The following is a 143,154-nucleotide window of genomic DNA, read 5'->3' as shown; positions in this document are numbered from 1 at the left end:
GAATAAAGAACAGACAGTAAAAACGGTATAAAAAGGACTGACCTCTGGCATCAGGTGTGCTCTTGGCAGAGCGCCAAGGCAACTGGCTGTTACCCCGTTGCTTTATTTGATGTGTCTCTTATTGTCTTTATATTAAACCCCTTTAAATTCTCACAGGAGAGTGAACTTCGTTTTTCACAGAGAGAAGTTGTTCCCCCTGACAGCTAAGCTCCAACTACGGTGTCGCTTATGTCCTTCCCAGGACGGGCGGGAAAACGCCTCGGCGCAGCGCAGCGCTGGCCGGGAGCGGCCGGCACGGCACCGAGCGCGCTCCCCACTCCCTCCCGCCCGCGCCGCTGCGGAGACCCCGGGTTCGCCGGAATCGGCCACATGCTGCACGGAGGGCAGCGCGGCAAAGGCGGCCTCCCCTCGTCGCCCGGGGAAGGCCGGCCTCGGATCCCCGCTCTCTCCACCGGCACGGGCAGTGCCAGCAGCCTCTCGCTGTGGTCGCCGCTGGCCGAAAGCCTCGCCGCGCACCGCCCGGCCGGCCCCGCCGCTCCGCGGGGTCACACGGCACCTGCCGTGGGCGGCCGCCGAGCGACAGGAAGCAGAAGCGCTCACCGCCGCGCCGCTCGCCGCCCCGCCCGGGCGCTCCTCTCCTCGCGCTACCACGATGGCGCCGGCCCGCCCCGCCTTCCCCGTCGCCTGCGGCGCAACGCGGCTGCTCCGAGCCACGCAGCACGCGTGCGGCCGGGCCCTGCCGAGCTGCCGGCGGAGCCGGGGCACAGCACGGGCGGGAGAGCTTCCGGCGAGGCTGGGCGGGCGGCGAGCGCGGCCGAGCGTGAGCGCGCCAGGCGGGCGGCGGGCGGCGGCGTGATGGAGAGCTAGATGGAGGCGGCAGCACCGCGCGGCATAAAATAGCTGATCGTCCGGCAGCCGCCCGCTCCGCAGCCCCTCGGCTGCTGTCGAGAAGGGCCCCGGCCCTGGCCGCGCCGGTGGCGAGGCGGCTCCGCAGCCCGCGGGCAGCCCTGGCGGGGCAGGGGAGCACTGCGGGCAGCCCCGGGGCCGCGCAGCCGTCTGCAACGCGCGGTGGGAGCCGCTGGGAACTATTTTACACGTCCCGGGGGGCTGGAGAGGAGCACGGAGACCACGCGGCAGGTCGCTGCCGTTAGGGAAAATTAATCCACGATGCCTGAGGTTTATATCCGAAAAGGAGACAGAGGAGTCCTGCAACATTCTTCGACTACAGGGAGAGTCCATGGGGCTTTTCCCATGGCGTCTGTCAAACGGTTGCGGGATGCAGCCCCCTTTTGATGCCAAGTTCCCGGCCACAGCACCCTCTTCCTTTTCCCCACTGGCTGAGGTATTCGGGAGATACAGACTTCCGGAACTGCCTACTCTATGCGCCCCCCTCTAATATGCACCCCCCTCTTGGCATCGAGAAGAAAGAAAAGAACCCCATTCCTAATGCTCTTAAGTCTTTGTTGCCTTGCTCTAGGTTCAGGAATTTAACACGGCCTTGATTAATCAACAGTCTCTGATGATTAGTAACAGTTCTAGAGAACTCCTAGTTTCTTCTGTTACTTCACTAGCCATAACTTCCTAGCCTTGTCTACAGGCCGATTCACACGGTCTCTTTGTAAAGACTCATCCATCTCATTCCTTTTAATCCCTCCTCTTTTTATTTGCTCTGTATTTGTCTTTACAAACCTTAATTACCATGGATTTAATTTTTTCTTCTGGAGTCTTCTTGGGTTTTGCTATTATTTGCAGTGACATTCTTTTCTGTCCTTTTGTAGTCATTTCTGGATCAGGTAGGCATGGCTGCTAGCGGCATCCCCTTGAGCACCTGCTGAAAGAGCTGCAGCCAGCATGGTGTCACGCATGGTAAAAAGATGAGAATTGCGATAGCATATAAGAGGAGAAATCGTATTCATTTAGCCCATAGCTGGCCAGTTAACTATGAAAATATGTCCCATTCCCATCCTTTCAACATTTGGACAGGTCCACGAGCTGACGTTATTTCCTTTGTTATTTGTTTGACCACTTTTCCGCTGTCATCTGCTTGCAAACAGCAGCTCGAGTCATTTAATTTCCCACAAACTCCTCCTTCTTCTGCCAACAGATAATCTAATACCATCCAATGTTGAAATACCGCTTTCCTCATTTAAGTGGGTTGCTCAGCAAAAAGGTCAAGCGCTGTGGCTGGCTGGTTGGTAATTATTTCCGAGACAGCTTGTAACCTAATTATCTCCTTCAAATGATAAATGGGTTCCCAGGCATCTGGGATTAATTCCTTAGGTTTCCAAGGGGCTGGTCCATCGTGTTGGGTAACTTGTTCTGTTGGCCGTTCATCATTTCCCCGTTTTGGGGTGCTCCCTCCAGCCAGGGCTGCATCAGCTGACTGCTTTTCTCTAATTAAATCATCACAGATTTTGATTCCTAAGCGATTTCCCAGAACTTGTAGTAGCAAAAAGAACAACAGTCTACTAAATATACCATATCCCTGACCAGTTTGGAGGTAACCTGAGCTAAGCATGTTGGCCACAAATCCAATACTGTCCTTTCAAAGCCCGTGTTCCATTAGCAAAGGAACCTACCCATGGTCATCAATTGGTGGCTCAAAATACAGCAGGATTCCCGGGCCTAACGGTCCTCCAACAAGAGTTGCCCCACCATAAGGGTCCCAGCATTTGCATTTCCAAGCTCCCGCACAGGGTTCCCACCTACATTTACATCTGCAAGCTGCTTGGTTGGATTTGGAGCAGAACTCACTAAAAGGCTTTGAGTTCCAATCCGGTGTGGCCATTCCCACTGATAATCACAAACAACATGTCTTCTACTTGTGGAATTTTTGTGGGGACTGCTCAAAAACAGGTGGTCAAAAAAACCCCTTGTCCCTCCCCATTGCTTTACAGGCTTCCAAATATTTTTGGTAAGTGTGATAAGAACGCCTTACGCAGCTACTGTTAGTGAGCCGAACAGGTATTTGATTGCATTTGCCTTGATATTTGGAACAATTGGAAGGAGGGCAATTGGGGGTCCAAACCCAGTTGTTCAAGCCCAGAGGGAAAGTCAATTGACAATTGCCTTTTCCTACATAGACACGCCCTATCCTATTAGGCAATAAGTGCCTGTTGGAGAAGAATGAAGTGGCCGTGAACTTCCTTCTTTGGCCCCAAATCCCATCCCACTGTGGGCCCTCACATTGACCCACCATTTAGGTTCAGCTGGGCTAGCCAACTATGGCCACTCTTCAGATCCTCCTGGCCTTCCACAGAGCCAGCAATTGCTAAGGTTAAAAACTTTTGCTACTTCTTCTCCTAAGGCTGCAAATTGATTCTCCCACTCCTGGCCTAAACTCAGCTGACCATATCAAAGTAGAATTAGTAAGGAAAATGTTTTAATAGTGTCATCTAATTAGCTAGTCTAATTTTCCCGTTGTCTTCTGCAGCACCTGTGGCAATTGAAGACACAGAAACCACTTAACGTAACAAAATGGCCACAAGTATTAGCCCCCAAGTGAGTGGAGATTCTAGAGGAGGGATGCCTTTACAGTCTATTTCAGCAGACGGTCTGAAGGTAGGACTGCGGGGCTTCTTCCGATGTCGAAGCACTGCCTACTGCTCCGACCCACTCCTGCAGAGTGTCAGTCACGGCCTCCCGGCCTTCTCCTCCAGCTGAGATGTGCAAATCTCCGAGGCTTCAGAGACCTTGACCCGAGAGTGACGGGTTCACCTGTGTTCAGCTTACTTGACGGCTGTTTTCTGTCGTCAGTGACACTTGGAATGGGCCACGCCATTTCACCAGCACTGGCGCTTCTTTCTACTCCTTAATTAGGACTCAATCTCCTGGTTGGATGTTAAAAGCAGCAAAGTCCAAAGGCCGGGCTTGCGCCAGCTGAGTTTCCTGTTGAAGGGGTTTCACAAGAAGCAGGATCCTGGCCACAGATGGTTTTAAAAATGCATCACTTGCCTCTACCCCCCCCCCCACTGGGTGGAGACTTACCAGGAGGGCAATTGCAAACAACGATTGAAAGGGAGATAACTGAATCTCTCTTCTGGGTTGGGCCCTCATTCTCACCAAAGCCAATGTCCAAAGCCCTACCCATGGCATCTTGGTTTCTATTACCAGCTTCAAAAGGTGTTTATTTCTCTCTTCATTGTTTTCTACCCGAGCCGAGCTCTGGGGGTGCCAGGGCCTATGGAGGTTCCATTGTGTTCCTAAAGAAGCCAAAACCCCTTGAAGGATCTTTCCTGCAAAATGAGTTCCCCTATCTGAATCTATTGCTTCTACAATGCTGTATCTTGGAATGATTTGTTCCAAAAATGCCTTAAGAACTGATCCTGTCATTACTGAAGTAGTTGGAAATACTTCTGGCCACCTTGCTAGCTGACATACGATTACCAGAAGATATTAAGCCTTGCCACTTGGGGCATCTCCGGAAAATCCACCTGGCATCTTTGGAAGGGCCATGCAGCCCAAGGCCTCCCTCCTCTAGCAAGTTACTTTGTAACTTGGCTGTTGGCTTTAGCACAGATCAAGCAACCTTCAACAGCTCCTTTTGCCAGTCTAAAAAGACCCCCAGCAACATACATCATGAGATAGGCTTCTGCCAATCCTCAGGAAGTGCAAGAACTCTCTTAATGGAGTTGCTTTAATATTGGTAGGGCCAAAGGTTCTGGTATCTCTTGTTTGCCATCCCTTGGAAACCAATTCTTGCCTTTTTTCTCTGCCACACGACTTTTAACTGTATGTCAAACTGCTGCGGTAGAAAAGACAGCTTCCTGGGCAGTGATGGAGTCACGGGGAGCAAAGGGGGCATCTTGGAGAGTTCTGGCAGAAGTGTGGCTTTCTGAGTTTCTTCATCCACCAAAAAGGAGACAGAGGAGTCCTGTAACATTCTTCAACTCCAGGGAGAGGCCATGGGGCTTTTGCCATGGAGTCTCTCAAATGATTGCGGGAAGCAGCCCCCTTCTGATGTTAAGTTCCTGGCAACAGCACCCTCTGAGGTACTCGGGAATTACAGACTTCCGGAACTGCCTACTCTACGCCCCCCTCTAATATGCAGTCCCCTTTTGGAATGGAAAAGGAAGAAAACCAAACTATTCCTAATGCTGGGAAGTCTTTGCTGCCTTGCTCTAGGTTCAGGAATTTAGCAGGGCCTTGGCTGAGCAACAGTCTCTGTTGATTAGTAACAGTTTCTAGAACGAATACTTTCTTCTGTTACTTCCCCCCCTGTAAATTCCTAGCCTTGTCTAAGGAGAGATTCACACGGTCTCTTTGTAAAGACACATCTATCTTACTCCTTTCACTCCCACACCTTCCTTGCGGTGGAACGGCTCTCCCCGGCACAGCACCTGGCACAAAACCCCCGTATACGCACACACACACCTGCACTTACCCTGCACTCCACTGCACACACACACACACACACACCTCCCGCACACTAACACCCCCTCCACATCCCCACCATGCTACTTGCAGTGGCCCCGCCCCTGCCATCCCCACCGGCTGGCAGCACCCACTCCTCGCATGCTTCCCCATGCCTTGCATTTCCTTGCTGCCCCCTCTGTAGCCTTCCCTCAACCTGCCTTTTCTCCCCTGCCTTGCACTGACTTGCTCACCCATCCCCCACCTGACTTCCTTTCACATTCGTCTAGGTCTGGCCTCACCTTTCCTTTTCCTTCTAGGACCCTCATTGCCTTGCCTTGCCTCGCAAAGCCACCACTTGCCTTGCCTTGCCCTTGAACCCCTCCCTTGCCTTGCATGACCTTGCTCACCCCTCCCCCACCTGGAATTCAACACCCCTTTTCAATGACATTTCTGGGCCTTGCCCTGCCCTTTCTGCTCCTCCGAGGAATCTCAAAGCTCTCAAGCATCTCCGGTGTTTCAGGATCCCATGAGAGGAAGACCAGGGGAGGACGCATGTTGCCACACTCATCTCTGTGGGCAGCCTTTGTCTGGGAGCAATCCTTGCATGTCTTGAACCTTGGAGGGGCAATTCACATTTTGCCCTTGAGCTCGGGGACCAGAAAGAGAGTTCTTTTGCATACAAGGGAAAGCAGGTAGCTCAAGTCTTTTAGGTACAGAGGAGAGATGACCCACGCGGGATCAAGGCCACACAGAGCACTTGGTCCTGGCCACTTTTGTGTACCAGCAGTCCTTGAATGTACTTCTCACCTGCCTTGCCTGGCCTTGCCTTGGCAACACAACACTTGCCTTGCCTTGCCCTGCTAGCCCTCTGGAGCCTTGCATTCCTTTGCACGGCCATGCCCAGCATATGACCTGCCTACTGTTTTCCTCCAGGGCCTTGGCTTGCTGAGCCCTTCCTGTTTCTGCCTGGCCTTCCCATCAGTGGCCCTTCCTTCCTACAGCCAGCCTCGCCTCTAACTTCTGGACCTTCTCTTGTCTACCACTCCATTTGCTTTCCCCTCACTGCTCTGGCCTTGCCTACCTCTCCCTTGACTTGCTCACAATTGCCTGCACTCGGTTTGCAGCGCCTTGCCTGCATGGAAGGCAAGGGAAAGAGTGGTAGGCCGGGCAAAGCAAAGCCAGCAAGTTGTAGGCAGTGCGAGGCAAGGCAGACGTAGGCAAAGGAAGCAGAGCAAGGGGACCTTAATAAGAACTAGACAAGGCAAGGCCAAGAGACTCGGAGTGCCTTTCCTTGGGAAGGCAAGGACATAGTGCCAGTGTTGCTGGAGCAGATGTTAAGGTACTGTGGGGAGGAATAGTCCAGCAAGACATTTCTCTTCTGGCCCCTGTGCGTGTAGGGGCAATTGTTGGACATATTCAATACTGGAGGCGGATCAGTCGCTGGATGTGTTGTATTTTGGAGGAGGGGATGCCGTTTCTTTGGAGATGGGCTTGTAGTTGCTCTCTTTGGCAAGGAAGGCAGGTTTGGATGTGCACATCAGGTACTCCTAGGGATTTTAAAGGCTTTTCCCAACAGGCAGAGCTCTCTCTGGGTTCGAGCTGTTGAGCTGTCAGTGGGAATGCAAAGGCCAAGCTCTTAAGCTATTTGTCCTGGTGCCTTCAGTGTGTGAGCAGTCCCTGGTGCCGTTGCCTTTGGATCCTGACTCTGGGAGAGGGAAGGCTTAGGATGGTACCTAGAGCTGAGAAGGAGAGTGCTGAGAACAGCGTGTGTGCTGCTAGTTTGAGGGGTGCAGGTGAAGTTGTAGGCAGCAAGATCTTCCTCAGCTGGCACTGTTTTGAGCCCTGTTTTTGCCAGATGGTTTCAAGTTGGTGGGCGGAATCTGCGAGAGGGAAAAGATTTGTATGGGCCAAAGAGGTGTGGTGTAAAGAAGAGTGTGCTCTTGGAAGGGGAAGATGAGGGCAACCTTTTTGTCCTGACACCGTTGATTTGAGTGCAGGGCCGTTTGCAAGTTGCCTCTGTCTGCCCTTGGGGTGGTTTCGAGCTGGGCCAGGTGCTTGGCCTTCTTTTGCAAGTCTGCAGCGCCGTCGTGTGGTTGTTTCCATGAGCGCTGACAGTGCCCGGCAAAAAGCGCTTGGCTGGCGCGGCCCCAGTCGTGTGGAAGCAGTTGGTGGAAGAGCTCCGCTGTGCATCCTGCCTCTTGGAGACATAAAAGGATGTAACCCTGCGCGTAGGGGGGAAGCAAGACGAATCTTTTCATTGTTGGCTGAGCAGTTTCTAAGCGGCAAAAGTAAAGGCAGTTTCAGCACGGCCTCTTTCTTTCAGAACCTTTTCTGTGCCATCATGAACATGCTCAACATGCCACTCGCACCCGCTGAACTGCATCAAAGGCCCTGGAGATAGGCGCTTTCCTTCAAGCTCTCTGTAGCATCGTACCCTCCACCTCTGGCGGATCCCAAAGCCCTTCCAAACATCCAGCAGCTGCACGCAGAGAACAAGTGCTAAAACAAGGCGTTGGCCTTCCTAGTCCTTTTAAAGTCTGTGAACTAGGCGAAACATTCCAGTGAGCAGCACTTTCCTTCGCAACTATATCTAGAGCATCATCACATTCTCTCCAAGTGGGTAAGTCCACCCTTGCAGCGCAGCGTTTGCAGCCACAGTTCGGACTGAGAGATAGGCCAGGTGAGAAAGCATTTCTTGACCATCCCTCTTCTCTGGAAGACTTGATACTCGCAGCGCGACCACGTCCACACACCTTCAGTGTGGCCAGGATCAAGCAGCTAGAGCTCCCAGAGATGGGAGAGTCAGGAGAGAAGACGTTCCAAAAGTACCGTGTACTTACAGCAGCATTAAAACTGTGCACAGCAGTCTGCAGCACTGTAGACTGCGGCTTCTCCGACAGACGAGCCATCCCATTGTTGCCTCTCGCAGCCTGCTTGCTAGCTGCTCTCCTGAAGAAAAGAACTAGAAGAAAAAGCCAATGCTGGGCTGCACCTTCCCCTTGCCTTACGTAAAGCCACCTAAACTCCCCGCTGCACTCTCTACTTCCCCTCTCCTTGGAAGCGACCACTGTGTTTGCTGCATCTCGAAGCCTAAAGTTAAGCGCCAAAGTTTCCAAGGATGGTTGGAAGAAGGATAAGTAGTAGCACAAGGAAGTAGTTGTCGTTGAACTTCCTCCTTCTCAATGCTAACGTGAATTGGGCAGGCAGGCGAGTGCTAGCCACGCTCCTTTCTCAGTTTGTACGCTGCGGACACGAGTCCGGTGCTCTGCGCCTTCGTTCGGCCTCTTTAGTACCCATGTCGCTCTTTCATTCAGCCGGAGTCGAAGCGTCGTCTACTTCTCGCCCAGAGAGCACGGTGCCGGCAGCGAAATGCCCCAGCCGACTGCTTCTGCCGACACACGCCTGGTCTATGCACTTTCCCTCTCAGCGACATACAGCAGCACTTTCGGTCTTTCTTGTCGTCCAAATGGAAAGGGAAAGATTCTCTGCTATGTCCCGCCCAGAGAACAGTTTTAGGTCAACCAGCACGCCCAGAGCTTGCCCTCGACGCGTGGAAACTTGTGTTTGCACCACATTCAAGTGGCTGCCGTCTTTCCTTTACAGCCTGCAGAGCACCGTCAGACCGCCGTGCTCTCTGCACCTGCCTTCTCAGTTCTAAGTACTACCGCGCCTCTTACAGCCTTGCAGGAAGCAAAGACACGGGTAGTCATCTCTCAGAGAAGAACGTGGAAGGACGAAAGGATGATCTTCCTTTCTCCTGCTTCTTGCCTGAATTGTGGTGCTGTATTGAAAGTCTTGGCTAGCGAAAAGCTCATCCAGCAAGTGCCTCATTCCTGACGCATCTCGCTGAGCGAGAGTTTCACGAAGAGTTTAGACTCTGGAAACAGCAAGAAAATGATTGTACGTCGAGCTGAGGAAAATCCGTGCACAGCACACTGTGGATGCGTGCAGTGTTCGCGCTGAAGAGCGCCAAAACGCGAAGCCATCGCTGGGCTTCAGTTTTGTCCAGACCGCAGAAGGCAAAGAACGAAGCAACTGGGCACCGCGTTAACGTACTCAGTGGACCGAATTTCAAATGTCCAGCCAAAAGCTGCTTCATAAGCAGATTCAGCTGAGAATGCTCTGGCTGCTTCACAAAGTAAGGCGCAGCCGTTTCCATTCATCACACTACCTGGCCAGAAGCAGTATCCTACACCTTCAATGCTGCAGAGTCCATGCAGCTGGAGCACACGCAGTAGGACGCGTCCAGATAGACGGCGTTCTTCAAGTACCCCCCTCCTCCAAGCAGCCTTGAAACTGAGCACAACACACTGCGGCTCGGGAGCTTCCTTCTCAGATAGACGTGCCGTCACGTTATTCACTCTCGCAGCTCCGTTGCCCACTTGCAGCAGCTGCTACCAAAGCAAAATGCTCCAGAAGTAAAAAGCACTGCCGGGCTGCACTTTCCCTTGCCTCACGTAAAGCACCATAAACTGTCCGCTGTGCTCTGTATTTCCATTCTCCGCCGCATCTACCACTGTTATCTCTGCATCTCGAAGCATAAAGCTCGGCACAATTCCTCCCAGGGAACGCTGGAAGAGAAATAGGCAGCAGCACAAGTAGCTGCAAGTGGAACTTTCTGTTTTAAAACGCTAACGTGAATCCGGAAACAAGCGAGTGACAGCCAGGCTTCCTCTTGCAGCCTGTGCGATGCACACACCAGCTCGGTGCTCTGCCCTCATTCTTTAATGCTCTTCGTACCATGTCGCGCTTTCATTCTGCCGGAGTCGAAGCGTCGTCTACTTCTCGCCCAGAGAGCACGGTGCCAGCGGAGAAAGGCTCCAGAAAAACGCTCCAGGCTGCTGATTCTTCCCAAACACACCAGGGCTATGCACTTTCCTTCGCAGCGCTAAGTAGCATCACATTCTGTTTGCGTTGGAGCCGGAATGCAAAGGGAAAGATTCTCGGTTACGTCTCACTCAGCGCCCAGTTTTAGGTCACCAAGCTTACCCGGAGCTTACCCGCGACGCGTGGAAATTGGTATTTGCACCATATTCAAGTGGTAGCTTTCTTTCCTTTACAGCCTGCAGAGCGCCGTCAGATCGCGGTGCTCTCTGCACCTGCCTTCTCCCTTCCAAGTACCACCGCGCACCTTACAGCCTTGCAGGAAGCAAAGACGTGGAGAGATGTCTCGCAGAGAAGATCGTGCAAAGACGAAAAGATGTTCTTCTTTGCTTTTCCTCGTCGCCCAGATTGTGGTGCTCTACTGAAAGCGTGGGCTAACGAATGGCTAATCTAGCATGTGCTTCCCTTCTAATGCATTTCGCTGAGCGAGAGCTGAGGAAAATCCTTGCACTGTACACTATGGATGCGTGCAGTAGACACGCAGAAGAGCGGCACAGCTCATAACCATCGCACACTCCAGCCCAGAGCTCTGGGGCTGCGTTCTTCTCAATTTCCGGCGCTGGACAGAACTGAGACATTGAGCTTTGGCTCTCTTTAGTGTGTGTACTGCACGCATCCAGAGCGCGCTGTGCACAGATTCTCCTCAGCGCTACGTGCAAGCACAGACTTTCTGCTTCGCAGAGCCCAACTGTCCGCCGAAGCTCTCGCTCAGAGAAATGTGTCAGGAGAGAAGCACTTGCTGGATTAGCCTTACACTGGCCAACAGTTCCAAAGAAGCACCATAGTCTTCTTGCGAGAAAGGATAATAAAACACATGTATTGTCCCAGCAAAGTTCTCTGTGCTAGCCGAAGCCGAGAATCTTTCCCTTAAGATTAAGACCACAACGCAGACAGCATTTTGTGCTACTTAACGCTGAGAGGGATAGCCCAGGCCTGTTTCGGCAGAGGCAGAAGCCCGGAGCGTTTCTCTGCCGGCACCGTGCTCTCAGGCGAGAAGTAGACGACGCTTCGACTCCGGCTGAATGAAAAGCGCGACATGGTACGAAGAGCATACGAATGAGGGCGCAGAGCACCGAGCTGGTGTGCGCATCGCACAGGCTGCAAGAAGAAGCGTGGCTGCCGCTCGCTTCTTTGCGGATTCACGTTAGCAGTTGAAAACAAAAGTTCCACTTGCAGCTACTTGTGCTGCTACCTATTTCTCTTCCAGCTTTCCCTGGGAAGAATTGTGCTGCGAGAGTGAATAACGTGACGGCACGTCTATCTGAGAAGGAAGCTCCCGAGCCGCAGTGTGTTGTGCTCAGTTTCAAGGCTGCTTGGAGAAGGGGGTACTTGAAGAACGCCTTCTATCTCGACGCGTCCTACTGCGTGTGCTCCAGCTGCATGGACGCTGCAGCATTGAAGGTGTAGGATACTGCTTCTGGCCAGGTAGTGTGATGAATGGAAACGGCTGCGCCTTACTTTGTGAAGCAGCCAGAGCATTCTCAGCTGAATCTGCTTATGAAGCAGCTTTTGGCTGGACATTTGAAATTCGGTCCACTGAGTACGTTAACGCGGTGCCCAGCTGCTTCGTTCTTCGCCTTCTGCGGTCTGGACAGAACTGAAGCCCAGCGATGGCTTTGAGTTTTGCCGCTCTTCAGCATGTGTACTGCACGCATCCGCAGTGTGCTGTGCAAGGATTTTCCTCAGCTCTCCCTCAGCGAAATGCATCAGGTGAGAAACACTTGCTGGATTAGCCTTTCGCTGGCCATGGCTTTCAGTAGAGCACCACAATCTGGGCGACGAGGAGGAGCAAAGAAGAACATCTTTTCGTCTTTGCACGTTCTTCTCTGCGAGACGACTATCCGCGTCATTGCTTCCTGCAAGGCTATATTGTGCGCAGTGGTACTTGAAAGGGAGAAGGCAGGTGCAGAGAGCACCGCGATCTGACGGCGCTCTGCAGGCTGTAAAGGAAAGAGGGCTGCCACTGGAATGTGTGCAAACACAAGTTTCCACGAGTCGCGGGCAAGCTCTGGGCGTGCTTGTTGACCTAAAACTGTTCTCTGTGCCCGACATTGCTGAGAATCTTTCCCTTTACATTTGGACGACAAGAAAAGACCGAAAGTGCTGCTGTATGTCGCTGCGAGAAAAGTGCATAGCCCTGGTGTGTTTCGGAAGGGCAGTCGGCTGGGGCATTTCTCTTCCGGCACCGTGCTCTCCGGGCGAGAAGTAGACGACGCTTCGACTCCGGCAGAATGAAAAGCGCGACATGGTACGAAGAGCATACGAATGAGGGCGCAGAGCACCGAGCTGGTGTGCGCATCGCACAGGCTGCAAGAAGAAGCGTGGCTGCCGCTCGCTTCTTTGCGGATTCACGTTAGCAGTTGAAAACAAAAGTTCCACTTGCAGCTACTTGTGCTGCTACCTATTTCTCTTCCAGCTTTCCCTGGGAAGAATTGTGCCGAGCTTTATGCTTCGAGATGCAGAGATGACAGTGGTAGATGCAGCGGAGAATGGAAATAAAGAGTGCAGCGGACAGTTTACAGTGCTTTACGTGAGGCAAAGGAAAAGGTTTGCTCAGCAGTGCTTTTTACTTCTGGAGCATTTTGCTTTGGTAGCAGCTGCTGCTAGTGGGCAACGGAGCTGCGAGAGTGAATAACGTGACGGCACGTCTGTCTGAGAAGGAAGCTCCCGAGCCGCAGTGTGTTGTGCTCAGTTTCAAGGCTGCTTGGAGGAGGGGGGTACTTGAAGAACGCCGTCTATCTGGACGCGTCCTACTGCGTGTGCTCCAGCTGCATGGACTCTGCAGCATTGAAGGTGTAAGAAACTTCTTCTGGCCAGGTAGTGTGATAGAGTGCAACGGCTACGCCTTACTTTGTGAACCATCCAGAGCATTCTCAGCTGAATCTGCTTGTGAAGCAGCTCTTGGCTGGACATTTGAAATTCGGTCCACTGAGTACGTTAACGCGGTGCCCAGCTGCTTCGTTCTTCGCCTTCTGCCGTCTGGACAGAACTGAAGCCCAGCGATTGCTTTTAGCTGTGGCTCTCTTTGTACTGCACGCATCCGCAGTGTGCTGTGCAAGGATTTTCCTCAGCTCTCCCTCAGCGAAATGCATCAGGTGAGAAACACTTGCTGGATTAGCCTTTCGCTGGCCAAGGCTTTTAATACAGCACCACAATATGGGCGACGAGGAGAAAGGAAGAACATCTTTTCGTCCTGTCACGTTCTTCTGAGCGACATGACTATCCGCGTGTTTGCTTCCTGCAAAGCTGTATTGTGCGCGGCGGTATTGGAACTGAGAAGGCAGGTGCAGAGAGCACCGGGATCTGACGGCGTTCTGCAGCCTGTAAAGGAAAGACGGCTACCACTTGAATGTGGTGCAAACACAAGTTTCCACGCGTCGAGGGCAAGCTCTGGGCGTGCTGGTTGACCTAAAACTGTTCTCTGGGCGGGACATAGCAGAGAATCTTTCCCTTTCCATTTGGACGACAAGAAAGACCGAAAGTGCTGCTGTATGTCGCTGCGAGGGAAAGTGCATAGACCAGGCGTGTGTCGGCAGAAGCAGTCGGCTGGGGCATTTCGCTGCCGGCACCGTGCTCTCTGGGCGAGAAGTAGACGACGCTTCGACTCCGGCTGAATGAAAGAGCGACATGGGTACTAAAGAGGCCGAACGAAGGCGCAGAGCACCGGACTCGTGTCCGCAGCGTACAAACTGAGAAAGGAGCGTGGCTAGCACTCGCCTGCCTGCCCAATTCACGTTAGCATTGAGAAGGAGGAAGTTCAACGACAACTACTTCCTTGTGCTACTACTTATCCCTCTTCCAACCATCCCCAAAACCACTGGCGCTTAACTTTAGGCTTCGAGATGCAGCAAACACAGTGGTCGCTTCCAAGGAGAGGGGAAGTAGAGAGTGCAGCGGGGAGTTTAGGTGGCTTTACGTAAGGCAAGGGGAAGGTGCAGCCCAGCATTGGCTTTTTCTTCTAGTTCTTTTCTTCAGGAGAGCAGCTAGCAAGGAGGCTGCGAGAGGCAACAATGGGATGGCTCGTCTGTCGGAGAAGCCGCAGTCTACAGTGCTGCAGACTGCTGTGCACAGTTTTAATGCTGCTGTAAGTACACGGTACTTTTGGAACGTCTTCTCTCCTGACTCTCCCATCTCTGGGAGCTCTAGCTGCTTGAACCTGGCCACACTGAAGGTGTGTGGACGTGGTTGCGCTGCGAGTATCAAGTCTTCCAGAGAAGAGGGATAGTCAAGAAATGCTTTCTCACCTGGCCTATCTCTCAGTCCGAACTGTGGCTGCAAACGCTGCGCTGCAAGGGTGGACTTACCCACTTGGAGAGAATGTGATGATGCTCTAGATATAGTTGCGAAGGAAAGTGCTGCTCACTGGAATGTTTCGCCTAGTTCACAGACTTTAAAAGGACTAGGAAGGCCAACGCCTTGTTTTAGCACTTGTTCTCTGCGTGCAGCTGCTGGATGTTTGGAAGGGCTTTGGGATCCGCCAGAGGTGGAGGGTAGGATGCTACAGAGAGCTTGAAGGAAAGTGCCTATCTCCAGGGCCTTTGATGCAGTTCAGCGGGTGCGAGTGGCATGTTGAGCATGTTCATGATGGCACAGAAAAGGTTCTGAAAGAAAGAGGCCGTGCTGAAACTGCCTTTACTTTTGCCGCGTAGAAACTGCTCAGCCAACAATGAAAAGATTCGTCTTGCTTCCCCCCTACGCGCAGGGTTACATCCTTTTATGTCTCCAAGAGGCAGGATGCACAGCGGAGCTCTTCCACCAACTGCTTCCACACGACTGGGGCCGCGCCAGCCAAGAGCTTTTTGCCGGGCACTGTCAGCGCTCATGGAAATAACCACACGACGGCGCTGCAGACTTGCAAAAGAAGGCCAAGCACCTGGCCCAGCTCGAAACCACCCCAAGGGCAGACAGAGGCAACTTGCAAACGGCCCTGCACTCAAATCAACGGTGTCAGGACAAAAAGGTTGCCCTCATCTTCCCCTTCCAAGAGCACACTCTTCTTTACACCACACCTCTTTGGCCCATACAAATCTTTTCCCTCTCGCAGATTCCGCCCACCAACTTGAAACCATCTGGCAAAAACAGGGCTCAAAACAGTGCCAGCTGAGGAAGATCTTGCTGCCTACAACTTCACCTGCACCCCTCAAACTAGCAGCACACACGCTGTTCTCAGCACTCTCCTTCTCAGCTCTAGGTACCATCCTAAGCCTTCCCTCTCCCAGAGTCAGGATCCAAAGGCAACGGCACCAGGGACTGCTCACACACTGAAGGCACCAGGACAAATAGCTTAAGAGCTTGGCCTTTGCATTCCCACTGACAGCTCAACAGCTCGAACCCAGAGAGAGCTCTGCCTGTTGGGAAAAGCCTTTAAAATCCCTAGGAGTACCTGATGTGCACATCCAAACCTGCCTTCCTTGCCAAAGAGAGCAACTACAAGCCCATCTCCAAAGAAACGGCATCCCCTCCTCCAAAATACAACACATCCAGCGACTGATCCGCCTCCAGTATTGAATATGTCCAACAATTGCCCCTACACGCACAGGGGCCAGAAGAGAAATGTCTTGCTGGACTATTCCTCCCCACAGTACCTTAACATCTGCTCCAGCAACACTGGCACTATGTCCTTGCCTTCCCAAGGAAAGGCACTCCGAGTCTCTTGGCCTTGCCTTGTCTAGTTCTTCTTAAGGTACCCTTGCTCTGCTTCCTTTGCCTACGTCTGCCTTGCCTCGCACTGCCTACAACTTGCTGGCTTTGCTTTGCCCGGCCTACCACTCTTTCCCTTGCCTTCCATGCAGGCAAGGCGCTGCAAACCGAGTGCAGGCAATTGTGGGCAAGTCAAGGGAGAGGTAGGCAAGGCCAGAGCAGTGAGGGGAAAGCAAATGGACTGGTAGGCAAGAGAAGGCCCAGAAGTTAGAGGCAAGGCTGGCTGTAGGAAGGAAGGGCCACTGATGGGAAGGCCAGGCAGAAACAGGAAGGGCTCAGCAAGCCAAGGCCCTGGAGGAAAACAGTAGGCAGGTCATGTGCGGGGCAGGGCCCTGCAAAGGAATGCAAGGCTACAGAGGGCTAGCAGGGCAAGGCAAGGCAAGTGTTGTGTTGCCAAGGCAAGGCCAGGCAAGGCAGGTGAGAAGTACATTCAAGGACTGCTGGTGCACAAAAGTGGCCAGGACCAAGTGCTCTGTGTGGCCTTGATCCCGCGTGGGTCATCTCTCCTCTGTACCTAAAAGACTTGAGCTACCTGCCTTCCCTTGTATGCAAAAGAACTCTCTTTCTGGTCCCCGAGCTCAAGGGCAAAATGTGAATTGCCCCTCCAAGGTTCAAGACATGCAAGGATTGCTCCCAGACAAAGGCTGCCCACAGAGATGAGTGTGGCAACATGCGTCCTCCCCTGGTCTTCCTCTCATGGGATCCTGAAACACCGGAGATGCTTGAGAGCTTTGAGATTCCTCGGAGGAGCAGAAAGGGCAGGGCAAGGCCCAGAAATGTCATTGAAAAGGGGTGTTGAATTCCAGGTGGGGGAGGGGTGAGCAAGGTCATGCAAGGCAAGGGAGGGGTTCAAGGGCAAGGCAAGGCAAGTGGTGGCTTTGCGAGGCGAGGCAAGGCAATGAGGGTCCTAGAAGGAAAAGGAAAGGTGAGGCCAGACCTAGACGAATGTGAAAGGAAGTCAGGTGGGGGATGGGTGAGCAAGTCAGTGCAAGGCAGGGGAGAAAAGGCAGGTTGAGGGAAGGCTACAGAGGGGGCAGCAAGGAAATGCAAGGCATGGGGAAGCATGCGAGGAGTGGGTGCTGCCAGCCGGTGGGGATGGCAGGGGCGGGGCCACTGCAAGTAGCATGGTGGGGATGTGGAGGGGGTGTTAGTGTGCGGGAGGTGTGTGTGTGTGTGTGTGTGCAGTGGAGTGCAGGGTAAGTGCAGGTGTGTGTGTGCGTATACGGGGGTTTTGTGCCAGGTGCTGTGCCGGGGAGAGCCGTTCCACCGCAAGGAAGGTGTGGGCGTGAAAGGAGTAAGATAGATGTGTCTTTACAAAGAGACCGTGTGAATCTCTCCTTAGACAAGGCTAGGAATTTACAGGGGGGGAAGTAACAGAAGAAAGTATTCGTTCTAGAAACTGTTACTAATCAACAGAGACTGTTGCTCAGCCAAGGCCCTGCTAAATTCCTGAACCTAGAGCAAGGCAGCAAAGACTTCCTAGCATTAGGAATAGTTTGGTTTTCTTCCTTTTCCATTCCAAAAGGGGAGTGCATATTAGAGGGGGGCATAGAGTAGGCAGTTCCGGAAGTCTGTAATTCCCGAGTACCTCAGAGGGTGCTGTTGCCAGGAACTTAGCATCAGAAGGGAGCTGCATCCCGCAATCATTTGAGAGACTCCATGGCAAAAGCCCCATGGCCTCTCCCTGGAGTTGAAGAATGTTACAGGACTCCTCTGTCTCCTTTTTGGTGGATGAAGAAACTCAGAAAGCCACACTTCTGCCAGAACTCTCCAAGATGCCCCCTTTGCTCCCCGTGACTCCATCACTGCCCAGGAAGCTGTCTTTTCTACCGCAGCAGTTTGACATACAGTTAAAAGTCGTGTGGCAGAGAAAAAAGGCAAGAATTGGTTTCCAAGGGATGGCAAACAAGAGATACCAGAACCTTTGGCCCTACCAATATTAAAGCAACTCCATTAAGAGAGTTCTTGCACTTCCTGAGGATTGGCAGAAGCCTATCTCATGATGTATGTTGCTGGGGGTCTTTTTAGACTGGCAAAAGGAGCTGTTGAAGGTTGCTTGATCTGTGCTAAAGCCAACAGCCAAGTTACAAAGTAACTTGCTAGAGGAGGGAGGCCTTGGGCTGCATGGCCCTTCCAAAGATGCCAGGTGGATTTTCCGGAGATGCCCCAAGTGGCAAGGCTTAATATCTTCTGGTAATCGTATGTCAGCTAGCAAGGTGGCCAGAAGTATTTCCAACTACTTCAGTAATGACAGGATCTGTTCTTAAGGCATTTTTGGAACAAATCATTCCAAGATACAGCATTGTAGAAGCAATAGATTCAGATAGGGGAACTCATTTTGCAGGAAAGATCCTTCAAGGGGTTTTGGCTTCTTTAGGAACACAATGGAACCTCCATAGGCCCTGGCACCCCCAGAGCTCGGCTCGGGTAGAAAACAATGAAGAGAGAAATAAACACCTTTTGAAGCTGGTAATAGAAACCAAGATGCCATGGGTAGGGCTTTGGACATTGGCTTTGGTGAGAATGAGGGCCCAAGCCAGAAGAGAGATTCAGTTATCTCCCTTTCAATCGTTGTTTGCAATTGCCCTGGTAAGTCTCCACCCAGTGGGGGGGGGTAGAGGCAAGTGATGCATTTTTAAAACCATCTGTGGCCAGGATCCTGCTTCTTGTGAAACCCCTTCAACAGGAAACTCAGCTGGTGCAAGCCCGGCCTTTGGACTTTGCTGCTTTTAACATCCAACCAGGAGATTGAGTCCTAATTAAGGAGTAGAAAGAAGCGCCAGTGCTGGTGAAATGGCGTGGCCCATTCCAAGTGTCACTGACGACAGAAAACAGCCGTCAAGTAAGCTGAACACAGGTGAACCCGTCACTCTCGGGTCAAGGTCTCTGAAGCCTCGGAGATTTGCACATCTCAGCTGGAGGAGAAGGCCGGGAGGCCGTGACTGACACTCTGCAGGAGTGGGCCGGAGCAGTAGGCAGTGCTTCGACATCGGAAGAAGCCCCGCAGTCCTACCTTCAGACCGTCTGCTGAAATAGACTGTATAGGCATCCCTCCTCTAGAATCTCCACTCACTTGGGGGCTAATACTTGTGGCCATTTTGTTACGTTAAGTGGTTTCTGTGTCTTCAATTGCCACAGGTGCTGCAGAAGACAACGGGAAAATTAGACTAGCTAATTAGATGACACTATTAAAACATTTTCCTTACTAATTCTACTTTGATATGGTTAGCTGAGTTTAGGCCAGGAGTGGGAGAATCAATTTGCAGCCTTAGGAGAAGAAGTAGCAAAAGTTTTTAACCTTAGCAATTGCTGGCTCTGTGGAGGGCCAGGAGGATCTGAAGAGTGGCCATAGTTGGCTAGCCCAGCTGAACCTAAATGGTGGGTCAATGTGAGGGCCACAGTGGGATGGGATTTGGGGCCAAAGAAGGAAGTTCATGGCCACTTCATTCTTCTCCAACAGGCACTTATTGCCTAAATAGGATAGGGCGTGTCTATGTAGGAAAAGGCAATTGTCAATTGACTTTCCCTCTGGGCTTGAACAACTGGGTTTGGACCCCCAATTGCCCTCCTTCCAATTGTTCCAAATATCAAGGCAAATGCAATCAAATACCTGTTCGGCTCACTAACAGTAGCTGCGTAAGGCGTTCTTATCACACTTACCAAAAATATTTGGAAGCCTGTAAAGCAATGGGGAGGGACAAGGGGTTTTTTTGACCACCTGTTTTTGAGCAGTCCCCACAAAAATTCCACAAGTAGAAGACATGTTGTTTGTGATTATCAGTGGGAATGGCCACACCGGATTGGAACTCAAAGCCTTTTAGTGAGTTCTGCTCCAAATCCAACCAAGCAGCTTGCAGATGTAAATGTAGGTGGGAACCCTGTGCGGGAGCTTGGAAATGCAAATGCTGGGACCCTTATGGTGGGGCAACTCTTGTTGGAGGACCGTTAGGCCCGGGAATCCTGCTGTATTTTGAGCCACCAATTGATGACCATGGGTAGGTTCCTTTGCTAATGGAACACGGGCTTTGAAAGGACAGTATTGGATTTGTGGCCAACATGCTTAGCTCAGGTTACCTCCAAACTGGTCAGGGATATGGTATATTTAGTAGACTGTTGTTCTTTTTGCTACTACAAGTTCTGGGAAATCGCTTAGGAATCAAAATCTGTGATGATTTAATTAGAGAAAAGCAGTCAGCTGATGCAGCCCTGGCTGGAGGGAGCACCCCAAAACGGGGAAATGATGAACGGCCAACAGAACAAGTTACCCAACACGATGGACCAGCCCCTTGGAAACCTAAGGAATTAATCCCAGATGCCTGGGAACCCATTTATCATTTGAAGGAGATAATTAGGTTACAAGCTGTCTCGGAAATAATTACCAACCAGCCAGCCACAGCGCTTGACCTTTTTGCTGAGCAACCCACTTAAATGAGGAAAGCGGTATTTCAACATTGGATGGTATTAGATTATCTGTTGGCAGAAGAAGGAGGAGTTTGTGGGAAATTAAATGACTCGAGCTGCTGTTTGCAAGCAGATGACAGCGGAAAAGTGGTCAAACAAATAACAAAGGAAATAACGTCAGCTCGTGGACCTGTCCAAATGTTGAAAGGATGGGGATGGGACATGTTTTCATGGTTAACTGGCCAGCTCTGGGCTAAATGAATACGATTCCTCCTCTTACATGCTATAGCAACTCTCATCTTTTTACCATGTGTGACACCATGCTGGCGGCAGCTCTTTCAGCAGGTGCTCAAGGGGATGCCGCTAGCAGCCATGCCTACCTGATCCAGAAATGACTACAAAAGGACAGAAAAGGATGTCACTGCAAATAATAGCAAAACCCAAGAAGACTCCAGAAGAAAAAAATTAAATCCATGGTAATTAAGGTTTGTAAAGACAAATACAGAGCAAATAAAAAGAGGAGGGATTAAAAGGAATGAGATGGATGAGTCTTTACAAAGAGACCGTGTGAATCGGCCTGTAGACAAGGCTAGGAAGTTATGGCTAGTGAAGTAACAGAAGAAACTAGGAGTTCTCTAGAACTGTTACTAATCATCAGAGACTGTTGATTAATCAAGGCCGTGTTAAATTCCTGAACCTAGAGCAAGGCAATAAAGACTTTAGAGCATTAGGAATGGGGTTCTTTTCTTTCTTCTCGATGCCAAGAGGGGGGTGCATATTAGAGGGGGGCGCATAGAGTAGGCAGTTCCGGAAGTCTGTATCTCCCGAATACCTCAGCCAGTGGGGAAAAGGAAGAGGGTGCTGTGGCCGGGAACTTGGCATCAAAAGGGGGCTGCATCCCGCAACCGTTTGACAGACGCCATGGGAAAAGCCCCATGGACTTTCCCTGTAGTCGAAGAATGTTGCAGGACTCCTCTGTCTCCTTTTCGGATATAAACCTCAGGCATCGTGGATTAATTTTCCCTAACGGCAGCGACCTGCCGCGTGGTCTCCGTGCTCCTCTCCAGCCCCCCGGAACGTGTAAAATAGTTCCCAGCGGCTCCCACCGCGCGTTGCAGACGGCTGCGCGGCCCCGGGGCTGCCCGCAGTGCTCCCCTGCCCCGCCAGGGCTGCCCGCGGGCTGCGGAGCCGCCTCGCCACCGGCGCGGCCAGGGCTGGGGCCCTTCTCGACAGCAGCCGAGGGGCTGCGGAGCGGGCGGCTGCCGGACGATCAGCTATTTTATGCCGCGCGGTGCTGCCGCCTCCATCTAGCTCTCCATCACGCCGCCGCCCGCCGCCCGCCTGGCGCGCTCACGCTCGGCCGCGCTCGCCGCCCGCCCAGCCTCGCCGGAAGCTCTCCCGCCCGGGCTGTGCCCCGGCTCCGCCGGCAGCTCGGCAGGGCCCGGCCGCACGCGTGCTGCGTGGCTCGGAGCAGCCGCGTTGCGCCGCAGGCGACGGGGAAGGCGGGGCGGGCCGGCGCCATCGTGGTAGCGCGAGGAGAGGAGCGCCCGGGCGGGGCGGCGAGCGGCGCGGCGGTGAGCGCTTCTGCTTCCTGTCGCTCGGCGGCCGCCCACGGCAGGTGCCGTGTGACCCCGCGGAGCGGCGGGGCCGGCCGGGCGGTGCGCGGCGAGGCTTTCGGCCAGCGGCGGCCACAGCGAGAGGCTGCTGGCACTGCCCGTGCCGGTGGAGAGAGCGGGGATCCGAGGCCGGCCTTCCCCGGGCGACGAGGGGAGGCCGCCTTTGCCGCGCTGCCCTCCGTGCAGCATGTGGCCGATTCCGGCGAACCCGGGGTCTCCGCAGCGGCGCGGGCGGGAGGGAGTGGGGAGCGCGCTCGGTGCCGTGCCGGCCGCTCCCGGCCAGCGCTGCGCTGCGCCGAGGCGTTTTCCCGCCCGTCCTGGGAAGGACATAAGCGACACCGTAGTTGGAGCTTAGCTGTCAGGGGGTACAACTTCCCTCCATTGGCGACCTCCTTTTCCCTCTGATTCAGCTACCTTGTGGTAGGTGCGATGGTGCTGAAGAAGGGTGGCGGCTTGGCACAGTTGCTGTCATAGGTGGTGCGAGAGCTCCACGCAAGGAGCTTTGAGTGGCATGTGTGAGGGTAGGAGGGTACGGCACCCATAGCTGAAGGCAAAAAAGGTCAGGGCATGTCATCAGCCGCAGTCGTGCTAAGTTGTTCATCTTTGCAAACTGCTTGCCGAGTTGTTCCTTTCTTAGGTAATGGGGGCTTGTATCAACCAGAACTGCAAATGGTCAGTATTTGCAGAGAAGGTTACTTGGACTGTTGTTGAAGTGAGTGTAGCAGTTTCTATGGCATTCTGCAAAAAAAGTGACAGGTCTCCCTGTGTTCCCCAGTTCTTAACAAAGATGAAGTTAACAAACCCCTGAAAAGAGGTTTTGCAAAACTTCAGGGATATTTTCCTACTAGTACTGTAGAGACAACCATAGTCACCTTGTCTTTCCAAAAGTGAAGGTTCCCTATTTTTGTCCAAGAGCATCAAGTGCTTTTGATCAGCGTTTGTGTGCATGCATTAGCCTCATTCTTGCTCTTCCTTGGAGAACTTTTACAATACTCACATGATCTGTGTAGGCTGCAGACTGCAGTGGTGAACTTCAAGGCTTCCAGCAGAAGGGAGATGCTATCCACATTTTGGATTCTCCTTAGCCTGAACCTTCAACGTCCAAGGCTTCACTTTTCAAGCAGTTGGAAGAGCTCCAAATTAAGACATGAACAGGTCTTAATTGACCTTGCCACCGCCTCAATTAGTCAAGTAATGCTGTGCATTGGATTTGACTAGTGCAACATGTGCTTAAAATATGTAGAGTAACTCCTCGATTACCCTCTCAGAAGGGTTGGAATGGAGAACAAGGAGTTCCCAAGACAAATATTTGGTGTACGAGGAGTAGAATTTAGGAGTTGATTGCAGAGCACTGCATGCACAAATGTCTAAGGAGAATCCATCTTTTGATGTCCCATCTATGCTTGTTCTCATTTGAAATCCTGCACATTCTGCAGGCTGGTTTTGTTAGGCTTGGGGCTGGGGAAGGAGTGATGGTGGGGGAGGAGTGGGTGTTGGTTTTGGGTTATTTTTTTGTTTCCAGAATAGTGTACACAGAACTTGTGCCCAAAACCAGCAGTAGGAAACAATGCAGGTATAAAAGAAGGTCACAGAAATGTCAGATAATACGAATCTGAAAGCGCTTCAGTATTTTACTCAGGAGTTTCACTCTAACAAGGTGATTTTCCTTCACAGAAATGTAGTGGCAGGCTTATGCCATGCTAGAAGTGATGACCTTTCTCTGCCCCAAATTGAGCAGCAAAAGGTTTTGGCTCTTAATTTGAACCCCTGAGCCAGCTGTGTTTCAGGCTGCAGAAGCTGCAGCTGTTGTGGCAGACGCGGGGTGCAGCCCTGCCTGCCAGTTCCGAGCTGGCCTGCGCTGGTGGCAGCCGTCAGCGCCCGGGGTCCCCTGTGCCACCCATGCCAGGGCTCTGCCTGCCTGCCTCGCAGCCCTGGTAGCCTCAGGGAAACATCGCACTACTCCATCTGCTTTAAAAACAAACAAGCAAACAAAAAGCTCCCTGTAAATATATGTAGAAGTCTTGAAACTAATTCTCAGCGCTTGCTCGGAGTTTGTTGATGGAGCAAATGGATTTTGGATAAACTGCTATTGCTAGTACTACTTAGGTTCCTAAACTTCAGAAGGGAGGCTATGGTGGTCACGTACCCCTGAGGAATGTTGGGAACAGTAAGACAGCTCAGTCATTTCAAGGTGGCCAGAAAATGGGTGTGGCAGTGGAGTGGACACTCTGTGAGTAGGTAGCCTTAAGTCATGTAACGACATGCACTTCAGTGGGAATTTTGCATCAACACCAAGAGATTGTGTCATGATGTGTTGCGTAACAACAAATTGGGCCAAAATTCTGCTGATTTTGACCAAGGTGGATGGGCCACCTTCACTTAAGCTGGCAAAGGGACATAAGTCAATGATGTTTGAAAAACAGCCATGAAACATAGCCCCTTTAGTTTGTTGCTCTGTTGCAAGTCTGCAAAGCTCTGTTGACAGGTCATTGGAAGTAGCTGTTGGAATCTAAGTGCAGTTGGACGCTTTGTCAGTCAGCATCAGCAGGAGGCTTAACGGTTTAGGTTGAGAGGTGGTGCATGGTTTTTTTTCAGAGGAATGGCCCAGTGAAGAGCAGTGTTCACTGCCATGACTGCCGTTGTAGCCTTCAAGAGCAATGGTTCATTCAGAGAGAACTTCCTTGGTTCTGCTGGTTTGGTTTCGCAGCTGGAGCAAAGGTACAGCACTGGAAGCAATTCCTAGGGCAGAAGCGGGAGATATCCGAAGCTCTGGACTTCGTTGCCTAAGTGAGCGTAGTCTAATTGGAAGAGTGGTGAGCATCAGTGATATCAGATTTTTTACAAGTTCTTAATTCTGTCAAAACAAGAAAGAAGGAGAGTGATGAAGATGAAATCCTTTCCTCTTCAATCTGCCTATGCAACAACTTCAGCTGTAGTTGTAATGTGTATTCACCTATTTTGAATTGCCCAAAACCAGGCCTAGAGATGCTTCAGAGTCAGAGAAGCGGGTATTTGCTTTATTCGGCGCTGGGTGCATGGGGGATCACTCCTCCTAACACACACACACAGAGCACTCCATACAGTCCAGCATTATGTGTAAAATTTATGAACATTCATCACAATTCTTGGGATAGGAGTGGTTCTAGAAATTACTTCTCGGAAGTCATTAATATCATTAGCATACGTGCCATGCATGCGCTGTGTACGCTGATGGGCGCACTGAGGAAGGCTCCTCTTCTTCCTCGAGGGTCTTTCTGATGAAGATCAGTAGTCTTTGTCACAATGCACTTTTTACCTTTCTTTCTGGAGCATGCACAGTTCTTCTGTGGCTGATGCAGCGATCTCTGTGCCGGTTTTCAAAAGATCCTGTTCCTCTTATCTTGACAAGATTAAGGCGAATCCTGCTGCTTAGGTTTTGTGATTAACATTTGCTGTCTCTTAGTAGTTCACTCGTGTTTACATGAGTTAACTATGGATCAACCCCCTTCTCAATTTTAGCACTGAAAGGATATTAGAGTCATTTAAAGAGATGTCTCCTATGGAGTACTATAAAACTGCCATAATGGTAAGACGTTTTCATACAGTAGTTTTAGCACAGAAGTAATATATGTACAATCTTGGATGTTTCATCCTGCTGGCTCAGGAGCCAGTATTGAGCTTTTCTCCTTTAAATCCAGTCTTAGAGCTCTGCAAGGATCACTGCAGCATGACGTTGTGACAAGGGGATGCTGATTCATGCATAAACCTTTGACGCTTTCCTTCTATCTTCAAGCAGCTTTGAAAACCAGTGATTATCTGGCATGTTGCGACTTGAGAGTCATGGTAAAGGTTTCACCAAACACTTTGTAATATCAGGCTACAGCTTTCATTCCTAAGGAAAGAGCATTGAGCAGATTGCTGGCAAAATGCTGAAAGAATAAGCCAAAACCAAAATCCTTTAATGGGAAAGATGGAAAAAATTTAGATGTGTTTATTTGAACTAAAAATAATGTGGACCAAGCCTAAATGTATTTCACACTAAATTCTTAGAACTGATTTTAAGGGAAGAAGTGAGAAAGATGAATTCCCAAGCGGAATTTTCAGCAGCATAATATTGAGCATTTATTAGTAGAACAAAGGCATATCACAGTGCAGGAGCACTTAGCAATATTGCTAGAGGCGTGGCTCCATTCATTTTACTGTGAACTTTAGTACTTCTTTAAACATAGTCCTTAAGCCCAGAAAGTCATTTACACTTCACTCAACTTTCCCCCCTCCGTCTCTGCCCCCTTGCGCCAGCACACGCCAGCACACTGCCACCTCGGTCCTCTGAGTAGCTCCAGAATTGAAGGCAGGCACCCCCCTCCGGTGCCTCCTCAGTCTCCAACCTAATTTGTAGTTGATGGGTTCTTTGGGAGGTGTGAGTTTTGATGAGATAACAGACTTCCTGGGATGCATGCGGTTTATCTTCTTTGTTTCTTGAAGATGTCTTGGTTTCCACCTCTGTAATTTCTCAACTGAAAGGACATTTATTATCATGTGTTTCTTCCTACGTTTCCCAACATGTTACCACTCATTCGAAGTTACAATTTACTCTAGTCTTGTTTTTACTTACCTATATTTTACCTTAACACTATTTCTACATAGTACATTCTCACTTCTAAATGTTAAAGTGATAGATGCGAAAGACAAAATTTATCGTTCACTCATTTATCACAGGAGGAATGTGTTAGCTGCTTGTGTTGCAGTTCACTTGTAATTGTGGTCTATTACCGCAGGCCTGGGCCCTAGGGTGTATCACTGTGTCCCGCAGCCATAGGGAGGAGGAGGAGAGAAGATCCAGCAGGCAGGAATTGTGCACCAAGATTTATTCATTTAATTATTTCACAAACTCTTTTACAGACTTTTTTCTTCATAGTCTAATTGGACAAAGGATCAGCCCCCCCCCTTGGGGTGATTGGCTAAAATCCTAAACCATCCATTGTCAAAATATTTTTCTACTAGACCATAAACCAGACTTTTCAAGGTTGCAGGTGGCTTGGTTGTTTACATACTCTGCTACCTCTTCTGTGAGAGAGAAAAGTCTCTCACAGACTTAGAAAATAGCAAGAAAATCCTCGCTAGCAGCATTTTGGTATCTACAATTCCCCCTTTTTGTTTGATAAGATAACAACTCCACTATTAATCCTAAATAGAAATTTACATCAGTTATTAATTCTAAATATGTCCTTAAGGCTTTAACGATCTGACTCCATAACAAGAAATTTAAAGTTCAGTCTCTGCTTGTGGAAGGACCATCCCAGTCTCTGCTTGTAGAAGGACCATCTGCCTGATGGTCAACATCTTGGTCATCATCAGAAGAGTCTGATGGCTGATGATCTACATTCTGGTGGCCACTTGGATGGTTGGTGTTCTGGTCATCATTTGGAGGTTGCCTGTTCTGCCTCTGGTGCCGTAGGGCAGGGCGAACACATTTTGCAGCTAGCCACCGTACCCCAGTATCTGTAGAAACGCAAGCATAGCCACGACCCCAAACCATAAGTTCCCGCAGGCCTTCCCACTGGTTAGTGAGTAAATTCCACACCCAGACTTTTGCCCAGGGCAGTTGTCTCTTGCCTGCAGATTGCAATGAGAGAAAGTGATTCAGAAGAACAGGATTCTTTGAATTTTGTGGTACCGTAAGGTGATTAATTGTATACGAGCTTTTGCTAGTCGGCTTCAGTAACCAAATTCAAAGGTTCCTGTGAGAATCGTTGAAAAGCCATGATAACAGCCCTTAATTCAACTAACTAAGCAGAGTCTGACTTGGATTGGTGTGTTAATCAACCACTGCAAAGGCAGTGTAGGATACTGTGCACCTTTGCGCACAGTGACCCCTGCTAAAAATTTGTCCCGATCCGTATGCCCCAGGCTGCCAACACATCCCGTCCCCAAAGGTTAAGGGAAGTGGTAGTAACATAAGGCCTAATTGTAGCTGTGTGCCCCTCTGAGTCCTTCACCGTCACAGGCCGTTCGCTTCAATAGCTCTGTGTGGTTCATCCTCATCCTGTGATGGCCGATCCCACTGGGGGTAAAGGCCATGAGGGAGGCCACGCAGAGAAGGAGATGATAGTTACATCAGCACCAGTATCAATCAAACCTTGAAGCTGAGTCCAGGGCGGACGGGCGTTCGGCAGGATCAGGGTACACGTCATCTGTGGCCTTTGGTCAGAGATGTCTGCAGTCCAGAAGGCCTGCAGAAGTCCTGTAGATCCACTGCTGTTATCTTTGTGAGTTTGTTGTTCTATCCTGGGGACACAAGACTTAAAAGGCACTAATTTAGCAAGGCAGGTCTTTTCAGGAATAGTTACAGGGGGTTTTCAAATTCCCTATAAAACTGAGGACAAGGCTCCGAGGAGCGGATTCCCATCAATCCGACCTCATCCTCATCCTATCGCATTAAACCTGTTAGAAGCCAGACCTGAACAGCCCCTCTCTTCCTTTGTCTCTGAGCTAACGTGAGCCGACATCAACGGCTCCTGCCGTGTTTCCCTCTGCAAAGAAGCCAGCTAGCTAGCCCAGCAAGCTCTTTTCCTGATCCCGAAGTCGCTTCAGCGACGCGTGGAGGTAACGCAGCTGGACTGTCTCTGACCAGGGGCACGCCAGAGTCAGTGCCTCGAGCACCAAACGCTGCGTTATTGGACATTGAAGGTTCAGGCTAAGGAGAATCCAAAACGTGGACAGCATCTCCCTTCTGCTGGAAGCCTTGAAGTTCACCACTGCAGTCTGCAGCCTACACAGATCATGTGAGTATTGTAAAAGTTCTCCAAGGAAGAGCAAGAACGAGGCTAATGCATGCACACAAACGCTGATCAAAAGCACTTGATGCTCTTGGACAAAAATAGGGAACCTTCACTTTTGGAAAGACAAGGTGACTATGGTTGTCTCTACAGTACTAGTAGGAAAATATCCCTGAAGTTTTGCAAAACCTCTTTTCAGGGGTTTGTTAACTTCATCTTTGTTAAGAACTGGGGAACACAGGGAGACCTGTCACTTTTTTTGCAGAATGCCATAGAAACTGCTACACTCACTTCAACAACAGTCCAAGTAACCTTCTCTGCAAATACTGACCATTTGCAGTTCTGGTTGATACAAGCCCCCATTACCTAAGAAAGGAACAACTCGGCAAGCAGTTTGCATAGATGAACAACTTAGCACGACTGCGGCTGATGACATGCCCTGACCTTTTTTGCCTTCAGCTATGGGTGCCGTACCCTCCTACCCTCACACATGCCACTCAAAGATCCACCTGTGACAGCAACTGTGCCAAGCCGCCACCCTTCTTCAGCACCATCGCACCTACCACAAGGTAGCTGAATCAGAGGGAAAAGGAGGTCGCCAATGGAGGTGTTATAAACATATATTATATTGGCTTCTCGCAAAGTATAAAGTAGATATTATATAATGTTAGAAATGCTTTTTGCTGTGTGGATGTAGTTTTCTTTTTAGCAAGAATGTTAGCAAGTGTGAGCACGTAAGATAACCTCCAAACGAACAGAGGATGAGGCCCGAAAAGCTGCTAATCAACACTTTGTCTAGGGAGCAAAAGGGCCCAAAGGCTACTCCGCCCGGAGAACAGGCGGCCAGGAGAGTCCAAGAGCCGTTATCACCACTCTGCCCGGAGAGACGAAGAGGCCCAAAGCTGCAATCAGCCCTGTCTGTCTGGAGAATTAAGAAATCCACCCTACCATCGACTCTTGCCTAGCGGGCCCAACCCCAAGAATCAAGAGAAATAAAACCACAAGGCAGAAGACTACGCATGCTCTAAAAAGGCGGAACCAAGGAGTGGCCATGCAGAACAGCTCCAGGAAAAGTTTTAATATGAATAAAGAACAGACAGTAAAAATGGTATAAAAAAGACTCACCTCTGGCATCAGGTGTGCTCTTGGCAGAGCACCAAGGCACCCGGCCATTACCCCGTTGCTTTATTTGATGTGTCTCTTATTGTCTTTATATTAAACCCTTTAAATTCTCACGAGTTCACGAGTGAACCTCGTTTTTCACAATTAAGGGCTCGTCCCGGAGCTACACCTCGCCTCTGAAAAGCGTGGGAGGATTCAAGAAGCAAGGGTAAGGCGCCTCCCGCCCAAGTTGGCAGGACCTTTGCTTAGCATCCTCTGGCGTGATTTGGTGGCAGCAGGGCAACACCCGGAGGACAAGAAAGACACAAAAATAAAGCAAATGAAAGAGAGCGCTCTCGACAAAAATCCCACAGACACTGGAAAAGAAACAGGACTGGGAAGTATTGTCCAAAGAAAAAGGGGGTGGTTACGGGAGATGAGCGTGTGTGAATGAGACGTGGGCTGGTTGCCCCCAGATCTGCGAAGCGAGTGTGGCAGTCTCTGAGTGCTGCCGTTCCGTCTTGTTCACGAGAACAGCGGCCAGCGAGGAGACAAAGCGAGAGATAAGCGGAGTGAAAGAATCTCCGGGGGTGACTGGGACGGGGTCCCAGAGAAGGGGTTGCAAAGTGGGAGCTACCCCCCCATATGCTGGGTTGAGGAAAACTCCAAGAGCACCCAGGGCCTAAAAGTACCCCAAGAGAGGTTGGGGTTTGGATGCTAGCAATGCCGGGTTGAGGGAAATCCAAGAGCACCCAGAATCCTAAGGATTATATCATACCCATGGGTGGATACTAACAAGTGACTTGAAAGAGGTACCTTATTATTCTGTTGTGAGTAGGAATGAGTGAGTGAACAAATATTAAAAAAGAGTGAATGTGTGAATGAAAAACTGTGTAATTCGAAGTTAACTTTGTTTTTGGGGAAGGTGGGCTCTAATAAATTTTTTGGTGTTTTTTGTACTGTGAAAGGGTGGGTAGTATTTTACAGCAGTGAAGATTGGTGTTTTAAAGGAATGAATTAGTATTTCAAAGGGGGGGATAAATTGGTATTTTGAGTAATAGAGAACTCCTGGGAAAATGGGACAACAACCTAGTAAATTAAGTTCAAATTATAAAAGGGTGCCAGAGGATATACCCCGAGACAGTCCCCTCGGGGTCAAACTCGCAAACTGGGAAACTGATCCTTCTACAAAAGGAAAAGAGAAAGTAAAAATGATTCAATTCTGCATGAAAGAGTGGGTAAAAAAGGAAATCAGATCTGATCATGTGTACTGGCCAAAATACGGGTCTGATGAGGCATGGATTTGCCAGGCTCTAAATGTATTTGTAAATTCAAAAGAGCCATCTCACCCTGAGGAGAGAGAATATGCTTCTTGCTGGACAGGAATTACAAAACCTCTGGGAACCAAAGTCTTCAAAATATCAGAAACCGCAGAGGAAAAGCAAACAGAAGAGAAAAAAGGCTGAGACCCTTTAGAAGTATTGCCTCCGCCGCCAGCACCAGAAGCTGCCCTCCTCCCCCTGGCTCCGGGGCTTCCCCCGCCAGCCCCCCCTCCGCCCGCACCGGGGGCCTTTCCCCCGGCAGCCCTCCCGCCCCAATGGAGCTGGGGGGGAGCCCTGCCCCCGCCCATGCCGGGGATCCCACCCTTCCCATATATCTCGGGAATCCCAGCACCCTCAATTGCATCAAGGGAAAGGTCACACGTCCCGGCTTCAGCCCCTACCTCTCCTGCCTTGAGAAACCCGGCTTTAGCCCCGGTGCCCGCCTCCTGTGCTCCGGAATATCTGGCTTCACTGCCATACCCCACCCCCACCCTCTGCACCACAGAATATTCAGCTTCAGCGCCAGACTTTGAATCTGCCCCTCCTCCCCAGGGGAGTTCGGTGCTTTCTTCCCAAATCAACCCTCTTCTTAACGAAGGAGCACCATACCAGAATACAGGAGGTGCCATTAAGGCTCCGAGGCAGCCCAACAAGCCCTCCATTGCTAAACAAACAGAGGGAAGCCGAGAAATTCATTTCTTTCCGTTAAGAGAAGTACCTACGGGAGGAGGGGGAAGCGGCTTTGTGAGTGCTCCTCTAACCTCTACAGAGGTTAGGAATTTCAAAAAAGAAATTAAAGGATTATTAGAAGACCCCATAGGTACAGCTGAAATGTTGGACCAGTTCTTAGGTCCCAACATTTTCACTTGGGAAGAAATGCAATCAATAATGAAAATAATATTCTCCCAAGAAGAAAGAGAAATGATTAGAATTGCTGGAATAAAAATTTGGGGAAAAGAAAACCAACAAGGTCCACCCGGGGATCAGAAAATGCCCATTACACCTCCTAACTGGAACCAAAATGATGAAGCTGGGAGGGGACATATGAATGATTATTGTAATTTGATAATCAAGGGAATAAAAGAGGGGGCACTCTGAGGACAAAATGTCAGAAAGGCCTTTGAAGGGCAGCAAGGGAAGGAAGAAACCCCGACTGAGTGGCTGGAGAGGCTCCGAAAGAATATGAAACAATATTCTGGGAGAGACCCGGAGTCCCTAGCAGGGCAAGCCCTGCTAAGAGTTAACTTTGTCACTCATGCCTGGCCAGATATTAGAAAAAAATTGGAAAAAATAGAAGATTGGTATGAGAAACCATTACAAGACCTAGTAAGGGAAGCTCAAAAGATATATATGTCCGGAGGGATGAAGAAAAAGCCAAAGTGGGAGCAAAGATCATGATAGCCACTATGCGAGAGAGTACCTTCCAAAAAAAATCTAAAGCCCTCAGGTAACACTCCTAAACATTCCAGATTCAGAAATGGTGGAAAAGAGAAAAATAAAACCTCAGCACAATCAAGATTCCAAGAACAACCCAGGGATGCCTGTTTCTATTGCAAGGAAGAAGGGCATTATCAAAGAGAATGCCCCCACCTGAGGAGGGATCTGAAAAGATTTCAAGAGACACGCACAGAAGAAAAATAGGGAAATCATGGGCTCTATTTTTGGGGGGATAAATACCATCTGGAGCCTTTGATAACTTTAAAAGTAGGCCCCGAAGAGGAAGTATTGGAATTTATAGTTGACACTGGGGCAGAAAAGACTTGTGTGATGAATATTCCAAAAGGGAGTAATGATATGGTAAAAGTAACAGGAGCAAAGGGGGAAGGATTTAAGGTCTCTGTCGTTAAAGATGTGGTTATTGAAGGGGAAACAAAAATAGGGATAGGGGATGCTTTGTTAGCTCCTGAGGCTGGCAGCAATTTATTGGGAAGGGATTTACAAATCCAACTGGGGATTGGAGTCATACCAGAAGAAGGGAAAATGACGGCCAAAGTGTTTAAACTTAGCCAAGAAGATGAAAGCAAAATTAACAGAGAGGTTTGGGCTAGGGAAGGGAATAGGGGTGGACTAGATCTTGACCCCATAAGGGTCACAATTGAAAAAGAAGAAGGTCCCATTTGTGTACATCAGTACCCTATATCTTTAGAAGGGAGAAAAGGCTTAAAACCAGTGATAGAAGAATTAATAAAGGATGGGACACTAGAACCTTGTAAATCCCCTCATAATAGCCCTATTCTCCCAGTAAAGAAATCTGATGGAAATTATAAATTAGTGCAAGATTTAAGAGAAGTAAACAAAAGAACACGGGCCTGCTACCCTATGGTTCCTAATCCCTGCACTCTTTTAAGCAAAATTCCACCTCAACATCAGTGGTTTAGTGTGGTAGATCTTAAAAATGCCTTTTGGGCCTGCCCACTGGCAGAGGAAAGCCGAAATATTTTTGCCTTTGAATGGGAAGATCCAAACACAGGGAAAAAGAACCAGTTGAGGTGGACTAAACTGCCACAGGGCTATTGTGAGGCCCCAAATTTATTTGGGCAAGCCTTGGGAGAAATACTACAAACCTTCCCCACTCCCCCAGGAATACAATTTATCCAATATGGAGATGACCTTCTAATATCAGGAGAAGATGAAATGAAAGTTAAAGGAGCTACCATAAAGCTTCTAAATTTTCTTGGGAAAAAGGGACTAAAGGCATCAAAAAGGAAATTACAGTTTGTGGAATCAGAAGTAAAATATCTCGGCCACCTGATAAGCAAAGGTAGCTGACAACTAAGTCCTGAAACAATTACAGGGATTTTATCCCTCCCTCCTCCCTCTTCAAAAAAGGAGGTTAGGAGACTGCTGGGGCTACTGGGATATTGCAGATTATGGATTGAAAGATATACACAAGCAGTAAAATTTTTATATGAAAAATTAACAGGGGGAGACAATATACAATGGACCAAAGATGATGATGATAATAAATTAGAAAAACTGAAGTTGAAACTAGCCTCGGTACCAGCCCTAAGCTTACCCTCACTAGAAAAACCCTTTCATTTATATGTGAATGCAGAAAATGGAGTAGCTCATGGTGTATTAGTCCGGGAATGGGGAGGGGTGAGAAGACCAATAGCTTATTTAGCTAAACTATTGGACCCAGTAAGCCGTGGCTGGCCAGTATGCATTCAAGCCATAGCAGCTACCGCTATTTTGGTGGAGGAGAGCCGTAAGCTCACCTTTGGAAGTAAACTGATTGTATACACACCCCATGCGGTCCGAAATGTGCTAAATCAAAAAGCTGAAAAATGGTTAACAGACTCCAGGCTATTAAAATATGAAGCAATTCTGATTGACAGTAATGATCTAACTATAGAAGCAAGCAAAAGCCTCAATCCGGCCCAATTCCTGTATGGAGAACCAAAAGATGACCTGGCACATGATTGCTTAGAAATTACTCAATACCAAACAAAAGTTCGAGAAGATCTAGCTGAACAAGCCCTCTTAGAAGAGGAAAGAATATATGTGGATGGTTCATCCAGATGCTTGCAAGGAAAAAGAATGTCAAGATATGCCTTAGTCGATGGGATAAATATGCAGGCCATCGAAAAAGGAAAACTACCTTCAAATTGGTCGGCGCAGTCTTGTGAATTATACGCTCTAAAGAGAGCACTGGAGCATTTAGCACACAAAAAGGGGACCGTCTATACTGATTCAAAGTACATACCTTTGGAAAGATCTGGGAAGAAAGGGGTTTACTAAATTCAAAGGGGAAAGAACTGATACATGAAGGCCTGATTTCAGAAGTGTTGGAAGCATTAAAATTGCCTGAAGAAATAGCCGTAGTGCATATCAAAGGACACCAAGAAGGGATGACCCCAGAAATAAGAGGGAATAACCTAGCAGACCAAGAAGCCAAAGATGCAGCAGAAAATGGGACTGAACCAATTCTGTTAATCCTGACCCCAGAAAGGGGAGAATTGGAAATCCCCAAATTTAGTAAAGAAGAAGAAAAAGAATTATTTAAGATAGGGGGAGAACAAGATCAATCTGGAAAACGGAAACTTCCTGATGGGAGACAGTTACTTAATAAGCCACTCACTAAGAGAATATTAGAAGATATGCATCAAAAAACTCATTGGGGTACTCAAGCTAGCTTGTGTGATCATTTTCTAAAAAATTATGGGTGTATTGGAATCTTTGGGGTAGCAAAACAAATAACTGGGAACTGTAGAACTTGCCAAAGAGTGACTAGGAAAATAATGAGAAAAACAACATTAGGAGGCCGTGAGTTAGCTCTGCGACCATTCCAAAGTATCCAAGTAGATTTCACTAAACTTCCTCAAATACAGAGATGGAAGTTCCTATTAGTAATAGCAGACCACCTAACTTGTTGGGTAGAAGCAGTTCCTGCTACTAGAGCTACAGCTAACATAGTATGCAAAACCCTTCTGGAACAAATTATTCCCAGATATGGAATGGTTAATAAAATAAACTCAGATAGAAGAACACATTTTACATCCAAAGTCTTACAACAAATAACTCAAGCCTTGGGAATAAAATGGGAATTACATACCCCCTGGCACCCACAAAGTTCAGGCCAAGTAGAAAGAGTGAACCAGACTTTGAAAAAAACTTTAACAAAATTAATGATTGAAACTCAAATGTCATGGGTAAAATGCTTACCTTTGGCTCTGTTGAGAGGCCGAACACAGCCCAGGTCAGACCTGGGAGTGTCTCCTTATGAGATGATGTTCGGATTACCCTTCCTTACTGCTCAACATGAAACAGCCACTTATGAAGTAGGAGAAGTAAGTGTCAAAAAATATGTCACCGCAATTGCCAGAACACTTGAAAATTTGCGGCTGAAAGGAATGATCCCTCAAACCACAGCTTTGGAGTTCAAAATTCATAATATCCATTCAGGGGAATGGGTACTAGTAAAAACATGGAAAGAACAATCTTTGACTCCACAATGGGAGGGTCCTTTTCAGGTACTGCTGATGACTGAGGCCGCAATCCAGACCAAGGAACGAGGGTAGATCCATGCCAGCAGAATCAAAGGACCTGTAAAAGAACCTGAAGAGTGGACTGTAATATCCAAACCAGGTGATACCAAATTGATTCTTAAACGGAGACCAGGTGGCAATGAGCTAGAACAATCTAAATAATCCAAGGGATATGCAAAGAATCACACCTAACTGAGAAGTAAAAGCCAAATTTATATCAGTGGCCCCTGGACAAATTCTGGGACATCGTGGAGAAGAATATTCTCACTTCAAACAGGAAGGGTTGGGACTGGATCAAACAGGGAACTCTCATGTCCTGATTCTAGCCTGTGATTTGTATTAAGAAGGGGGAGAATCACAACTTCCATCAGTGCCACATCATATACCCTGTTTGAATCATTCTAACACGGGGCATGCCAACCACGTCAAATATAAGTAATTAATCTAGAGGGAAATTGGCATTTCACACCGTCGACACCCTAGTTGTAAAGGGTGTCAAGCACAAAATCAACCCCCTATCCAGACAAAATCATAAGCAACAAAAGCAATAACTTTGCTCTGCAGATGGGAATTACTAGTGCCTGTTGAATGGGAAACACCTAAGATACGATAAGATACTACAGTTAAAAAGGTGCCAAAAGAAATTTGCCTAAAAGCTACAAAGGAAGTGACAAGGAAATAGAGGGCAAGACCGGGTCGGCCACTGTACTCGCCACCGAGAAGATCCAATACACCTGCTATGGGTTGCAACCTCATAGGCAAGGGAGGTGGGAGTATAAGCCATGCCGGACCTCTGTTATTCCTTCTTTTGTCACTTCTCCTGGTCCCTTTTGGGACACCGGCAAGACCATGTTACAAATGCTATCGAAAGCTCTACATGGAAAGACACCGGGGCTTCTTTCTTATTACTCATACCCATACCAACAGTCACTGTTATGACTCATCCAAATTAGGTATTTGCATGCATAAAGGAGAAAAATATTGGATTACAGAAAATTTAGGAACAAGTGGAAACAGACTAAGAAGCAATTGTCCAAAAGGAGAAAAATAGATTTGCTCCACAGCTGCCACCAGGGGAACAGTCCAAGATTTGGTAAAAGAGCAAGTGGTAAGTAAAGATACAAAGCCAGCACAGCAACCTCGCCCTATATTCACCTCACCACGCCAGGACCTGTATGCAAAGCTCAAACAACAAAGAGGAAAAAACCCCAAGGTTAGGAAAAAACCTGTTTGTGGAATTGGGGGAGAGGATAGGTAAAGAACTTAACATAACCAACTGTTGGGTCTGTGGAGGAGCTTTAATGACAGAAGAATGGCCACGGAAAGGTAGCAGCGTAGGCCCGGTAGAACTCCTTAAATGGAACCGGACAAATATAAGAGGGGGGAACCGACCTGAGGGGTGGATTTTAAGTTCAACAGTGATAGGGGAAGAATGCCTCTGGCGAACTGGGATAAACTTTCTTAATGAAGTAGGAAACACTCCCTGTAAAAGCTATAAAGTGAGTAACAAAACTTCAAGGTGGTGGGTCCCAGAAAAACCAACTTGGTATTGAGCCCAGAAAAAAGGAAAAGACTGTGTATATGATCATGAAGTTGGACTCTTTCAGTGTAATGACACGAGGAAAAATCCTTATTTTGGAATCCCAGAAATAGCCAAATTTGGGGAGAATATAAATCAACAAGAAGGTGATTATTGGAAAGCACCAGATGGCTTCTTTTGGATATGTGGGAAAAGGGCATCCCCAAGACTCCCTTCACATTGGAAAGGGAGTTGTACACTAAGAATCATTCAACCAGGGTTTTTCCTTTTCCCAGAACCAGTGGGAGATCAATTAGGTATACCTCTCTATGAAGACTTCAAAAGAAAGAAAAGAGATTTAATTGGAGGATTCCAAAAATGGAAAGATGAGGAATGGCCCCCTGAACGAATATTAGAAACAGATGGGCCAGCTACCTAAGCACAAGATGGAAGTTGGGGATATCAGACCCCAATTTACATGCTGAATCGTATCATCAGACTCCAAGCTCTTGTAGAAATCATAACCAATGAAACAGCTGGGGCTATGGAATTAATAGTCAGCCAGCAACGCCAAACCAGAGCTGCAATACATCAAAATAGGCTGGCTTTAGACTATTTACTGGCCGAAGAAGGCGGTGTGTGCAGGAAGTTCAATACATCGGACTGTTGTTTAAAAATTGATGACAATGGGGATGCCGTTCTAGATATGGCCAACCAAATCAGAAAAATAGCCCATGTACCAGTCCAAAAATGGGAATCAATGATGTCTGCTAACTGGTGGGATGGCATATTGGGGAAAGAATGGTGGAAGAAGCTAGGTTTCTTCCTCTTATGTGCTACAGCTAGTCTAATATTTCTCCCTTGCTTGATCCCCTGCTTTATTCGGCTAATCACCAGCATAGTTCAAGGCATGCAAGTTGTGGCAATGCCTACTGACCCAAAGTTGGCTATGTCTGGAACAGCACAAAAAATTATGGTATTAAAAAGACAAAGTGATACAAAAGACCCTCTTGAAGAAGCCAAATTGATCTGTGAAAAGAACGAACAGACATTAGAAGCCAAGCAAAAAGAATTATTGCTCAAGCCAAATGATTTATAAAATAGAAAAGGGGGGATTGTTATAAACATATATTATATTAGCTTCTCGCAAAGTATAAAGTAGATATTATATAACGTTAGAAATGCTTTCTGCTGTGTGGATGTAGTTTTCTCTCTTTTTAGCAAGAATGTTAGCAAGTGTGAGCACGTAAGATAACCTCCAAACGAACAGAGGATGAGGCCCGAAAAGCTGCTAATCAACACTTTGTCTAGGGAGCAAAAGGGCCCAAAGGCTACTCCACCCGGAGAACGGGCGGCCAGGAGAGTCCGGGAGATTTTATCACCACTCTGCCCGGAGAGACGAAGAGGCCCAAAGCTGCAATCAGCCCTGACTGTCTGGAGAATTAAGAAATCCACCCTACCATCGACTCTTGCCTAGCGGGCCCAACCCCAAGAATCAAGAGAAATAAAACCACAAGGCAGAAGACTAGGCACGCTCTAAAAAGGCGGAACCAAGGAGTGGCCATGCAGAACAGCTCCAGGAAAAGTTTTAATATGAATAAAGAACAGACAGTAAAAACGGTATAAAAAGGACTGACCTCTGGCATCAGGTGTGCTCTTGGCAGAGCGCCAAGGCAACTGGCTGTTACCCCGTTGCTTTATTTGATGTGTCTCTTATTGTCTTTATATTAAACCCCTTTAAATTCTCACAGGAGAGTGAACTTCGTTTTTCACAGAGAGAAGTTGTTCCCCCTGACAGCTAAGCTCCAACTACGGTGTCGCTTATGTCCTTCCCAGGACGGGCGGGAAAACGCCTCGGCGCAGCGCAGCGCTGGCCGGGAGCGGCCGGCACGGCACCGAGCGCGCTCCCCACTCCCTCCCGCCCGCGCCGCTGCGGAGACCCCGGGTTCGCCGGAATCGGCCACATGCTGCACGGAGGGCAGCGCGGCAAAGGCGGCCTCCCCTCGTCGCCCGGGGAAGGCCGGCCTCGGATCCCCGCTCTCTCCACCGGCACGGGCAGTGCCAGCAGCCTCTCGCTGTGGTCGCCGCTGGCCGAAAGCCTCGCCGCGCACCGCCCGGCCGGCCCCGCCGCTCCGCGGGGTCACACGGCACCTGCCGTGGGCGGCCGCCGAGCGACAGGAAGCAGAAGCGCTCACCGCCGCGCCGCTCGCCGCCCCGCCCGGGCGCTCCTCTCCTCGCGCTACCACGATGGCGCCGGCCCGCCCCGCCTTCCCCGTCGCCTGCGGCGCAACGCGGCTGCTCCGAGCCACGCAGCACGCGTGCGGCCGGGCCCTGCCGAGCTGCCGGCGGAGCCGGGGCACAGCACGGGCGGGAGAGCTTCCGGCGAGGCTGGGCGGGCGGCGAGCGCGGCCGAGCGTGAGCGCGCCAGGCGGGCGGCGGGCGGCGGCGTGATGGAGAGCTAGATGGAGGCGGCAGCACCGCGCGGCATAAAATAGCTGATCGTCCGGCAGCCGCCCGCTCCGCAGCCCCTCGGCTGCTGTCGAGAAGGGCCCCGGCCCTGGCCGCGCCGGTGGCGAGGCGGCTCCGCAGCCCGCGGGCAGCCCTGGCGGGGCAGGGGAGCACTGCGGGCAGCCCCGGGGCCGCGCAGCCGTCTGCAACGCGCGGTGGGAGCCGCTGGGAACTATTTTACACGTCCCGGGGGGCTGGAGAGGAGCACGGAGACCACGCGGCAGGTCGCTGCCGTTAGGGAAAATTAATCCACGATGCCTGAGGTTTATATCCGAAAAGGAGACAGAGGAGTCCTGCAACATTCTTCGACTACAGGGAGAGTCCATGGGGCTTTTCCCATGGCGTCTGTCAAACGGTTGCGGGATGCAGCCCCCTTTTGATGCCAAGTTCCCGGCCACAGCACCCTCTTCCTTTTCCCCACTGGCTGAGGTATTCGGGAGATACAGACTTCCGGAACTGCCTACTCTATGCGCCCCCCTCTAATATGCACCCCCCTCTTGGCATCGAGAAGAAAGAAAAGAACCCCATTCCTAATGCTCTTAAGTCTTTGTTGCCTTGCTCTAGGTTCAGGAATTTAACACGGCCTTGATTAATCAACAGTCTCTGATGATTAGTAACAGTTCTAGAGAACTCCTAGTTTCTTCTGTTACTTCACTAGCCATAACTTCCTAGCCTTGTCTACAGGCCGATTCACACGGTCTCTTTGTAAAGACTCATCCATCTCATTCCTTTTAATCCCTCCTCTTTTTATTTGCTCTGTATTTGTCTTTACAAACCTTAATTACCATGGATTTAATTTTTTCTTCTGGAGTCTTCTTGGGTTTTGCTATTATTTGCAGTGACATTCTTTTCTGTCCTTTTGTAGTCATTTCTGGATCAGGTAGGCATGGCTGCTAGCGGCATCCCCTTGAGCACCTGCTGAAAGAGCTGCAGCCAGCATGGTGTCACGCATGGTAAAAAGATGAGAATTGCGATAGCATATAAGAGGAGAAATCGTATTCATTTAGCCCATAGCTGGCCAGTTAACTATGAAAATATGTCCCATTCCCATCCTTTCAACATTTGGACAGGTCCACGAGCTGACGTTATTTCCTTTGTTATTTGTTTGACCACTTTTCCGCTGTCATCTGCTTGCAAACAGCAGCTCGAGTCATTTAATTTCCCACAAACTCCTCCTTCTTCTGCCAACAGATAATCTAATACCATCCAATGTTGAAATACCGCTTTCCTCATTTAAGTGGGTTGCTCAGCAAAAAGGTCAAGCGCTGTGGCTGGCTGGTTGGTAATTATTTCCGAGACAGCTTGTAACCTAATTATCTCCTTCAAATGATAAATGGGTTCCCAGGCATCTGGGATTAATTCCTTAGGTTTCCAAGGGGCTGGTCCATCGTGTTGGGTAACTTGTTCTGTTGGCCGTTCATCATTTCCCCGTTTTGGGGTGCTCCCTCCAGCCAGGGCTGCATCAGCTGACTGCTTTTCTCAAATCATCACAGATTTTGATTCCTAAGCGATTTCCCAGAACTTGTAGTAGCAAAAAGAACAACAGTCTACTAAATATACCATATCCCTGACCAGTTTGGAGGTAACCTGAGCTAAGCATGTTGGCCACAAATCCAATACTGTCCTTTCAAAGCCCGTGTTCCATTAGCAAAGGAACCTACCCATGGTCATCAATTGGTGGCTCAAAATACAGCAGGATTCCCGGGCCTAACGGTCCTCCAACAAGAGTTGCCCCACCATAAGGGTCCCAGCATTTGCATTTCCAAGCTCCCGCACAGGGTTCCCACCTACATTTACATCTGCAAGCTGCTTGGTTGGATTTGGAGCAGAACTCACTAAAAGGCTTTGAGTTCCAATCCGGTGTGGCCATTCCCACTGATAATCACAAACAACATGTCTTCTACTTGTGGAATTTTTGTGGGGACTGCTCAAAAACAGGTGGTCAAAAAAACCCCTTGTCCCTCCCCATTGCTTTACAGGCTTCCAAATATTTTTGGTAAGTGTGATAAGAACGCCTTACGCAGCTACTGTTAGTGAGCCGAACAGGTATTTGATTGCATTTGCCTTGATATTTGGAACAATTGGAAGGAGGGCAATTGGGGGTCCAAACCCAGTTGTTCAAGCCCAGAGGGAAAGTCAATTGACAATTGCCTTTTCCTACATAGACACGCCCTATCCTATTAGGCAATAAGTGCCTGTTGGAGAAGAATGAAGTGGCCGTGAACTTCCTTCTTTGGCCCCAAATCCCATCCCACTGTGGGCCCTCACATTGACCCACCATTTAGGTTCAGCTGGGCTAGCCAACTATGGCCACTCTTCAGATCCTCCTGGCCTTCCACAGAGCCAGCAATTGCTAAGGTTAAAAACTTTTGCTACTTCTTCTCCTAAGGCTGCAAATTGATTCTCCCACTCCTGGCCTAAACTCAGCTGACCATATCAAAGTAGAATTAGTAAGGAAAATGTTTTAATAGTGTCATCTAATTAGCTAGTCTAATTTTCCCGTTGTCTTCTGCAGCACCTGTGGCAATTGAAGACACAGAAACCACTTAACGTAACAAAATGGCCACAAGTATTAGCCCCCAAGTGAGTGGAGATTCTAGAGGAGGGATGCCTTTACAGTCTATTTCAGCAGACGGTCTGAAGGTAGGACTGCGGGGCTTCTTCCGATGTCGAAGCACTGCCTACTGCTCCGGCCCACTCCTGCAGAGTGTCAGTCACGGCCTCCCGGCCTTCTCCTCCAGCTGAGATGTGCAAATCTCCGAGGCTTCAGAGACCTTGACCCGAGAGTGACGGGTTCACCTGTGTTCAGCTTACTTGACGGCTGTTTTCTGTCGTCAGTGACACTTGGAATGGGCCACGCCATTTCACCAGCACTGGCGCTTCTTTCTACTCCTTAATTAGGACTCAATCTCCTGGTTGGATGTTAAAAGCAGCAAAGTCCAAAGGCCGGGCTTGCGCCAGCTGAGTTTCCTGTTGAAGGGGTTTCACAAGAAGCAGGATCCTGGCCACAGATGGTTTTAAAAATGCATCACTTGCCTCTACCCCCCCCCACTGGGTGGAGACTTACCAGGAGGGCAATTGCAAACAACGATTGAAAGGGAGATAACTGAATCTCTCTTCTGGGTTGGGCCCTCATTCTCACCAAAGCCAATGTCCAAAGCCCTACCCATGGCATCTTGGTTTCTATTACCAGCTTCAAAAGGTGTTTATTTCTCTCTTCATTGTTTTCTACCCGAGCCGAGCTCTGGGGGTGCCAGGGCCTATGGAGGTTCCATTGTGTTCCTAAAGAAGCCAAAACCCCTTGAAGGATCTTTCCTGCAAAATGAGTTCCCCTATCTGAATCTATTGCTTCTACAATGCTGTATCTTGGAATGATTTGTTCCAAAAATGCCTTAAGAACAGATCCTGTCATTACTGAAGTAGTTGGAAATACTTCTGGCCACCTTGCTAGCTGACATACGATTACCAGAAGATATTTAAGCCTTGCCACTTGGGGCATCTCCGGAAAATCCACCTGGCATCTTTGGAAGGGCCATGCAGCCCAAGGCCTCCCTCCTCTAGCAAGTTACTTTGTAACTTGGCTGTTGGCTTTAGCACAGATCAAGCAACCTTCAACAGCTCCTTTTGCCAGTCTAAAAAGACCCCCAGCAACATACATCATGAGATAGGCTTCTGCCAATCCTCAGGAAGTGCAAGAACTCTCTTAATGGAGTTGCTTTAATATTGGTAGGGCCAAAGGTTCTGGTATCTCTTGTTTGCCATCCCTTGGAAACCAATTCTTGCCTTTTTTCTCTGCCACACGACTTTTAACTGTATGTCAAACTGCTGCGGTAGAAAAGACAGCTTCCTGGGCAGTGATGGAGTCACGGGGAGCAAAGGGGGCATCTTGGAGAGTTCTGGCAGAAGTGTGGCTTTCTGAGTTTCTTCATCCACCAAAAAGGAGACAGAGGAGTCCTGTAACATTCTTCAACTCCAGGGAGAGGCCATGGGGCTTTTGCCATGGAGTCTCTCAAATGATTGCGGGAAGCAGCCCCCTTCTGATGTTAAGTTCCTGGCAACAGCACCCTCTGAGGTACTCGGGAATTACAGACTTCCGGAACTGCCTACTCTACGCCCCCCTCTAATATGCAGTCCCCTTTTGGAATGGAAAAGGAAGAAAACCAAACTATTCCTAATGCTGGGAAGTCTTTGCTGCCTTGCTCTAGGTTCAGGAATTTAGCAGGGCCTTGGCTGAGCAACAGTCTCTGTTGATTAGTAACAGTTTCTAGAACGAATACTTTCTTCTGTTACTTCCCCCCCTGTAAATTCCTAGCCTTGTCTAAGGAGAGATTCACACGGTCTCTTTGTAAAGACACATCTATCTTACTCCTTTCACTCCCACACCTTCCTTGCGGTGGAACGGCTCTCCCCGGCACAGCACCTGGCACAAAACCCCCGTATACGCACACACACACCTGCACTTACCCTGCACTCCACTGCACACACACACACACACACCTCCCGCACACTAACACCCCCTCCACATCCCCACCATGCTACTTGCAGTGGCCCCGCCCCTGCCATCCCCACCGGCTGGCAGCACCCACTCCTCGCATGCTTCCCCATGCCTTGCATTTCCTTGCTGCCCCCTCTGTAGCCTTCCCTCAACCTGCCTTTTCTCCCCTGCCTTGCACTGACTTGCTCACCCATCCCCCACCTGACTTCCTTTCACATTCGTCTAGGTCTGGCCTCACCTTTCCTTTTCCTTCTAGGACCCTCATTGCCTTGCCTCGCCTCGCAAAGCCACCACTTGCCTTGCCTTGCCCTTGAACCCCTCCCTTGCCTTGCATGACCTTGCTCACCCCTCCCCCACCTGGAATTCAACACCCCTTTTCAATGACATTTCTGGGCCTTGCCCTGCCCTTTCTGCTCCTCCGAGGAATCTCAAAGCTCTCAAGCATCTCCGGTGTTTCAGGATCCCATGAGAGGAAGACCAGGGGAGGACGCATGTTGCCACACTCATCTCTGTGGGCAGCCTTTGTCTGGGAGCAATCCTTGCATGTCTTGAACCTTGGAGGGGCAATTCACATTTTGCCCTTGAGCTCGGGGACCAGAAAGAGAGTTCTTTTGCATACAAGGGAAAGCAGGTAGCTCAAGTCTTTTAGGTACAGAGGAGAGATGACCCACGCGGGATCAAGGCCACACAGAGCACTTGGTCCTGGCCACTTTTGTGTACCAGCAGTCCTTGAATGTACTTCTCACCTGCCTTGCCTGGCCTTGCCTTGGCAACACAACAGTTGCCTTGCCTTGCCCTGCTAGCCCTCTGGAGCCTTGCATTCCTTTGCACGGCCATGCCCAGCACATGACCTGCCTACTGTTTTCCTCCAGGGCCTTGGCTTGCTGAGCCCTTCCTGTTTCTGCCTGGCCTTCCCATCAGTGGCCCTTCCTTCCTACAGCCAGCCTCGCCTCTAACTTCTGGACCTTCTCTTGTCTACCACTCCATTTGCTTTCCCCTCACTGCTCTGGCCTTGCCTACCTCTCCCTTGACTTGCCCACAATTGCCTGCACTCGGTTTGCAGCGCCTTGCCTGCATGGAAGGCAAGGGAAAGAGTGGTAGGCCGGGCAAAGCAAAGCCAGCAAGTTGTAGGCAGTGCGAGGCAAGGCAGACGCAGGCAAAGGAAGCAGAGCAAGGGTAGCTTAAGAAGAACTAGACAAGGCAAGGCCAAGAGACTCGGAGTGCCTTTCCTTGGGAAGGCAAGGACATAGTGCCAGTGTTGCTGGAGCAGATGTTAAGGTACTGTGGGGAGGAATAGTCCAGCAAGACATTTCTCTTCTGGCCCCTGTGCGTGTGGGGGCAATTGTTGGACATATTCAATACTGGAGGCGGATCAGTCGCTGGATGTGTTGTATTTTGGAGGAGGGGATGCCGTTTCTTTGGAGATGGGCTTGTAGTTGCTCTCTTTGGCAAGGAAGGCAGGTTTGGATGTGCACATCAGGTACTCCTAGGGATTTTAAAGGCTTTTCCCAACAGGCAGAGCTCTCTCTGGGTTCGAGCTGTTGAGCTGTCAGTGGGAATGCAAAGGCCAAGCTCTTAAGCTATTTGTCCTGGTGCCTTCAGTGTGTGAGCAGTCCCTGGTGCCGTTGCCTTTGGATCCTGACTCTGGGAGAGGGAAGGCTTAGGATGGTACCTAGAGCTGAGAAGGAGAGTGCTGAGAACAGCGTGTGTGCTGCTAGTTTGAGGGGTGCAGGTGAAGTTGTAGGCAGCAAGATCTTCCTCAGCTGGCACTGTTTTGAGCCCTGTTTTTGCCAGATGGTTTCAAGTTGGTGGGCGGAATCTGCGAGAGGGAAAAGATTTGTTTGGGCCAAAGAGGTGTGGTGTAAAGAAGAGTGTGCTCTTGGAAGGGGAAGATGAGGGCAACCTTTTTGTCCTGACACCGTTGATTTGAGTGCAGGGCCGTTTGCAAGTTGCCTCTGTCTGCCCTTGGGGTGGTTTCGAGCTGGGCCAGGTGCTTGGCCTTCTTTTGCAAGTCTGCAGCGCCGTCGTGTGGTTGTTTCCATGAGCGCTGACAGTGCCCGGCAAAAAGCGCTTGGCTGGCGCGGCCCCAGTCGTGTGGAAGCAGTTGGTGGAAGAGCTCCGCTGTGCATCCTGCCTCTTGGAGACATAAAAGGATGTAACCCTGCGCGTAGCGGGGAAGCAAGACGAATCTTTTCATTGTTGGCTGAGCAGTTTCTACGCGGCAAAAGTAAAGGCAGTTTCAGCACGGCCTCTTTCTTTCAGAACCTTTTCTGTGCCATCATGAACATGCTCAACATGCCACTCGCACCCGCTGAACTGCATCAAAGGCCCTGGAGATAGGCGCTTTCCTTCAAGCTCTCTGTAGCATCGTACCCTCCACCTCTGGCGGATCCCAAAGCCCTTCCAAACATCCAGCAGCTGCACGCAGAGAACAAGTGCTAGAACAAGGCGTTGGCCTTCCTAGTCCTTTTAAAGTCTGTGAACTAGGCGAAACATTCCAGTGAGCAGCACTTTCCTTCGCAACTATATCTAGAGCATCATCACATTCTCTCCAAGTGGGTAAGTCCACCCTTGCAGCGCAGCGTTTGCAGCCACAGTTCGGACTGAGAGATAGGCCAGGTGAGAAAGCATTTCTTGACTATCCCTCTTCTCTGGAAGACTTGATACTCGCAGCGCGACCACGTCCACACACCTTCAGTGTGGCCAGGTTCAAGCAGCTAGAGCTCCCAGAGATGGGAGAGTCAGGAGAGAAGACGTTCCAAAAGTACCGTGTACTTACAGCAGCATTAAAACTGTGCACAGCAGTCTGCAGCACTGTAGACTGCGGCTTCTCCGACAGACGAGCCATCCCATTGTTGCCTCTCGCAGCCTGCTTGCTAGCTGCTCTCCTGAAGAAAAGAACTAGAAGAAAAAGCCAATGCTGGGCTGCACCTTCCCCTTGCCTTACGTAAAGCCACCTAAACTCCCCGCTGCACTCTCTACTTCCCCTCTCCTTGGAAGCGACCACTGTGTTTGCTGCATCTCGAAGCCTAAAGTTAAGCGCCAAAGTTTCCAAGGATGGTTGGAAGAAGGATAAGTAGTAGCACAAGGAAGTAGTTGTCGTTGAACTTCCTCCTTCTCAATGCTAACGTGAATTGGGCAGGCAGGCGAGTGCTAGCCACGCTCCTTTCTCAGTTTGTACGCTGCGGACACGAGTCCGGTGCTCTGCGCCTTCGTTCGGCCTCTTTAGTACCCATGTCGCTCTTTCATTCAGCCGGAGTCGAAGCGTCGTCTACTTCTCGCCCAGAGAGCACGGTGCCGGCAGCGAAATGCCCCAGCCGACTGCTTCTGCCGACACACGCCTGGTCTATGCACTTTCCCTCGCAGCGACATACAGCAGCACTTTCGGTCTTTCTTGTCGTCCAAATGGAAAGGGAAAGATTCTCTGCTATGTCCCGCCCAGAGAACAGTTTTAGGTCAACCAGCACGCCCAGAGCTTGCCCTCGACGCGTGGAAACTTGTGTTTGCACCACATTCAAGTGGCTGCCGTCTTTCCTTTACAGCCTGCAGAGCACCGTCAGATCCCGGTGCTCTCTGCACCTGCCTTCTCAGTTCTAAGTACTACCGCGCCTCTTACAGCCTTGCAGGAAGCAAAGACACGGGTAGTCATCTCGCAGAGAAGAACGTGGAAGGACGAAAGGATGATCTTCCTTTCTCCTGCTTCTTGCCTGAATTGTGGTGCTGTATTGAAAGTCTTGGCTAGCGAAAAGCTCATCCAGCAAGTGCCTCATTCCTGACGCATCTCGCTGAGCGAGAGTTTCACGAAGAGTTTAGACTCTGGAAACAGCAAGAAAATGATTGTACGTCGAGCTGAGGAAAATCCGTGCACAGCACACTGTGGATGCGTGCAGTGTTCGCGCTGAAGAGCGCCAAAACGCAAAGCCATCGCTGGGCTTCAGTTTTGTCCAGACCGCAGAAGGCAAAGAACGAAGCAACTGGGCACCGCGTTAACGTACTCAGTGGACCGAATTTCAAATGTCCAGCCAAAAGCTGCTTCATAAGCAGATTCAGCTGAGAATGCTCTGGCTGCTTCACAAAGTAAGGCGCAGCCGTTTCCATTCATCACACTACCTGGCCAGAAGCAGTATCCTACACCTTCAATGCTGCAGCGTCCATGCAGCTGGAGCACACGCAGTAGGACGCGTCCAGATAGACGGCGTTCTTCAAGTACCCCCCTCCTCCAAGCAGCCTTGAAACTGAGCACAACACACTGCGGCTCGGGAGCTTCCTTCTCAGATAGACGTGCCGTCACGTTATTCACTCTCGCAGCTCCGTTGCCCACTTGCAGCAGCTGCTACCAAAGCAAAATGCTCCAGAAGTAAAAAGCACTGCCGGGCTGCACTTTCCCTTGCCTCACGTAAAGCACCATAAACTGTCCGCTGTGCTCTGTATTTCCATTCTCCGCCGCATCTACCACTGTTATCTCTGCATCTCGAAGCATAAAGCTCGGCACAATTCCTCCCAGGGAACGCTGGAAGAGAAATAGGCAGCAGCACAAGTAGCTGCAAGTGGAACTTTCTGTTTTAAAACGCTAACGTGAATCCGGAAACAAGCGAGTGACAGCCAGGCTTCCTCTTGCAGCCTGTGCGATGCACACACCAGCTCGGTGCTCTGCCCTCATTCTTTAATGCTCTTCGTACCATGTCGCGCTTTCATTCTGCCGGAGTCGAAGCGTCGTCTACTTCTCGCCCAGAGAGCACGGTGCCAGCGGAGAAAGGCTCCAGAAAAACGCTCCAGGCTGCTGATTCTTCCCAAACACACCAGGGCTATGCACTTTCCTTCGCAGCGCTAAGTAGCATCACATTCTGTTTGCGTTGGAGCCGGAATGCAAAGGGAAAGATTCTCGGTTACGTCTCACTCAGCGCCCAGTTTTAGGTCACCAAGCTTACCCGGAGCTTACCCGCGACGCGTGGAAATTGGTATTTGCACCATATTCAAGTGGTAGCTTTCTTTCCTTTACAGCCTGCAGAGCGCCGTCAGATCGCGGTGCTCTCTGCACCTGCCTTCTCCCTTCCAAGTACCACCGCGCACCTTACAGCCTTGCAGGAAGCAAAGACGTGGAGAGATGTCTCGCAGAGAAGATCGTGCAAAGACGAAAAGATGTTCTTCTTTGCTTTTCCTCGTCGCCCAGATTGTGGTGCTCTACTGAAAGCGTGGGCTAACGAATGGCTAATCTAGCATGTGCTTCCCTTCTAATGCATTTCGCTGAGCGAGAGCTGAGGAAAATCCTTGCACTGTACACTATGGATGCGTGCAGTAGACACGCAGAAGAGCGGCACAGCTCATAACCATCGCACACTCCAGCCCAGAGCTCTGGGGCTGCGTTCTTCTCAATTTCCGGCGCTGGACAGAACTGAGACATTGAGCTTTGGCTCTCTTTAGTGTGTGTACTGCACGCATCCAGAGCGCGCTGTGCACAGATTCTCCTCAGCGCTACGTGCAAGCACAGACTTTCTGCTTCGCAGAGCCCAACTGTCCGCCGAAGCTCTCGCTCAGAGAAATGTGTCAGGAGAGAAGCACTTGCTGGATTAGCCTTACACTGGCCAACAGTTCCAAAGAAGCACCATAGTCTTCTTGCGAGAAAGGATAATAAAACACATGTATTGTCCCAGCAAAGTTCTCTGTGCTAGCCGAAGCCGAGAATCTTTCCCTTAAGATTAAGACCACAACGCAGACAGCATTTTGTGCTACTTAACGCTGAGAGGGATAGCCCAGGCGTGTTTCGGCAGAGGCAGAAGCCCGGAGCGTTTCTCTGCCGGCACCGTGCTCTCAGGCGAGAAGTAGACGACGCTTCGACTCCGGCAGAATGAAAAGCGCGACATGGTACGAAGAGCATACGAATGAGGGCGCAGAGCACCGAGCTGGTGTGCGCATCGCACAGGCTGCAAGAAGAAGCGTGGCTGCCGCTCGCTTCTTTGCGGATTCACGTTAGCAGTTGAAAACAAAAGTTCCACTTGCAGCTACTTGTGCTGCTACCTATTTCTCTTCCAGCTTTCCCTGGGAAGAATTGTGCTGCGAGAGTGAATAACGTGACGGCACGTCTATCTGAGAAGGAAGCTCCCGAGCCGCAGTGTGTTGTGCTCAGTTTCAAGGCTGCTTGGAGAAGGGGGTACTTGAAGAACGCCTTCTATCTCGACGCGTCCTACTGCGTGTGCTCCAGCTGCATGGACGCTGCAGCATTGAAGGTGTAGGATACTGCTTCTGGCCAGGTAGTGTGATGAATGGAAACGGCTGCGCCTTACTTTGTGAAGCAGCCAGAGCATTCTCAGCTGAATCTGCTTATGAAGCAGCTTTTGGCTGGACATTTGAAATTCGGTCCACTGAGTACGTTAACGCGGTGCCCAGCTGCTTCGTTCTTCGCCTTCTGCGGTCTGGACAGAACTGAAGCCCAGCGATGGCTTTGAGTTTTGCCGCTCTTCAGCATGTGTACTGCACGCATCCGCAGTGTGCTGTGCAAGGATTTTCCTCAGCTCTCCCTCAGCGAAATGCATCAGGTGAGAAACACTTGCTGGATTAGCCTTTCGCTGGCCATGGCTTTCAGTACAGCACCACAATCTGGGCGACGAGGAGGAGCAAAGAAGAACATCTTTTCGTCTTTGCACGTTCTTCTCTGCGAGACGACTATCCGCGTCATTGCTTCCTGCAAGGCTATATTCTGCGCAGTGGTACTTGAAAGGGAGAAGGCAGGTGCAGAGAGCACCGCGATCTGACGGCGCTCTGCAGGCTGTAAAGGAAAGAGGGCTGCCACTGGAATGTGTGCAAACACAAGTTTCCACGAGTCGCGGGCAAGCTCTGGGCGTGCTTGTTGACCTAAAACTGTTCTCTGTGCCCGACATTGCTGAGAATCTTTCCCTTTACATTTGGACGACAAGAAAAGACCGAAAGTGCTGCTGTATGTCGCTGCGAGAAAAGTGCATAGCCCTGGTGTGTTTCGGAAGGGCAGTCGGCTGGGGCATTTCTCTTCCGGCACCGTGCTCTCCGGGCGAGAAGTAGACGACGCTTCGACTCCGGCAGAATGAAAAGCGCGACATGGTACGAAGAGCATACGAATGAGGGCGCAGAGCACCGAGCTGGTGTGCGCATCGCACAGGCTGCAAGAAGAAGCGTGGCTGCCGCTCGCTTCTTTGCGGATTCACGTTAGCAGTTGAAAACAAAAGTTCCACTTGCAGCTACTTGTGCTGCTACCTATTTCTCTTCCAGCTTTCCCTGGGAAGAATTGTGCCGAGCTTTATGCTTAGAGATGCAGAGATGACAGTGGTAGATGCAGCGGAGAATGGAAATAAAGAGTGCAGCGGACAGTTTACAGTGCTTTACGTGAGGCAAAGGAAAAGGTTTGCTCAGCAGTGCTTTTTACTTCTGGAGCATTTTGCTTTGGTAGCACCTGCTGCTAGTGGGCAACGGAGCTGCGAGAGTGAATAACGTGACGGCACGTCTATCTGAGAAGGAAGCTCCCGAGCCGCAGTGTGTTGTGCTCAGTTTCAAGGCTGCTTGGAGGAGGGGGGTACTTGAAGAACGCCGTCTATCTGGACGCGTCCTACTGCGTGTGCTCCAGCTGCATGGACTCTGCAGCATTGAAGGTGTAAGAAACTTCTTCTGGCCAGGTAGTGTGATAGAGTGCAACGGCTACGCCTTACTTTGTGAACCATCCAGAGCATTCTCAGCTGAATCTGCTTGTGAAGCAGCTCTTGGCTGGACATTTGAAATTCGGTCCACTGAGTACGTTAACGCGGTGCCCAGCTGCTTCGTTCTTCGCCTTCTGCCGTCTGGACAGAACTGAAGCCCAGCGATTGCTTTTAGCTGTGGCTCTCTTCAGCATGTGTACTGCACGCATCCGCAGTGTGCTGTGCAAGGATTTTCCTCAGCTCTCCCTCAGCGAAATGCATCAGGTGAGAAACACTTGCTGGATTAGCCTTTCGCTGGCCAAGGCTTTTAATACAGCACCACAATATGGGCGACGAGGAGAAAGGAAGAACATCTTTTCGTCCTGGCACGTTCTTCTGAGCGACATGACTATCCGCGTGTTTGCTTCCTGCAAAGCTGTATTGTGCGCGGCGGTATTGGAACTGAGAAGGCAGGTGCAGAGAGCACCGGGATCTGACGGCGTTCTGCAGCCTGTAAAGGAAAGACGGCTACCACTTGAATGTGGTGCAAACACAAGTTTCCACGCGTCGAGGGCAAGCTCTGGGCGTGCTGGTTGACCTAAAACTGTTCTCTGGGCGGGACATAGCAGAGAATCTTTCCCTTTACATTTGGACGACAAGAAAGACCGAAAGTGCTGCTGTATGTCGCTGCGAGGGAAAGTGCATAGACCAGGCGTGTGTCGGCAGAAGCAGTCGGCTGGGGCATTTCGCTGCCGGCACCGTGCTCTCTGGGCGAGAAGTAGACGACGCTTCGACTCCGGCTGAATGAAAGAGCGACATGGGTACTAAAGAGGCCGAACGAAGGCGCAGAGCACCGGACTCGTGTCCGCAGCGTACAAACTGAGAAAGGAGCGTGGCTAGCACTCGCCTGCCTGCCCAATTCACGTTAGCATTGAGAAGGAGGAAGTTCAACGACAACTACTTCCTTGTGCTACTACTTATCCTTCTTCCAACCATCCCCAAAACCACTGGCGCTTAACTTTAGGCTTCGAGATGCAGCAAACACAGTGGTCGCTTCCAAGGAGAGGGGAAGTAGAGAGTGCAGCGGGGAGTTTAGGTGGCTTTACGTAAGGCAAGGGGAAGGTGCAGCCCAGCATTGGCTTTTTCTTCTAGTTCTTTTCTTCAGGAGAGCAGCTAGCAAGCAGGCTGCGAGAGGCAACAATGGGATGGCTCGTCTGTCGGAGAAGCCGCAGTCTACAGTGCTGCAGACTGCTGTGCACAGTTTTAATGCTGCTGTAAGTACACGGTACTTTTGGAACGTCTTCTCTCCTGACTCTCCCATCTCTGGGAGCTCTAGCTGCTTGAACCTGGCCACACTGAAGGTGTGTGGACGTGGTCGCGCTGCGAGTATCAAGTCTTCCAGAGAAGAGGGATAGTCAAGAAATGCTTTCTCACCTGGCCTATCTCTCAGTCCGAACTGTGGCTGCAAACGCTGCGCTGCAAGGGTGGACTTACCCACTTGGAGAGAATGTGATGATGCTCTAGATATAGTTGCGAAGGAAAGTGCTGCTCACTGGAATGTTTCGCCTAGTTCACAGACTTTAAAAGGACTAGGAAGGCCAACGCCTTGTTTTAGCACTTGTTCTCTGCGTGCAGCTGCTGGATGTTTGGAAGGGCTTTGGGATCCGCCAGAGGTGGAGGGTAGGATGCTACAGAGAGCTTGAAGGAAAGCGCCTATCTCCAGGGCCTTTGATGCAGTTCAGCGGGTGCGAGTGGCATGTTGAGCATGTTCATGATGGCACAGAAAAGGTTCTGAAAGAAAGAGGCCGTGCTGAAACTGCCTTTACTTTTGCCGCGTAGAAACTGCTCAGCCAACAATGAAAAGATTCGTCTTGCTTCCCCCCTACGCGCAGGGTTACATCCTTTTATGTCTCCAAGAGGCAGGATGCACAGCGGAGCTCTTCCACCAACTGCTTCCACACGACTGGGGCCGCGCCAGCCAAGAGCTTTTTGCCGGGCACTGTCAGCGCTCATGGAAATAACCACACGACGGCGCTGCAGACTTGCAAAAGAAGGCCAAGCACCTGGCCCAGCTCGAAACCACCCCAAGGGCAGACAGAGGCAACTTGCAAACGGCCCTGCACTCAAATCAACGGTGTCAGGACAAAAAGGTTGCCCTCATCTTCCCCTTCCAAGAGCACACTCTTCTTTACACCACACCTCTTTGGCCCATACAAATCTTTTCCCTCTCGCAGATTCCGCCCACCAACTTGAAACCATCTGGCAAAAACAGGGCTCAAAACAGTGCCAGCTGAGGAAGATCTTGCTGCCTACAACTTCACCTGCACCCCTCAAACTAGCAGCACACACGCTGTTCTCAGCACTCTCCTTCTCAGCTCTAGGTACCATCCTAAGCCTTCCCTCTCCCAGAGTCAGGATCCAAAGGCAACGGCACCAGGGACTGCTCACACACTGAAGGCACCAGGACAAATAGCTTAAGAGCTTGGCCTTTGCATTCCCACTGACAGCTCAACAGCTCGAACCCAGAGAGAGCTCTGCCTGTTGGGAAAAGCCTTTAAAATCCCTAGGAGTACCTGATGTGCACATCCAAACCTGCCTTCCTTGCCAAAGAGAGCAACTACAAGCCCATCTCCAAAGAAACGGCATCCCCTCCTCCAAAATACAACACATCCAGCGACTGATCCGCCTCCAGTATTGAATATGTCCAACAATTGCCCCTACACGCACAGGGGCCAGAAGAGAAATGTCTTGCTGGACTATTCCTCCCCACAGTACCTTAACATCTGCTCCAGCAACACTGGCACTATGTCCTTGCCTTCCCAAGGAAAGGCACTCCGAGTCTCTTGGCCTTGCCTTGTCTAGTTCTTCTTAAGGTACCCTTGCTCTGCTTCCTTTGCCTGCGTCTGCCTTGCCTCGCACTGCCTACAACTTGCTGGCTTTGCTTTGCCCAGCCTACCACTCTTTCCCTTGCCTTCCATGCAGGCAAGGCGCTGCAAACCGAGTGCAGGCAATTGTGGGCAAGTCAAGGGAGAGGTAGGCAAGGCCAGAGCAGTGAGGGGAAAGCAAATGGACTGGTAGGCAAGAGAAGGCCCAGAAGTTAGAGGCAAGGCTGGCTGTAGGAAGGAAGGGCCACTGATGGGAAGGCCAGGCAGAAACAGGAAGGGCTCAGCAAGCCAAGGCCCTGGAGGAAAACAGTAGGCAGGTCATGTGCGGGGCAGGGCCCTGCAAAGGAATGCAAGGCTCCAGAGGGCTAGCAGGGCAAGGCAAGGCAAGTGTTGTGTTGCCAAGGCAAGGCCAGGCAAGGCAGGTGAGAAGTACATTCAAGGACTGCTGGTGCACAAAAGTGGCCAGGACCAAGTGCTCTGTGTGGCCTTGATCCCGCGTGGGTCATCTCTCCTCTGTACCTAAAAGACTTGAGCTACCTGCCTTCCCTTGTATGCAAAAGAACTCTCTTTCTGGTCCCCGAGCTCAAGGGCAAAATGTGAATTGCCCCTCCAAGGTTCAAGACATGCAAGGATTGCTCCCAGACAAAGGCTGCCCACAGAGATGAGTGTGGCAACATGCGTCCTCCCCTGGTCTTCCTCTCATGGGATCCTGAAACACCGGAGATGCTTGAGAGCTTTGAGATTCCTCGGAGGAGCAGAAAGGGCAGGGCAAGGCCCAGAAATGTCATTGAAAAGGGGTGTTGAATTCCAGGTGGGGGAGGGGTGAGCAAGGTCATGCAAGGCAAGGGAGGGGTTCAAGGGCAAGGCAAGGCAAGTGGTGGCTTTGCGAGGCGAGGCAAGGCAATGAGGGTCCTAGAAGGAAAAGGAAAGGTGAGGCCAGACCTAGACGAATGTGAAAGGAAGTCAGGTGGGGGATGGGTGAGCAAGTCAGTGCAAGGCAGGGGAGAAAAGGCAGGTTGAGGGAAGGCTACAGAGGGGGCAGCAAGGAAATGCAAGGCATGGGGAAGCATGCGAGGAGTGGGTGCTGCCAGCCGGTGGGGATGGCAGGGGCGGGGCCACTGCAAGTAGCATGGTGGGGATGTGGAGGGGGTGTTAGTGTGCGGGAGGTGTGTGTGTGTGTGTGTGTGCAGTGGAGTGCAGGGTAAGTGCAGGTGTGTGTGTGCGTATACGGGGGTTTTGTGCCAGGTGCTGTGCCGGGGAGAGCCGTTCCACCGCAAGGAAGGTGTGGGAGTGAAAGGAGTAAGATAGATGTGTCTTTACAAAGAGACCGTGTGAATCTCTCCTTAGACAAGGCTAGGAATTTACAGGGGGGGAAGTAACAGAAGAAAGTATTCGTTCTAGAAACTGTTACTAATCAACAGAGACTGTTGCTCAGCCAAGGCCCTGCTAAATTCCTGAACCTAGAGCAAGGCAGCAAAGACTTCCTAGCATTAGGAATAGTTTGGTTTTCTTCCTTTTCCATTCCAAAAGGGGACTGCATATTAGAGGGGGGCATAGAGTAGGCAGTTCCGGAAGTCTGTAATTCCCGAGTACCTCAGAGGGTGCTGTTGCCAGGAACTTAGCATCAGAAGGGAGCTGCATCCTGCAATCATTTGAGAGACTCCATGGCAAAAGCCCCATGGCCTCTCCCTGGAGTTGAAGAATGTTACAGGACTCCTCTGTCTCCTTTTTGGTGGATGAAGAAACTCAGAAAGCCACACTTCTGCCAGAACTCTCCAAGATGCCCCCTTTGCTCCCCGTGACTCCATCACTGCCCAGGAAGCTGTCTTTTCTACCGCAGCAGTTTGACATACAGTTAAAAGTCGTGTGGCAGAGAAAAAAGGCAAGAATTGGTTTCCAAGGGATGGCAAACAAGAGATACCAGAACCTTTGGCCCTACCAATATTAAAGCAACTCCATTAAGAGAGTTCTTGCACTTCCTGAGGATTGGCAGAAGCCTATCTCATGATGTATGTTGCTGGGGGTCTTTTTAGACTGGCAAAAGGAGCTGTTGAAGGTTGCTTGATCTGTGCTAAAGCCAACAGCCAAGTTACAAAGTAACTTGCTAGAGGAGGGAGGCCTTGGGCTGCATGGCCCTTCCAAAGATGCCAGGTGGATTTTCCGGAGATGCCCCAAGTGGCAAGGCTTAATATCTTCTGGTAATCGTATGTCAGCTAGCAAGGTGGCCAGAAGTATTTCCAACTACTTCAGTAATGACAGGATCAGTTCTTAAGGCATTTTTGGAACAAATCATTCCAAGATACAGCATTGTAGAAGCAATAGATTCAGATAGGGGAACTCATTTTGCAGGAAAGATCCTTCAAGGGGTTTTGGCTTCTTTAGGAACACAATGGAACCTCCATAGGCCCTGGCACCCCCAGAGCTCGGCTCGGGTAGAAAACAATGAAGAGAGAAATAAACACCTTTTGAAGCTGGTAATAGAAACCAAGATGCCATGGGTAGGGCTCTGGACATTGGCTTTGGTGAGAATGAGGGCCCAAGCCAGAAGAGAGATTCAGTTATCTCCCTTTCAATCGTTGTTTGCAATTGCCCTGGTAAGTCTCCACCCAGTGGGGGGGGGTAGAGGCAAGTGATGCATTTTTAAAACCATCTGTGGCCAGGATCCTGCTTCTTGTGAAACCCCTTCAACAGGAAACTCAGCTGGTGCAAGCCCGGCCTTTGGACTTTGCTGCTTTTAACATCCAACCAGGAGATTGAGTCCTAATTAAGGAGTAGAAAGAAGCGCCAGTGCTGGTGAAATGGCGTGGCCCATTCCAAGTGTCACTGACGACAGAAAACAGCCGTCAAGTAAGCTGAACACAGGTGAACCCGTCACTCTCGGGTCAAGGTCTCTGAAGCCTCAGAGATTTGCACATCTCAGCTGGAGGAGAAGGCCGGGAGGCCGTGACTGACACTCTGCAGGAGTGGGCCGGAGCAGTAGGCAGTGCTTCGACATCGGAAGAAGCCCCGCAGTCCTACCTTCAGACCGTCTGCTGAAATAGACTGTATAGGCATCCCTCCTCTAGAATCTCCACTCACTTGGGGGCTAATACTTGTGGCCATTTTGTTACGTTAAGTGGTTTCTGTGTCTTCAATTGCCACAGGTGCTGCAGAAGACAACGGGAAAATTAGACTAGCTAATTAGATGACACTATTAAAACATTTTCCTTACTAATTCTACTTTGATATGGTTAGCTGAGTTTAGGCCAGGAGTGGGAGAATCAATTTGCAGCCTTAGGAGAAGAAGTAGCAAAAGTTTTTAACCTTAGCAATTGCTGGCTCTGTGGAGGGCCAGGAGGATCTGAAGAGTGGCCATAGTTGGCTAGCCCAGCTGAACCTAAATGGTGGGTCAATGTGAGGGCCACAGTGGGATGGGATTTGGGGCCAAAGAAGGAAGTTCATGGCCACTTCATTCTTCTCCAACAGGCACTTATTGCCTAAATAGGATAGGGCGTGTCTATGTAGGAAAAGGCAATTGTCAATTGACTTTCCCTCTGGGCTTGAACAACTGGGTTTGGACCCCCAATTGCCCTCCTTCCAATTGTTCCAAATATCAAGGCAAATGCAATCAAATACCTGTTCGGCTCACTAACAGTAGCTGCGTAAGGCGTTCTTATCACACTTACCAAAAATATTTGGAAGCCTGTAAAGCAATGGGGAGGGACAAGGGGTTTTTTTGACCACCTGTTTTTGAGCAGTCCCCACAAAAATTCCACAAGTAGAAGACATGTTGTTTGTGATTATCAGTGGGAATGGCCACACCGGATTGGAACTCAAAGCCTTTTAGTGAGTTCTGCTCCAAATCCAACCAAGCAGCTTGCAGATGTAAATGTAGGTGGGAACCCTGTGCGGGAGCTTGGAAATGCAAATGCTGGGACCCTTATGGTGGGGCAACTCTTGTTGGAGGACCGTTAGGCCCGGGAATCCTGCTGTATTTTGAGCCACCAATTGATGACCATGGGTAGGTTCCTTTGCTAATGGAACACGGGCTTTGAAAGGACAGTATTGGATTTGTGGCCAACATGCTTAGCTCAGGTTACCTCCAAACTGGTCAGGGATATGGTATATTTAGTAGACTGTTGTTCTTTTTGCTACTACAAGTTCTGGGAAATCGCTTAGGAATCAAAATCTGTGATGATTTAATTAGAGAAAAGCAGTCAGCTGATGCAGCCCTGGCTGGAGGGAGCACCCCAAAACGGGGAAATGATGAACGGCCAACAGAACAAGTTACCCAACACGATGGACCAGCCCCTTGGAAACCTAAGGAACTAATCCCAGATGCCTGGGAACCCATTTATCATTTGAAGGAGATAATTAGGTTACAAGCTGTCTCGGAAATAATTACCAACCAGCCAGCCACAGCGCTTGACCTTTTTGCTGAGCAACCCACTTAAATGAGGAAAGCGGTATTTCAACATTGGATGGTATTAGATTATCTGTTGGCAGAAGAAGGAGGAGTTTGTGGGAAATTAAATGACTCGAGCTGCTGTTTGCAAGCAGATGACAGCGGAAAAGTGGTCAAACAAATAACAAAGGAAATAACGTCAGCTCGTGGACCTGTCCAAATGTTGAAAGGATGGGGATGGGACATGTTTTCATGGTTAACTGGCCAGCTCTGGGCTAAATGAATATGATTCCTCCTCTTACATGCTATAGCAACTCTCATCTTTTTACCATGTGTGACACCATGCTGGCGGCAGCTCTTTCAGCAGGTGCTCAAGGGGATGCCGCTAGCAGCCATGCCTACCTGATCCAGAAATGACTACAAAAGGACAGAAAAGGATGTCACTGCAAATAATAGCAAAACCCAAGAAGACTCCAGAAGAAAAAAATTAAATCCATGGTAATTAAGGTTTGTAAAGACAAATACAGAGCAAATAAAAAGAGGAGGGATTAAAAGGAATGAGATGGATGAGTCTTTACAAAGAGACCGTGTGAATCGGCCTGTAGACAAGGCTAGGAAGTTATGGCTAGTGAAGTAACAGAAGAAACTAGGAGTTCTCTAGAACTGTTACTAATCATCAGAGACTGTTGATTAATCAAGGCCGTGTTAAATTCCTGAACCTAGAGCAAGGCAACAAAGACTTAAGAGCATTAGGAATGGGGTTCTTTTCTTTCTTCTCGATGCCAAGAGGGGGGTGCATATTAGAGGGGGGCGCATAGAGTAGGCAGTTCCGGAAGTCTGTATCTCCCGAATACCTCAGCCAGTGGGGAAAAGGAAGAGGGTGCTGTGGCCGGGAACTTGGCATCAAAAGGGGGCTGCATCCCGCAACCGTTTGACAGACGCCATGGGAAAAGCCCCATGGACTCTCCCTGTAGTCGAAGAATGTTGCAGGACTCCTCTGTCTCCTTTTCGGATATAAACCTCAGGCATCGTGGATTAATTTTCCCTAACGGCAGCGACCTGCCGCGTGGTCTCCGTGCTCCTCTCCAGCCCCCCGGAACGTGTAAAATAGTTCCCAGCGGCTCCCACCGCGCGTTGCAGACGGCTGCGCGGCCCCGGGGCTGCCCGCAGTGCTCCCCTGCCCCGCCAGGGCTGCCCGCGGGCTGCGGAGCCGCCTCGCCACGGGCGCGGCCAGGGCTGGGGCCCTTCTCGACAGCAGCCGAGGGGCTGCGGAGCGGGCGGCTGCCGGACGATCAGCTATTTTATGCCGCGCGGTGCTGCCGCCTCCATCTAGCTCTCCATCGCGCCGCCGCCCGCCGCCCGCCTGGCGCGCTCACGCTCGGCCGCGCTCGCCGCCCGCCCAGCCTCGCCGGAAGCTCTCCCGCCCGGGCTGTGCCCCGGCTCCGCCGGCAGCTCGGCAGGGCCCGGCCGCACGCGTGCTGCGTGGCTCGGAGCAGCCGCGTTGCGCCGCAGGCGACGGGGAAGGCGGGGCGGGCCGGCGCCATCGTGGTAGCGCGAGGAGAGGAGCGCCCGGGCGGGGCGGCGAGCGGCGCGGCGGTGAGCGCTTCTGCTTCCTGTCGCTCGGCGGCCGCCCACGGCAGGTGCCGTGTGAGCCCGCGGAGCGGCGGGGCCGGCCGGGCGGTGCGCGGCGAGGCTTTCGGCCAGCGGCGGCCACAGCGAGAGGCTGCTGGCACTGCCCGTGCCGGTGGAGAGAGCGGGGATCCGAGGCCGGCCTTCCCCGGGCGACGAGGGGAGGCCGCCTTTGCCGCGCTGCCCTCCGTGCAGCATGTGGCCGATTCCGGCGAACCCGGGGTCTCCGCAGCGGCGCGGGCGGGAGGGAGTGGGGAGCGCGCTCGGTGCCGTGCCGGCCGCTCCCGGCCAGCGCTGCGCTGCGCCGAGGCGTTTTCCCGCCCGTCCTGGGAAGGACATAAGCGACACCGTAGTTGGAGCTTAGCTGTCAGGGGGTACAACTTCCCTCCATTGGCGACCTCCTTTTCCCTCTGATTCAGCTACCTTGTGGTAGGTGCGATGGTGCTGAAGAAGGGTGGCGGCTTGGCACAGTTGCTGTCATAGGTGGTGCGAGAGCTCCACGCAAGGAGCTTTGAGAGGCATGTGTGAGGGTAGGAGGGTACGGCACCCATAGCTGAAGGCAAAAAAGGTCAGGGCATGTCATCAGCCGCAGTCGTGCTAAGTTGTTCATCTTTGCAAACTGCTTGCCGAGTTGTTCCTTTCTTAGGTAATGGGGGCTTGTATCAACCAGAACTGCAAATGGTCAGTATTTGCAGAGAAGGTTACTTGGACTGTTGTTGAAGTGAGTGTAGCAGTTTCTATGGCATTCTGCAAAAAAAGTGACAGGTCTCCCTGTGTTCCCCAGTTCTTAACAAAGATGAAGTTAACAAACCCCTGAAAAGAGGTTTTGCAAAACTTCAGGGATATTTTCCTACTAGTACTGTAGAGACAACCATAGTCACCTTGTCTTTCCAAAAGTGAAGGTTCCCTATTTTTGTCCAAGAGCATCAAGTGCTTTTGATCAGCGTTTGTGTGCATGCATTAGCCTCGTTCTTGCTCTTCCTTGGAGAACTTTTACAATACTCACATGATCTGTGTAGGCTGCAGACTGCAGTGGTGAACTTCAAGGCTTCCAGCAGAAGGGAGATGCTATCCACATTTTGGATTCTCCTTAGCCTGAACCTTCAACGTCCAAGGCTTCACTTTTCAAGCAGTTGGAAGAGCTCCAAATTAAGACATGAACAGGTCTTAATTGACCTTGCCACCGCCTCAGTTAGTCAAGTAATGCTGTGCATTGGATTTGACTAGTGCAACATGTGCTTAAAATATGTAGAGTAACTCCTCGATTACCCTCTCAGAAGGGTTGGAATGGAGAACAAGGAGTTCCCAAGACAAATATTTGGTGTACGAGGAGTAGAATTTAGGAGTTGATTGCAGAGCACTGCATGCACAAATGTCTAAGGAGAATCCATCTTTTGATGTCCCATCTATGCTTGTTCTCATTTGAAATCCTGCACATTCTGCAGGCTGGTTTTGTTAGGCTTGGGGCTGGGGAAGGAGTGATGGTGGGGGAGGAGTGGGTGTTGGTTTTGGGTTATTTTTTTGTTTCCAGAATAGTGTACACAGAACTTGTGCCCAAAACCAGCAGTAGGAAACAATGCAGGTATAAAAGAAGGTCACAGAAATGTCAGATAATACGAATCTGAAAGCGCTTCAGTATTTTACTCAGGAGTTTCACTCTAACAAGGTGATTTTCCTTCACAGAAATGTAGTGGCAGGCTTATGCCATGCTAGAAGTGATGACCTTTCTCTGCCCCAAATTGAGCAGCAAAAGGTTTTGGCTCTTAATTTGAACCCCTGAGCCAGCTGTGTTTCAGGCTGCAGAAGCTGCAGCTGTTGTGGCAGACGCGGGGTGCAGCCCTGCCTGCCAGTTCCGAGCTGGCCTGCGCTGGTGGCAGCCGTCAGCGCCCGGGGTCCCCTGTGCCACCCATGCCAGGGCTCTGCCTGCCTGCCTCGCAGCCCTGGTAGCCTCAGGGAAACATCGCACTACTCCATCTGCTTTAAAAACAAACAAGCAAACAAAAAGCTCCCTGTAAATATATGTAGAAGTCTTGAAACTAATTCTCAGCGCTTGCTCGGAGTTTGTTGATGGAGCAAATGGATTTTGGATAAACTGCTATTGCTAGTACTACTTAGGTTCCTAAACTTCAGAAGGGAGGCTATGGTGGTCACGTACCCCTGAGGAATGTTGGGAACAGTAAGACAGCTCAGTCATTTCAAGGTGGCCAGAAAATGGGTGTGGCAGTGGAGTGGACACTCTGTGAGTAGGTAGCCTTAAGTCATGTAACGACATGCACTTCAGTGGGAATTTTGCATCAACACCAAGAGATTGTGTCATGATGTGTTGCGTAACAACAAATTGGGCCAAAATTCTGCTGATTTTGACCAAGGTGGATGGGCCACCTTCACTTAAGCTGGCAAAGGGACATAAGTCAATGATGTTTGAAAAACAGCCATGAAACATAGCCCCTTTAGTTTGTTGCTCTGTTGCAAGTCTGCAAAGCTCTGTGGACAGGTCATTGGAAGTAGCTGTTGGAATCTAAGTGCAGTTGGACGCTTTGTCAGTCAGCATCAGCAGGAGGCTTAACGGTTTAGGTTGAGAGGTGGTGCATGGTTTTTTTTCAGAGGAATGGCCCAGTGAAGAGCAGTGTTCACTGCCATGACTACCGTTGTAGCCTTCAAGAGCAATGGTTCATTCAGAGAGAACTTCCTTGGTTCTGCTGGTTTGGTTTCGCAGCTGGAGCAAAGGTACAGCACTGGAAGCAATTCCTAGGGCAGAAGCGGGAGATATCCGAAGCTCTGGACTTCGTTGCCTAAGTGAGCGTAGTCTAATTGGAAGAGTGGTGAGCATCAGTGATATCAGATTTTTTACAAGTTCTTAATTCTGTCAAAACAAGAAAGAAGGAGAGTGATGAAGATGAAATCCTTTCCTCTTCAATCTGCCTATGCAACAACTTCAGCTGTAGTTGTAATGTGTATTCACCTATTTTGAATTGCCCAAAACCAGGCCTAGAGATGCTTCAGAGTCAGAGAAGCGGGTATTTGCTTTATTCGGCGCTGGGTGCATGGGGGATCACTCCTCCTAACACACACACACAGAGCACTCCATACAGTCCAGCATTATGTGTAAAATTTATGAACATTCATCACAATTCTTGGGATAGGAGTGGTTCTAGAAATTACTTCTCGGAAGTCATTAATATCATTAGCATACGTGCCATGCATGCGCTGTGTACGCTGATGGGCGCACTGAGGAAGGCTCCTCTTCTTCCTCGAGGGTCTTTCTGATGAAGATCAGTAGTCTTTGTCACAATGCACTTTTTACCTTTCTTTCTGGAGCATGCACAGTTCTTCGGTGGCTGATGCAGCGATCTCTGTGCCGGTTTTCAAAAGATCCTGTTCCTCTTATCTTGACAAGATTAAGGCGAATCCTGCTGCTTAGGTTTTGTGATTAACATTTGCTGTCTCTTAGTAGTTCACTCGTGTTTACATGAGTTAACTATGGATCAACCCCCTTCTCAATTTTAGCACTGAAAGGATATTAGAGTCATTTAAAGAGATGTCTCCTATGGAGTACTATAAAACTGCCATAATGGTAAGACGTTTTCATACAGTAGTTTTAGCACAGAAGTAATATATGTACAATCTTGGATGTTTCATCCTGCTGGCTCAGGAGCCAGTATTGAGCTTTTCTCCTTTAAATCCAGTCTTAGAGCTCTGCAAGGATCACTGCAGCATGACGTTGTGACAAGGGGATGCTGATTCATGCATAAACCTTTGACGCTTTCCTTCTATCTTCAAGCAGCTTTGAAAACCAGTGATTATCTGGCATGTTGCGACTTGAGAGTCATGGTAAAGGTTTCACCAAACACTTTGTAATATCAGGCTACAGCTTTCATTCCTAAGGAAAGAGCATTGAGCAGATTGCTGGCAAAATGCTGAAAGAATGAGCCAAAACCAAAATCCTTTAATGGGAAAGATGGAAAAAATTTAGATGTGTTTATTTGAACTAAAAATAATGTGGACCAAGCCTAAATGTATTTCACACTAAATTCTTAGAACTGATTTTAAGGGAAGAAGTGAGAAAGATGAATTCCCAAGCGGAATTTTCAGCAGCATAATATTGAGCATTTATTAGTAGAACAAAGGCATATCACAGTGCAGGAGCACTTAGCAATATTGCTAGAGGCGTGGCTCCATTCATTTTACTGTGAACTTTAGTACTTCTTTAAACATAGTCCTTAAGCCCAGAAAGTCATTTACACTTCACTCAACTTTCCCCCCTCCGTCTCTGCCCCCTTGCGCCAGCACACGCCAGCACACTGCCACCTCGGTCCTCTGAGTAGCTCCAGAATTGAAGGCAGGCACCCCCCTCCGGTGCCTCCTCAGTCTCCAACCTAATTTGTAGTTGATGGGTTCTTTGGGAGGTGTGAGTTTTGATGAGATAACAGACTTCCTGGGATGCATGCGGTTTATCTTCTTTGTTTCTTGAAGATGTCTTGGTTTCCACCTCTGTAATTTCTCAACTGAAAGGACATTTATTATCATGTGTTTCTTCCTACGTTTCCCAACATGTTACCACTCATTCGAAGTTACAATTTACTCTAGTCTTGTTTTTACTTACCTATATTTTACCTTAACACTATTTCTACATAGTACATTCTCACTTCTAAATGTTAAAGTGATAGATGCGAAAGACAAAATTTATCGTTCACTCATTTATCACAGGAGGAATGTGTTAGCTGCTTGTGTTGCAGTTCACTTGTAATTGTGGTCTATTACCGCAGGCCTGGGCCCTAGGGTGTATCACTGTGTCCCGCAGCCATAGGGAGGAGGAGGAGAGAAGATCCAGCAGGCAGGAATTGTGCACCAAGATTTATTCATTTAATTATTTCACAAACTCTTTTACAGACTTTTTTCTTCATAGTCTAATTGGACAAAGGATCAGCCCCCCCCCTTGGGGTGATTGGCTAAAATCCTAAACCATCCATTGTCAAAATATTTTTCTACTAGACCATAAACCAGACTTTTCAAGGTTGCAGGTGGCTTGGTTGTTTACATACTCTGCTACCTCTTCTGTGAGAGAGAAAAGTCTCTCACAGACTTAGAAAATAGCAAGAAAATCCTCGCTAGCAGCATTTTGGTATCTACAATTCCCCCTTTTTGTTTGATAAGATAACAACTCCACTATTAATCCTAAATAGAAATTTACATCAGTTATTAATTCTAAATATGTCCTTAAGGCTTTAACGATCTGACTCCATAACAAGAAATTTAAAGTTCAGTCTCTGCTTGTGGAAGGACCATCCCAGTCTCTGCTTGTAGAAGGACCATCTGCCTGATGGTCAACATCTTGGTCATCATCAGAAGAGTCTGATGGCTGATGATCTACATTCTGGTGGCCACTTGGATGGTTGGTGTTCTGGTCATCATTTGGAGGTTGCCTGTTCTGCCTCTGGTGCCGTAGGGCAGGGCGAACACATTTTGCAGCTAGCCACCGTACCCCAGTATCTGTAGAAACGCAAGCATAGCCACGACCCCAAACCATAAGTTCCCGCAGGCCTTCCCACTGGTTAGTGAGTAAATTCCACACCCAGACTTTTGCCCAGGGCAGTTGTCTCTTGCCTGCAGATTGCAATGAGAGAAAGTGATTCAGAAGAACAGGATTCTTTGAATTTTGTGGTACCGTAAGGTGATTAATTGTATACGAGCTTTTGCTAGTCGGCTTCAGTAACCAAATTCAAAGGTTCCTGTGAGAATCGTTGAAAAGCCATGATAACAGCCCTTAATTCAACTAACTAAGCAGAGTCTGACTCGGATTGGTGTGTTAATCAACCACTGCAAAGGCAGTGTAGGATACTGTGCACCTTTGCGCACAGTGACCCCTGCTAAAAATTTGTCCCGATCCGTATGCCCCAGGCTGCCAACACATCCCGTCCCCAAAGGTTAAGGGAAGTGGTAGTAACATAAGGCCTAATTGTAGCTGTGTGCCCCTCTGAGTCCTTCACCGTCACAGGCCGTTCGCTTCAATAGCTCTGTGTGGTTCATCCTCATCCTGTGATGGCCGATCCCACTGGGGGTAAAGGCCATGAGGGAGGCCACGCAGAGAAGGAGATGATAGTTACATCAGCACCAGTATCAATCAAACCTTGAAGCTGAGTCCAGGGCGGACGGGCGTTCGGCAGGATCAGGGTACACGTCATCTGTGGCCTTTGGTCAGAGATGTCTGCAGTCCAGAAGGCCTGCAGAAGTCCTGTAGATCCACTGCTGTTATCTTTGTGAGTTTGTTGTTCTATCCTGGGGACACAAGACTTAAAAGGCACTAATTTAGCAAGGCAGGTCTTTTCAGGAATAGTTACAGGGGGTTTTCAAATTCCCTATAAAACTGAGGACAAGGCTCCGAGGAGCGGATTCCCATCAATCCGACCTCATCCTCATCCTATCGCATTAAACCTGTTAGAAGCCAGACCTGAACAGCCCCTCTCTTCCTTTGTCTCTGAGCTAACGTGAGCCGACATCAACGGCTCCTGCCGTGTTTCCCTCTGCAAAGAAGCCAGCTAGCTAGCCCAGCAAGCTCTTTTCCTGATCCCGAAGTCGCTTCAGCGACGCGTGGAGGTAACGCAGCTGGACTGTCTCTGACCAGGGGCACGCCAGAGTCAGTGCCTCGAGCACCAAACGCTGCGTTATTGGACATTGAAGGTTCAGGCTAAGGAGAATCCAAAACGTGGACAGCATCTCCCTTCTGCTGGAAGCCTTGAAGTTCACCACTGCAGTCTGCAGCCTACACAGATCATGTGAGTATTGTAAAAGTTCTCCAAGGAAGAGCAAGAACGAGGCTAATGCATGCACACAAACGCTGATCAAAAGCACTTGATGCTCTTGGACAAAAATAGGGAACCTTCACTTTTGGAAAGACAAGGTGACTATGGTTGTCTCTACAGTACTAGTAGGAAAATATCCCTGAAGTTTTGCAAAACCTCTTTTCAGGGGTTTGTTAACTTCATCTTTGTTAAGAACTGGGGAACACAGGGAGACCTGTCACTTTTTTTGCAGAATGCCATAGAAACTGCTACACTCACTTCAACAACAGTCCAAGTAACCTTCTCTGCAAATACTGACCATTTGCAGTTCTGGTTGATACAAGCCCCCATTACCTAAGAAAGGAACAACTCGGCAAGCAGTTTGCATAGATGAACAACTTAGCACGACTGCGGCTGATGACATGCCCTGACCTTTTTTGCCTTCAGCTATGGGTGCCGTACCCTCCTACCCTCACACATGCCACTCAAAGATCCACCTGTGACAGCAACTGTGCCAAGCCGCCACCCTTCTTCAGCACCATCGCACCTACCACAAGGTAGCTGAATCAGAGGGAAAAGGAGGTCGCCAATGGAGGTGTTATAAACATATATTATATTGGCTTCTCGCAAAGTATAAAGTAGATATTATATAATGTTAGAAATGCTTTTTGCTGTGTGGATGTAGTTTTCTTTTTAGCAAGAATGTTAGCAAGTGTGAGCACGTAAGATAACCTCCAAACGAACAGAGGATGAGGCCCGAAAAGCTGCTAATCAACACTTTGTCTAGGGAGCAAAAGGGCCCAAAGGCTACTCCGCCCGGAGAACAGGCGGCCAGGAGAGTCCAAGAGCCGTTATCACCACTCTGCCCGGAGAGACGAAGAGGCCCAAAGCTGCAATCAGCCCTGTCTGTCTGGAGAATTAAGAAATCCACCCTACCATCGACTCTTGCCTAGCGGGCCCAACCCCAAGAATCAAGAGAAATAAAACCACAAGGCAGAAGACTACGCATGCTCTAAAAAGGCGGAACCAAGGAGTGGCCATGCAGAACAGCTCCAGGAAAAGTTTTAATATGAATAAAGAACAGACAGTAAAAATGGTATAAAAAAGACTCACCTCTGGCATCAGGTGTGCTCTTGGCAGAGCACCAAGGCACCCGGCCATTACCCCGTTGCTTTATTTGATGTGTCTCTTATTGTCTTTATATTAAACCCTTTAAATTCTCACAGGAGAGTGAACCTCGTTTTTCACAATTAAGGGCTCGTCCCGGAGCTACACCTCGCCTCTGAAAAGCGTGGGAGGATTCAAGAAGCAAGGGTAAGGCGCCTCCCGCCCAAGTTGGCAGGACCTTTGCTTAGCATCCTCTGGCGTGATTTGGTGGCAGCAGGGCAACACCCGGAGGACAAGAAAGACACAAAAATAAAGCAAATGAAAGAGAGCGCTCTCGACAAAAATCCCACAGACACTGGAAAAGAAACAGGACTGGGAAGTATTGTCCAAAGAAAAAGGGGGTGGTTACGGGAGATGAGCGTGTGTGAATGAGACGTGGGCTGGTTGCCCCCAGATCTGCGAAGCGAGTGTGGCAGTCTCTGAGTGCTGCCGTTCCGTCTTGTTCACGAGAACAGCGGCCAGCGAGGAGACAAAGCGAGAGATAAGCGGAGTGAAAGAATCTCCGGGGGTGACTGGGACGGGGTCCCAGAGAAGGGGTTGCAAAGTGGGAGCTACCCCCCCATATGCTGGGTTGAGGAAAACTCCAAGAGCACCCAGGGCCTAAAAGTACCCCAAGAGAGGTTGGGGTTTGGATGCTAGCAATGCTGGGTTGAGGGAAATCCAAGAGCACCCAGAATCCTAAGGATTATATCATACCCATGGGTGGATACTAACAAGTGACTTGAAAGAGGTACCTTATTATTCTGTTGTGAGTAGGAATGAGTGAGTGAACAAATATTAAAAAAGAGTGAATGTGTGAATGAAAAACTGTGTAATTCGAAGTTAACTTTGTTTTTGGGGAAGGTGGGCTCTAATAAATTTTTTGGTGTTTTTTGTACTGTGAAAGGGTGGGTAGTATTTTACAGCAGTGAAGATTGGTGTTTTAAAGGAATGAATTAGTATTTCAAAGGGGGGGATAAATTGGTATTTTGAGTAATAGAGAACTCCTGGGAAAATGGGACAACAACCTAGTAAATTAAGTTCAAATTATAAAAGGGTGCCAGAGGATATACCCCGAGACAGTCCCCTCGGGGTCAAACTCGCAAACTGGGAAACTGATCCTTCTACAAAAGGAAAAGAGAAAGTAAAAATGATTCAATTCTGCATGAAAGAGTGGGTAAAAAAGGAAATCAGATCTGATCATGTGTACTGGCCAAAATACGGGTCTGATGAGGCATGGATTTGCCAGGCTCTAAATGTATTTGTAAATTCAAAAGAGCCATCTCACCCTGAGGAGAGAGAATATGCTTCTTGCTGGACAGGAATTACAAAACCTCTGGGAACCAAAGTCTTCAAAATATCAGAAACCGCAGAGGAAAAGCAAACAGAAGAGAAAAAAGGCTGAGACCCTTTAGAAGTATTGCCTCCGCCGCCAGCACCAGAAGCTGCCCTCCTCCCCCTGGCTCCGGGGCTTCCCCCGCCAGCCCCTCCTCCGCCCGCACCGGGGGCCTTTCCCCCGGCAGCCCTCCCGCCCCAATGGAGCTGGGGGGGAGCCCTGCCCCCGCCCATGCCGGGGATCCCACCCTTCCCATATATCTCGGGAATCCCAGCACCCTCAGTTGCATCAAGGGAAAGGTCACACGTCCCGGCTTCAGCCCCTACCTCTCCTGCCTTGAGAAACCCGGCTTTAGCCCCGGTGCCCGCCTCCTGTGCTTCGGAATATCTGGCTTCACTGCCATACCCCACCCCCACCCTCTGCACCACAGAATATTCAGCTTCAGCGCCAGACTTTGAATCTGCCCCTCCTCCCCAGGGGAGTTCGGTGCTTTCTTCCCAAATCAACCCTCTTCTTAACGAAGGAGCACCATACCAGAATACAGGAGGTGCCATTAAGGCTCCGAGGCAGCCCAACAAGCCCTCCATTGCTAAACAAACAGAGGGAAGCCGAGAAATTCATTTCTTTCCGTTAAGAGAAGTACCTACGGGAGGAGGGGGAAGCGGCTTTGTGAGTGCTCCTCTAACCTCTACAGAGGTTAGGAATTTCAAAAAAGAAATTAAAGGATTATTAGAAGACCCCATAGGTACAGCTGAAATGTTGGACCAGTTCTTAGGTCCCAACATTTTCACTTGGGAAGAAATGCAATCAATAATGAAAATAATATTCTCCCAAGAAGAAAGAGAAATGATTAGAATTGCTGGAATAAAAATTTGGGGAAAAGAAAACCAACAAGGTCCACCCGGGGATCAGAAAATGCCCATTACACCTCCTAACTGGAACCAAAATGATGAAGCTGGGAGGGGACATATGAATGATTATTGTAATTTGATAATCAAGGGAATAAAAGAGGGGGCACTCTGAGGACAAAATGTCAGAAAGGCCTTTGAGGGGCAGCAAGGGAAGGAAGAAACCCCGACTGAGTGGCTGGAGAGGCTCCGAAAGAATATGAAACAATATTCTGGGAGAGACCCGGAGTCCCTAGCAGGGCAAGCCCTGCTAAGAGTTAACTTTGTCACTCATGCCTGGCCAGATATTAGAAAAAAATTGGAAAAAATAGAAGATTGGTATGAGAAACCATTACAAGACCTAGTAAGGGAAGCTCAAAAGATATATATGTCCGGAGGGATGAAGAAAAAGCCAAAGTGGGAGCAAAGATCATGATAGCCACTATGCGAGAGAGTACCTTCCAAAAAAAATCTAAAGCCCTCAGGTAACACTCCTAAACATTCCAGATTCAGAAATGGTGGAAAAGAGAAAAATAAAACCTCAGCACAATCAAGATTCCAAGAACAACCCAGGGATGCCTGTTTCTATTGCAAGGAAGAAGGGCATTATCAAAGAGAATGCCCCCACCTGAGGAGGGATCTGAAAAGATTTCAAGAGACACGCACAGAAGAAAAATAGGGAAATCATGGGCTCTATTTTTGGGGGGATAAATACCATCTGGAGCCTTTGATAACTTTAAAAGTAGGCCCCGAAGAGGAAGTATTGGAATTTATAGTTGACACTGGGGCAGAAAAGACTTGTGTGATGAATATTCCAAAAGGGAGTAATGATATGGTAAAAGTAACAGGAGCAAAGGGGGAAGGATTTAAGGTCTCTGTCATTAAAGATGTGGTTATTGAAGGGGAAACAAAAATAGGGATAGGGGATGCTTTGTTAGCTCCTGAGGCTGGCAGCAATTTATTGGGAAGGGATTTACAAATCCAACTGGGGATTGGAGTCATACCAGAAGAAGGGAAAATGACGGCCAAAGTGTTTAAACTTAGCCAAGAAGATGAAAGCAAAATTAACAGAGAGGTTTGGGCTAGGGAAGGGAATAGGGGTGGACTAGATCTTGACCCCATAAGGGTCACAATTGAAAAAGAAGAAGGTCCCATTTGTGTACATCAGTACCCTATATCTTTAGAAGGGAGAAAAGGCTTAAAACCAGTGATAGAAGAATTAATAAAGGATGGGACACTAGAACCTTGTAAATCCCCTCATAATAGCCCTATTCTCCCAGTAAAGAAATCTGATGGAAATTATAAATTAGTGCAAGATTTAAGAGAAGTAAACAAAAGAACACGGGCCTGCTACCCTATGGTTCCTAATCCCTGCACTCTTTTAAGCAAAATTCCACCTCAACATCAGTGGTTTAGTGTGGTAGATCTTAAAAATGCCTTTTGGGCCTGCCCACTGGCAGAGGAAAGCCGAAATATTTTTGCCTTTGAATGGGAAGATCCAAACACAGGGAAAAAGAACCAGTTGAGGTGGACTAAACTGCCACAGGGCTATTGTGAGGCCCCAAATTTATTTGGGCAAGCCTTGGGAGAAATACTACAAACCTTCCCCACTCCCCCAGGAATACAATTTATCCAATATGGAGATGACCTTCTAATATCAGGAGAAGATGAAATGAAAGTTAAAGGAGCTACCATAAAGCTTCTAAATTTTCTTGGGAAAAAGGGACTAAAGGCATCAAAAAGGAAATTACAGTTTGTGGAATCAGAAGTAAAATATCTCGGCCACCTGATAAGCAAAGGTAGCTGACAACTAAGTCCTGAAACAATTACAGGGATTTTATCCCTCCCTCCTCCCTCTTCAAAAAAGGAGGTTAGGAGACTGCTGGGGCTACTGGGATATTGCAGATTATGGATTGAAAGATATACACAAGCAGTAAAATTTTTATATGAAAAATTAACAGGGGGAGACAATATACAATGGACCAAAGATGATGATGATAATAAATTAGAAAAACTGAAGTTGAAACTAGCCTCGGTACCAGCCCTAAGCTTACCCTCACTAGAAAAACCCTTTCATTTATATGTGAATGCAGAAAATGGAGTAGCTCATGGTGTATTAGTCCGGGAATGGGGAGGGGTGAGAAGACCAATAGCTTATTTAGCTAAACTATTGGACCCAGTAAGCCGTGGCTGGCCAGTATGCATTCAAGCCATAGCAGCTACCGCTATTTTGGTGGAGGAGAGCCGTAAGCTCACCTTTGGAAGTAAACTGATTGTATACACACCCCATGCGGTCCGAAATGTGCTAAATCAAAAAGCTGAAAAATGGTTAACAGACTCCAGGCTATTAAAATATGAAGCAATTCTGATTGACAGTAATGATCTAACTATAGAAGCAAGCAAAAGCCTCAATCCGGCCCAATTCCTGTATGGAGAACCAAAAGATGACCTGGCACATGATTGCTTAGAAATTACTCAATACCAAACAAAAGTTCGAGAAGATCTAGCTGAACAAGCCCTCTTAGAAGAGGAAAGAATATATGTGGATGGTTCATCCAGATGCTTGCAAGGAAAAAGAATGTCAAGATATGCCTTAGTCGATGGGATAAATATGCAGGCCATCGAAAAAGGAAAACTACCTTCAAATTGGTCGGCGCAGTCTTGTGAATTATACGCTCTAAAGAGAGCACTGGAGCATTTAGCACACAAAAAGGGGACCGTCTATACTGATTCAAAGTACATACCTTTGGAAAGATCTGGGAAGAAAGGGGTTTACTAAATTCAAAGGGGAAAGAACTGATACATGAAGGCCTGATTTCAGAAGTGTTGGAAGCATTAAAATTGCCTGAAGAAATAGCCGTAGTGCATATCAAAGGACACCAAGAAGGGATGACCCCAGAAATAAGAGGGAATAACCTAGCAGACCAAGAAGCCAAAGATGCAGCAGAAAATGGGACTGAACCAATTCTGTTAATCCTGACCCCAGAAAGGGGAGAATTGGAAATCCCCAAATTTAGTAAAGAAGAAGAAAAAGAATTATTTAAGATAGGGGGAGAACAAGATCAATCTGGAAAACGGAAACTTCCTGATGGGAGACAGTTACTTAATAAGCCACTCACTAAGAGAATATTAGAAGATATGCATCAAAAAACTCATTGGGGTACTCAAGCTAGCTTGTGTGATCATTTTCTAAAAAATTATGGGTGTATTGGAATCTTTGGGGTAGCAAAACAAATAACTGGGAACTGTAGAACTTGCCAAAGAGTGACTAGGAAAATAATGAGAAAAACAACATTAGGAGGCCGTGAGTTAGCTCTGCGACCATTCCAAAGTATCCAAGTAGATTTCACTAAACTTCCTCAAATACAGAGATGGAAGTTCCTATTAGTAATAGCAGACCACCTAACTTGTTGGGTAGAAGCAGTTCCTGCTACTAGAGCTACAGCTAACATAGTATGCAAAACCCTTCTGGAACAAATTATTCCCAGATATGGAATGGTTAATAAAATAAACTCAGATAGAAGAACACATTTTACATCCAAAGTCTTACAACAAATAACTCAAGCCTTGGGAATAAAATGGGAATTACATACCCCCTGGCACCCACAAAGTTCAGGCCAAGTAGAAAGAGTGAACCAGACTTTGAAAAAAACTTTAACAAAATTAATGATTGAAACTCAAATGTCATGGGTAAAATGCTTACCTTTGGCTCTGTTGAGAGGCCGAACACAGCCCAGGTCAGACCTGGGAGTGTCTCCTTATGAGATGATGTTCGGATTACCCTTCCTTACTGCTCAACATGAAACAGCCACTTATGAAGTAGGAGAAGTAAGTGTCAAAAAATATGTCACCGCAATTGCCAGAACACTTGAAAATTTGCGGCTGAAAGGAATGATCCCTCAAACCACAGCTTTGGAGTTCAAAATTCATAATATCCATTCAGGGGAATGGGTACTAGTAAAAACATGGAAAGAACAATCTTTGACTCCACAATGGGAGGGTCCTTTTCAGGTACTGCTGATGACTGAGGCCGCAATCCAGACCAAGGAACGAGGGTAGATCCATGCCAGCAGAATCAAAGGACCTGTAAAAGAACCTGAAGAGTGGACTGTAATATCCAAACCAGGTGATACCAAATTGATTCTTAAACGGAGACCAGGTGGCAATGAGCTAGAACAATCTAAATAATCCAAGGGATATGCAAAGAATCACACCTAACTGAGAAGTAAAAGCCAAATTTATATCAGTGGCCCCTGGACAAATTCTGGGACATCGTGGAGAAGAATATTCTCACTTCAAACAGGAAGGGTTGGGACTGGATCAAACAGGGAACTCTCATGTCCTGATTCTAGCCTGTGATTTGTATTAAGAAGGGGGAGAATCACAACTTCCATCAGTGCCACATCATATACCCTGTTTGAATCATTCTAACACGGGGCATGCCAACCACGTCAAATATAAGTAATTAATCTAGAGGGAAATTGGCATTTCACACCGTCGACACCCTAGTTGTAAAGGGTGTCAAGCACAAAATCAACCCCCTATCCAGACAAAATCATAAGCAACAAAAGCAATAACTTTGCTCTGCAGATGGGAATTACTAGTGCCTGTTGAATGGGAAACACCTAAGATACGATAAGATACTACAGTTAAAAAGGTGCCAAAAGAAATTTGCCTAAAAGCTACAAAGGAAGTGACAAGGAAATAGAGGGCAAGACCGGGTCGGCCACTGTACTCGCCACCGAGAAGATCCAATACACCTGCTATGGGTTGCAACCTCATAGGCAAGGGAGGTGGGAGTATAAGCCATGCCGGACCTCTGTTATTCCTTCTTTTGTCACTTCTCCTGGTCCCTTTTGGGACACCGGCAAGACCATGTTACAAATGCTATCGAAAGCTCTACATGGAAAGACACCGGGGCTTCTTTCTTATTACTCATACCCATACCAACAGTCACTGTTATGACTCATCCAAATTAGGTATTTGCATGCATAAAGGAGAAAAATATTGGATTACAGAAAATTTAGGAACAAGTGGAAACAGACTAAGAAGCAATTGTCCAAAAGGAGAAAAATAGATTTGCTCCACAGCTGCCACCAGGGGAACAGTCCAAGATTTGGTAAAAGAGCAAGTGGTAAGTAAAGATACAAAGCCAGCACAGCAACCTCGCCCTATATTCACCTCACCACGCCAGGACCTGTATGCAAAGCTCAAACAACAAAGAGGAAAAAACCCCAAGGTTAGGAAAAAACCTGTTTGTGGAATTGGGGGAGAGGATAGGTAAAGAACTTAACATAACCAACTGTTGGGTCTGTGGAGGAGCTTTAATGACAGAAGAATGGCCACGGAAAGGTAGCAGCGTAGGCCCGGTAGAACTCCTTAAATGGAACCGGACAAATATAAGAGGGGGGAACCGACCTGAGGGGTGGATTTTAAGTTCAACAGTGATAGGGGAAGAATGCCTCTGGCGAACTGGGATAAACTTTCTTAATGAAGTAGGAAACACTCCCTGTAAAAGCTATAAAGTGAGTAACAAAACTTCAAGGTGGTGGGTCCCAGAAAAACCAACTTGGTATTGAGCCCAGAAAAAAGGAAAAGACTGTGTATATGATCATGAAGTTGGACTCTTTCAGTGTAATGACACGAGGAAAAATCCTTATTTTGGAATCCCAGAAATAGCCAAATTTGGGGAGAATATAAATCAACAAGAAGGTGATTATTGGAAAGCACCAGATGGCTTCTTTTGGATATGTGGGAAAAGGGCATCCCCAAGACTCCCTTCACATTGGAAAGGGAGTTGTACACTAAGAATCATTCAACCAGGGTTTTTCCTTTTCCCAGAACCAGTGGGAGATCAATTAGGTATACCTCTCTATGAAGACTTCAAAAGAAAGAAAAGAGATTTAATTGGAGGATTCCAAAAATGGAAAGATGAGGAATGGCCCCCTGAACGAATATTAGAAACAGATGGGCCAGCTACCTAAGCACAAGATGGAAGTTGGGGATATCAGACCCCAATTTACATGCTGAATCGTATCATCAGACTCCAAGCTCTTGTAGAAATCATAACCAATGAAACAGCTGGGGCTATGGAATTAATAGTCAGCCAGCAACGCCAAACCAGAGCTGCAATACATCAAAATAGGCTGGCTTTAGACTATTTACTGGCCGAAGAAGGCGGTGTGTGCAGGAAGTTCAATACATCGGACTGTTGTTTAAAAATTGATGACAATGGGGATGCCGTTCTAGATATGGCCAACCAAATCAGAAAAATAGCCCATGTACCAGTCCAAAAATGGGAATCAATGATGTCTGCTAACTGGTGGGATGGCATATTGGGGAAAGAATGGTGGAAGAAGCTAGGTTTCTTCCTCTTATGTGCTACAGCTAGTCTAATATTTCTCCCTTGCTTGATCCCCTGCTTTATTCGGCTAATCACCAGCATAGTTCAAGGCATGCAAGTTGTGGCAATGCCTACTGACCCAAAGTTGGCTATGTCTGGAACAGCACAAAAAATTATGGTATTAAAAAGACAAAGTGATACAAAAGACCCTCTTGAAGAAGCCAAATTGATCTGTGAAAAGAACGAACAGACATTAGAAGCCAAGCAAAAAGAATTATTGCTCAAGCCAAATGATTTATAAAATAGAAAAGGGGGGATTGTTATAAACATATATTATATTAGCTTCTCGCAAAGTATAAAGTAGATATTATATAACGTTAGAAATGCTTTCTGCTGTGTGGATGTAGTTTTCTCTCTTTTTAGCAAGAATGTTAGCAAGTGTGAGCACGTAAGATAACCTCCAAACGAACAGAGGATGAGGCCCGAAAAGCTGCTAATCAACACTTTGTCTAGGGAGCAAAAGGGCCCAAAGGCTACTCCGCCCGGAGAACGGGCGGCCAGGAGAGTCCGGGAGATTTTATCACCACTCTGCCCGGAGAGACGAAGAGGCCCAAAGCTGCAATCAGCCCTGACTGTCTGGAGAATTAAGAAATCCACCCTACCATCGACTCTTGCCTAGCGGGCCCAACCCCAAGAATCAAGAGAAATAAAACCACAAGGCAGAAGACTAGGCACGCTCTAAAAAGGCGGAACCAAGGAGTGGCCATGCAGAACAGCTCCAGGAAAAGTTTTAATATGAATAAAGAACAGACAGTTAAAAACGGTATAAAAAGGACTGACCTCTGGCATCAGGTGTGCTCTTGGCAGAGCGCCAAGGCAACTGGCTGTTACCCCGTTGCTTTATTTGATGTGTCTCTTATTGTCTTTATATTAAACCCCTTTAAATTCTCACAGGAGAGTGAACTTCGTTTTTCACAGAGAGAAGTTGTTCCCCCTGACAGCTAAGCTCCAACTACGGTGTCGCTTATGTCCTTCCCAGGACGGGCGGGAAAACGCCTCGGCGCAGCGCAGCGCTGGCCGGGAGCGGCCGGCACGGCACCGAGCGCGCTCCCCACTCCCTCCCGCCCGCGCCGCTGCGGAGACCCCGGGTTCGCCGGAATCGGCCACATGCTGCACGGAGGGCAGCGCGGCAAAGGCGGCCTCCCCTCGTCGCCCGGGGAAGGCCGGCCTCGGATCCCCGCTCTCTCCACCGGCACGGGCAGTGCCAGCAGCCTCTCGCTGTGGTCGCCGCTGGCCGAAAGCCTCGCCGCGCACCGCCCGGCCGGCCCCGCCGCTCCGCGGGGTCACACGGCACCTGCCGTGGGCGGCCGCCGAGCGACAGGAAGCAGAAGCGCTCACCGCCGCGCCGCTCGCCGCCCCGCCCGGGCGCTCCTCTCCTCGCGCTACCACGATGGCGCCGGCCCGCCCCGCCTTCCCCGTCGCCTGCGGCGCAACGCGGCTGCTCCGAGCCACGCAGCACGCGTGCGGCCGGGCCCTGCCGAGCTGCCGGCGGAGCCGGGGCACAGCCCGGGCGGGAGAGCTTCCGGCGAGGCTGGGCGGGCGGCGAGCGCGGCCGAGCGTGAGCGCGCCAGGCGGGCGGCGGGCGGCGGCGTGATGGAGAGCTAGATGGAGGCGGCAGCACCGCGCGGCATAAAATAGCTGATCGTCCGGCAGCCGCCCGCTCCGCAGCCCCTCGGCTGCTGTCGAGAAGGGCCCCGGCCCTGGCCGCGCCGGTGGCGAGGCGGCTCCGCAGCCCGCGGGCAGCCCTGGCGGGGCAGGGGAGCACTGCGGGCAGCCCCGGGGCCGCGCAGCCGTCTGCAACGCGCGGTGGGAGCCGCTGGGAACTATTTTACACGTCCCGGGGGGCTGGAGAGGAGCACGGAGACCACGCGGCAGGTCGCTGCCGTTAGGGAAAATTAATCCACGATGCCTGAGGTTTATATCCGAAAAGGAGACAGAGGAGTCCTGCAACATTCTTCGACTACAGGGAGAGTCCATGGGGCTTTTCCCATGGCGTCTGTCAAACGGTTGCGGGATGCAGCCCCCTTTTGATGCCAAGTTCCCGGCCACAGCACCCTCTTCCTTTTCCCCACTGGCTGAGGTATTCGGGAGATACAGACTTCCGGAACTGCCTACTCTATGCGCCCCCCTCTAATATGCACCCCCCTCTTGGCATCGAGAAGAAAGAAAAGAACCCCATTCCTAATGCTCTTAAGTCTTTGTTGCCTTGCTCTAGGTTCAGGAATTTAACACGGCCTTGATTAATCAACAGTCTCTGATGATTAGTAACAGTTCTAGAGAACTCCTAGTTTCTTCTGTTACTTCACTAGCCATAACTTCCTAGCCTTGTCTACAGGCCGATTCACACGGTCTCTTTGTAAAGACTCATCCATCTCATTCCTTTTAATCCCTCCTCTTTTTATTTGCTCTGTATTTGTCTTTACAAACCTTAATTACCATGGATTTAATTTTTTTCTTCTGGAGTCTTCTTGGGTTTTGCTATTATTTGCAGTGACATCCTTTTCTGTCCTTTTGTAGTCATTTCTGGATCAGGTAGGCATGGCTGCTAGCGGCATCCCCTTGAGCACCTGCTGAAAGAGCTGCCGCCAGCATGGTGTCACACATGGTAAAAAGATGAGAGTTGCTATAGCATGTAAGAGGAGGAATCGTATTCATTTAGCCCAGAGCTGGCCAGTTAACCATGAAAACATGTCCCATCCCCATCCTTTCAACATTTGGACAGGTCCACGAGCTGACGTTATTTCCTTTGTTATTTGTTTGACCACTTTTCCGCTGTCATCTGCTTGCAAACAGCAGCTCGAGTCATTTAATTTCCCACAAACTCCTCCTTCTTCTGCCAACAGATAATCTAATACCATCCAATGTTGAAATACCGCTTTCCTCATTTAAGTGGGTTGCTCAGCAAAAAGGTCAAGCGCTGTGGCTGGCTGGTTGGTAATTATTTCCGAGACAGCTTGTAACCTAATTATCTCCTTCAAATGATAAATGGGTTCCCAGGCATCTGGGATTAATTCCTTAGGTTTCCAAGGGGCTGGTCCATCGTGTTGGGTAACTTGTTCTGTTGGCCGTTCATCATTTCCCCGTTTTGGGGTGCTCCCTCCAGCCAGGGCTGCATCAGCTGACTGCTTTTCTCTAATTAAATCATCACAGATTTTGATTCCTAAGCGATTTCCCAGAACTTGTAGTAGCAAAAAGAACAACAGTCTACTAAATATACCATATCCCTGACCAGTTTGGAGGTAACCTGAGCTAAGCATGTTGGCCACAAATCCAATACTGTCCTTTCAAAGCCCGTGTTCCATTAGCAAAGGAACCTACCCATGGTCATCAATTGGTGGCTCAAAATACAGCAGGATTCCCGGGCCTAACGGTCCTCCAACAAGAGTTGCCCCACCATAAGGGTCCCAGCATTTGCATTTCCAAGCTCCCGCACAGGGTTCCCACCTACATTTACATCTGCAAGCTGCTTGGTTGGATTTGGAGCAGAACTCACTAAAAGGCTTTGAGTTCCAATCCGGTGTGGCCATTCCCACTGATAATCACAAACAACATGTCTTCTACTTGTGGAATTTTTGTGGGGACTGCTCAAAAACAGGTGGTCAAAAAAACCCCTTGTCCCTCCCCATTGCTTTACAGGCTTCCAAATATTTTTGGTAAGTGTGATAAGAACGCCTTACGCAGCTACTGTTAGTGAGCCGAACAGGTATTTGATTGCATTTGCCTTGATATTTGGAACAATTGGAAGGAGGGCAATTGGGGGTCCAAACCCAGTTGTTCAAGCCCAGAGGGAAAGTCAATTGACAATTGCCTTTTCCTACATAGACACGCCCTATCCTATTAGGCAATAAGTGCCTGTTGGAGAAGAATGAAGTGGCCGTGAACTTCCTTCTTTGGCCCCAAATCCCATCCCACTGTGGGCCCTCACATTGACCCACCATTTAGGTTCAGCTGGGCTAGCCAACTATGGCCACTCTTCAGATCCTCCTGGCCTTCCACAGAGCCAGCAATTGCTAAGGTTAAAAACTTTTGCTACTTCTTCTCCTAAGGCTGCAAATTGATTCTCCCACTCCTGGCCTAAACTCAGCTGACCATATCAAAGTAGAATTAGTAAGGAAAATGTTTTAATAGTGTCATCTAATTAGCTAGTCTAATTTTCCCGTTGTCTTCTGCAGCACCTGTGGCAATTGAAGACACAGAAACCACTTAACGTAACAAAATGGCCACAAGTATTAGCCCCCAAGTGAGTGGAGATTCTAGAGGAGGGATGCCTTTACAGTCTATTTCAGCAGACGGTCTGAAGGTAGGACTGCGGGGCTTCTTCCGATGTCGAAGCACTGCCTACTGCTCCGGCCCACTCCTGCAGAGTGTCAGTCACGGCCTCCCGGCCTTCTCCTCCAGCTGAGATGTGCAAATCTCCGAGGCTTCAGAGACCTTGACCCGAGAGTGACGGGTTCACCTGTGTTCAGCTTACTTGACGGCTGTTTTCTGTCGTCAGTGACACTTGGAATGGGCCACGCCATTTCACCAGCACTGGCGCTTCTTTCTACTCCTTAATTAGGACTCAATCTCCTGGTTGGATGTTAAAAGCAGCAAAGTCCAAAGGCCGGGCTTGCACCAGCTGAGTTTCCTGTTGAAGGGGTTTCACAAGAAGCAGGATCCTGGCCACAGATGGTTTTAAAAATGCATCACTTGCCTCTACCCCCCCCCCACTGGGTGGAGACTTACCAGGAGGGCAATTGCAAACAACGATTGAAAGGGAGATAACTGAATCTCTCTTCTGGGTTGGGCCCTCATTCTCACCAAAGCCAATGTCCAAAGCCCTACCCATGGCATCTTGGTTTCTATTACCAACTTCAAAAGGTGTTTATTTCTCTCTTCATTGTTTTCTACCCGAGCCGAGCTCTGGGGGTGCCAGGGCCTATGGAGGTTCCATTGTGTTCCTAAAGAAGCCAAAACCCCTTGAAGGATCTTTCCTGCAAAATGAGTTCCCCTATCTGAATCTATTGCTTCTACAATGCTGTATCTTGGAATGATTTGTTCCAAAAATGCCTTAAGAACAGATCCTGTCATTACTGAAGTAGTTGGAAATACTTCTGGCCACCTTGCTAGCTGACATACGATTACCAGAAGATATTAAGCCTTGCCACTTGGGGCATCTCCGGAAAATCCACCTGGCATCTTTGGAAGGGCCATGCAGCCCAAGGCCTCCCTCCTCTAGCAAGTTACTTTGTAACTTGGCTGTTGGCTTTAGCACAGATCAAGCAACCTTCAACAGCTCCTTTTGCCAGTCTAAAAAGACCCCCAGCAACATACATCATGAGATAGGCTTCTGCCAATCCTCAGGAAGTGCAAGAACTCTCTTAATGGAGTTGCTTTAATATTGGTAGGGCCAAAGGTTCTGGTATCTCTTGTTTGCCATCCCTTGGAAACCAATTCTTGCCTTTTTTCTCTGCCACACGACTTTTAACTGTATGTCAAACTGCTGTGGTAGAAAAGACAGCTTCCTGGGCAGTGATGGAGTCACGGGGAGCAAAGGGGGCATCTTGGAGAGTTCTGGCAGAAGTGTGGCTTTCTGAGTTTCTTCATCCACCAAAAAGGAGACAGAGGAGTCCTGTAACATTCTTCAACTCCAGGGAGAGGCCATGGGGCTTTTGCCATGGAGTCTCTCAAATGATTGCGGGAAGCAGCCCCCTTCTGATGTTAAGTTCCTGGCAACAGCACCCTCTGAGGTACTCGGGAATTACAGACTTCCGGAACTGCCTACTCTACGCCCCCCTCTAATATGCAGTCCCCTTTTGGAATGGAAAAGGAAGAAAACCAAACTATTCCTAATGCTGGGAAGTCTTTGCTGCCTTGCTCTAGGTTCAGGAATTTAGCAGGGCCTTGGCTGAGCAACAGTCTCTGTTGATTAGTAACAGTTTCTAGAACGAATACTTTCTTCTGTTACTTCCCCCCCTGTAAATTCCTAGCCTTGTCTAAGGAGAGATTCACACGGTCTCTTTGTAAAGACACATCTATCTTACTCCTTTCACTCCCACACCTTCCTTGCGGTGGAACGGCTCTCCCCGGCACAGCACCTGGCACAAAACCCCCGTATACGCACACACACACCTGCACTTACCCTGCACTCCGCTGCACACACACACACACACACCTCCCGCACACTAACACCCCCTCCACATCCCCACCATGCTACTTGCAGTGGCCCTGCCCCTGCCATCCCCACCGGCTGGCAGCACCCACTCCTCGCATGCTTCCCCATGCCTTGCATTTCCTTGCTGCCCCCTCTGTAGCCTTCCCTCAACCTGCCTTTTCTCCCCTGCCTTGCACTGACTTGCTCACCCATCCCCCACCTGACTTCCTTTCACATTCGTCTAGGTCTGGCCTCACCTTTCCTTTTCCTTCTAGGACCCTCATTGCCTTGCCTCGCCTCGCAAAGCCACCACTTGCCTTGCCTTGCCCTTGAACCCCTCCCTTGCCTTGCATGACCTTGCTCACCCCTCCCCCACCTGGAATTCAACACCCCTTTTCAATGACATTTCTGGGCCTTGCCCTGCCCTTTCTGCTCCTCCGAGGAATCTCAAAGCTCTCAAGCATCTCCGGTGTTTCAGGATCCCATGAGAGGAAGACCAGGGGAGGACGCATGTTGCCACACTCATCTCTGTGGGCAGCCTTTGTCTGGGAGCAATCCTTGCATGTCTTGAACCTTGGAGGGGCAATTCACATTTTGCCCTTGAGCTCGGGGACCAGAAAGAGAGTTCTTTTGCATACAAGGGAAAGCAGGTAGCTCAAGTCTTTTAGGTACAGAGGAGAGATGACCCACGCGGGATCAAGGCCACACAGAGCACTTGGTCCTGGCCACTTTTGTGTACCAGCAGTCCTTGAATGTACTTCTCACCTGCCTTGCCTGGCCTTGCCTTGGCAACACAACAGTTGCCTTGCCTTGCCCTGCTAGCCCTCTGGAGCCTTGCATTCCTTTGCACGGCCATGCCCAGCATATGACCTGCCTACTGTTTTCCTCCAGGGCCTTGGCTTGCTGAGCCCTTCCTGTTTCTGCCTGGCCTTCCCATCAGTGGCCCTTCCTTCCTACAGCCAGCCTTGCCTCTAACTTCTGGACCTTCTCTTGTCTACCAGTCCATTTGCTTTCCCCTCACTGCTCTGGCCTTGCCTACCTCTCCCTTGACTTGCCCACAATTGCCTGCACTCGGTTTGCAGCGCCTTGCCTGCATGGAAGGCAAGGGAAAGAGTGGTAGGCTGGGCAAAGCAAAGCCAGCAAGTTGTAGGCAGTGCGAGGCAAGGCAGACGCAGGCAAAGGAAGCAGAGCAAGGGTACCTTAAGAAGAACTAGACAAGGCAAGGCCAAGAGACTCGGAGTGCCTTTCCTTGGGAAGGCAAGGACATAGTGCCAGTGTTGCTGGAGCAGATGTTAAGGTACTGTGGGGAGGAATAGTCCAGCAAGACATTTCTCTTCTGGCCCCTGTGCGTGTAGGGGCAATTGTTGGACATATTCAATACTGGAGGCGGATCAGTCGCTGGATGTGTTGTATTTTGGAGGAGGGGATGCCGTTTCTTTGGAGATGGGCTTGTAGTTGCTCTCTTTAGCAAGGAAGGCAGGTTTGGATGTGCACATCAGGTACTCCTAGGGATTTTAAAGGCTTTTCCCAACAGGCAGAGCTCTCTCTGGGTTCGAGCTGTTGAGCTGTCAGTGGGAATGCAAAGGCCAAGCTCTTAAGCTATTTGTCCTGGTGCCTTCAGTGTGTGAGCAGTCCCTGGTGCCGTTGCCTTTGGATCCTGACTCTGGGAGAGGGAAGGCTTAGGATGGTACCTAGAGCTGAGAAGGAGAGTGCTGAGAACAGCGTGTGTGCTGCTAGTTTGAGGGGTGCAGGTGAAGTTGTAGGCAGCAAGATCTTCCTCAGCTGGCACTGTTTTGAGCCCTGTTTTTGCCAGATGGTTTCAAGTTGGTGGGCGGAATCTGCGAGAGGGAAAAGATTTGTTTGGGCCAAAGAGGTGTGGTGTAAAGAAGAGTGTGCTCTTGGAAGGGGAAGATGAGGGCAACCTTTTTGTCCTGACACCGTTGATTTGAGTGCAGGGCCGTTTGCAAGTTGCCTCTGTCTGCCCTTGGGGTGGTTTCGAGCTGGGCCAGGTGCTTGGCCTTCTTTTGCAAGTCTGCAGCGCCGTCGTGTGGTTGTTTCCATGAGCGCTGACAGTGCCCGGCAAAAAGCGCTTGGCTGGCGCGGCCCCAGTCGTGTGGAAGCAGTTGGTGGAAGAGCTCCGCTGTGCATCCTGCCTCTTGGAGACATAAAAGGATGTAACCCTGCGCGTAGGGGGGAAGCAAGACGAATCTTTTCATTGTTGGCTGAGCAGTTTCTAAGCGGCAAAAGTAAAGGCAGTTTCAGCACGGCCTCTTTCTTTCAGAACCTTTTCTGTGCCATCATGAACATGCTCAACATGCCACTCGCACCCGCTGAACTGCATCAAAGGCCCTGGAGATAGGCGCTTTCCTTCAAGCTCTCTGTAGCATCGTACCCTCCACCTCTGGCGGATCCCAAAGCCCTTCCAAACATCCAGCAGCTGCACGCAGAGAACAAGTGCTAAAACAAGGCGTTGGCCTTCCTAGTCCTTTTAAAGTCTGTGAACTAGGCGAAACATTCCAGTGAGCAGCACTTTCCTTCGCAACTATATCTAGAGCATCATCACATTCTCTCCAAGTGGGTAAGTCCACCCTTGCAGCGCAGCGTTTGCAGCCACAGTTCGGACTGAGAGATAGGCCAGGTGAGAAAGCATTTCTTGACTATCCCTCTTCTCTGGAAGACTTGATACTCGCAGCGCAACCACGTCCACACACCTTCAGTGTGGCCAGGTTCAAGCAGCTAGAGCTCCCAGAGATGGGAGAGTCAGGAGAGAAGACGTTCCAAAAGTACCGTGTACTTACAGCAGCATTAAAACTGTGCACAGCAGTCTGCAGCACTGTAGACTGCGGCTTCTCCGACAGACGAGCCATCCCATTGTTGCCTCTCGCAGCCTGCTTGCTAGCTGCTCTCCTGAAGAAAAGAACTAGAAGAAAAAGCCAATGCTGGGCTGCACCTTCCCCTTGCCTTACGTAAAGCCACCTAAACTCCCCGCTGCACTCTCTACTTCCCCTCTCCTTGGAAGCGACCACTGTGTTTGCTGCATCTCGAAGCCTAAAGTTAAGCGCCAAAGTTTCCAAGGATGGTTGGAAGAAGGATAAGTAGTAGCACAAGGAAGTAGTTGTCGTTGAACTTCCTCCTTCTCAATGCTAACGTGAATTGGGCAGGCAGGCGAGTGCTAGCCACGCTCCTTTCTCAGTTTGTACGCTGCGGACACGAGTCCGGTGCTCTGCGCCTTCGTTCGGCCTCTTTAGTACCCATGTCGCTCTTTCATTCAGCCGGAGTCGAAGCGTCGTCTACTTCTCGCCCAGAGAGCACGGTGCCGGCAGCGAAATGCCCCAGCCGACTGCTTCTGCCGACACACGCCTGGTCTATGCACTTTCCCTCGCAGCGACATACAGCAGCACTTTCGGTCTTTCTTGTCGTCCAAATGGAAAGGGAAAGATTCTCTGCTATGTCCCGCCCAGAGAACAGTTTTAGGTCAACCAGCACGCCCAGAGCTTGCCCTCGACGCGTGGAAACTTGTGTTTGCACCACATTCAAGTGGCTGCCGTCTTTCCTTTACAGCCTGCAGAGCACCGTCAGACCGCCGTGCTCTCTGCACCTGCCTTCTCAGTTCTAAGTACTACCGCGCCTCTTACAGCCTTGCAGGAAGCAAAGACACGGGTAGTCATCTCGCAGAGAAGAACGTGGAAGGACGAAAGGATGATCTTCCTTTCTCCTGCTTCTTGCCTGAATTGTGGTGCTGTATTGAAAGTCTTGGCTAGCGAAAAGCTCATCCAGCAAGTGCCTCATTCCTGACGCATCTCGCTGAGCGAGAGTTTCACGAAGAGTTTAGACTCTGGAAACAGCAAGAAAATGATTGTACGTCGAGCTGAGGAAAATCCGTGCACAGCACACTGTGGATGCGTGCAGTGTTCGCGCTGAAGAGCGCCAAAACGCAAAGCCATCGCTGGGCTTCAGTTTTGTCCAGACCGCAGAAGGCAAAGAACGAAGCAACTGGGCACCGCGTTAACGTACTCAGTGGACCGAATTTCAAATGTCCAGCCAAAAGCTGCTTCATAAGCAGATTCAGCTGAGAATGCTCTGGCTGCTTCACAAAGTAAGGCGCAGCCGTTTCCATTCATCACACTACCTGGCCAGAAGCAGTATCCTACACCTTCAATGCTGCAGCGTCCATGCAGCTGGAGCACACGCAGTAGGACGCGTCCAGATAGACGGCGTTCTTCAAGTACCCCCCTCCTCCAAGCAGCCTTGAAACTGAGCACAACACACTGCGGCTCGGGAGCTTCCTTCTCAGATAGACGTGCCGTCACGTTATTCACTCTCGCAGCTCCGTTGCCCACTTGCAGCAGCTGCTACCAAAGCAAAATGCTCCAGAAGTAAAAAGCACTGCCGGGCTGCACTTTCCCTTGCCTCACGTAAAGCACCATAAACTGTCCGCTGTGCTCTGTATTTCCATTCTCCGCCGCATCTACCACTGTTATCTCTGCATCTCGAAGCATAAAGCTCGGCACAATTCCTCCCAGGGAACGCTGGAAGAGAAATAGGCAGCAGCACAAGTAGCTGCAAGTGGAACTTTCTGTTTTAAAACGCTAACGTGAATCCGGAAACAAGCGAGTGACAGCCAGGCTTCCTCTTGCAGCCTGTGCGATGCACACACCAGCTCGGTGCTCTGCCCTCATTCTTTAATGCTCTTCGTACCATGTCACGCTTTCATTCTGCCGGAGTCGAAGCGTCGTCTACTTCTCGCCCAGAGAGCACGGTGCCAGCGGAGAAAGGCTCCAGAAAAACGCTCCAGGCTGCTGATTCTTCCCAAACACACCAGGGCTATGCACTTTCCTTCGCAGCGCTAAGTAGCATCACATTCTGTTTGCGTTGGAGCCGGAATGCAAAGGGAAAGATTCTCGGTTACGTCTCACTCAGCGCCCAGTTTTAGGTCACCAAGCTTACCCGGAGCTTACCCGCGACGCGTGGAAATTGGTATTTGCACCATATTCAAGTGGTAGCTTTCTTTCCTTTACAGCCTGCAGAGCGCCGTCAGATCGCGGTGCTCTCTGCACCTGCCTTCTCCCTTCCAAGTACCACCGCGCACCTTACAGCCTTGCAGGAAGCAAAGACGTGGAGAGATGTCTCGCAGAGAAGATCGTGCAAAGACGAAAAGATGTTCTTCTTTGCTTTTCCTCGTCGCCCAGATTGTGGTGCTCTACTGAAAGCGTGGGCTAACGAATGGCTAATCTAGCATGTGCTTCCCTTCTAATGCATTTCGCTGAGCGAGAGCTGAGGAAAATCCTTGCACTGTACACTATGGATGCGTGCAGTAGACACGCAGAAGAGCGGCACAGCTCATAACCATCGCACACTCCAGCCCAGAGCTCTGGGGCTGCGTTCTTCTCAATTTCCGGCGCTGGACAGAACTGAGACATTGAGCTTTGGCTCTCTTTAGTGTGTGTACTGCACGCATCCAGAGCGCGCTGTGCACAGATTCTCCTCAGCGCTACGTGCAAGCACAGACTTTCTGCTTCGCAGAGCCCAACTGTCCGCCGAAGCTCTCGCTCAGAGAAATGTGTCAGGAGAGAAGCACTTGCTGGATTAGCCTTACACTGGCCAACAGTTCCAAAGAAGCACCATAGTCTTCTTGCGAGAAAGGATAATAAAACACATGTATTGTCCCAGCAAAGTTCTCTGTGCTAGCCGAAGCCGAGAATCTTTCCCTTAAGATTAAGACCACAACGCAGACAGCATTTTGTGCTACTTAACGCTGAGAGGGATAGCCCAGGCGTGTTTCGGCAGAGGCAGAAGCCCGGAGCGTTTCTCTGCCGGCACCGTGCTCTCAGGCGAGAAGTAGACGACGCTTCGACTCCGGCAGAATGAAAAGCGCGACATGGTACGAAGAGCATACGAATGAGGGCGCAGAGCACCGAGCTGGTGTGCGCATCGCACAGGCTGCAAGAAGAAGCGTGGCTGCCGCTCGCTTCTTTGCGGATTCACGTTAGCAGTTGAAAACAAAAGTTCCACTTGCAGCTACTTGTGCTGCTACCTATTTCTCTTCCAGCTTTCCCTGGGAAGAATTGTGCTGCGAGAGTGAATAACGTGACGGCACGTCTATCTGAGAAGGAAGCTCCCGAGCCGCAGTGTGTTGTGCTCAGTTTCAAGGCTGCTTGGAGAAGGGGGTACTTGAAGACCGCCTTCTATCTCGACGCGTCCTACTGCGTGTGCTCCAGCTGCATGGACGCTGCAGCATTGAAGGTGTAGGATACTGCTTCTGGCCAGGTAGTGTGATGAATGGAAACGGCTGCGCCTTACTTTGTGAAGCAGCCAGAGCATTCTCAGCTGAATCTGCTTATGAAGCAGCTTTTGGCTGGACATTTGAAATTCGGTCCACTGAGTACGTTAACGCGGTGCCCAGCTGCTTCGTTCTTCGCCTTCTGCCGTCTGGACAGAACTGAAGCCCAGCGATGGCTTTGAGTTTTGCCGCTCTTCAGCATGTGTACTGCACGCATCCGCAGTGTGCTGTGCAAGGATTTTCCTCAGCTCTCCCTCAGCGAAATGCATCAGGTGAGAAACACTTGCTGGATTAGCCTTTCGCTGGCCATGGCTTTCAGTACAGCACCACAATCTGGGCGACGAGGAGGAGCAAAGAAGAACATCTTTTCGTCTTTGCACGTTCTTCTCTGCGAGACGACTATCCGCGTCATTGCTTCCTGCAAGGCTATATTCTGCGCAGTGGTACTTGAAAGGGAGAAGGCAGGTGCAGAGAGCACCGCGATCTGACGGCGCTCTGCAGGCTGTAAAGGAAAGAGGGCTGCCACTGGAATGTGTGCAAACACAAGTTTCCACGAGTCGCGGGCAAGCTCTGGGCGTGCTTGTTGACCTAAAACTGTTCTCTGTGCCCGACATAGCAGAGAATCTTTCCCTTTACATTTGGACGACAAGAAAAGACCGAAAGTGCTGCTGTATGTCGCTGCGAGAAAAGTGCATAGCCCTGGTGTGTTTCGGAAGGGCAGTCGGCTGGGGCATTTCTCTTCCGGCACCGTGCTCTCCGGGCGAGAAGTAGACGACGCTTCGACTCCGGCTGAATGAAAAGCGCGACATGGTACGAAGAGCATACGAATGAGGGCGCAGAGCACCGAGCTGGTGTGCGCATCGCACAGGCTGCAAGAAGAAGCGTGGCTGCCGCTCGCTTCTTTGCGGATTCACGTTAGCAGTTGAAAACAAAAGTTCCACTTGCAGCTACTTGTGCTGCTACCTATTTCTCTTCCAGCTTTCCCTGGGAAGAATTGTGCCGAGCTTTATGCTTCGAGATGCAGAGATGACAGTGGTAGATGCAGCGGAGAATGGAAATAAAGAGTGCAGCGGACAGTTTACAGTGCTTTACGTGAGGCAAAGGAAAAGGTTTGCTCAGCAGTGCTTTTTACTTCTGGAGCATTTTGCTTTGGTAGCACCTGCTGCTAGTGGGCAACGGAGCTGCGAGAGTGAATAACGTGACGGCACGTCTATCTGAGAAGGAAGCTCCCGAGCCGCAGTGTGTTGTGCTCAGTTTCAAGGCTGCTTGGAGGAGGGGGGTACTTGAAGAACGCCGTCTATCTGGACGCGTCCTACTGCGTGTGCTCCAGCTGCATGGACTCTGCAGCATTGAAGGTGTAAGAAACTTCTTCTGGCCTGATAGTGTGATAGAGTGCAACGGCTACGCCTTACTTTGTGAACCATCCAGAGCATTCTCAGCTGAATCTGCTTGTGAAGCAGCTCTTGGCTGGACATTTGAAATTCGGTCCACTGAGTACGTTAACGCGGTGCCCAGCTGCTTCGTTCTTCGCCTTCTGCCGTCTGGACAGAACTGAAGCCCAGCGATTGCTTTTAGCTGTGGCTCTCTTCAGCATGTGTACTGCACGCATCCGCAGTGTGCTGTGCAAGGATTTTCCTCAGCTCTCCCTCAGCGAAATGCATCAGGTGAGAAACACTTGCTGGATTAGCCTTTCGCTGGCCAAGGCTTTTAATACAGCACCACAATATGGGCGACGAGGAGAAAGGAAGAACATCTTTTCGTCCTGGCACGTTCTTCTGAGCGACATGACTATCCGCGTGTTTGCTTCCTGCAAAGCTGTATTGTGCGCGGCGGTATTGGAACTGAGAAGGCAGGTGCAGAGAGCACCGGGATCTGACGGCGTTCTGCAGCCTGTAAAGGAAAGACGGCTACCACTTGAATGTGGTGCAAACACAAGTTTCCACGCGTCGAGGGCAAGCTCTGGGCGTGCTGGTTGACCTAAAACTGTTCTCTGGGCGGGACATAGCAGAGAATCTTTCCCTTTCCATTTGGACGACAAGAAAGACCGAAAGTGCTGCTGTATGTCGCTGCGAGGGAAAGTGCATAGACCAGGCGTGTGTCGGCAGAAGCAGTCGGCTGGGGACATTTCGCTGCCGGCACCGTGCTCTCTGGGCGAGAAGTAGACGACGCTTCGACTCCGGCTGAATGAAAAAGCGACATGGGTACTAAAGAGGCCGAACGAAGGCGCAGAGCACCGGACTCGTGTCCGCAGCGTACAAACTGAGAAAGGAGCGTGGCTAGCACTCGCCTGCCTGCCCAATTCACGTTAGCATTGAGAAGGAGGAAGTTCAACGACAACTACTTCCTTGTGCTACTACTTATCCCTCTTCCAACCATCCCCAAAACCACTGGCGCTTAACTTTAGGCTTCGAGATGCAGCAAACACAGTGGTCGCTTCCAAGGAGAGGGGAAGTAGAGAGTGCAGCGGGGAGTTTAGGTGGCTTTACGTAAGGCAAGGGGAAGGTGCAGCCCAGCATTGGCTTTTTCTTCTAGTTCTTTTCTTCAGGAGAGCAGCTAGCAAGCAGGCTGCGAGAGGCAACAATGGGATGGCTCGTCTGTCGGAGAAGCCGCAGTCTACAGTGCTGCAGACTGCTGTGCACAGTTTTAATGCTGCTGTAAGTACACGGTACTTTTGGAACGTCTTCTCTCCTGACTCTCCCATCTCTGGGAGCTCTAGCTGCTTGAACCTGGCCACACTGAAGGTGTGTGGACGTGGTCGCGCTGCGAGTATCAAGTCTTCCAGAGAAGAGGGATAGTCAAGAAATGCTTTCTCACCTGGCCTATCTCTCAGTCCGAACTGTGGCTGCAAACGCTGCGCTGCAAGGGTGGACTTACCCACTTGGAGAGAATGTGATGATGCTCTAGATATAGTTGCGAAGGAAAGTGCTGCTCACTGGAATGTTTCGCCTAGTTCACAGACTTTAAAAGGACTAGGAAGGCCAACGCCTTGTTTTAGCACTTGTTCTCTGCGTGCAGCTGCTGGATGTTTGGAAGGGCTTTGGGATCCGCCAGAGGTGGAGGGTACGATGCTACAGAGAGCTTGAAGGAAAGCGCCTATCTCCAGGGCCTTTGATGCAGTTCAGCGGGTGCGAGTGGCATGTTGAGCATGTTCATGATGGCACAGAAAAGGTTCTGAAAGAAAGAGGCCGTGCTGAAACTGCCTTTACTTTTGCCGCTTAGAAACTGCTCAGCCAACAATGAAAAGATTCGTCTTGCTTCCCCGCTACGCGCAGGGTTACATCCTTTTATGTCTCCAAGAGGCAGGATGCACAGCGGAGCTCTTCCACCAACTGCTTCCACACGACTGGGGCCGCGCCAGCCAAGCGCTTTTTGCCGGGCACTGTCAGCGCTCATGGAAACAACCACACGACGGCGCTGCAGACTTGCAAAAGAAGGCCAAGCACCTGGCCCAGCTCGAAACCACCCCAAGGGCAGACAGAGGCAACTTGCAAACGGCCCTGCACTCAAATCAACGGTGTCAGGACAAAAAGGTTGCCCTCATCTTCCCCTTCCAAGAGCACACTCTTCTTTACACCACACCTCTTTGGCCCAAACAAATCTTTTCCCTCTCGCAGATTCCGCCCACCAACTTGAAACCATCTGGCAAAAACAGGGCTCAAAACAGTGCCAGCTGAGGAAGATCTTGCTGCCTACAACTTCACCTGCACCCCTCAAACTAGCAGCACACACGCTGTTCTCAGCACTCTCCTTCTCAGCTCTAGGTACCATCCTAAGCCTTCCCTCTCCCAGAGTCAGGATCCAAAGGCAACGGCACCAGGGACTGCTCACACACTGAAGGCACCAGGACAAATAGCTTAAGAGCTTGGCCTTTGCATTCCCACTGACAGCTCAACAGCTCGAACCCAGAGAGAGCTCTGCCTGTTGGGAAAAGCCTTTAAAATCCCTAGGAGTACCTGATGTGCACATCCAAACCTGCCTTCCTTGCCAAAGAGAGCAACTACAAGCCCATCTCCAAAGAAACGGCATCCCCTCCTCCAAAATACAACACATCCAGCGACTGATCCGCCTCCAGTATTGAATATGTCCAACAATTGCCCCTACACGCACAGGGGCCAGAAGAGAAATGTCTTGCTGGACTATTCCTCCCCACAGTACCTTAACATCTGCTCCAGCAACACTGGCACTATGTCCTTGCCTTCCCAAGGAAAGGCACTCCGAGTCTCTTGGCCTTGCCTTGTCTAGTTCTTCTTAAGCTACCCTTGCTCTGCTTCCTTTGCCTGCGTCTGCCTTGCCTCGCACTGCCTACAACTTGCTGGCTTTGCTTTGCCCGACCTACCACTCTTTCCCTTGCCTTCCATGCAGGCAAGGCGCTGCAAACCGAGTGCAGGCAATTGTGGGCAAGTCAAGGGAGAGGTAGGCAAGGCCAGAGCAGTGAGGGGAAAGCAAATGGACTGGTAGGCAAGAGAAGGCCCAGAAGTTAGAGGCAAGGCTGGCTGTAGGAAGGAAGGGCCACTGATGGGAAGGCCAGGCAGAAACAGGAAGGGCTCAGCAAGCCAAGGCCCTGGAGGAAAACAGTAGGCAGGTCATGTGCGGGGCAGGGCCCTGCAAAGGAATGCAAGGCTCCAGAGGGCTAGCAGGGCAAGGCAAGGCAAGTGTTGTGTTGCCAAGGCAAGGCCAGGCAAGGCAGGTGAGAAGTACATTCAAGGACTGCTGGTGCACAAAAGTGGCCAGGACCAAGTGCTCTGTGTGGCCTTGATCCCGCGTGGGTCATCTCTCCTCTGTACCTAAAAGACTTGAGCTACCTGCCTTCCCTTGTATGCAAAAGAACTCTCTTTCTGGTCCCCGAGCTCAAGGGCAAAATGTGAATTGCCCCTCCAAGGTTCAAGACATGCAAGGATTGCTCCCAGACAAAGGCTGCCCACAGAGATGAGTGTGGCAACATGCGTCCTCCCCTGGTCTTCCTCTCATGGGATCCTGAAACACCGGAGATGCTTGAGAGCTTTGAGATTCCTCGGAGGAGCAGAAAGGGCAGGGCAAGGCCCAGAAATGTCATTGAAAAGGGGTGTTGAATTCCAGGTGGGGGAGGGGTGAGCAAGGTCATGCAAGGCAAGGGAGGGGTTCAAGGGCAAGGCAAGGCAAGTGGTGGCTTTGCGAGGCGAGGCAAGGCAATGAGGGTCCTAGAAGGAAAAGGAAAGGTGAGGCCAGACCTAGACGAATGTGAAAGGAAGTCAGGTGGGGGATGGGTGAGCAAGTCAGTGCAAGGCAGGGGAGAAAAGGCAGGTTGAGGGAAGGCTACAGAGGGGGCAGCAAGGAAATGCAAGGCATGGGGAAGCATGCGAGGAGTGGGTGCTGCCAGCCGGTGGGGATGGCAGGGGCGGGGCCACTGCAAGTAGCATGGTGGGGATGTGGAGGGGGTGTTAGTGTGCGGGAGGTGTGTGTGTGTGTGTGTGTGCAGTGGAGTGCAGGGTAAGTGCAGGTGTGTGTGTGCGTATACGGGGGTTTTGTGCCAGGTGCTGTGCCGGGGAGAGCCGTTCCACCGCAAGGAAGGTGTGGGCGTGAAAGGAGTAAGATAGATGTGTCTTTACAAAGAGACCGTGTGAATCTCTCCTTAGACAAGGCTAGGAATTTACAGGGGGGGAAGTAACAGAAGAAAGTATTCGTTCTAGAAACTGTTACTAATCAACAGAGACTGTTGCTCAGCCAAGGCCCTGCTAAATTCCTGAACCTAGAGCAAGGCAGCAAAGACTTCCCAGCATTAGGAATAGTTTGGTTTTCTTCCTTTTCCATTCCAAAAGGGGAGTGCATATTAGAGGGGGGCATAGAGTAGGCAGTTCCGGAAGTCTGTAATTCCCGAGTACCTCAGAGGGTGCTGTTGCCAGGAACTTAGCATCAGAAGGGAGCTGCATCCCGCAATCATTTGAGAGACTCCATGGCAAAAGCCCCATGGCCTCTCCCTGGAGTTGAAGAATGTTACAGGACTCCTCTGTCTCCTTTTTGGTGGATGAAGAAACTCAGAAAGCCACACTTCTGCCAGAACTCTCCAAGATGCCCCCTTTGCTCCCCGTGACTCCATCACTGCCCAGGAAGCTGTCTTTTCTACCGCAGCAGTTTGACATACAGTTAAAAGTCGTGTGGCAGAGAAAAAAGGCAAGAATTGGTTTCCAAGGGATGGCAAACAAGAGATACCAGAACCTTTGGCCCTACCAATATTAAAGCAACTCCATTAAGAGAGTTCTTGCACTTCCTGAGGATTGGCAGAAGCCTATCTCATGATGTATGTTGCTGGGGGTCTTTTTAGACTGGCAAAAGGAGCTGTTGAAGGTTGCTTGATCTGTGCTAAAGCCAACAGCCAAGTTACAAAGTAACTTGCTAGAGGAGGGAGGCCTTGGGCTGCATGGCCCTTCCAAAGATGCCAGGTGGATTTTCCGGAGATGCCCCAAGTGGCAAGGCTTAATATCTTCTGGTAATCGTATGTCAGCTAGCAAGGTGGCCAGAAGTATTTCCAACTACTTCAGTAATGACAGGATCAGTTCTTAAGGCATTTTTGGAACAAATCATTCCAAGATACAGCATTGTAGAAGCAATAGATTCAGATAGGGGAACTCATTTTGCAGGAAAGATCCTTCAAGGGGTTTTGGCTTCTTTAGGAACACAATGGAACCTCCATAGGCCCTGGCACCCCCAGAGCTCGGCTCGGGTAGAAAACAATGAAGAGAGAAATAAACACCTTTTGAAGCTGGTAATAGAAACCAAGATGCCATGGGTAGGGCTTTGGACATTGGTTTTGGTGAGAATGAGGGCCCAACCCAGAAGAGAGATTCAGTTATCTCCCTTTCAATCGTTGTTTGCAATTGCCCTGGTAAGTCTCCACCCAGTGGGGGGGGGTAGAGGCAAGTGATGCATTTTTAAAACCATCTGTGGCCAGGATCCTGCTTCTTGTGAAACCCCTTCAACAGGAAACTCAGCTGGCGCAAGCCCGGCCTTTGGACTTTGCTGCTTTTAACATCCAACCAGGAGATTGAGTCCTAATTAAGGAGTAGAAAGAAGCGCCAGTGCTGGTGAAATGGCGTGGCCCATTCCAAGTGTCACTGACGACAGAAAACAGCCGTCAAGTAAGCTGAACACAGGTGAACCCGTCACTCTCGGGTCAAGGTCTCTGAAGCCTCAGAGATTTGCACATCTCAGCTGGAGGAGAAGGCCGGGAGGCCGTGACTGACACTCTGCAGGAGTGGGCCGGAGCAGTAGGCAGTGCTTCGACATCGGAAGAAGCCCCGCAGTCCTACCTTCAGACTGTCTTCTGAAATAGACTGTATAGGCATCCCTCCTCTAGAATCTCCACTCACTTGGGGGCTAATACTTGTGGCCATTTTGTTACGTTAAGTGGTTTCTGTGTCTTCAATTGCCACAGGTGCTGCAGAAGACAACGGGAAAATTAGACTAGCTAATTAGATGACACTATTAAAACATTTTCCTTACTAATTCTACTTTGATATGGTTAGCTGAGTTTAGGCCAGGAGTGGGAGAATCAATTTGCAGCCTTAGGAGAAGAAGTAGCAAAAGTTTTTAACCTTAGCAATTGCTGGCTCTGTGGAGGGCCAGGAGGATCTGAAGAGTGGCCATAGTTGGCTAGCCCAGCTGAACCTAAATGGTGGGTCAATGTGAGGGCCACAGTGGGATGGGATTTGGGGCCAAAGAAGGAAGTTCATGGCCACTTCATTCTTCTCCAACAGGCACTTATTGCCTAAATAGGATAGGGCGTGTCTATGTAGGAAAAGGCAATTGTCAATTGACTTTCCCTCTGGGCTTGAACAACTGGGTTTGGACCCCCAATTGCCCTCCTTCCAATTGTTCCAAATATCAAGGCAAATGCAATCAAATACCTGTTCGGCTCACTAACAGTAGCTGCGTAAGGCGTTCTTATCACACTTACCAAAAATATTTGGAAGCCTGTAAAGCAATGGGGAGGGACAAGGGGTTTTTTTGACCACCTGTTTTTGAGCAGTCCCCACAAAAATTCCACAAGTAGAAGACATGTTGTTTGTGATTATCAGTGGGAATGGCCACACCGGATTGGAACTCAAAGCCTTTTAGTGAGTTCTGCTCCAAATCCAACCAAGCAGCTTGCAGATGTAAATGTAGGTGGGAACCCTGTGCGGGAGCTTGGAAATGCAAATGCTGGGACCCTTATGGTGGGGCAACTCTTGTTGGAGGACCGTTAGGCCCGGGAATCCTGCTGTATTTTGAGCCACCAATTGATGACCATGGGTAGGTTCCTTTGCTAATGGAACACGGGCTTTGAAAGGACAGTATTGGATTTGTGGCCAACATGCTTAGCTCAGGTTACCTCCAAACTGGTCAGGGATATGGTATATTTAGTAGACTGTTGTTCTTTTTGCTACTACAAGTTCTGGGAAATCGCTTAGGAATCAAAATCTGTGATGATTTAATTAGAGAAAAGCAGTCAGCTGATGCAGCCCTGGCTGGAGGGAGCACCCCAAAACGGGGAAATGATGAACGGCCAACAGAACAAGTTACCCAACACGATGGACCAGCCCCTTGGAAACCTAAGGAATTAATCCCAGATGCCTGGGAACCCATTTATCATTTGAAGGAGATAATTAGGTTACAAGCTGTCTCGGAAATAATTACCAACCAGCCAGCCACAGCGCTTGACCTTTTTGCTGAGCAACCCACTTAAATGAGGAAAGCGGTATTTCAACATTGGATGGTATTAGATTATCTGTTGGCAGAAGAAGGAGGAGTTTGTGGGAAATTAAATGACTCGAGCTGCTGTTTGCAAGCAGATGACAGCGGAAAAGTGGTCAAACAAATAACAAAGGAAATAACGTCAGCTCGTGGACCTGTCCAAATGTTGAAAGGATGGGGATGGGACATGTTTTCATGGTTAACTGGCCAGCTCTGGGCTAAATGAATACGATTCCTCCTCTTACATGCTATAGCAACTCTCATCTTTTTACCATGTGTGACACCATGCTGGCGGCAGCTCTTTCAGCAGGTGCTCAAGGGGATGCCGCTAGCAGCCATGCCTACCTGATCCAGAAATGACTACAAAAGGACAGAAAAGGATGTCACTGCAAATAATAGCAAAACCCAAGAAGACTCCAGAAGAAAAAAATTAAATCCATGGTAATTAAGGTTTGTAAAGACAAATACAGAGCAAATAAAAAGAGGAGGGATTAAAAGGAATGAGATGGATGAGTCTTTACAAAGAGACCGTGTGAATCGGCCTGTAGACAAGGCTAGGAAGTTATGGCTAGTGAAGTAACAGAAGAAACTAGGAGTTCTCTAGAACTGTTACTAATCATCAGAGACTGTTGATTAATCAAGGCCGTGTTAAATTCCTGAACCTAGAGCAAGGCAACAAAGACTTAAGAGCATTAGGAATGGGGTTCTTTTCTTTCTTCTCGATGCCAAGAGGGGGGTGCATATTAGAGGGGGGCGCATAGAGTAGGCAGTTCCGGAAGTCTGTATCTCCCGAATACCTCAGCCAGTGGGGAAAAGGAAGAGGGTGCTGTGGCCGGGAACTTGGCATCAAAAGGGGGCTGCATCCCGCAACCGTTTGACAGACGCCATGGGAAAAGCCCCATGGACTCTCCCTGTAGTCGAAGAATGTTGCAGGACTCCTCTGTCTCCTTTTCGGATATAAACCTCAGGCATCGTGGATTAATTTTCCCTAACGGCAGCGACCTGCCGCGTGGTCTCCGTGCTCCTCTCCAGCCCCCCGGAACGTGTAAAATAGTTCCCAGCGGCTCCCACCGCGCGTTGCAGACGGCTGCGCGGCCCCGGGGCTGCCCGCAGTGCTTCCCCTGCCCCGCCAGGGCTGCCCGCGGGCTGCGGAGCCGCCTCGCCACCGGCGCGGCCAGGGCTGGGGCCCTTCTCGACAGCAGCCGAGGGGCTGCGGAGCGGGCGGCTGCCGGACGATCAGCTATTTTATGCCGCGCGGTGCTGCCGCCTCCATCTAGCTCTCCATCGCGCCGCCGCCCGCCGCCCGCCTGGCGCGCTCACGCTCGGCCGCGCTCGCCGCCCGCCCAGCCTCGCCGGAAGCTCTCCCGCCCGGGCTGTGCCCCGGCTCCGCCGGCAGCTCGGCAGGGCCCGGCCGCACGCGTGCTGCGTGGCTCGGAGCAGCCGCGTTGCGCCGCAGGCGACGGGGAAGGCGGGGCGGGCCGGCGCCATCGTGGTAGCGCGAGGAGAGGAGCGCCCGGGCGGGGCGGCGAGCGGCGCGGCGGTGAGCGCTTTTGCTTCCTGTCGCTCGGCGGCCGCCCACGGCAGGTGCCGTGTGACCCCGCGGAGCGGCGGGGCCGGCCGGGCGGTGCGCGGCGAGGCTTTCGGCCAGCGGCGGCCACAGCGAGAGGCTGCTGGCACTGCCCGTGCCGGTGGAGAGAGCGGGGATCCGAGGCCGGCCTTCCCCGGGCGACGAGGGGAGGCCGCCTTTGCCGCGCTGCCCTCCGTGCAGCATGTGGCCGATTCCGGCGAACCCGGGGTCTCCGCAGCGGCGCGGGCGGGAGGGAGTGGGGAGCGCGCTCGGTGCCGTGCCGGCCGCTCCCGGCCAGCGCTGCGCTGCGCCGAGGCGTTTTCCCGCCCGTCCTGGGAAGGACATAAGCGACACCGTAGTTGGAGCTTAGCTGTCAGGGGGTACAACTTCCCTCCATTGGCGACCTCCTTTTCCCTCTGATTCAGCTACCTTGTGGTAGGTGCGATGGTGCTGAAGAAGGGTGGCGGCTTGGCACAGTTGCTGTCACAGGTGGTGCGAGAGCTCCACGCAAGGAGCTTTGAGTGGCATGTGTGAGGGTAGGAGGGTACGGCACCCATAGCTGAAGGCAAAAAAGGTCAGGGCATGTCATCAGCCGCAGTCGTGCTAAGTTGTTCATCTTTGCAAACTGCTTGCCGAGTTGTTCCTTTCTTAGGTAATGGGGGCTTGTATCAACCAGAACTGCAAATGGTCAGTATTTGCAGAGAAGGTTACTTGGACTGTTGTTGAAGTGAGTGTAGCAGTTTCTATGGCATTCTGCAAAAAAAGTGACAGGTCTCCCTGTGTTCCCCAGTTCTTAACAAAGATGAAGTTAACAAACCCCTGAAAAGAGGTTTTGCAAAACTTCAGGGATATTTTCCTACTAGTACTGTAGAGACAACCATAGTCACCTTGTCTTTCCAAAAGTGAAGGTTCCCTATTTTTGTCCAAGAGCATCAAGTGCTTTTGATCAGCGTTTGTGTGCATGCATTAGCCTCGTTCTTGCTCTTCCTTGGAGAACTTTTACAATACTCACATGATCTGTGTAGGCTGCAGACTGCAGTGGTGAACTTCAAGGCTTCCAGCAGAAGGGAGATGCTATCCACATTTTGGATTCTCCTTAGCCTGAACCTTCAACGTCCAAGGCTTCACTTTTCAAGCAGTTGGAAGAGCTCCAAATTAAGACATGAACAGGTCTTAATTGACCTTGCCACCGCCTCAGTTAGTCAAGTAATGCTGTGCATTGGATTTGACTAGTGCAACATGTGCTTAAAATATGTAGAGTAACTCCTCGATTACCCTCTCAGAAGGGTTGGAATGGAGAACAAGGAGTTCCCAAGACAAATATTTGGTGTACGAGGAGTAGAATTTAGGAGTTGATTGCAGAGCACTGCATGCACAAATGTCTAAGGAGAATCCATCTTTTGATGTCCCATCTATGCTTGTTCTCATTTGAAATCCTGCACATTCTGCAGGCTGGTTTTGTTAGGCTTGGGGCTGGGGAAGGAGTGATGGTGGGGGAGGAGTGGGTGTTGGTTTTGGGTTATTTTTTTGTTTCCAGAATAGTGTACACAGAACTTGTGCCCAAAACCAGCAGTAGGAAACAATGCAGGTATAAAAGAAGGTCACAGAAATGTCAGATAATACGAATCTGAAAGCGCTTCAGTATTTTACTCAGGAGTTTCACTCTAACAAGGTGATTTTCCTTCACAGAAATGTAGTGGCAGGCTTATGCCATGCTAGAAGTGATGACCTTTCTCTGCCCCAAATTGAGCAGCAAAAGGTTTTGGCTCTTAATTTGAACCCCTGAGCCAGCTGTGTTTCAGGCTGCAGAAGCTGCAGCTGTTGTGGCAGACGCGGGGTGCAGCCCTGCCTGCCAGTTCCGAGCTGGCCTGCGCTGGTGGCAGCCGTCAGCGCCCGGGGTCCCCTGTGCCACCCATGCCAGGGCTCTGCCTGCCTGCCTCGCAGCCCTGGTAGCCTCAGGGAAACATCGCACTACTCCATCTGCTTTAAAAACAAACAAGCAAACAAAAAGCTCCCTGTAAATATATGTAGAAGTCTTGAAACTAATTCTCAGCGCTTGCTCGGAGTTTGTTGATGGAGCAAATGGATTTTGGATAAACTGCTATTGCTAGTACTACTTAGGTTCCTAAACTTCAGAAGGGAGGCTATGGTGGTCACGTACCCCTGAGGAATGTTGGGAACAGTAAGACAGCTCAGTCATTTCAAGGTGGCCAGAAAATGGGTGTGGCAGTGGAGTGGACACTCTGTGAGTAGGTAGCCTTAAGTCATGTAACGACATGCACTTCAGTGGGAATTTTGCATCAACACCAAGAGATTGTGTCATGATGTGTTGCGTAACAACAAATTGGGCCAAAATTCTGCTGATTTTGACCAAGGTGGATGGGCCACCTTCACTTAAGCTGGCAAAGGGACATAAGTCAATGATGTTTGAAAAACAGCCATGAAACATAGCCCCTTTAGTTTGTTGCTCTGTTGCAAGTCTGCAAAGCTCTGTTGACAGGTCATTGGAAGTAGCTGTTGGAATCTAAGTGCAGTTGGACGCTTTGTCAGTCAGCATCAGCAGGAGGCTTAACGGTTTAGGTTGAGAGGTGGTGCATGGTTTTTTTTCAGAGGAATGGCCCAGTGAAGAGCAGTGTTCACTGCCATGACTACCGTTGTAGCCTTCAAGAGCAATGGTTCATTCAGAGAGAACTTCCTTGGTTCTGCTGGTTTGGTTTCGCAGCTGGAGCAAAGGTACAGCACTGGAAGCAATTCCTAGGGCAGAAGCGGGAGATATCCGAAGCTCTGGACTTCGTTGCCTAAGTGAGCGTAGTCTAATTGGAAGAGTGGTGAGCATCAGTGATATCAGATTTTTTACAAGTTCTTAATTCTGTCAAAACAAGAAAGAAGGAGAGTGATGAAGATGAAATCCTTTCCTCTTCAATCTGCCTATGCAACAACTTCAGCTGTAGTTGTAATGTGTATTCACCTATTTTGAATTGCCCAAAACCAGGCCTAGAGATGCTTCAGAGTCAGAGAAGCGGGTATTTGCTTTATTCGGCGCTGGGTGCATGGGGGATCACTCCTCCTAACACACACACACAGAGCACTCCATACAGTCCAGCATTATGTGTAAAATTTATGAACATTCATCACAATTCTTGGGATAGGAGTGGTTCTAGAAATTACTTCTCGGAAGTCATTAATATCATTAGCATACGTGCCATGCATGCGCTGTGTACGCTGATGGGCGCACTGAGGAAGGCTCCTCTTCTTCCTCGAGGGTCTTTCTGATGAAGATCAGTAGTCTTTGTCACAATGCACTTTTTACCTTTCTTTCTGGAGCATGCGCAGTTCTTCGGTGGCTGATGCAGCGATCTCTGTGCCGGTTTTCAAAAGATCCTGTTCCTCTTATCTTGACAAGATTAAGGCGAATCCTGCTGCTTAGGTTTTGTGATTAACATTTGCTGTCTCTTAGTAGTTCACTCGTGTTTACATGAGTTAACTATGGATCAACCCCCTTCTCAATTTTAGCACTGAAAGGATATTAGAGTCATTTAAAGAGATGTCTCCTATGGAGTACTATAAAACTGCCATAATGGTAAGACGTTTTCATACAGTAGTTTTAGCACAGAAGTAATATATGTACAATCTTGGATGTTTCATCCTGCTGGCTCAGGAGCCAGTATTGAGCTTTTCTCCTTTAAATCCAGTCTTAGAGCTCTGCAAGGATCACTGCAGCATGACGTTGTGACAAGGGGATGCTGATTCATGCATAAACCTTTGACGCTTTCCTTCTATCTTCAAGCAGCTTTGAAAACCAGTGATTATCTGGCATGTTGCGACTTGAGAGTCATGGTAAAGGTTTCACCAAACACTTTGTAATATCAGGCTACAGCTTTCATTCCTAAGGAAAGAGCATTGAGCAGATTGCTGGCAAAATGCTGAAAGAATGAGCCAAAACCAAAATCCTTTAATGGGAAAGATGGAAAAAATTTAGATGTGTTTATTTGAACTAAAAATAATGTGGACCAAGCCTAAATGTATTTCACACTAAATTCTTAGAACTGATTTTAAGGGAAGAAGTGAGAAAGATGAATTCCCAAGCGGAATTTTCAGCAGCATAATATTGAGCATTTATTAGTAGAACAAAGGCATATCACAGTGCAGGAGCACTTAGCAATATTGCTAGAGGCGTGGCTCCATTCATTTTACTGTGAACTTTAGTACTTCTTTAAACATAGTCCTTAAGCCCAGAAAGTCATTTACACTTCACTCAACTTTCCCCCCTCCGTCTCTGCCCCCTTGCGCCAGCACACGCCAGCACACTGCCACCTCGGTCCTCTGAGTAGCTCCAGAATTGAAGGCAGGCACCCCCCTCCGGTGCCTCCTCAGTCTCCAACCTAATTTGTAGTTGATGGGTTCTTTGGGAGGTGTGAGTTTTGATGAGATAACAGACTTCCTGGGATGCATGCGGTTTATCTTCTTTGTTTCTTGAAGATGTCTTGGTTTCCACCTCTGTAATTTCTCAACTTAAAGGACATTTATTATCATGTGTTTCTTCCTACGTTTCCCAACATGTTACCACTCATTCGAAGTTACAATTTACTCTAGTCTTGTTTTTACTTACCTATATTTTACCTTAACACTATTTCTACATAGTACATTCTCACTTCTAAATGTTAAAGTGATAGATGCGAAAGACAAAATTTATCGTTCACTCATTTATCACAGGAGGAATGTGTTAGCTGCTTGTGTTGCAGTTCACTTGTAATTGTGGTCTATTACCGCAGGCCTGGGCCCTAGGGTGTATCACTGTGTCCCGCAGCCATAGGGAGGAGGAGGAGAGAAGATCCAGCAGGCAGGAATTGTGCACCAAGATTTATTCATTTAATTATTTCACAAACTCTTTTACAGACTTTTTTCTTCATAGTCTAATTGGACAAAGGATCAGCCCCCCCCCTTGGGGTGATTGGCTAAAATCCTAAACCATCCATTGTCAAAATATTTTTCTACTAGACCATAAACCAGACTTTTCAAGGTTGCAGGTGGCTTGGTTGTTTACATACTCTGCTACCTCTTCTGTGAGAGAGAAAAGTCTCTCACAGACTTAGAAAATAGCAAGAAAATCCTCGCTAGCAGCATTTTGGTATCTACAATTCCCCCTTTTTGTTTGATAAGATAACAACTCCACTATTAATCCTAAATAGAAATTTACATCAGTTATTAATTCTAAATATGTCCTTAAGGCTTTAACGATCTGACTCCATAACAAGAAATTTAAAGTTCAGTCTCTGCTTGTGGAAGGACCATCCCAGTCTCTGCTTGTAGAAGGACCATCTGCCTGATGGTCAACATCTTGGTCATCATCAGAAGAGTCTGATGGCTGATGATCTACATTCTGGTGGCCACTTGGATGGTTGGTGTTCTGGTCATCATTTGGAGGTTGCCTGTTCTGCCTCTGGTGCCGTAGGGCAGGGCGAACACATTTTGCAGCTAGCCACCGTACCCCAGTATCTGTAGAAACGCAAGCATAGCCACGACCCCAAACCATAAGTTCCCGCAGGCCTTCCCACTGGTTAGTGAGTAAATTCCACACCCAGACTTTTGCCCAGGGCAGTTGTCTCTTGCCTGCAGATTGCAATGAGAGAAAGTGATTCAGAAGAACAGGATTCTTTGAATTTTGTGGTACCGTAAGGTGATTAATTGTATACGAGCTTTTGCTAGTCGGCTTCAGTAACCAAATTCAAAGGTTCCTGTGAGAATCGTTGAAAAGCCATGATAACAGCCCTTAATTCAACTAACTAAGCAGAGTCTGACTCGGATTGGTGTGTTAATCAACCACTGCAAAGGCAGTGTAGGATACTGTGCACCTTTGCGCACAGTGACCCCTGCTAAAAATTTGTCCCGATCCGTATGCCCCAGGCTGCCAACACATCCCGTCCCCAAAGGTTAAGGGAAGTGGTAGTAACATAAGGCCTAATTGTAGCTGTGTGCCCCTCTGAGTCCTTCACCGTCACAGGCCGTTCGCTTCAATAGCTCTGTGTGGTTCATCCTCATCCTGTGATGGCCGATCCCACTGGGGGTAAAGGCCATGAGGGAGGCCACGCAGAGAAGGAGATGATAGTTACATCAGCACCAGTATCAATCAAACCTTGAAGCTGAGTCCAGGGCGGACGGGCGTTCGGCAGGATCAGGGTACACGTCATCTGTGGCCTTTGGTCAGAGATGTCTGCAGTCCAGAAGGCCTGCAGAAGTCCTGTAGATCCACTGCTGTTATCTTTGTGAGTTTGTTGTTCTATCCTGGGGACACAAGACTTAAAAGGCACTAATTTAGCAAGGCAGGTCTTTTCAGGAATAGTTACAGGGGGTTTTCAAATTCCCTATAAAACTGAGGACAAGGCTCCGAGGAGCGGATTCCCATCAATCCGACCTCATCCTCATCCTATCGCATTAAACCTGTTAGAAGCCAGACCTGAACAGCCCCTCTCTTCCTTTGTCTCTGAGCTAACGTGAGCCGACATCAACGGCTCCTGCCGTGTTTCCCTCTGCAAAGAAGCCAGCTAGCTAGCCCAGCAAGCTCTTTTCCTGATCCCGAAGTCGCTTCAGCGACGCGTGGAGGTAACGCAGCTGGACTGTCTCTGACCAGGGGCACGCCAGAGTCAGTGCCTCGAGCACCAAACGCTGCGTTATTGGACATTGAAGGTTCAGGCTAAGGAGAATCCAAAACGTGGACAGCATCTCCCTTCTGCTGGAAGCCTTGAAGTTCACCACTGCAGTCTGCAGCCTACACAGATCATGTGAGTATTGTAAAAGTTCTCCAAGGAAGAGCAAGAACGAGGCTAATGCATGCACACAAACGCTGATCAAAAGCACTTGATGCTCTTGGACAAAAATAGGGAACCTTCACTTTTGGAAAGACAAGGTGACTATGGTTGTCTCTACAGTACTAGTAGGAAAATATCCCTGAAGTTTTGCAAAACCTCTTTTCAGGGGTTTGTTAACTTCATCTTTGTTAAGAACTGGGGAACACAGGGAGACCTGTCACTTTTTTTGCAGAATGCCATAGAAACTGCTACACTCACTTCAACAACAGTCCAAGTAACCTTCTCTGCAAATACTGACCATTTGCAGTTCTGGTTGATACAAGCCCCCATTACCTAAGAAAGGAACAACTCGGCAAGCAGTTTGCATAGATGAACAACTTAGCACGACTGCGGCTGATGACATGCCCTGACCTTTTTTGCCTTCAGCTATGGGTGCCGTACCCTCCTACCCTCACACATGCCACTCAAAGATCCACCTGTGACAGCAACTGTGCCAAGCCGCCACCCTTCTTCAGCACCATCGCACCTACCACAAGGTAGCTGAATCAGAGGGAAAAGGAGGTCGCCAATGGAGGTGTTATAAACATATATTATATTGGCTTCTCGCAAAGTATAAAGTAGATATTATATAATGTTAGAAATGCTTTTTGCTGTGTGGATGTAGTTTTCTTTTTAGCAAGAATGTTAGCAAGTGTGAGCACGTAAGATAACCTCCAAACGAACAGAGGATGAGGCCCGAAAAGCTGCTAATCAACACTTTGTCTAGGGAGCAAAAGGGCCCAAAGGCTACTCCGCCCGGAGAACAGGCGGCCAGGAGAGTCCAAGAGCCGTTATCACCACTCTGCCCGGAGAGACGAAGAGGCCCAAAGCTGCAATCAGCCCTGTCTGTCTGGAGAATTAAGAAATCCACCCTACCATCGACTCTTGCCTAGCGGGCCCAACCCCAAGAATCAAGAGAAATAAAACCACAAGGCAGAAGACTACGCATGCTCTAAAAAGGCGGAACCAAGGAGTGGCCATGCAGAACAGCTCCAGGAAAAGTTTTAATATGAATAAAGAACAGACAGTAAAAATGGTATAAAAAAGACTCACCTCTGGCATCAGGTGTGCTCTTGGCAGAGCACCAAGGCACCCGGCCATTACCCCGTTGCTTTATTTGATGTGTCTCTTATTGTCTTTATATTAAACCCTTTAAATTCTCACAGGAGAGTGAACCTCGTTTTTCACAATTAAGGGCTCGTCCCGGAGCTACACCTCGCCTCTGAAAAGCGTGGGAGGATTCAAGAAGCAAGGGTAAGGCGCCTCCCGCCCAAGTTGGCAGGACCTTTGCTTAGCATCCTCTGGCGTGATTTGGTGGCAGCAGGGCAACACCCGGAGGACAAGAAAGACACAAAAATAAAGCAAATGAAAGAGAGCGCTCTCGACAAAAATCCCACAGACACTGGAAAAGAAACAGGACTGGGAAGTATTGTCCAAAGAAAAAGGGGGTGGTTACGGGAGATGAGCGTGTGTGAATGAGACGTGGGCTGGTTGCCCCCAGATCTGCGAAGCGAGTGTGGCAGTCTCTGAGTGCTGCCGTTCCGTCTTGTTCACGAGAACAGCGGCCAGCGAGGAGACAAAGCGAGAGATAAGCGGAGTGAAAGAATCTCCGGGGGTGACTGGGACGGGGTCCCAGAGAAGGGGTTGCAAAGTGGGAGCTACCCCCCCATATGCTGGGTTGAGGAAAACTCCAAGAGCACCCAGGGCCTAAAAGTACCCCAAGAGAGGTTGGGGTTTGGATGCTAGCAATGCCGGGTTGAGGGAAATCCAAGAGCACCCAGAATCCTAAGGATTATATCATACCCATGGGTGGATACTAACAAGTGACTTGAAAGAGGTACCTTATTATTCTGTTGTGAGTAGGAATGAGTGAGTGAACAAATATTAAAAAAGAGTGAATGTGTGAATGAAAAACTGTGTAATTCGAAGTTAACTTTGTTTTTGGGGAAGGTGGGCTCTAATAAATTTTTTGGTGTTTTTTGTACTGTGAAAGGGTGGGTAGTATTTTACAGCAGTGAAGATTGGTGTTTTAAAGGAATGAATTAGTATTTCAAAGGGGGGGATAAATTGGTATTTTGAGTAATAGAGAACTCCTGGGAAAATGGGACAACAACCTAGTAAATTAAGTTCAAATTATAAAAGGGTGCCAGAGGATATACCCCGAGACAGTCCCCTCGGGGTCAAACTCGCAAACTGGGAAACTGATCCTTCTACAAAAGGAAAAGAGAAAGTAAAAATGATTCAATTCTGCATGAAAGAGTGGGTAAAAAAGGAAATCAGATCTGATCATGTGTACTGGCCAAAATACGGGTCTGATGAGGCATGGATTTGCCAGGCTCTAAATGTATTTGTAAATTCAAAAGAGCCATCTCACCCTGAGGAGAGAGAATATGCTTCTTGCTGGACAGGAATTACAAAACCTCTGGGAACCAAAGTCTTCAAAATATCAGAAACCGCAGAGGAAAAGCAAACAGAAGAGAAAAAAGGCTGAGACCCTTTAGAAGTATTGCCTCCGCCGCCAGCACCAGAAGCTGCCCTCCTCCCCCTGGCTCCGGGGCTTCCCCCGCCAGCCCCTCCTCCGCCCGCACCGGGGGCCTTTCCCCCGGCAGCCCTCCCGCCCCAATGGAGCTGGGGGGGAGCCCTGCCCCCGCCCATGCCGGGGATCCCACCCTTCCCATATATCTCGGGAATCCCAGCACCCTCAGTTGCATCAAGGGAAAGGTCACACGTCCCGGCTTCAGCCCCTACCTCTCCTGCCTTGAGAAACCCGGCTTTAGCCCCGGTGCCCGCCTCCTGTGCTTCGGAATATCTGGCTTCACTGCCATACCCCACCCCCACCCTCTGCACCACAGAATATTCAGCTTCAGCGCCAGACTTTGAATCTGCCCCTCCTCCCCAGGGGAGTTCGGTGCTTTCTTCCCAAATCAACCCTCTTCTTAACGAAGGAGCACCATACCAGAATACAGGAGGTGCCATTAAGGCTCCGAGGCAGCCCAACAAGCCCTCCATTGCTAAACAAACAGAGGGAAGCCGAGAAATTCATTTCTTTCCGTTAAGAGAAGTACCTACGGGAGGAGGGGGAAGCGGCTTTGTGAGTGCTCCTCTAACCTCTACAGAGGTTAGGAATTTCAAAAAAGAAATTAAAGGATTATTAGAAGACCCCATAGGTACAGCTGAAATGTTGGACCAGTTCTTAGGTCCCAACATTTTCACTTGGGAAGAAATGCAATCAATAATGAAAATAATATTCTCCCAAGAAGAAAGAGAAATGATTAGAATTGCTGGAATAAAAATTTGGGGAAAAGAAAACCAACAAGGTCCACCCGGGGATCAGAAAATGCCCATTACACCTCCTAACTGGAACCAAAATGATGAAGCTGGGAGGGGACATATGAATGATTATTGTAATTTGATAATCAAGGGAATAAAAGAGGGGGCACTCTGAGGACAAAATGTCAGAAAGGCCTTTGAGGGGCAGCAAGGGAAGGAAGAAACCCCGACTGAGTGGCTGGAGAGGCTCCGAAAGAATATGAAACAATATTCTGGGAGAGACCCGGAGTCCCTAGCAGGGCAAGCCCTGCTAAGAGTTAACTTTGTCACTCATGCCTGGCCAGATATTAGAAAAAAATTGGAAAAAATAGAAGATTGGTATGAGAAACCATTACAAGACCTAGTAAGGGAAGCTCAAAAGATATATATGTCCGGAGGGATGAAGAAAAAGCCAAAGTGGGAGCAAAGATCATGATAGCCACTATGCGAGAGAGTACCTTCCAAAAAAAATCTAAAGCCCTCAGGTAACACTCCTAAACATTCCAGATTCAGAAATGGTGGAAAAGAGAAAAATAAAACCTCAGCACAATCAAGATTCCAAGAACAACCCAGGGATGCCTGTTTCTATTGCAAGGAAGAAGGGCATTATCAAAGAGAATGCCCCCACCTGAGGAGGGATCTGAAAAGATTTCAAGAGACACGCACAGAAGAAAAATAGGGAAATCATGGGCTCTATTTTTGGGGGGATAAATACCATCTGGAGCCTTTGATAACTTTAAAAGTAGGCCCCGAAGAGGAAGTATTGGAATTTATAGTTGACACTGGGGCAGAAAAGACTTGTGTGATGAATATTCCAAAAGGGAGTAATGATATGGTAAAAGTAACAGGAGCAAAGGGGGAAGGATTTAAGGTCTCTGTCATTAAAGATGTGGTTATTGAAGGGGAAACAAAAATAGGGATAGGGGATGCTTTGTTAGCTCCTGAGGCTGGCAGCAATTTATTGGGAAGGGATTTACAAATCCAACTGGGGATTGGAGTCATACCAGAAGAAGGGAAAATGACGGCCAAAGTGTTTAAACTTAGCCAAGAAGATGAAAGCAAAATTAACAGAGAGGTTTGGGCTAGGGAAGGGAATAGGGGTGGACTAGATCTTGACCCCATAAGGGTCACAATTGAAAAAGAAGAAGGTCCCATTTGTGTACATCAGTACCCTATATCTTTAGAAGGGAGAAAAGGCTTAAAACCAGTGATAGAAGAATTAATAAAGGATGGGACACTAGAACCTTGTAAATCCCCTCATAATAGCCCTATTCTCCCAGTAAAGAAATCTGATGGAAATTATAAATTAGTGCAAGATTTAAGAGAAGTAAACAAAAGAACACGGGCCTGCTACCCTATGGTTCCTAATCCCTGCACTCTTTTAAGCAAAATTCCACCTCAACATCAGTGGTTTAGTGTGGTAGATCTTAAAAATGCCTTTTGGGCCTGCCCACTGGCAGAGGAAAGCCGAAATATTTTTGCCTTTGAATGGGAAGATCCAAACACAGGGAAAAAGAACCAGTTGAGGTGGACTAAACTGCCACAGGGCTATTGTGAGGCCCCAAATTTATTTGGGCAAGCCTTGGGAGAAATACTACAAACCTTCCCCACTCCCCCAGGAATACAATTTATCCAATATGGAGATGACCTTCTAATATCAGGAGAAGATGAAATGAAAGTTAAAGGAGCTACCATAAAGCTTCTAAATTTTCTTGGGAAAAAGGGACTAAAGGCATCAAAAAGGAAATTACAGTTTGTGGAATCAGAAGTAAAATATCTCGGCCACCTGATAAGCAAAGGTAGCTGACAACTAAGTCCTGAAACAATTACAGGGATTTTATCCCTCCCTCCTCCCTCTTCAAAAAAGGAGGTTAGGAGACTGCTGGGGCTACTGGGATATTGCAGATTATGGATTGAAAGATATACACAAGCAGTAAAATTTTTATATGAAAAATTAACAGGGGGAGACAATATACAATGGACCAAAGATGATGATGATAATAAATTAGAAAAACTGAAGTTGAAACTAGCCTCGGTACCAGCCCTAAGCTTACCCTCACTAGAAAAACCCTTTCATTTATATGTGAATGCAGAAAATGGAGTAGCTCATGGTGTATTAGTCCGGGAATGGGGAGGGGTGAGAAGACCAATAGCTTATTTAGCTAAACTATTGGACCCAGTAAGCCGTGGCTGGCCAGTATGCATTCAAGCCATAGCAGCTACCGCTATTTTGGTGGAGGAGAGCCGTAAGCTCACCTTTGGAAGTAAACTGATTGTATACACACCCCATGCGGTCCGAAATGTGCTAAATCAAAAAGCTGAAAAATGGTTAACAGACTCCAGGCTATTAAAATATGAAGCAATTCTGATTGACAGTAATGATCTAACTATAGAAGCAAGCAAAAGCCTCAATCCGGCCCAATTCCTGTATGGAGAACCAAAAGATGACCTGGCACATGATTGCTTAGAAATTACTCAATACCAAACAAAAGTTCGAGAAGATCTAGCTGAACAAGCCCTCTTAGAAGAGGAAAGAATATATGTGGATGGTTCATCCAGATGCTTGCAAGGAAAAAGAATGTCAAGATATGCCTTAGTCGATGGGATAAATATGCAGGCCATCGAAAAAGGAAAACTACCTTCAAATTGGTCGGCGCAGTCTTGTGAATTATACGCTCTAAAGAGAGCACTGGAGCATTTAGCACACAAAAAGGGGACCGTCTATACTGATTCAAAGTACATACCTTTGGAAAGATCTGGGAAGAAAGGGGTTTACTAAATTCAAAGGGGAAAGAACTGATACATGAAGGCCTGATTTCAGAAGTGTTGGAAGCATTAAAATTGCCTGAAGAAATAGCCGTAGTGCATATCAAAGGACACCAAGAAGGGATGACCCCAGAAATAAGAGGGAATAACCTAGCAGACCAAGAAGCCAAAGATGCAGCAGAAAATGGGACTGAACCAATTCTGTTAATCCTGACCCCAGAAAGGGGAGAATTGGAAATCCCCAAATTTAGTAAAGAAGAAGAAAAAGAATTATTTAAGATAGGGGGAGAACAAGATCAATCTGGAAAACGGAAACTTCCTGATGGGAGACAGTTACTTAATAAGCCACTCACTAAGAGAATATTAGAAGATATGCATCAAAAAACTCATTGGGGTACTCAAGCTAGCTTGTGTGATCATTTTCTAAAAAATTATGGGTGTATTGGAATCTTTGGGGTAGCAAAACAAATAACTGGGAACTGTAGAACTTGCCAAAGAGTGACTAGGAAAATAATGAGAAAAACAACATTAGGAGGCCGTGAGTTAGCTCTGCGACCATTCCAAAGTATCCAAGTAGATTTCACTAAACTTCCTCAAATACAGAGATGGAAGTTCCTATTAGTAATAGCAGACCACCTAACTTGTTGGGTAGAAGCAGTTCCTGCTACTAGAGCTACAGCTAACATAGTATGCAAAACCCTTCTGGAACAAATTATTCCCAGATATGGAATGGTTAATAAAATAAACTCAGATAGAAGAACACATTTTACATCCAAAGTCTTACAACAAATAACTCAAGCCTTGGGAATAAAATGGGAATTACATACCCCCTGGCACCCACAAAGTTCAGGCCAAGTAGAAAGAGTGAACCAGACTTTGAAAAAAACTTTAACAAAATTAATGATTGAAACTCAAATGTCATGGGTAAAATGCTTACCTTTGGCTCTGTTGAGAGGCCGAACACAGCCCAGGTCAGACCTGGGAGTGTCTCCTTATGAGATGATGTTCGGATTACCCTTCCTTACTGCTCAACATGAAACAGCCACTTATGAAGTAGGAGAAGTAAGTGTCAAAAAATATGTCACCGCAATTGCCAGAACACTTGAAAATTTGCGGCTGAAAGGAATGATCCCTCAAACCACAGCTTTGGAGTTCAAAATTCATAATATCCATTCAGGGGAATGGGTACTAGTAAAAACATGGAAAGAACAATCTTTGACTCCACAATGGGAGGGTCCTTTTCAGGTACTGCTGATGACTGAGGCCGCAATCCAGACCAAGGAACGAGGGTAGATCCATGCCAGCAGAATCAAAGGACCTGTAAAAGAACCTGAAGAGTGGACTGTAATATCCAAACCAGGTGATACCAAATTGATTCTTAAACGGAGACCAGGTGGCAATGAGCTAGAACAATCTAAATAATCCAAGGGATATGCAAAGAATCACACCTAACTGAGAAGTAAAAGCCAAATTTATATCAGTGGCCCCTGGACAAATTCTGGGACATCGTGGAGAAGAATATTCTCACTTCAAACAGGAAGGGTTGGGACTGGATCAAACAGGGAACTCTCATGTCCTGATTCTAGCCTGTGATTTGTATTAAGAAGGGGGAGAATCACAACTTCCATCAGTGCCACATCATATACCCTGTTTGAATCATTCTAACACGGGGCATGCCAACCACGTCAAATATAAGTAATTAATCTAGAGGGAAATTGGCATTTCACACCGTCGACACCCTAGTTGTAAAGGGTGTCAAGCACAAAATCAACCCCCTATCCAGACAAAATCATAAGCAACAAAAGCAATAACTTTGCTCTGCAGATGGGAATTACTAGTGCCTGTTGAATGGGAAACACCTAAGATACGATAAGATACTACAGTTAAAAAGGTGCCAAAAGAAATTTGCCTAAAAGCTACAAAGGAAGTGACAAGGAAATAGAGGGCAAGACCGGGTCGGCCACTGTACTCGCCACCGAGAAGATCCAATACACCTGCTATGGGTTGCAACCTCATAGGCAAGGGAGGTGGGAGTATAAGCCATGCCGGACCTCTGTTATTCCTTCTTTTGTCACTTCTCCTGGTCCCTTTTGGGACACCGGCAAGACCATGTTACAAATGCTATCGAAAGCTCTACATGGAAAGACACCGGGGCTTCTTTCTTATTACTCATACCCATACCAACAGTCACTGTTATGACTCATCCAAATTAGGTATTTGCATGCATAAAGGAGAAAAATATTGGATTACAGAAAATTTAGGAACAAGTGGAAACAGACTAAGAAGCAATTGTCCAAAAGGAGAAAAATAGATTTGCTCCACAGCTGCCACCAGGGGAACAGTCCAAGATTTGGTAAAAGAGCAAGTGGTAAGTAAAGATACAAAGCCAGCACAGCAACCTCGCCCTATATTCACCTCACCACGCCAGGACCTGTATGCAAAGCTCAAACAACAAAGAGGAAAAAACCCCAAGGTTAGGAAAAAACCTGTTTGTGGAATTGGGGGAGAGGATAGGTAAAGAACTTAACATAACCAACTGTTGGGTCTGTGGAGGAGCTTTAATGACAGAAGAATGGCCACGGAAAGGTAGCAGCGTAGGCCCGGTAGAACTCCTTAAATGGAACCGGACAAATATAAGAGGGGGGAACCGACCTGAGGGGTGGATTTTAAGTTCAACAGTGATAGGGGAAGAATGCCTCTGGCGAACTGGGATAAACTTTCTTAATGAAGTAGGAAACACTCCCTGTAAAAGCTATAAAGTGAGTAACAAAACTTCAAGGTGGTGGGTCCCAGAAAAACCAACTTGGTATTGAGCCCAGAAAAAAGGAAAAGACTGTGTATATGATCATGAAGTTGGACTCTTTCAGTGTAATGACACGAGGAAAAATCCTTATTTTGGAATCCCAGAAATAGCCAAATTTGGGGAGAATATAAATCAACAAGAAGGTGATTATTGGAAAGCACCAGATGGCTTCTTTTGGATATGTGGGAAAAGGGCATCCCCAAGACTCCCTTCACATTGGAAAGGGAGTTGTACACTAAGAATCATTCAACCAGGGTTTTTCCTTTTCCCAGAACCAGTGGGAGATCAATTAGGTATACCTCTCTATGAAGACTTCAAAAGAAAGAAAAGAGATTTAATTGGAGGATTCCAAAAATGGAAAGATGAGGAATGGCCCCCTGAACGAATATTAGAAACAGATGGGCCAGCTACCTAAGCACAAGATGGAAGTTGGGGATATCAGACCCCAATTTACATGCTGAATCGTATCATCAGACTCCAAGCTCTTGTAGAAATCATAACCAATGAAACAGCTGGGGCTATGGAATTAATAGTCAGCCAGCAACGCCAAACCAGAGCTGCAATACATCAAAATAGGCTGGCTTTAGACTATTTACTGGCCGAAGAAGGCGGTGTGTGCAGGAAGTTCAATACATCGGACTGTTGTTTAAAAATTGATGACAATGGGGATGCCGTTCTAGATATGGCCAACCAAATCAGAAAAATAGCCCATGTACCAGTCCAAAAATGGGAATCAATGATGTCTGCTAACTGGTGGGATGGCATATTGGGGAAAGAATGGTGGAAGAAGCTAGGTTTCTTCCTCTTATGTGCTACAGCTAGTCTAATATTTCTCCCTTGCTTGATCCCCTGCTTTATTCGGCTAATCACCAGCATAGTTCAAGGCATGCAAGTTGTGGCAATGCCTACTGACCCAAAGTTGGCTATGTCTGGAACAGCACAAAAAATTATGGTATTAAAAAGACAAAGTGATACAAAAGACCCTCTTGAAGAAGCCAAATTGATCTGTGAAAAGAACGAACAGACATTAGAAGCCAAGAAAAAAGAATTATTGCTCAAGCCAAATGATTTATAAAATAGAAAAGGGGGGATTGTTATAAACATATATTATATTAGCTTCTCGCAAAGTATAAAGTAGATATTATATAACGTTAGAAATGCTTTCTGCTGTGTGGATGTAGTTTTCTCTCTTTTTAGCAAGAATGTTAGCAAGTGTGAGCACGTAAGATAACCTCCAAACGAACAGAGGATGAGGCCCGAAAAGCTGCTAATCAACACTTTGTCTAGGGAGCAAAAGGGCCCAAAGGCTACTCCGCCCGGAGAACGGGCGGCCAGGAGAGTCCGGGAGATTTTATCACCACTCTGCCCGGAGAGACGAAGAGGCCCAAAGCTGCAATCAGCCCTGACTGTCTGGAGAATTAAGAAATCCACCCTACCATCGACTCTTGCCTAGCGGGCCCAACCCCAAGAATCAAGAGAAATAAAACCACAAGGCAGAAGACTAGGCACGCTCTAAAAAGGCGGAACCAAGGAGTGGCCATGCAGAACAGCTCCAGGAAAAGTTTTAATATGAATAAAGAACAGACAGTAAAAACGGTATAAAAAGGACTGACCTCTGGCATCAGGTGTGCTCTTGGCAGAGCGCCAAGGCAACTGGCTGTTACCCCGTTGCTTTATTTGATGTGTCTCTTATTGTCTTTATATTAAACCCCTTTAAATTCTCACAGGAGAGTGAACTTCGTTTTTCACAGAGAGAAGTTGTTCCCCCTGACAGCTAAGCTCCAACTACGGTGTCGCTTATGTCCTTCCCAGGACGGGCGGGAAAACGCCTCGGCGCAGCGCAGCGCTGGCCGGGAGCGGCCGGCACGGCACCGAGCGCGCTCCCCACTCCCTCCCGCCCGCGCCGCTGCGGAGACCCCGGGTTCGCCGGAATCGGCCACATGCTGCACGCAGGGCAGCGCGGCAAAGGCGGCCTCCCCTCGTCGCCCGGGGAAGGCCGGCCTCGGATCCCCGCTCTCTCCACCGGCACGGGCAGTGCCAGCAGCCTCTCGCTGTGGTCGCCGCTGGCCGAAAGCCTCGCCGCGCACCGCCCGGCCGGCCCCGCCGCTCCGCGGGGTCACACGGCACCTGCCGTGGGCGGCCGCCGAGCGACAGGAAGCAGAAGCGCTCACCGCCGCGCCGCTCGCCGCCCCGCCCGGGCGCTCCTCTCCTCGCGCTACCACGATGGCGCCGGCCCGCCCCGCCTTCCCCGTCGCCTGCGGCGCAACGCGGCTGCTCCGAGCCACGCAGCACGCGTGCGGCCGGGCCCTGCCGAGCTGCCGGCGGAGCCGGGGCACAGCACGGGCGGGAGAGCTTCCGGCAAGGCTGGGCGGGCGGCGAGCGCGGCCGAGCGTGAGCGCGCCAGGCGGGCGGCGGGCGGCGGCGTGATGGAGAGCTAGATGGAGGCGGCAGCACCGCGCGGCATAAAATAGCTGATCGTCCGGCAGCCGCCCGCTCCGCAGCCCCTCGGCTGCTGTCGAGAAGGGCCCCGGCCCTGGCCGCGGGCAGCCCTGGCGGGGCAGGGGAGCACTGCGGGCAGCCCCGGGGCCGCGCAGCCGTCTGCAACGCGCGGTGGGAGCCGCTGGGAACTATTTTACACGTCCCGGGGGGCTGGAGAGGAGCACGGAGACCACGCGGCAGGTCGCTGCCGTTAGGGAAAATTAATCCACGATGCCTGAGGTTTATATCCGAAAAGGAGACAGAGGAGTCCTGCAACATTCTTCGACTACAGGGAGAGTCCATGGGGCTTTTCCCATGGCGTCTGTCAAACGGTTGCGGGATGCAGCCCCCTTTTGATGCCAAGTTCCCGGCCACAGCACCCTCTTCCTTTTCCCCACTGGCTGAGGTATTCGGGAGATACAGACTTCCGGAACTGCCTACTCTATGCGCCCCCCTCTAATATGCACCCCCCTCTTGGCATCGAGAAGAAAGAAAAGAACCCCATTCCTAATGCTCTTAAGTCTTTGTTGCCTTGCTCTAGGTTCAGGAATTTAACACGGCCTTGATTAATCAACAGTCTCTGATGATTAGTAACAGTTCTAGAGAACTCCTAGTTTCTTCTGTTACTTCACTAGCCATAACTTCCTAGCCTTGTCTACAGGCCGATTCACACGGTCTCTTTGTAAAGACTCATCCATCTCATTCCTTTTAATCCCTCCTCTTTTTATTTGCTCTGTATTTGTCTTTACAAACCTTAATTACCATGGATTTAATTTTTTCTTCTGGAGTCTTCTTGGGTTTTGCTATTATTTGCAGTGACATTCTTTTCTGTCCTTTTGTAGTCATTTCTGGATCAGGTAGGCATGGCTGCTAGCGGCATCCCCTTGAGCACCTGCTGAAAGAGCTGCAGCCAGCATGGTGTCACGCATGGTAAAAAGATGAGAATTGCGATAGCATATAAGAGGAGAAATCGTATTCATTTAGCCCATAGCTGGCCAGTTAACTATGAAAATATGTCCCATTCCCATCCTTTCAACATTTGGACAGGTCCACGAGCTGACGTTATTTCCTTTGTTATTTGTTTGACCACTTTTCCGCTGTCATCTGCTTGCAAACAGCAGCTCGAGTCATTTAATTTCCCACAAACTCCTCCTTCTTCTGCCAACAGATAATCTAATACCATCCAATGTTGAAATACCGCTTTCCTCATTTAAGTGGGTTGCTCAGCAAAAAGGTCAAGCGCTGTGGCTGGCTGGTTGGTAATTATTTCCGAGACAGCTTGTAACCTAATTATCTCCTTCAAATGATAAATGGGTTCCCAGGCATCTGGGATTAATTCCTTAGGTTTCCAAGGGGCTGGTCCATCGTGTTGGGTAACTTGTTCTGTTGGCCGTTCATCATTTCCCCGTTTTGGGGTGCTCCCTCCAGCCAGGGCTGCATCAGCTGACTGCTTTTCTCTAATTAAATCATCACAGATTTTGATTCCTAAGCGATTTCCCAGAACTTGTAGTAGCAAAAAGAACAACAGTCTACTAAATATACCATATCCCTGACCAGTTTGGAGGTAACCTGAGCTAAGCATGTTGGCCACAAATCCAATACTGTCCTTTCAAAGCCCGTGTTCCATTAGCAAAGGAACCTACCCATGGTCATCAATTGGTGGCTCAAAATACAGCAGGATTCCCGGGCCTAACGGTCCTCCAACAAGAGTTGCCCCACCATAAGGGTCCCAGCATTTGCATTTCCAAGCTCCCGCACAGGGTTCCCACCTACATTTACATCTGCAAGCTGCTTGGTTGGATTTGGAGCAGAACTCACTAAAAGGCTTTGAGTTCCAATCCGGTGTGGCCATTCCCACTGATAATCACAAACAACATGTCTTCTACTTGTGGAATTTTTGTGGGGACTGCTCAAAAACAGGTGGTCAAAAAAACCCCTTGTCCCTCCCCATTGCTTTACAGGCTTCCAAATATTTTTGGTAAGTGTGATAAGAACGCCTTACGCAGCTACTGTTAGTGAGCCGAACAGGTATTTGATTGCATTTGCCTTGATATTTGGAACAATTGGAAGGAGGGCAATTGGGGGTCCAAACCCAGTTGTTCAAGCCCAGAGGGAAAGTCAATTGACAATTGCCTTTTCCTACATAGACACGCCCTATCCTATTAGGCAATAAGTGCCTGTTGGAGAAGAATGAAGTGGCCGTGAACTTCCTTCTTTGGCCCCAAATCCCATCCCACTGTGGGCCCTCACATTGACCCACCATTTAGGTTCAGCTGGGCTAGCCAACTATGGCCACTCTTCAGATCCTCCTGGCCTTCCACAGAGCCAGCAATTGCTAAGGTTAAAAACTTTTGCTACTTCTTCTCCTAAGGCTGCAAATTGATTCTCCCACTCCTGGCCTAAACTCAGCTGACCATATCAAAGTAGAATTAGTAAGGAAAATGTTTTAATAGTGTCATCTAATTAGCTAGTCTAATTTTCCCGTTGTCTTCTGCAGCACCTGTGGCAATTGAAGACACAGAAACCACTTAACGTAACAAAATGGCCACAAGTATTAGCCCCCAAGTGAGTGGAGATTCTAGAGGAGGGATGCCTTTACAGTCTATTTCAGCAGACGGTCTGAAGGTAGGACTGCGGGGCTTCTTCCGATGTCGAAGCACTGCCTACTGCTCCGACCCACTCCTGCAGAGTGTCAGTCACGGCCTCCCGGCCTTCTCCTCCAGCTGAGATGTGCAAATCTCCGAGGCTTCAGAGACCTTGACCCGAGAGTGACGGGTTCACCTGTGTTCAGCTTACTTGACGGCTGTTTTCTGTCGTCAGTGACACTTGGAATGGGCCACGCCATTTCACCAGCACTGGCGCTTCTTTCTACTCCTTAATTAGGACTCAATCTCCTGGTTGGATGTTAAAAGCAGCAAAGTCCAAAGGCCGGGCTTGCGCCAGCTGAGTTTCCTGTTGAAGGGGTTTCACAAGAAGCAGGATCCTGGCCACAGATGGTTTTAAAAATGCATCACTTGCCTCTACCCCCCCCCCCACTGGGTGGAGACTTACCAGGAGGGCAATTGCAAACAACGATTGAAAGGGAGATAACTGAATCTCTCTTCTGGGTTGGGCCCTCATTCTCACCAAAGCCAATGTCCAAAGCCCTACCCATGGCATCTTGGTTTCTATTACCAGCTTCAAAAGGTGTTTATTTCTCTCTTCATTGTTTTCTACCCGAGCCGAGCTCTGGGGGTGCCAGGGCCTATGGAGGTTCCATTGTGTTCCTAAAGAAGCCAAAACCCCTTGAAGGATCTTTCCTGCAAAATGAGTTCCCCTATCTGAATCTATTGCTTCTACAATGCTGTATCTTGGAATGATTTGTTCCAAAAATGCCTTAAGAACTGATCCTGTCATTACTGAAGTAGTTGGAAATACTTCTGGCCACCTTGCTAGCTGACATACGATTACCAGAAGATATTAAGCCTTGCCACTTGGGGCATCTCCGGAAAATCCACCTGGCATCTTTGGAAGGGCCATGCAGCCCAAGGCCTCCCTCCTCTAGCAAGTTACTTTGTAACTTGGCTGTTGGCTTTAGCACAGATCAAGCAACCTTCAACAGCTCCTTTTGCCAGTCTAAAAAGACCCCCAGCAACATACATCATGAGATAGGCTTCTGCCAATCCTCAGGAAGTGCAAGAACTCTCTTAATGGAGTTGCTTTAATATTGGTAGGGCCAAAGGTTCTGGTATCTCTTGTTTGCCATCCCTTGGAAACCAATTCTTGCCTTTTTTCTCTGCCACACGACTTTTAACTGTATGTCAAACTGCTGTGGTAGAAAAGACAGCTTCCTGGGCAGTGATGGAGTCACGGGGAGCAAAGGGGGCATCTTGGAGAGTTCTGGCAGAAGTGTGGCTTTCTGAGTTTCTTCATCCACCAAAAAGGAGACAGAGGAGTCCTGTAACATTCTTCAACTCCAGGGAGAGGCCATGGGGCTTTTGCCATGGAGTCTCTCAAATGATTGCGGGAAGCAGCCCCCTTCTGATGTTAAGTTCCTGGCAACAGCACCCTCTGAGGTACTCGGGAATTACAGACTTCCGGAACTGCCTACTCTACGCCCCCCTCTAATATGCAGTCCCCTTTTGGAATGGAAAAGGAAGAAAACCAAACTATTCCTAATGCTGGGAAGTCTTTGCTGCCTTGCTCTAGGTTCAGGAATTTAGCAGGGCCTTGGCTGAGCAACAGTCTCTGTTGATTAGTAACAGTTTCTAGAACGAATACTTTCTTCTGTTACTTCCCCCCCTGTAAATTCCTAGCCTTGTCTAAGGAGAGATTCACACGGTCTCTTTGTAAAGACACATCTATCTTACTCCTTTCACTCCCACACCTTCCTTGCGGTGGAACGGCTCTCCCCGGCACAGCACCTGGCACAAAACCCCCGTATACGCACACACACACCTGCACTTACCCTGCACTCCACTGCACACACACACACACACACACACCTCCCGCACACTAACACCCCCTCCACATCCCCACCATGCTACTTGCAGTGGCCCCGCCCCTGCCATCCCCACCGGCTGGCAGCACCCACTCCTCGCATGCTTCCCCATGCCTTGCATTTCCTTGCTGCCCCCTCTGTAGCCTTCCCTCAACCTGCCTTTTCTCCCCTGCCTTGCACTGACTTGCTCACCCATCCCCCACCTGACTTCCTTTCACATTCGTCTAGGTCTGGCCTCACCTTTCCTTTTCCTTCTAGGACCCTCATTGCCTTGCCTCGCCTCGCAAAGCCACCACTTGCCTTGCCTTGCCCTTGAACCCCTCCCTTGCCTTGCATGACCTTGCTCACCCCTCCCCCACCTGGAATTCAACACCCCTTTTCAATGACATTTCTGGGCCTTGCCCTGCCCTTTCTGCTCCTCCGAGGAATCTCAAAGCTCTCAAGCATCTCCGGTGTTTCAGGATCCCATGAGAGGAAGACCAGGGGAGGACGCATGTTGCCACACTCATCTCTGTGGGCAGCCTTTGTCTGGGAGCAATCCTTGCATGTCTTGAACCTTGGAGGGGCAATTCACATTTTGCCCTTGAGCTCGGGGACCAGAAAGAGAGTTCTTTTGCATACAAGGGAAAGCAGGTAGCTCAAGTCTTTTAGGTACAGAGGAGAGATGACCCACGCGGGATCAAGGCCACACAGAGCACTTGGTCCTGGCCACTTTTGTGTACCAGCAGTCCTTGAATGTACTTCTCACCTGCCTTGCCTGGCCTTGCCTTGGCAACACAACACTTGCCTTGCCTTGCCCTGCTAGCCCTCTGGAGCCTTGCATTCCTTTGCACGGCCATGCCCAGCATATGATCTGCCTACTGTTTTCCTCCAGGGCCTTGGCTTGCTGAGCCCTTCCTGTTTCTGCCTGGCCTTCCCATCAGTGGCCCTTCCTTCCTACAGCCAGCCTCGCCTCTAACTTCTGGACCTTCTCTTGTCTACCACTCCATTTGCTTTCCCCTCACTGCTCTGGCCTTGCCTACCTCTCCCTTGACTTGCCCACAATTGCCTGCACTCGGTTTGCAGCGCCTTGCCTGCATGGAAGGCAAGGGAAAGAGTGGTAGGCCGGGCAAAGCAAAGCCAGCAAGTTGTAGGCAGTGCGAGGCAAGGCAGACGTAGGCAAAGGAAGCAGAGCAAGGGGACCTTAATAAGAACTAGACAAGGCAAGGCCAAGAGACTCGGAGTGCCTTTCCTTGGGAAGGCAAGGACATAGTGCCAGTGTTGCTGGAGCAGATGTTAAGGTACTGTGGGGAGGAATAGTCCAGCAAGACATTTCTCTTCTGGCCCCTGTGCGTGTAGGGGCAATTGTTGGACATATTCAATACTGGAGGCGGATCAGTCGCTGGATGTGTTGTATTTTGGAGGAGGGGATGCCGTTTCTTTGGAGATGGGCTTGTAGTTGCTCTCTTTGGCAAGGAAGGCAGGTTTGGATGTGCACATCAGGTACTCCTAGGGATTTTAAAGGCTTTTCCCAACAGGCAGAGCTCTCTCTGGGTTCGAGCTGTTGAGCTGTCAGTGGGAATGCAAAGGCCAAGCTCTTAAGCTATTTGTCCTGGTGCCTTCAGTGTGTGAGCAGTCCCTGGTGCCGTTGCCTTTGGATCCTTAGGATGGTACCTAGAGCTGAGAAGGAGAGTGCTGAGAACAGCGTGTGTGCTGCTAGTTTGAGGGGTGCAGGTGAAGTTGTAGGCAGCAAGATCTTCCTCAGCTGGCACTGTTTTGAGCCCTGTTTTTGCCAGATGGTTTCAAGTTGGTGGGCGGAATCTGCGAGAGGGAAAAGATTTGTATGGGCCAAAGAGGTGTGGTGTAAAGAAGAGTGTGCTCTTGGAAGGGGAAGATGAGGGCAACCTTTTTGTCCTGACACCGTTGATTTGAGTGCAGGGCCGTTTGCAAGTTGCCTCTGTCTGCCCTTGGGGTGGTTTCGAGCTGGGCCAGGTGCTTGGCCTTCTTTTGCAAGTCTGCAGCGCCGTCGTGTGGTTGTTTCCATGAGCGCTGACAGTGCCCGGCAAAAAGCGCTTGGCTGGCGCGGCCCCAGTCGTGTGGAAGCAGTTGGTGGAAGAGCTCCGCTGTGCATCCTGCCTCTTGGAGACATAAAAGGATGTAACCCTGCGCGTAGCGGGGAAGCAAGACGAATCTTTTCATTGTTGGCTGAGCAGTTTCTAAGCGGCAAAAGTAAAGGCAGTTTCAGCACGGCCTCTTTCTTTCAGAACCTTTTCTGTGCCATCATGAACATGCTCAACATGCCACTCGCACCCGCTGAACTGCATCAAAGGCCCTGGAGATAGGCGCTTTCCTTCAAGCTCTCTGTAGCATCGTACCCTCCACCTCTGGCGGATCCCAAAGCCCTTCCAAACATCCAGCAGCTGCACGCAGAGAACAAGTGCTAAAACAAGGCGTTGGCCTTCCTAGTCCTTTTAAAGTCTGTGAACTAGGCGAAACATTCCAGTGAGCAGCACTTTCCTTCGCAACTATATCTAGAGCATCATCACATTCTTTCCAAGTGGGTAAGTCCACCCTTGCAGCGCAGCGTTTGCAGCCACAGTTCGGACTGAGAGATAGGCCAGGTGAGAAAGCATTTCTTGACTATCCCTCTTCTCTGGAAGACTTGATACTCGCAGCGCAACCACGTCCACACACCTTCAGTGTGGCCAGGTTCAAGCAGCTAGAGCTCCCAGAGATGGGAGAGTCAGGAGAGAAGACGTTCCAAAAGTACCGTGTACTTACAGCAGCATTAAAACTGTGCACAGCAGTCTGCAGCACTGTAGACTGCGGCTTCTCCGACAGACGAGCCATCCCATTGTTGCCTCTCGCAGCCTGCTTGCTAGCTGCTCTCCTGAAGAAAAGAACTAGAAGAAAAAGCCAATGCTGGGCTGCACCTTCCCCTTGCCTTACGTAAAGCCACCTAAACTCCCCGCTGCACTCTCTACTTCCCCTCTCCTTGGAAGCGACCACTGTGTTTGCTGCATCTCGAAGCCTAAAGTTAAGCGCCAAAGTTTCCAAGGATGGTTGGAAGAAGGATAAGTAGTAGCACAAGGAAGTAGTTGTCGTTGAACTTCCTCCTTCTCAATGCTAACGTGAATTGGGCAGGCAGGCGAGTGCTAGCCACGCTCCTTTCTCAGTTTGTACGCTGCGGACACGAGTCCGGTGCTCTGCGCCTTCGTTCGGCCTCTTTAGTACCCATGTCGCTCTTTCATTCAGCCGGAGTCGAAGCGTCGTCTACTTCTCGCCCAGAGAGCACGGTGCCGGCAGCGAAATGCCCCAGCCGACTGCTTCTGCCGACACACGCCTGGTCTATGCACTTTCCCTCGCAGCGACATACAGCAGCACTTTCGGTCTTTCTTGTCGTCCAAATGTAAAGGGAAAGATTCTCTGCTATGTCCCGCCCAGAGAACAGTTTTAGGTCAACCAGCACGCCCAGAGCTTGCCCTCGACGCGTGGAAACTTGTGTTTGCACCACATTCAAGTGGCTGCCGTCTTTCCTTTACAGCCTGCAGAGCACCGTCAGACCGCCGTGCTCTCTGCACCTGCCTTCTCAGTTCTAAGTACTACCGCGCCTCTTACAGCCTTGCAGGAAGCAAAGACACGGGTAGTCATCTCGCAGAGAAGAACGTGGAAGGACGAAAGGATGATCTTCCTTTCTCCTGCTTCTTGCCTGAATTGTGGTGCTGTATTGAAAGTCTTGGCTAGCGAAAAGCTCATCCAGCAAGTGCCTCATTCCTGACGCATCTCGCTGAGCGAGAGTTTCACGAAGAGTTTAGACTCTGGAAACAGCAAGAAAATGATTGTACGTCGAGCTGAGGAAAATCCGTGCACAGCACACTGTGGATGCGTGCAGTGTTCGCGCTGAAGAGCGCCAAAACGCAAAGCCATCGCTGGGCTTCAGTTTTGTCCAGACCGCAGAAGGCAAAGAACGAAGCAACTGGGCACCGCGTTAACGTACTCAGTGGACCGAATTTCAAATGTCCAGCCAAAAGCTGCTTCATAAGCAGATTCAGCTGAGAATGCTCTGGCTGCTTCACAAAGTAAGGCGCAGCCGTTTCCATTCATCACACTACCTGGCCAGAAGCAGTATCCTACACCTTCAATGCTGCAGCGTCCATGCAGCTGGAGCACACGCAGTAGGACGCGTCCAGATAGACGGCGTTCTTCAAGTACCCCCCTCCTCCAAGCAGCCTTGAAACTGAGCACAACACACTGCGGCTCGGGAGCTTCCTTCTCAGATAGACGTGCCGTCACGTTATTCACTCTCGCAGCTCCGTTGCCCACTTGCAGCAGCTGCTACCAAAGCAAAATGCTCCAGAAGTAAAAAGCACTGCCGGGCTGCACTTTCCCTTGCCTCACGTAAAGCACCATAAACTGTCCGCTGTGCTCTGTATTTCCATTCTCCGCCGCATCTACCACTGTTATCTCTGCATCTCGAAGCATAAAGCTCGGCACAATTCCTCCCAGGGAACGCTGGAAGAGAAATAGGCAGCAGCACAAGTAGCTGCAAGTGGAACTTTCTGTTTTAAAACGCTAACGTGAATCCGGAAACAAGCGAGTGACAGCCAGGCTTCCTCTTGCAGCCTGTGCGATGCACACACCAGCTCGGTGCTCTGCCCTCATTCTTTAATGCTCTTCGTACCATGTCGCGCTTTCATTCTGCCGGAGTCGAAGCGTCGTCTACTTCTCGCCCAGAGAGCACGGTGCCAGCGGAGAAAGGCTCCAGAAAAACGCTCCAGGCTGCTGATTCTTCCCAAACACACCAGGGCTATGCACTTTCCTTCGCAGCGCTAAGTAGCATCACATTCTGTTTGCGTTGGAGCCGGAATGCAAAGGGAAAGATTCTCGGTTACGTCTCACTCAGCGCCCAGTTTTAGGTCACCAAGCTTACCCGGAGCTTACCCGCGACGCGTGGAAATTGGTATTTGCACCATATTCAAGTGGTAGCTTTCTTTCCTTTACAGCCTGCAGAGCGCCGTCAGATCGCGGTGCTCTCTGCACCTGCCTTCTCCCTTCCAAGTACCACCGCGCACCTTACAGCCTTGCAGGAAGCAAAGACGTGGAGAGATGTCTCGCAGAGAAGATCGTGCAAAGACGAAAAGATGTTCTTCTTTGCTTTTCCTCGTCGCCCAGATTGTGGTGCTCTACTGAAAGCGTGGGCTAACGAATGGCTAATCTAGCATGTGCTTCCCTTCTAATGCATTTCGCTGAGCGAGAGCTGAGGAAAATCCTTGCACTGTACACTATGGATGCGTGCAGTAGACACGCAGAAGAGCGGCACAGCTCATAACCATCGCACACTCCAGCCCAGAGCTCTGGGGCTGCGTTCTTCTCAATTTCCGGCGCTGGACAGAACTGAGACATTGAGCTTTGGCTCTCTTTAGTGTGTGTACTGCACGCATCCAGAGCGCGCTGTGCACAGATTCTCCTCAGCGCTACGTGCAAGCACAGACTTTCTGCTTCGCAGAGCCCAACTGTCCGCCGAAGCTCTCGCTCAGAGAAATGTGTCAGGAGAGAAGCACTTGCTGGATTAGCCTTACACTGGCCAACAGTTCCAAAGAAGCACCATAGTCTTCTTGCGAGAAAGGATAATAAAACACATGTATTGTCCCAGCAAAGTTCTCTGTGCTAGCCGAAGCCGAGAATCTTTCCCTTAAGATTAAGACCACAACGCAGACAGCATTTTGTGCTACTTAACGCTGAGAGGGATAGCCCAGGCGTGTTTCGGCAGAGGCAGAAGCCCGGAGCGTTTCTCTGCCGGCACCGTGCTCTCAGGCGAGAAGTAGACGACGCTTCGACTCCGGCAGAATGAAAAGCGCGACATGGTACGAAGAGCATACGAATGAGGGCGCAGAGCACCGAGCTGGTGTGCGCATCGCACAGGCTGCAAGAAGAAGCGTGGCTGCCGCTCGCTTCTTTGCGGATTCACGTTAGCAGTTGAAAACAAAAGTTCCACTTGCAGCTACTTGTGCTGCTACCTATTTCTCTTCCAGCTTTCCCTGGGAAGAATTGTGCTGCGAGAGTGAATAACGTGACGGCACGTCTATCTGAGAAGGAAGCTCCCGAGCCGCAGTGTGTTGTGCTCAGTTTCAAGGCTGCTTGGAGAAGGGGGTACTTGAAGACCGCCTTCTATCTCGACGCGTCCTACTGCGTGTGCTCCAGCTGCATGGACGCTGCAGCATTGAAGGTGTAGGATACTGCTTCTGGCCAGGTAGTGTGATGAATGGAAACGGCTGCGCCTTACTTTGTGAAGCAGCCAGAGCATTCTCAGCTGAATCTGCTTATGAAGCAGCTTTTGGCTGGACATTTGAAATTCGGTCCACTGAGTACGTTAACGCGGTGCCCAGCTGCTTCGTTCTTCGCCTTCTGCGGTCTGGACAGAACTGAAGCCCAGCGATGGCTTTGAGTTTTGCCGCTCTTCAGCATGTGTACTGCACGCATCCGCAGTGTGCTGTGCAAGGATTTTCCTCAGCTCTCCCTCAGCGAAATGCATCAGGTGAGAAACACTTGCTGGATTAGCCTTTCGCTGGCCATGGCTTTCAGTACAGCACCACAATCTGGGCGACGAGGAGGAGCAAAGAAGAACATCTTTTCGTCTTTGCACGTTCTTCTCTGCGAGACGACTATCCGCGTCATTGCTTCCTGCAAGGCTATATTCTGCGCAGTGGTACTTGAAAGGGAGAAGGCAGGTGCAGAGAGCACCGCGATCTGACGGCGCTCTGCAGGCTGTAAAGGAAAGAGGGCTGCCACTGGAATGTGTGCAAACACAAGTTTCCACGAGTCGCGGGCAAGCTCTGGGCGTGCTTGTTGACCTAAAACTGTTCTCTGTGCCCGACATTGCTGAGAATCTTTCCCTTTACATTTGGACGACAAGAAAAGACCGAAAGTGCTGCTGTATGTCGCTGCGAGAAAAGTGCATAGCCCTGGTGTGTTTCGGAAGGGCAGTCGGCTGGGGCATTTCTCTTCCGGCACCGTGCTCTCCGGGCGAGAAGTAGACGACGCTTCGACTCCGGCTGAATGAAAAGCGCGACATGGTACGAAGAGCATACGAATGAGGGCGCAGAGCACCGAGCTGGTGTGCGCATCGCACAGGCTGCAAGAAGAAGCGTGGCTGCCGCTCGCTTCTTTGCGGATTCACGTTAGCAGTTGAAAACAAAAGTTCCACTTGCAGCTACTTGTGCTGCTACCTATTTCTCTTCCAGCTTTCCCTGGGAAGAATTGTGCCGAGCTTTATGCTTCGAGATGCAGAGATGACAGTGGTAGATGCAGCGGAGAATGGAAATAAAGAGTGCAGCGGACAGTTTACAGTGCTTTACGTGAGGCAAAGGAAAAGGTTTGCTCAGCAGTGCTTTTTACTTCTGGAGCATTTTGCTTTGGTAGCACCTGCTGCTAGTGGGCAACGGAGCTGCGAGAGTGAATAACGTGACGGCACGTCTATCTGAGAAGGAAGCTCCCGAGCCGCAGTGTGTTGTGCTCAGTTTCAAGGCTGCTTGGAGGAGGGGGGTACTTGAAGAACGCCGTCTATCTGGACGCGTCCTACTGCGTGTGCTCCAGCTGCATGGACTCTGCAGCATTGAAGGTGTAAGAAACTTCTTCTGGCCTGATAGTGTGATAGAGTGCAACGGCTACGCCTTACTTTGTGAACCATCCAGAGCATTCTCAGCTGAATCTGCTTGTGAAGCAGCTCTTGGCTGGACATTTGAAATTCGGTCCACTGAGTACGTTAACGCGGTGCCCAGCTGCTTCGTTCTTCGCCTTCTGCCGTCTGGACAGAACTGAAGCCCAGCGATGGCTTTTAGCTGTGGCTCTCTTCAGCGTGTACTGCACGCATCCGCAGTGTGCTGTGCAAGGATTTTCCTCAGCTCTCCCTCAGCGAAATGCATCAGGTGAGAAACACTTGCTGGATTAGCCTTTCGCTGGCCAAGGCTTTTAATACAGCACCACAATATGGGCGACGAGGAGAAAGGAAGAACATCTTTTCGTCCTGGCACGTTCTTCTGAGCGACATGACTATCCGCGTGTTTGCTTCCTGCAAAGCTGTATTGTGCGCGGCGGTATTGGAACTGAGAAGGCAGGTGCAGAGAGCACCGGGATCTGACGGCGTTCTGCAGCCTGTAAAGGAAAGACGGCTACCACTTGAATGTGGTGCAAACACAAGTTTCCACGCGTCGAGGGCAAGCTCTGGGCGTGCTGGTTGACCTAAAACTGTTCTCTGGGCGGGACATAGCAGAGAATCTTTCCCTTTACATTTGGACGACAAGAAAGACCGAAAGTGCTGCTGTATGTCGCTGCGAGGGAAAGTGCATAGACCAGGCGTGTGTCGGCAGAAGCAGTCGGCTGGGGCATTTCGCTGCCGGCACCGTGCTCTCTGGGCGAGAAGTAGACGACGCTTCGACTCCGGCTGAATGAAAGAGCGACATGGGTACTAAAGAGGCCGAACGAAGGCGCAGAGCACCGGACTCGTGTCCGCAGCGTACAAACTGAGAAAGGAGCGTGGCTAGCACTCGCCTGCCTGCCCAATTCACGTTAGCATTGAGAAGGAGGAAGTTCAACGACAACTACTTCCTTGTGCTACTACTTATCCCTCTTCCAACCATCCCCAAAACCACTGGCGCTTAACTTTAGGCTTCGAGATGCAGCAAACACAGTGGTCGCTTCCAAGGAGAGGGGAAATAGAGAGTGCAGCGGGGAGTTTAGGTGGCTTTACGTAAGGCAAGGGGAAGGTGCAGCCCAGCATTGGCTTTTTCTTCTAGTTCTTTTCTTCAGGAGAGCAGCTAGCAAGCAGGCTGCGAGAGGCAACAATGGGATGGCTCGTCTGTCGGAGAAGCCGCAGTCTACAGTGCTGCAGACTGCTGTGCACAGTTTTAATGCTGCTGTAAGTACACGGTACTTTTGGAACGTCTTCTCTCCTGACTCTCCCATCTCTGGGAGCTCTAGCTGCTTGAACCTGGCCACACTGAAGGTGTGTGGACGTGGTTGCGCTGCGAGTATCAAGTCTTCCAGAGAAGAGGGATAGTCAAGAAATGCTTTCTCACCTGGCCTATCTCTCAGTCCGAACTGTGGCTGCAAACGCTGCGCTGCAAGGGTGGACTTACCCACTTGGAAAGAATGTGATGATGCTCTAGATATAGTTGCGAAGGAAAGTGCTGCTCACTGGAATGTTTCGCCTAGTTCACAGACTTTAAAAGGACTAGGAAGGCCAACGCCTTGTTTTAGCACTTGTTCTCTGCGTGCAGCTGCTGGATGTTTGGAAGGGCTTTGGGATCCGCCAGAGGTGGAGGGTACGATGCTACAGAGAGCTTGAAGGAAAGTGCCTATCTCCAGGGCCTTTGATGCAGTTCAGCGGGTGCGAGTGGCATGTTGAGCATGTTCATGATGGCACAGAAAAGGTTCTGAAAGAAAGAGGCCGTGCTGAAACTGCCTTTACTTTTGCCGCGTAGAAACTGCTCAGCCAACAATGAAAAGATTCGTCTTGCTTCCCCCCTACGCGCAGGGTTACATCCTTTTATGTCTCCAAGAGGCAGGATGCACAGCGGAGCTCTTCCACCAACTGCTTCCACACGACTGGGGCCGCGCCAGCCAAGCGCTTTTTGCCGGGCACTGTCAGCGCTCATGGAAACAACCACACGACGGCGCTGCAGACTTGCAAAAGAAGGCCAAGCACCTGGCCCAGCTCGAAACCACCCCAAGGGCAGACAGAGGCAACTTGCAAACGGCCCTGCACTCAAATCAACGGTGTCAGGACAAAAAGGTTGCCCTCATCTTCCCCTTCCAAGAGCACACTCTTCTTTACACCACACCTCTTTGGCCCAAACAAATCTTTTCCCTCTCGCAGATTCCGCCCACCAACTTGAAACCATCTGGCAAAAACAGGGCTCAAAACAGTGCCAGCTGAGGAAGATCTTGCTGCCTACAACTTCACCTGCACCCCTCAAACTAGCAGCACACACGCTGTTCTCAGCACTCTCCTTCTCAGCTCTAGGTACCATCCTAAGCCTTCCCTCTCCCAGAGTCAGGATCCAAAGGCAACGGCACCAGGGACTGCTCACACACTGAAGGCACCAGGACAAATAGCTTAAGAGCTTGGCCTTTGCATTCCCACTGACAGCTCAACAGCTCGAACCCAGAGAGAGCTCTGCCTGTTGGGAAAAGCCTTTAAAATCCCTAGGAGTACCTGATGTGCACATCCAAACCTGCCTTCCTTGCCAAAGAGAGCAACTACAAGCCCATCTCCAAAGAAACGGCATCCCCTCCTCCAAAATACAACACATCCAGCGACTGATCCGCCTCCAGTATTGAATATGTCCAACAATTGCCCCTACACGCACAGGGGCCAGAAGAGAAATGTCTTGCTGGACTATTCCTCCCCACAGTACCTTAACATCTGCTCCAGCAACACTGGCACTATGTCCTTGCCTTCCCAAGGAAAGGCACTCCGAGTCTCTTGGCCTTGCCTTGTCTAGTTCTTCTTAAGCTACCCTTGCTCTGCTTCCTTTGCCTGCGTCTGCCTTGCCTCGCACTGCCTACAACTTGCTGGCTTTGCTTTGCCCGGCCTACCACTCTTTCCCTTGCCTTCCATGCAGGCAAGGCGCTGCAAACCGAGTGCAGGCAATTGTGGGCAAGTCAAGGGAGAGGTAGGCAAGGCCAGAGCAGTGAGGGGAAAGCAAATGGACTGGTAGGCAAGAGAAGGCCCAGAAGTTAGAGGCAAGGCTGGCTGTAGGAAGGAAGGGCCACTGATGGGAAGGCCAGGCAGAAACAGGAAGGGCTCAGCAAGCCAAGGCCCTGGAGGAAAACAGTAGGCAGGTCATGTGCGGGGCAGGGCCCTGCAAAGGAATGCAAGGCTCCAGAGGGCTAGCAGGGCAAGGCAAGGCAAGTGTTGTGTTGCCAAGGCAAGGCCAGGCAAGGCAGGTGAGAAGTACATTCAAGGACTGCTGGTGCACAAAAGTGGCCAGGACCAAGTGCTCTGTGTGGCCTTGATCCCGCGTGGGTCATCTCTCCTCTGTACCTAAAAGACTTGAGCTACCTGCCTTCCCTTGTATGCAAAAGAACTCTCTTTCTGGTCCCCGAGCTCAAGGGCAAAATGTGAATTGCCCCTCCAAGGTTCAAGACATGCAAGGATTGCTCCCAGACAAAGGCTGCCCACAGAGATGAGTGTGGCAACATGCGTCCTCCCCTGGTCTTCCTCTCATGGGATCCTGAAACACCGGAGATGCTTGAGAGCTTTGAGATTCCTCGGAGGAGCAGAAAGGGCAGGGCAAGGCCCAGAAATGTCATTGAAAAGGGGTGTTGAATTCCAGGTGGGGGAGGGGTGAGCAAGGTCATGCAAGGCAAGGGAGGGGTTCAAGGGCAAGGCAAGGCAAGTGGTGGCTTTGCGAGGCGAGGCAAGGCAATGAGGGTCCTAGAAGGAAAAGGAAAGGTGAGGCCAGACCTAGACGAATGTGAAAGGAAGTCAGGTGGGGGATGGGTGAGCAAGTCAGTGCAAGGCAGGGGAGAAAAGGCAGGTTGAGGGAAGGCTACAGAGGGGGCAGCAAGGAAATGCAAGGCATGGGGAAGCATGCGAGGAGTGGGTGCTGCCAGCCGGTGGGGATGGCAGGGGCGGGGCCACTGCAAGTAGCATGGTGGGGATGTGGAGGGGGTGTTAGTGTGCGGGAGGTGTGTGTGTGTGTGTGTGTGTGTGTGCAGTGGAGTGCAGGGTAAGTGCAGGTGTGTGTGTGCGTATACGGGGGTTTTGTGCCAGGTGCTGTGCCGGGGAGAGCCGTTCCACCGCAAGGAAGGTGTGGGCGTGAAAGGAGTAAGATAGATGTGTCTTTACAAAGAGACCGTGTGAATCTCTCCTTAGACAAGGCTAGGAATTTACAGGGGGGGAAGTAACAGAAGAAAGTATTCGTTCTAGAAACTGTTACTAATCAACAGAGACTGTTGCTCAGCCAAGGCCCTGCTAAATTCCTGAACCTAGAGCAAGGCAGCAAAGACTTCCCAGCATTAGGAATAGTTTGGTTTTCTTCCTTTTCCATTCCAAAAGGGGAGTGCATATTAGAGGGGGGCATAGAGTAGGCAGTTCCGGAAGTCTGTAATTCCCGAGTACCTCAGAGGGTGCTGTTGCCAGGAACTTAGCATCAGAAGGGAGCTGCATCCCGCAATCATTTGAGAGACTCCATGGCAAAAGCCCCATGGCCTCTCCCTGGAGTTGAAGAATGTTACAGGACTCCTCTGTCTCCTTTTTGGTGGATGAAGAAACTCAGAAAGCCACACTTCTGCCAGAACTCTCCAAGATGCCCCCTTTGCTCCCCGTGACTCCATCACTGCCCAGGAAGCTGTCTTTTCTACCGCAGCAGTTTGACATACAGTTAAAAGTCGTGTGGCAGAGAAAAAAGGCAAGAATTGGTTTCCAAGGGATGGCAAACAAGAGATACCAGAACCTTTGGCCCTACCAATATTAAAGCAACTCCATTAAGAGAGTTCTTGCACTTCCTGAGGATTGGCAGAAGCCTATCTCATGATGTATGTTGCTGGGGGTCTTTTTAGACTGGCAAAAGGAGCTGTTGAAGGTTGCTTGATCTGTGCTAAAGCCAACAGCCAAGTTACAAAGTAACTTGCTAGAGGAGGGAGGCCTTGGGCTGCATGGCCCTTCCAAAGATGCCAGGTGGATTTTCCGGAGATGCCCCAAGTGGCAAGGCTTAATATCTTCTGGTAATCGTATGTCAGCTAGCAAGGTGGCCAGAAGTATTTCCAACTACTTCAGTAATGACAGGATCAGTTCTTAAGGCATTTTTGGAACAAATCATTCCAAGATACAGCATTGTAGAAGCAATAGATTCAGATAGGGGAACTCATTTTGCAGGAAAGATCCTTCAAGGGGTTTTGGCTTCTTTAGGAACACAATGGAACCTCCATAGGCCCTGGCACCCCCAGAGCTCGGCTCGGGTAGAAAACAATGAAGAGAGAAATAAACACCTTTTGAAGCTGGTAATAGAAACCAAGATGCCATGGGTAGGGCTTTGGACATTGGCTTTGGTGAGAATGAGGGCCCAAGCCAGAAGAGAGATTCAGTTATCTCCCTTTCAATCGTTGTTTGCAATTGCCCTGGTAAGTCTCCACCCAGTGGGGGGGGGTAGAGGCAAGTGATGCATTTTTAAAACCATCTGTGGCCAGGATCCTGCTTCTTGTGAAACCCCTTCAACAGGAAACTCAGCTGGTGCAAGCCCGGCCTTTGGACTTTGCTGCTTTTAACATCCAACCAGGAGATTGAGTCCTAATTAAGGAGTAGAAAGAAGCGCCAGTGCTGGTGAAATGGCGTGGCCCATTCCAAGTGTCACTGACGACAGAAAACAGCCGTCAAGTAAGCTGAACACAGGTGAACCCGTCACTCTCGGGTCAAGGTCTCTGAAGCCTCGGAGATTTGCACATCTCAGCTGGAGGAGAAGGCCGGGAGGCCGTGACTGACACTCTGCAGGAGTGGGCCGGAGCAGTAGGCAGTGCTTCGACATCGGAAGAAGCCCCGCAGTCCTACCTTCAGACCGTCTGCTGAAATAGACTGTATAGGCATCCCTCCTCTAGAATCTCCACTCACTTGGGGGCTAATACTTGTGGCCATTTTGTTACGTTAAGTGGTTTCTGTGTCTTCAATTGCCACAGGTGCTGCAGAAGACAACGGGAAAATTAGACTAGCTAATTAGATGACACTATTAAAACATTTTCCTTACTAATTCTACTTTGATATGGTTAGCTGAGTTTAGGCCAGGAGTGGGAGAATCAATTTGCAGCCTTAGGAGAAGAAGTAGCAAAAGTTTTTAACCTTAGCAATTGCTGGCTCTGTGGAGGGCCAGGAGGATCTGAAGAGTGGCCATAGTTGGCTAGCCCAGCTGAACCTAAATGGTGGGTCAATGTGAGGGCCACAGTGGGATGGGATTTGGGGCCAAAGAAGGAAGTTCATGGCCACTTCATTCTTCTCCAACAGGCACTTATTGCCTAAATAGGATAGGGCGTGTCTATGTAGGAAAAGGCAATTGTCAATTGACTTTCCCTCTGGGCTTGAACAACTGGGTTTGGACCCCCAATTGCCCTCCTTCCAATTGTTCCAAATATCAAGGCAAATGCAATCAAATACCTGTTCGGCTCACTAACAGTAGCTGCGTAAGGCGTTCTTATCACACTTACCAAAAATATTTGGAAGCCTGTAAAGCAATGGGGAGGGACAAGGGGTTTTTTTGACCACCTGTTTTTGAGCAGTCCCCACAAAAATTCCACAAGTAGAAGACATGTTGTTTGTGATTATCAGTGGGAATGGCCACACCGGATTGGAACTCAAAGCCTTTTAGTGAGTTCTGCTCCAAATCCAACCAAGCAGCTTGCAGATGTAAATGTAGGTGGGAACCCTGTGCGGGAGCTTGGAAATGCAAATGCTGGGACCCTTATGGTGGGGCAACTCTTGTTGGAGGACCGTTAGGCCCGGGAATCCTGCTGTATTTTGAGCCACCAATTGATGACCATGGGTAGGTTCCTTTGCTAATGGAACACGGGCTTTGAAAGGACAGTATTGGATTTGTGGCCAACATGCTTAGCTCAGGTTACCTCCAAACTGGTCAGGGATATGGTATATTTAGTAGACTGTTGTTCTTTTTGCTACTACAAGTTCTGGGAAATCGCTTAGGAATCAAAATCTGTGATGATTTAATTAGAGAAAAGCAGTCAGCTGATGCAGCCCTGGCTGGAGGGAGCACCCCAAAACGGGGAAATGATGAACGGCCAACAGAACAAGTTACCCAACACGATGGACCAGCCCCTTGGAAACCTAAGGAATTAATCCCAGATGCCTGGGAACCCATTTATCATTTGAAGGAGATAATTAGGTTACAAGCTGTCTCGGAAATAATTACCAACCAGCCAGCCACAGCGCTTGACCTTTTTGCTGAGCAACCCACTTAAATGAGGAAAGCGGTATTTCAACATTGGATGGTATTAGATTATCTGTTGGCAGAAGAAGGAGGAGTTTGTGGGAAATTAAATGACTCGAGCTGCTGTTTGCAAGCAGATGACAGCGGAAAAGTGGTCAAACAAATAACAAAGGAAATAACGTCAGCTCGTGGACCTGTCCAAATGTTGAAAGGATGGGGATGGGACATGTTTTCATGGTTAACTGGCCAGCTCTGGGCTAAATGAATACGATTCCTCCTCTTACATGCTATAGCAACTCTCATCTTTTTACCATGTGTGACACCATGCTGGCGGCAGCTCTTTCAGCAGGTGCTCAAGGGGATGCCGCTAGCAGCCATGCCTACCTGATCCAGAAATGACTACAAAAGGACAGAAAAGGATGTCACTGCAAATAATAGCAAAACCCAAGAAGACTCCAGAAGAAAAAAATTAAATCCATGGTAATTAAGGTTTGTAAAGACAAATACAGAGCAAATAAAAAGAGGAGGGATTAAAAGGAATGAGATGGATGAGTCTTTACAAAGAGACCGTGTGAATCGGCCTGTAGACAAGGCTAGGAAGTTATGGCTAGTGAAGTAACAGAAGAAACTAGGAGTTCTCTAGAACTGTTACTAATCATCAGAGACTGTTGATTAATCAAGGCCGTGTTAAATTCCTGAACCTAGAGCAAGGCAACAAAGACTTAAGAGCATTAGGAATGGGGTTCTTTTCTTTCTTCTCGATGCCAAGAGGGGGGTGCATATTAGAGGGGGGCGCATAGAGTAGGCAGTTCCGGAAGTCTGTATCTCCCGAATACCTCAGCCAGTGGGGAAAAGGAAGAGGGTGCTGTGGCCGGGAACTTGGCATCAAAAGGGGGCTGCATCCCGCAACCGTTTGACAGACGCCATGGGAAAAGCCCCATGGACTCTCCCTGTAGTCGAAGAATGTTGCAGGACTCCTCTGTCTCCTTTTCGGATATAAACCTCAGGCATCGTGGATTAATTTTCCCTAACGGCAGCGACCTGCCGCGTGGTCTCCGTGCTCCTCTCCAGCCCCCCGGAACGTGTAAAATAGTTCCCAGCGGCTCCCACCGCGCGTTGCAGACGGCTGCGCGGCCCCGGGGCTGCCCGCAGTGCTCCCCTGCCCCGCCAGGGCTGCCCGCGGGCTGCGGAGCCGCCTCGCCACCGGCGCGGCCAGGGCTGGGGCCCTTCTCGACAGCAGCCGAGGGGCTGCGGAGCGGGCGGCTGCCGGACGATCAGCTATTTTATGCCGCGCGGTGCTGCCGCCTCCATCTAGCTCTCCATCACGCCGCCGCCCGCCGCCCGCCTGGCGCGCTCACGCTCGGCCGCGCTCGCCGCCCGCCCAGCCTCGCCGGAAGCTCTCCCGCCCGGGCTGTGCCCCGGCTCCGCCGGCAGCTCGGCAGGGCCCGGCCGCACGCGTGCTGCGTGGCTCGGAGCAGCCGCGTTGCGCCGCAGGCGACGGGGAAGGCGGGGCGGGCCGGCGCCATCGTGGTAGCGCGAGGAGAGGAGCGCCCGGGCGGGGCGGCGAGCGGCGCGGCGGTGAGCGCTTCTGCTTCCTGTCGCTCGGCGGCCGCCCACGGCAGGTGCCGTGTGACCCCGCGGAGCGGCGGGGCCGGCCGGGCGGTGCGCGGCGAGGCTTTCGGCCAGCGGCGGCCACAGCGAGAGGCTGCTGGCACTGCCCGTGCCGGTGGAGAGAGCGGGGATCCGAGGCCGGCCTTCCCCGGGCGACGAGGGGAGGCCGCCTTTGCCGCGCTGCCCTCCGTGCAGCATGTGGCCGATTCCGGCGAACCCGGGGTCTCCGCAGCGGCGCGGGCGGGAGGGAGTGGGGAGCGCGCTCGGTGCCGTGCCGGCCGCTCCCGGCCAGCGCTGCGCTGCGCCGAGGCGTTTTCCCGCCCGTCCTGGGAAGGACATAAGCGACACCGTAGTTGGAGCTTAGCTGTCAGGGGGTACAACTTCCCTCCATTGGCGACCTCCTTTTCCCTCTGATTCAGCTACCTTGTGGTAGGTGCGATGGTGCTAAAGAAGGGTGGCGGCTTGGCACAGTTGCTGTCATAGGTGGTGCGAGAGCTCCACGCAAGGAGCTTTGAGTGACATGTGTGAGGGTAGGAGGGTACGGCACCCATAGCTGAAGGCAAAAAAGGTCAGGGCATGTCATCAGCCGCAGTCGTGCTAAGTTGTTCATCTTTGCAAACTGCTTGCCGAGTTGTTCCTTTCTTAGGTAATGGGGGCTTGTATCAACCAGAACTGCAAATGGTCAGTATTTGCAGAGAAGGTTACTTGGACTGTTGTTGAAGTGAGTGTAGCAGTTTCTATGGCATTCTGCAAAAAAAGTGACAGGTCTCCCTGTGTTCCCCAGTTCTTAACAAAGATGAAGTTAACAAACCCCTGAAAAGAGGTTTTGCAAAACTTCAGGGATATTTTCCTACTAGTACTGTAGAGACAACCATAGTCACCTTGTCTTTCCAAAAGTGAAGGTTCCCTATTTTTGTCCAAGAGCATCAAGTGCTTTTGATCAGCGTTTGTGTGCATGCATTAGCCTCGTTCTTGCTCTTCCTTGGAGAACTTTTACAATACTCACATGATCTGTGTAGGCTGCAGACTGCAGTGGTGAACTTCAAGGCTTCCAGCAGAAGGGAGATGCTATCCACATTTTGGATTCTCCTTAGCCTGAACCTTCAACGTCCAAGGCTTCACTTTTCAAGCAGTTGGAAGAGCTCCAAATTAAGACATGAACAGGTCTTAATTGACCTTGCCACCGCCTCAGTTAGTCAAGTAATGCTGTGCATTGGATTTGACTAGTGCAACATGTGCTTAAAATATGTAGAGTAACTCCTCGATTACCCTCTCAGAAGGGTTGGAATGGAGAACAAGGAGTTCCCAAGACAAATATTTGGTGTACGAGGAGTAGAATTTAGGAGTTGATTGCAGAGCACTGCATGCACAAATGTCTAAGGAGAATCCATCTTTTGATGTCCCATCTATGCTTGTTCTCATTTGAAATCCTGCACATTCTGCAGGCTGGTTTTGTTAGGCTTGGGGCTGGGGAAGGAGTGATGGTGGGGGAGGAGTGGGTGTTGGTTTTGGGTTATTTTTTTGTTTCCAGAATAGTGTACACAGAACTTGTGCCCAAAACCAGCAGTAGGAAACAATGCAGGTATAAAAGAAGGTCACAGAAATGTCAGATAATACGAATCTGAAAGCGCTTCAGTATTTTACTCAGGAGTTTCACTCTAACAAGGTGATTTTCCTTCACAGAAATGTAGTGGCAGGCTTATGCCATGCTAGAAGTGATGACCTTTCTCTGCCCCAAATTGAGCAGCAAAAGGTTTTGGCTCTTAATTTGAACCCCTGAGCCAGCTGTGTTTCAGGCTGCAGAAGCTGCAGCTGTTGTGGCAGACGCGGGGTGCAGCCCTGCCTGCCAGTTCCGAGCTGGCCTGCGCTGGTGGCAGCCGTCAGCGCCCGGGGTCCCCTGTGCCACCCATGCCAGGGCTCTGCCTGCCTGCCTCGCAGCCCTGGTAGCCTCAGGGAAACATCGCACTACTCCATCTGCTTTAAAAACAAACAAGCAAACAAAAAGCTCCCTGTAAATATATGTAGAAGTCTTGAAACTAATTCTCAGCGCTTGCTCGGAGTTTGTTGATGGAGCAAATGGATTTTGGATAAACTGCTATTGCTAGTACTACTTAGGTTCCTAAACTTCAGAAGGGAGGCTATGGTGGTCACGTACCCCTGAGGAATGTTGGGAACAGTAAGACAGCTCAGTCATTTCAAGGTGGCCAGAAAATGGGTGTGGCAGTGGAGTGGACACTCTGTGAGTAGGTAGCCTTAAGTCATGTAACGACATGCACTTCAGTGGGAATTTTGCATCAACACCAAGAGATTGTGTCATGATGTGTTGCGTAACAACAAATTGGGCCAAAATTCTGCTGATTTTGACCAAGGTGGATGGGCCACCTTCACTTAAGCTGGCAAAGGGACATAAGTCAATGATGTTTGAAAAACAGCCATGAAACATAGCCCCTTTAGTTTGTTGCTCTGTTGCAAGTCTGCAAAGCTCTGTTGACAGGTCATTGGAAGTAGCTGTTGGAATCTAAGTGCAGTTGGACGCTTTGTCAGTCAGCATCAGCAGGAGGCTTAACGGTTTAGGTTGAGAGGTGGTGCATGGTTTTTTTTCAGAGGAATGGCCCAGTGAAGAGCAGTGTTCACTGCCATGACTGCCGTTGTAGCCTTCAAGAGCAATGGTTCATTCAGAGAGAACTTCCTTGGTTCTGCTGGTTTGGTTTCGCAGCTGGAGCAAAGGTACAGCACTGGAAGCAATTCCTAGGGCAGAAGCGGGAGATATCCGAAGCTCTGGACTTCGTTGCCTAAGTGAGCGTAGTCTAATTGGAAGAGTGGTGAGCATCAGTGATATCAGATTTTTTACAAGTTCTTAATTCTGTCAAAACAAGAAAGAAGGAGAGTGATGAAGATGAAATCCTTTCCTCTTCAATCTGCCTATGCAACAACTTCAGCTGTAGTTGTAATGTGTATTCACCTATTTTGAATTGCCCAAAACCAGGCCTAGAGATGCTTCAGAGTCAGAGAAGCGGGTATTTGCTTTATTCGGCGCTGGGTGCATGGGGGATCACTCCTCCTAACACACACACACAGAGCACTCCATACAGTCCAGCATTATGTGTAAAATTTATGAACATTCATCACAATTCTTGGGATAGGAGTGGTTCTAGAAATTACTTCTCGGAAGTCATTAATATCATTAGCATACGTGCCATGCATGCGCTGTGTACGCTGATGGGCGCACTGAGGAAGGCTCCTCTTCTTCCTCGAGGGTCTTTCTGATGAAGATCAGTAGTCTTTGTCACAATGCACTTTTTACCTTTCTTTCTGGAGCATGCGCAGTTCTTCGGTGGCTGATGCAGCGATCTCTGTGCCGGTTTTCAAAAGATCCTGTTCCTCTTATCTTGACAAGATTAAGGCGAATCCTGCTGCTTAGGTTTTGTGATTAACATTTGCTGTCTCTTAGTAGTTCACTCGTGTTTACATGAGTTAACTATGGATCAACCCCCTTCTCAATTTTAGCACTGAAAGGATATTAGAGTC

This window comes from Aphelocoma coerulescens, chromosome 11, assembly GCF_041296385.1.
Source record: "Aphelocoma coerulescens isolate FSJ_1873_10779 chromosome 11, UR_Acoe_1.0, whole genome shotgun sequence".
NCBI classification, from domain to species: Eukaryota; Metazoa; Chordata; class Aves; order Passeriformes; family Corvidae; genus Aphelocoma; species Aphelocoma coerulescens.
This window is presented reverse-complemented; position numbering follows the sequence as displayed.